General features: G+C 39.9%; 5 protein-coding genes across 7 annotated transcripts in view; 2 read left to right on the top strand and 3 right to left on the bottom strand.

The window, feature by feature from the left end:
* The window catches only part of LOC311094783 (uncharacterized protein), a 14,660-nt gene extending 1,642 nt beyond the window's left edge, over positions 1-13,018 (bottom strand). Inside the window, exons 1-3 of the mRNA XM_084132960.1 lie at positions 12,736-13,018; positions 2,342-3,833; positions 1-698 (exon numbers count right to left, since the gene is read on the bottom strand). The exon at positions 1-698 is cut by the window's left edge and continues 1,642 nt beyond it. Of these exons, the coding sequence (XP_083989086.1) occupies position 698; positions 2,342-3,828 (1,488 nt within the window). The 5' untranslated portion in view covers positions 3,829-3,833; positions 12,736-13,018 and the 3' untranslated portion in view covers positions 1-697. The remainder of the gene's footprint in view (positions 699-2,341; positions 3,834-12,735) is intronic.
* A 17,826-nt stretch (positions 13,019-30,844) lies between these two features.
* LOC311095738 (interferon-induced very large GTPase 1-like) lies at positions 30,845-45,510 on the top strand. The gene is made up of 6 exons (XM_084134452.1): positions 30,845-30,972; positions 31,280-31,385; positions 31,673-31,708; positions 31,842-32,420; positions 36,227-38,863; positions 41,103-45,510. Exons 2-6 carry the CDS (start codon positions 31,364-31,366, stop codon positions 44,792-44,794), a joined length of 6,966 nt encoding a protein of 2,321 aa, XP_083990578.1. The 5' UTR covers positions 30,845-30,972; positions 31,280-31,363; the 3' UTR covers positions 44,795-45,510.
* An 11,648-nt stretch (positions 45,511-57,158) lies between these two features.
* Positions 57,159-59,902, top strand: LOC311095737 (uncharacterized protein). Its single transcript, XM_084134451.1, has 2 exons — positions 57,159-57,394; positions 58,508-59,902. The coding sequence occupies exons 1-2, from the start codon at positions 57,302-57,304 to the stop codon at positions 59,171-59,173; spliced, it is 759 nt and encodes a 252-aa protein (XP_083990577.1). The 5' UTR covers positions 57,159-57,301; the 3' UTR covers positions 59,174-59,902.
* A 14,080-nt stretch (positions 59,903-73,982) lies between these two features.
* On the bottom strand, positions 73,983-91,851 carry LOC311094495 (uncharacterized protein). Of its 3 annotated transcripts, none has more exons than XM_084132485.1 (4): positions 91,797-91,851; positions 90,769-90,949; positions 82,441-84,568; positions 73,983-74,635 (listed from the first exon to the last, which is right to left on the bottom strand). In XM_084132485.1, exon 3 carries the CDS (start codon positions 84,561-84,563, stop codon positions 82,470-82,472), a length of 2,094 nt encoding a protein of 697 aa, XP_083988611.1. In that variant the 5' UTR covers positions 84,564-84,568; positions 90,769-90,949; positions 91,797-91,851; the 3' UTR covers positions 73,983-74,635; positions 82,441-82,469. The 3 variants fall into 3 exon arrangements, with proteins under 3 accessions (XP_083988611.1, XP_083988612.1, XP_083988613.1); XM_084132486.1 differs by having other exon boundaries at positions 91,778-91,841; XM_084132487.1 differs by having other exon boundaries at positions 90,769-90,944; positions 91,797-91,817.
* Positions 73,983-142,346, bottom strand: LOC311094438 (uncharacterized protein). Its single transcript, XM_084132400.1, has 5 exons — positions 142,292-142,346; positions 141,274-141,464; positions 127,209-130,224; positions 121,083-121,146; positions 73,983-74,547 (listed from the first exon to the last, which is right to left on the bottom strand). The coding sequence occupies exons 2-4, from the start codon at positions 141,329-141,331 to the stop codon at positions 121,104-121,106; spliced, it is 3,117 nt and encodes a 1,038-aa protein (XP_083988526.1). The 5' UTR covers positions 141,332-141,464; positions 142,292-142,346; the 3' UTR covers positions 73,983-74,547; positions 121,083-121,103.
* Between the last annotated feature and the right edge of the window lie 1,833 nt (positions 142,347-144,179).

Here is a 144,179-nt window from a genome sequence, read left to right as displayed (position 1 = left end):
TGGTATAATTGAAGCGACTGGCTATGAGCTACATACAGGCGCATTTGATAGACATTTATAGCGCCCAATAAACGGCTCTGGGCATTCGTAAACCATGCCTCAAATACGAGAAAATGAACACGTGGTTCCCAGACCAAATCTCAAATGAGACTTGGTCTGATGTTAGCCAGGCTAGCGTAACATATTAGTATTACAAGAATCTTTCATAGTTTCCAGCACTGAAACACACACTGACGTTGTGTGAAAGTCTCACTAATGACACTGATTTATGGCGTGGATGTGTGATCCAGTCTGGCATGAGCTGGCATCTTCAGCTTAAACGAGCTGTGCAATTCCCCTTACTGAAAGCAGTTATATGATCATCCTTATGTTCCTTTGAGTGTTTAAAGTTGTGTGCGTCCAGAGAGAAATTGAGTATTGTAAATTTCACTGTTACTCAAGCTGAATTGATCAGTTGTTTACTGAATAGAGATGTTAAAAGAGCGATGACACAAAATGGATGCTAATGTGAAGTATAGCAGTATTTGAGTTCTCATCCAGTACAGTATAATCATGTAAGATGTGATTTCAGAGTGAAAGCCTGAGCCGCTTCTTCCCAGTTTGAACTCTCATGTGAATCTTCAGACTTGATTTACACTGAGGGCAGGAGACAGATTTTTTGGCTTCTGTTTTTCCTTTCTTGTTCACGTCCATCAGGTCTAAAAAAAAAACCCAAAAAACATTATATTAGGTGATATTTCAAATGAGAGACAATGAAAACAATATGACAACAATGAAAACAATATGAAATGAAAAGTGAAGCTCAAAGTCAAGATCACTGATGAGTTCAATAGTCATATTAATCTCATCAAATCTGGTCAACAACTGCTGAGCCGGTTATGATCTATTTTAACGCCATGAAGATGATTTGTGTTATAAGTCACTAGTTTAGTCATGACACTCTAGATCAGTGTTCTTCAACCCTGCTCCTGAAGGACCACCAACATTGCACGTTTTCTTTCTCTCCCTAATTAACACAGTCTCACCCCAAAACGTCACATACTGACGGGTCTTGACCAAACGGCAACATACGACGAATAGGGTACCCCTAAAACGTCCATATGTGACGATTCGGGTTATGGGTAGGTTTAGGTATGCGTTAGGGTACCGCTAGGAGGCGCTGCTGGTGCGCTTATGTCTTCGTCTCATATGGACGTTTTAGGGATACCCTATTCGTTGTATGTTGCCGTATGGTCAAGACCCGTCAGTACATGACGTTTTGGGGTGAGACCGGGCTGCCCTAATCAAACACACATGATTCAACTCATCAGCTCATTATCACATGGTTTAATGAGCTGATGAGTTGAATCAGGTGTGTGATAAATGCCAATTTTCTGTTGTACACTTGTTTTGTAAATGAGGGTCACTATGTGAAAACATCTACCAATATGTCCATTCAGATGTCTACATACATATGTCTACATATGTATAACATCTACCATTATTACATGGCTTGGTTGAATTCTAATGTAGAATGCGGTGTGTTATGTAAGGGATAATGTATAGTGAGCCGGTTGTTATAGTGAATAACAACCCCGACAGGCTGAACGGGATCCCGACGCGAAGCGGAGGGATCTTGAATCAGCCTGAAGGGGTTGTTATTCACTATAACAACCGGCTCACTATACATTATCCCGCTTATTACATGGCTACCTACAAAATAAATAAATAATTTGCCACGAATTATTGATTTTAAAAGGAGTTTATTGATTTAAAAACGATTGTATTGCTTCCGCCAAAGAAAATAGTCCGTTCCGCGTCCATAGCAACGCGCTGTTTTTCATGGCAACGGTCTGTTATCAAGAAATAACAGACCGCATTCTACATTGGAATTCAGCCAAGCCATGTAATAATTCTTGATATCAGACCGCTGCTAAGTATAACACACCGTTGCCATGAAAAACAGTGCATTTCTATGGACGCAGGATTCTAACCGTAGAGACGGAACGGACCGTTTTCTTTAGTGGAAGCAATACAATCGTTTTTAAATCAATAAACTCCTTTTTAAATCAATATTTTGTGTCAAATTATTGATTTATTTGGTAGGCAGCCATGTAATAAGTGGGATAATGTAGAGCGAGGCGGCTGTTATACCCGCCGGGGTTGTATTCGCTATAACAACCGCCTCGCTCTACATTATCCCTTACATAACATCTACCAGTAACTACAATTTCTATGGACTAAATGCATATGAAAAATCAAGGTTACATGGTGAAGCTGCAGCAGGAAAAGCACACAAGCCAAACTAACTTCAAGATTCCAGATTTTGTTGCTCAGCACATAAAGATATAAAATAACTTACCATGATCTCAGACTGAGGTGATGTGGTTCCTCCACTGCATGGATCTTCATGTGTCGCTTTAGGTGAGTTTTAATAGAGAAACTCTTCCCACACTGATCACACGTGTGTGGCTTCTCTCTGCTGTGGATCCTCTCATGTCTTTTCATATTTGCTAACACACTGAATCTCTTGTCACAGTGTGAACACTTGTAAGGTTTTTCTCCAGTGTGAATTCTCTGGTGCAGTTTTAAACAGTTTGCTGTAGTAAAAGTCTTCTCACACTCAAAGCACATGTACTCTCTCACTCCAGTGTGAGTTTTCTCATGTTTATGTAAAGTGTGCAACAGTGAAAAACTCTTTTCACACACAGAACATGAATGCGGCTTCTCCTTCGTATGAACTGTCAGGTGTGTCTTCAGCTCTGAGGACCTAAGAAATGTTTTGCTGCATTGATCACATGAGAACGGCTTCTCTCCGGTGTGGATCATCATGTGAACATTAAGAGTTTGTTTATGTGAGAAACTTGTTCCGCATTGATCACATGTGAACGGCTTTTCTCCTGTGTGGATTTTCATGTGTTCTTTAAGGTGTCCTGTTTTTGTGAAACTCTTACCACATTGATCACATGTGAACGGCTTCTCTCCGGTGTGGATTCTCATGTGAATCTCACAACTGTCTTCACGTGTGAAACTCTTCCCACACTGATCACAATTAAACGGCTTTTCTCCGGTGTGGATTCTCATGTGACGCTCAAGACGATGTTTGTTTGTAAAGCTGTTCCCGCACTGATCACAAGTGAACAGCTCTCTCGTGTGGATCCTCAAGTGACGCTCAAGGGTATGTTTGCATCTGAAACTCTTCTCACACTGATCACATGTGTACGGCTTCTCTCCAGTGTGAATTCTCATGTGAACATCAAGATGATTTTTTAATGTAAATCTCTTTCCACATAGATGACATGTGAACGGTCTCTCCCCAGTATGAACTCGCATGTGAACATCAAGAAGTTGTTTGGTTGTGAAACTCTTCCCACACTGATCACATGTGAACGGCTTCTCTCTGTTGTGGATTTTCATGTGACGCTCAAGATTATGTTTGCATGTGAAACTCTTTCCACACTGATCACATTTGAACAGCTCTCCGGAGTGGATTTCCATGTGACGCTCAAGACTATATTTGCACGTGAAACTCTTTCCACACTGATCACATTTGAACAGCTCTCCGGTGTGGATTCTCATGTGACGCTCAAAATGATGTTTGTTTGTAAAGCTCTTCCCGCATTGATCACAAGTGAACGGCTTCTCTCCAGTGTGGATCCTCATGTGACACTCAAGATTATGTTTGCATGTGAATCTCTTTCCACACTGAGTGCAGGTGAAAGATTTCTTGGCACTTCTTTTCTTTAAAAATGTATTTTTAGTCTTTGAGCGCAAAGGTTTTTCTCCAGGTTGGACATGATGTTCCTCCTCCACTTCACTCAGTTCTTCTCTCTCCTCGATCTCTTCCATCAGGTCTGAAATCAAAGAGAAAAGGTTATTTCATTTTCAGTACATCAAAACAATTCCAAGAGATGTATGAATTGAAAGGACGTAAAAGTGAACCATAATGTAACAAGGTAAACAACTGCTATAAATATTACAATCCTTTTTATGCCTTTTTATAAATGATACGTCCCTGAAAATTTACATGAATGAGGTACATTGATAAATGATAATCTTCAATTATTATTTTTAAAACATTATATACAAATATCATATTTCAATAGTGTATGAGCCATATTCATTTTGTAATTTATGTAATTTTGTCCTGTGCCACTAGGGGGCTGTATGTGCTTTGTGGCTCATCTGATCTCGGATCAGCCTGGGTAGGTCATTTAAAAAAGAGGAAACCCAGACACAGGTGTTAATGATTTGGGAAGCAAACAGTTTTCGACTGTGCTTTTGTGCCTTGCCTTTGTGGTGAGCAATGCGGTTTGTTGTTTTGGTTACATATTATGAGTTAAGATATTGCTGCTGTATGGTATATGGAGGAAAATAAACTCGCTAGATAATAGTAACATTACTGAACTCTCCGTTTGTTTTGTGTCAGGCTGCACGGGCACACGTCTAAACTTAATTCGCTGTATTAGCAACCAGTACTAGACTTCATTTAGGACTTAGTCAGTACAAATAGTGAGAACTATTACATATATTTGATCAACGACAATTATGTAATGTAATATGAATACATTAAAAAATATACAATAGTGTCATAATTTGGACACCAATTAGGGCTGTGCGATATAGCAAAAAAAATAATCACGATATAATGTTTCATATTGTCCGGTATCGATAATTATTGATTTTTTTTAATAAAAATGTTCTTTCTTTAAAAAAAGTACAAAAGTACACAACTCTTCATCTGATCTTTCTGTTTGTGACCCGTCTTACAAATCCCTTGTTTTCAAATCCCTACCATTACTAACATACGTAAATCAAATGTCACACGTCAGAGGCAGTCCAATCCTAACGACCTGCATACCTTTCCGGTGTCTTCTGGTACTATATTCTCTTTTCCTATTGGTCTCTGGAATTGCCAGTCCGCTGTAAACAAAGCTGATTTCATTACATCTATTTCTAGTCATTCGGGTCTCAGTCTACTGGCCCTGACTGAGACCTGGATCAGACCGGAGGACACGGACACACCGGCTGCCCTCTCCACTAATTTCACTTTCTCACACACATCTCGCTTGACTGGTAGGGGTGGTTGTACTGGCCTGCTCATCTCAAACGATTGGAAATTTAATCATTTACCACCTCTGTGTAACAACAGCTCATTTGAATCACATTCAATTACCATCACAAGCCCAATTAATTTTTGTTTTTTTTTGCAATTTGTAGTTGTATATCGTCCCCCAGGGCAGCTCCACAGTTTCTTGGAGGAGCTTGATGTGCTACTCTCATCCTTCCTTGAGGATGGTACTCCTCTCATAGTTCTTGGAGACTTCAACATCCACCTAGAAAAACCTCAGGCTGCTGATTTCCACACTCTGCTTGCCTCATTCGACCTCAAGCGAGTATCTACTGCGGCTACTCACAAATCAGGTAATAAATTGGACCTTATTTACACACGCTGTTGCTCCACTGACAATACACTGGTCACTCCACTGCACACCTCAGATCACTTCCTCCTCACTCTCAACATCAACCTGCCACAGAACACAACACACACTCCTCCACAGGTCACCTTTCGGCGAAACCTACGCTCACTCTCACCCTCTCGTCTATCCTCTCTGGTCTCATCCACACTTCCTCCACCTGATCAGCTCTCAACACTAGATACTAACAGTGCAACTGCTTGGACAACTTCTGCCCACTTTCCTCCAGGCCAGCCCGCGCCACACCCTCTGCCCCCTGGTTATCTGATGTTCTCCGTGAACATCGTTCGAAACTCAGGGGTGCAGAGAGGAAGTGGCGCAAATCATAAGATCCTACTGACCTTGGTCTTTATCAGTCCCTCCTCTCTTCCTTCTCTGCTAATATCTCCACTGCTAAAATGACTTACTATCACAACAAAATTAACAATTCTTCAGACTCTCACATGCTTTTCAAAACCTTCTCCTCTCTTCTCAACCCTCCTCCTCCTTCATCAACACTAAAAGCTGATGATTTTGCTACATTCTTTATAAATAAATCAACCGCCATCAGCGGCCAATTTACCAATCCACAAACTGACACACAAATTTTACCAGCTAACACACACTTTCTACCTTCCTTCTCTCTACTTTCAGAGGTAGAGGTCTCCAATCTCCTCCTTTCCGATCGCCCTACCACCTGTCCGCTTGATCCTATTCCCACTAACCTACTTCAAGCCATTTCATCTTCGGTTGTACCCGCACTCACACTCATCATAAACACCTCTCTTCACACTGGTACCTTTCCCACAGCATTTAAGCAGGCTCGTGTAACGCCACTGCTTAAAGGGATACTTCACCTCTGGGAAGATGAATGTGTATTTAAAATAGGTCATTTAAGTAGAAGAAATGTGAAGAAATCTTTGAATTTAGAGTTTTCTAGACTGAGAAAAGCCAGAAAATTTATTTTTGGCTTATGTGGATGAAAGACAACAACTCCCAGAATGCACTTGCTTCGCTGCCTTAGGAGGCCACGCCTACCGGTAAGAGTGCGCCGTTGAAAACAACAAGGCAAGCCTACGTGATGAGTTTGCCAGTGATTTAGAAATGGGCCAAAATGTCCAGGATTCGGCTTTTGCGTTCTACAGTCGCCATTCATTCATTATGTTTACTGTGGCGAGCAGGACGAGGCTGACGGCCGCGGGAGAACAGTGCGAGGCCGGTAGCATGATTACTGAGACGCGCCGGGTCTCACGGAGGAGTGGGAATTTTCTTAGCAAGGGTAAAACGCACATCAACCGATCACTTGTTTAGCGTTCATGTAAACACTACATTCAGATTCACCAATCGGAATGAATTCAGTTGGATTGAAACAAAAGGTGCATGTGCATGTAAACATGGCGACCGCAGAACGCAAAAGCCGAATCCCGTACATTTTGAACGATCTCGCCCGCCGGACAAGTCCGGGAAAAGGAGGATGTCGTTGTTTACCCCTACTTACTCAGCTTTCTCCTACTACTCAGCTTTCTCCACAGAACAAGAGCCTGCTAGCTTAGCTTCCAAAGAAAGACGGCTGACACTGAGTACATTCTGTGAGTGAAATCCCACCTCCTATGGGCGGGCTGAAAACATGTGGGACAGCTCCTCCTACTGGCTGTAGTCTTTAGCCTCTGGCCAGAAAATCCTCCGATGACGCAAAATGACGATTTTTGCGTCATCGGAGGATTTTTTCCAGACAAAAAATACATAAATCTCTTGTCTCAGGGGGATATGAGGGTGGAAAGCATGGTAATTCGAAAATACTACAGGTTTTCTACTAATACAAAGCTTAATGCTAAATCCTGAAGTATCCCTTTAAAGGAGAACTCCGGACAATTTTTAAGTTAATCTTGATCGTTATACCTTTGTGAGTACTGTCTATAGAAGAAAAAAATAAATTAACTGGATTGGTGCTTGCAACACGGAGCTGCTACAGCTTATGTCCAGAGCTCCAACTCACAACTCTTTGTGCCTCTGTTAACAGACACAAAATGCAATTAAAATGTCTGTCCAACATGAACAGGGCCCTTACATGACAACACGATGTGTTTAGCAACTTAGCTACAGCAGGGTTTTTCCTGCATAGAGAATTACGAAGCGGGACAAGTAATACAAAATAACATTACAATTAATTGCGGGATGGGTCGCAAGTCCAGAGATAAATTACTGTTTTGATTTTAATAAAGACAGAACTCTCATTTGGTAAAACGCAATGAACGTGCATAACACTTTTACTTTCATTTTCAGGCTATGTTTATACGGAAACGATCTGAAGAGAAAACGCAAAAGTTCTGCGTTTAGACAAGCGTTATGGGGAGGAAATCTGCGTGCATATGGTGACTCAAAAGTGCGTGAAATTCAATGTAATATGCACTCCAGGCGGCTAGGTGGCAATGTGAAGCACTGACACACAACAACACCAAGTCTGTGCGCCTGCGTACAACCTTCCTTCAACACAACATGGTGAAGCATATGGAAACATCTGGAGATGTTTTATTTATCTGTATTAGGTACATATCCGTGCCGTGAGTCATTTTAAAAAGTGGTGTGGACAATATCGACCCTGGCAAAAACCCATATTGCTCCGCGACGATGGCCGCTTTGGCCAGGTGGTGTTTATAGCAGAGGGGGCGGAGCTTTAGATTCTAGAGAGCATTTGATTGGACAGAAGATGTGATAAGAAGCTAAAGTCAGCGGTGATGTCACAGAATTCCCTGATAGAATTCCCGGAAGTGAGAGAGTTTTGAATTCATAACCTTAAGCCTAACATATTCATACTAAAAGCTAAAAAACTTACATTTGGATTTCAGGAGCCCTTTAACTAAAACTATACACAAACTTAACAGAAATTATTCTGATAAGTGTTTTTTCATGAAACAATGATGTATTGAAACAGGAAGTTGATGTATTGAAACAGGAAGTTCAAATGAAGTTTGAAGGGAGTAAAGCCTGTGTTTATAGGCTAAGGAAATGTAATTTTGCTTTTGACCTACTTCAGTGCGATATGTTACCATATCATCATGCTTAACACTGAAAATTTGAACAAGTGTATTGTGATGATCAGATATCTTAATCGGAGAATATCATAGGTTAGAGCGATTGGTGTGTGGATGATTTATGGTGTGTTGTTGTTCTTCATTTTGAACTCTCAAAGAGCACCAGATTAATAAATGTAAAACTTTCTTCCGGGGGAGCACGCCAGTGTATATGAATTTCTACTTTCAGACACAATCGGAGTTATATTAAATAATATCCTGGCTCTTCCAAGCTTTGTAATGGGAGTGAATAGAGGACATGATTTTGAAGCCCAAAAAGTAGATCCATTAATAATAAATAAATATCCACACTGGGGGTTAAATAAAGGCCTTCTGAAGCAAAGCGATGCATTCGTGTAAGAAACATATCCAGTTATACCACTACTAGAGCACAAAAATGTTTATAAGAAAACTATATTCTTCATTGATCTAGTCATTTAATTTTGCCATCAAAATGCACAAGATTTATGCATTTAAATTTAAAATGTAAAAAATGTTCTTAGAGGAACCAGTGCCCACACACCACAGTCTCACAAAATCATGTTGGAAACACTGTATACCGCAGCAAAATAAGTAGGCTATATAATAGTAATTTGCAGCGTGCATTTGTGAGAAACTTTGATGCTTTTAATCAGAGCGAAATGAAACGGTCTGAATCAGAAACGGTTGCTTGTCAATCTCTCTTCCTCCAGCTTAACCACGTCCACTTCTGTAGCCTTTTTCAACACTTCATCTGGAAAGCTGTGTAAACATCTGCTAAGTATATTTTCAAGCAGTTTTGAAATGCGTTTTCTGTATGTTTAGGCTAAACTGCACATCAAATAGACCTGTTTGCATCCATGAAATACGTGTGTTGATGTTAACACATACACCAGCCCAATCTCATCCCAAGGCGTCATACTGACGCTTTTGACATTTCGTCTACATCCAACGCACATGGCACCCTTTAGCGTCAATATGAGACGCAGATAGATGGGCCAGAAGGCGCCTCCTAGCGGTCTAACCCTAACCCTACCCCAGACCTAAACCTACCCATAACCGAACAAAGCTCTGTGCGTGTCATATTGACGCTAAAGGGTGCCATGTGCGTTGGATGTAGACGAAATGTCAAAAGCGTCAGTATATGACGCCCTAAGAGGCGTTACACTTAACTTAACGAAAAATCTCATATTCCTTAGTTAATCTGATAGTTTTGTAAGCCGTGGTGTTCATGCTACTGTATCAAATATCAAGCAGATCCTCAGGAGAGAAGCATGATCACGCACGGATGGGATGAGTGATGGAATTTATTCTCTTTTATTACACGGCTCTGTGGAATACTTGATTCTGATTGGTCGATCGCGACATCCAGCGGTATATTACTCCCAGATAACAACCGCTGAGAACAGATAACGCAGGCTCATCCGGGTCACTGAAGTCAGCAGCGTTAGGAATATTTTTTCTTTGTGGAAGTTTTGCGTTTTGTGAGCTAAAAAAGTATCAAAACTCAGTCAAATCAATATTTTGTGTATAGTTATTTAATTATGCCGTCCAGACTTGATCTCTCGTTTCATACAAATGCAGCGGCGGACATTTTGTGACTATTGTTTACACTGTTGGATTATGGGATATGATTTTAAAACTGTTTAATCTGAAATCAATATATCTTATCCCCTTAACTGTTTATGTGGCGAAATGCTGTGTAATAAGTGCTACTGTATGACCATATATCGTATCTCTTAAATGTCCGTCTAATTTGAACTTGCCGCTGAAACTGCTCTCTCCATGGAAGCTTTGCGTTTAAAGACCAATCAGATCAATATTTCGTATCTAATTATTTACATATGTGGCAAGTAGCAGTGTAATAAGCGGGACAATATCTCGGCTTCGCGTTCGCATCACTCTGCCCGGGGTTATTTTGAGAGATCAACCAGCTGGATGTAGCCTACATTATCCCTTATGAGTAGTATGAGGCAAAATTAGCAAAAACACACCGGAAGCGTGAATGCTCAAAGGCATGAATACCATACGTAATTGCACATATACATGTTGGCAAAAAAATATAACACTGTTTCACAAAATTTAACCCTTGTGTGGTGTTCATATTTTTGTTACTCAGCCAGTGTTCGTGGGTCTGGTGGACCCGCTGCATTTTTGGGTTTTTAATAGGGATGCACCGAATATTCGGCCACCGAAAATTTTCGGCCGAAAATGGCCCAAAAGTGCATTTTCGGTTTTCGGCCGAAAGACTTTAACGGCCGAAACAATACGGCCGAAATGTAGTGATGACGCAAACAGCAGATACCGCGACCTGCACGTGCTTGTCAGAAGCAACATATCTGCGGTGTGGACGTATTTCAATATATCTGAGAGTGACCCACGGACAGCGATTTTCAAAACACAGACATCCCAAGTCTTCCGGAAGTTCCGGGAGTCTCCCGCGTATTGATAGCGGCTCCCTGATGCCCGCAAATTAGTTTAAATCTCCCGGAATCGCGAGCGAGCATGAGCGCGCATACGTAGCGCGCGCGCGGCAGAGAGAGGGAGCGAGAGACCTTGCGTGTGTACAGAGCAGCCGTTATTTCTCAGAGGTGTGTGTGTGTTTACTGTTTACCTTAGCTGTTTATGGTTTTTGCAGCTCACGTCCATGAGCATATAGCTGCAGCTATTATTATGGGCTATGGCAGTATTGACCTAAATGCACTTTGTTTTTATGAGAGAACATTTCATTTTTAAACCTTTCTGCAGGCCAGTAGGCTTTTACATTATTATTGAATGTACACATGAGTGGGGTCAAGTTAAACATTTAATTTTATACTTTGCAATGTGCTACATAAATATTTGCATAAAATTTTAATTGATTTATTCTTTGAAACTTTAATATTAATTTATGCAATTGCAATGCCTTGATTTTAGTAAAGTTAGTACACAGTCATAGCCATAAATGCAATGGTACTAATAATTGGCATAATTTCTTTCGGTGTTTCGGTTTTCGGCCTTGCTTTCCTCTTTTTTCGGTTTTTGGTTTCGGCCAAGAATTTTCATTTCGGTGCATCCCTAGTTTTTAATTCAACACAATCAAAAATGTTATGTTAAAATACTCAACAGATGTTTACTTCATCCCAATTACAAACAATATAAACAGCATATATGGTCAATATTTTCTCTTTACCTTTGTTAGATCACATTTAAGAATTGCAACCTCGTGTGGGAATGGCAGGAGTAGAAACACAAAACTCACTCTTGCACTCTTTCACACTTACACACAATCTCTCTCTCACATGCATGCATGCACACACACAATCATGCAGACACACACACTCATGCAGACACATACACACACCCACAACACACACACCCACAACACACACACAGACACACACACCCACACACACACACATACAAATGCACATACACACACACACACATGCACATACACACACACACTCACTTGGATATGTGGTGTATGGTCACTCTCCATAGGCATAATGGTTTTTCTAATGTACAAACTGTATAATCTGTCCCCCTACACTAACCCTACCCCTAAACCTACCAATCACAGAAAACTTTTGGCATTTTTTGAATTTCAAAAAACACCATTTAGTATGTTTTAGTATGAGGACACAGATGTCGTTATAAAACATGTTTACGTTGTAATACCCATGCCATTATACACATTTGTGTCCTCATAAACCATATACAAGAACACACACACACTAACAGCAGGCCCTGACAGGAGGAGGACAGAGTAAAGGTACACAAGACCTACAATTTCCACACTTTTATTAGCCCCGGGTCCCAGTGGACCCGAACATCCTGTGTGTAATATAAATGTGTAGGGGGGGTGTACAGTGTGTTTTCATTAAAAATGTGTTCTGATATATATTCCTCACAGAAAATGAGCCAAGGCCAATGAGTCTCAGTTTGAAAAAAGAATTAATTGTATCATTTTTCTTTTGATAAAAAATGAAAATGGGTCCAACAGACCCGAACACCATACAAGGGTTAATGCAAATAAAAAATACTAAGCATAAATGAAACACTCCATCATGTAAACACATCAAGAAAATGTGTGTTGTGTGATAGAAAGTCTTTTTGGTACAATCATGCCGTGTCATTGATTGATTGTAGATTGTAGATTTAACCATGTAACTAACAATGCTAGTCAAACAAATATTATATCTTAGACTGCTATTCAATCGCATTGAAAATAAAAACAAATTATATAACCATTAAATGTGCAAACATACCTTAAAGGAGAGTAGGAAGAGGCGAAATGAGCAAAAAACACACCGGAAGTCCTGCTCTCTCACTCCTGCATTGACAAACACGCGCGCGAAAGAAGAGCTAGACAGATCACGATTAAAAGCGCCAGTTTCAACGAGAGTTCGCTAGTTGCACGGATACTCGTCATTAAGTATCTATCAACAATGTTTTAACACGATGTTCACTCTGATAAAGTTACAAAGAGACCATAAATAGCACGTGTATGAGAGAGAGAAAGATACTGTGCTTCCCGTCTGCTTTCACAGTGAGACTAAGCTCGAGTGCTTAAGGGAAGACGAAGAGAAACCACTTCCTAACGGCAGTTCTCTCTTCTCTGACACCTGTGAGATCAAATACGAGGGATTCATGCTCGTGCACGGTGTTGCTAATAAACTGGATGTAATTCAGTCCAAATACGTGTTTATCAATAATTTCTTTCATTAATACAGACAGGGCCGTGCACAGACATTTTGCAGGGCAGTGAGTGGCCTAAACCAAAAAAAGGGGCACTAAGGGGGTGGTTGCTTGTTAGCACAATTATCCAGTTATTACAAAATATACAATTAAAAGAGAAGACAGCACACCCTCAAATACATTTTAGAGTTTATTGTAGATGTTTTGATAGAACATGCTGATAATAACAGAAACTATTTGCTGTTTTACATCTTTATATTTACCTGTTCCATTTACAGCAACACTTTTTTATTTGGTACCATGTCCTGAAAGATCTTGATAACCTATTTTGTTTATGATTCACAATTACACATTGGTGATTATAACAAAAACTATTTACCTTTCTAGTTGGTACCATGTCCTAAAATATCTTAATAACCTAATGTTTTATGATTGGGATATTTTTTTCAATGGCCAGATTTGATTAGACAAGCAGCTAATTCTAAGAACGTGGATATGTTGTACAAGTTGTTAGCACTAGTAGAAGACCAAGAGCAAAACATTACCGACATAAAAAAAAAAAAAACTAATTTTGCAGATTCAACCACTGTCTTGCATAGCCTACCTGTTAATGCGACAGCTTTCGTGAACTGTCGTGTTCACTCTCAGTTTCAAGAGAGCGCCACAGACACTGGACCCTATCTTGCACCCAGCGCAATTGACTTTGTACAGGGACGCATGTATCATTCCTATTTTGCACCCGCGCACAGCAGACTTTTCCCTCCACATCTGTAAACTAGGAAATACACTTGCGCTCCCGTGGGCGGTTCAGCGAAAAGAGGCGGCGTGTTCCGGCGCAAACGTTCCCTGGTGCTATTTTGCAGTTCCAGAAAACAATTCCTAGTCTAAAGTCAGTGGCGCGTAATTCAGATGCTATTTTAAGGGCGCATGCTTGGCCATAATGTAGCGTGTGCACAACGCACACACACTTTGCTTCTCTCATCTACACAGAAGCAGCAGTTTTCATTTTTGCAAATCATACATTATTAGAAGGAAAAATATTAGGTCTTGTAGGTCTTGATAAGCCTAGGGCTTCTACCCATCCATTTTCAAACAGTGTGATTTATTATGCTAAAAAAATTTTTTTTTAATTGTTCGAAATAAAGATATTCATTCATTCATTCATTCATTCATTCATTCATTCATTTTAACACACTAGGGAAATCATTGTTGTGTCCATAAAGATGTGAAAAAATAGGCATAAATCTAGCTTACACATTGACTCAAAATATCATATACGGCTGTTTAACCGAAGTTAATTTGGGTGTGTTTCTACATCCCCAATGTCACTTCTCTGTGTTTTACGGCCCTGACGAGAACGTCGACCTCGGCTGTGAACCGCTCCTGGCAAATCCGCCGTTATAATAGCAATCCGCCATGGAACAAGCACTCCTGCTCTTAAAGGGAATGTGAGATGATGCTCTCATTGGTTTATTTCACGTTACGCCCAAACCACACCTATGAGTAATGAAGCGACTTCAGACCAACACATTTTAGATTTGCGTCGGGCGCAAGAGTCATTTATCCCGCCGGTAAAATAGCAACAGCGCCCGAGACCCGCCCACAAAGTTACTTGCGTTTCGCGCTTGATACTTGCATTTCAGAGCGTTAAAATAGGACCCATGCTGTGAGTGATGTTGCGGAGCAAGCGGGAAAACCTGGAGCGGATTGCTTTTTCACAGCGGTGGGGGTGGGGAAGAGGGGCACCTCAGTCGATGAGGGCAGAGGGGCAGTGGCTCTAGCCACCGGGCCACCCCCCTGTGCACGGCCCTGAATACAGACATGTTTATATATTTTAATATAAAATGCCATCATAACCCATATAGAGATTGCACTCTCAGAGAGTTGGGCATATTCACACATAATTTATAGGGCTGGATATTGACACAAATTTCAGATTCGATTCGATTTACAAAGCTTGCAATTCGATTTGATTTAGATTCTGATTCGATTCAATATGGATTATTTTGGATATCAGACCACAATACATGGTAAACTTCAAATCTTTTAACAAATCTCTTAACTAATGTTGTAAACTATGGTAGTCAGTTGTAGCCTAGGCTTCATTAGCCTACCATAATATTGAAGGTAAAAATTAACTGATTTGTATAAAAACTTAAATTACACTTTTACTAAAAAGTTTATGGTCACTGGATATGGTTTATGTGAGGTAAATGTGACGTTACATGACATTGTTTACAAGCCGTTTTACTGACGTCTTTCCACGGTTGAAACACTGATTGAGCAACTCCATGTAACATGATATGGATTTCGATAAGTTGTACTCTATCTTTAACACACATTCGATGCTCATTCATGTTTATTTCGCGCTGTAACTGGTATTATCAAGGTGGAAGAAAAGATCATGTGCGCTCACGCGCTGCTGCTTCTCTAGAGCTGCGCCAGATGAGCGATCTCACACCTATTTATGTTTTAGAATTTTGTAAGAAAATGGACGGAATTTGAAATCTGAGACTTTGTTTCATATCAATAGTAACAAAGCACGAAGATTATTTACAGGCAAAAAAAAGAGGCATTTGTCTAATTTTAAATAAACACAAAAAATAGAGATGAAAATTTAACTTAAAGAGGCTATATGCGATTTTCTGAAATTTAAACTCTAAGTTAATTTTTCATCTCTATTTTTTGTGTTTATTTAAAATTAGACAAATCTGATATTATTTTAATCTCCAATATGTTATTTAAAGAGGCTACATGCGATTTTCTGAAATTTAAACTCACGACTGACACCTGTGGCCAAAAAACGGAACTGCTCTTCCTTTCTGCTCGCTCTCGTACGTGCACACTTCACAAGTCATCCGCTGCAAAGAGGTCAACATTATGTTTACAGAGGTAAGAACAGTCAAATACATATTGTTTGAGAAACTAAGTTTGTTTGCTGACTAGCGGTGGTGGCAGAGTGATCTGAAACGTTTAACATGCACGCGCTTGACGTCACATCCGCAGACAGCGCGGGAAAAATCCAACCCGACAGAAAATAGGAAAAATAGGATACAGGCTTATAGGTGCACCCACTGTGAGCGGACAAGGTGTCAGTATGCTCATCCGGAGATGTTTGAGTCATAAATGGTAAAATAAAAAGGTTATTGTTACGTTTATTTTGGGGAAAAAGTTGCATATAGCCCCTTTAACAGTTGAGATAGTTATTTAATGCTTCGCTAACTAGCAGAAGACACTAGCCGGGTTTAAATCCCAGTTGTGCAGGCGGGGCATGTTGTTACACTGCGTTACAATGTGCCCCTATTACAAATATGCTTTTATATTATACTATTATTAATTTTATTGAGAAAACGTGAGAAAAAGGTGAATAAAGACTGAGAGTCAATGTTCAGAAATTACTATTTATTTATTTGTTTTGAACTATGTTGTATAGCTGTGTTTTCCTGTGTTCATATAGTCAAAACTCAAAAATGAGTTTATATAAAAAAAAATGCCATTATTTTATATGAAAAAGTTTTTTAATTGTATTTTATTTAGAAAATATTTTAGTTTGTCTTGTATATTTTTTTATTTGATCAGATAACATTTTAAGCTGTCATATGTCATGTTACCTATGGGGCATGTTGTCACATTTCACTTCCATTCTTTCGGGGTATATCCAGGAAAAAGTAGTACTGTAGCCTACACATATACGCAACATATGCAGTGCTTAGCGCTAAGGAAACGTAGTCTAATTTACATACGTTAACATAGGCTATAAATATTAGGGGAGCCCAAAGTAACGCTTTTTGACTTTCTCAGTTTGTGTAAATCTACATATGGTTCAGAGTATTTATTTTTCCCACATTCATTTCCCACATGTCTAGTACAATAGATACAATTTAATATTTAAGGGTAAACCCCAAAAATAATTTTTGTAAAATATTGTTATATGACAATTTGTCTTTGGGAATTTAACAAAGCTACTCACTTGCACACTCACCGTTTCTTCGCACAAACGAAACCAAGGCATAAATCCCAACCGGCATAAATAACCCTTTCGGAGGGCACTTCCAAGGGAGAATAATTGCGATCGTCACGCTATTATATCGTTTCAAATAATTTGTAATAAAGAAAGCAAATTGTGTAAAACCTGAGCACCTCGACTTTAAGTCATCCAAATCACTTAAAGTGGATGGCGAAAGCTTCGAAAGAAATAGGCTATAGGGTCGATAGCGCTGAATATAACACATCCTAGCTGCTGCGAAATCAATGACGCCAACACCAAATCGTTGGACTATGTGTTGTGTTTATGTACTTGTCAGGAGATGGCGCTGTAGTCCACATGTTGATACCTATAAAAGGTGTAGAGTAACTGTGCGTTCACACCGGACGCGAATAGCGCGTCAAATTCGCGCCTGCCGCGTCTATTTATACGCTTGACCACTTTGTGTGCATTCGCGCGTCAAGAGCGAAATTGACGCGCATAAAATCAAAAGTTTGAAGCGAAATTTACGCGCGTCACGCGCGTCAGAGGCGAAAGTTTCGAAACCTGTTGGCAGCCATCTTTTTTTGTTTATCGAGCATTAGCATTAATCGAGAGAATCACCGCTCGTATATGCTCTGGAGAGCAGAAACAGCTGCGTAGGGGACATCGTCGCTGTACTCGGGTCCACCAAACCCTCCGGAGGGTTTCAGGAGTTTCACAATTTGCTCCAGGAGGTAGGTTTGGTGGACCTAACGGTGAGGACGCTGACGAGGACAGCGTAGGCCGTATAAGCCTCGGCCTCGAGTGGTCGCTGCCTGACGAGCCCGCGCTGTACAGCCCGGCTTGAGGTTCACCCTCGCCCGCACCTAATCTGTCATTTATTTTTGTTTTGATAATAAATGGAGCCAGCCTTCAAAAGTGAAACCTGTCCTGTGATTTTTGTTTGTTTTTATACACTAAATTGTGTTTGTTGTCTTTACATTAGATTAATAATGTTTCATATAATCTAGAATAGATATGGAATAAATAGCATTCAATACAAAATGAGTATCTCTCATATATTGAAATCGAGTTTTATGTTTTTATTTGCTTTATTGTGCATTTTAGTCATATTACAAAATAATTTATTGAGGCCAAACATAAAATAACATTATAAACTGTCACTTCACCACGTGACAGCAGCATGCAAGCAGGCTCCTGATTGGTTAACGCGGCGCGAATTGACGCAGAAGTTCAGATTTTTCAACTCGGGCGGCAGACGCGAATTCGCGTCAAACGCGTGAATGCACAAATAGCACTAATAAAATCATTCGCGCGTAATGCGCTTAACGCGCCAGACGCTCAATTCGCGTCATTCGCGCGAACTTGCCGCGCGAATGAGGCGAATTCGCGTCTACCGCGCCGCGCTAAACGCCTCATCCGCGCCGCAGGAATTTTTTACGCGCGTAACGCGTCTTTGCATTGACTTAACATTGAAATCACTCGCGCCTGACGCGCTATTCGCGTCCGGTGTGAACGCACCTTAAGAGTGGAGTTTTTGCACCTGCTGCCTAATCATGTAAATGGCTGGCACTGTTATATTGCTTGTGGGTTTGAATAAACCTTGAAGAAATGAGAAACTTTCTTGTCTTCATGATTACCTGGACCTAGACATAACAAATTGGCGACGAGGATTTTGCTGTTCTACATGAAAGATGTCTGCTGTTGCTTCTTTTCCTACGCCATTCTTACCGTGTCCGGGTGAGCCGTCTATTCCTTTTGGCGTCTGGTTAAAGATGTTTGAGAATTACTTACTTGTCATAAATGCATCAGGAGATGACTGGCCAGTTGCAAGAAAGCGAGCTTTGTTTCTTCATTGCCTGGGAACAGAAGGGCAGAGACTATTCTATACTTTACCAAACCCAGGAGAAACAATGGAGGATGCTATTGAGACTTTGAAACTACACTTTATTCCTCGATGTAATGTTGTGGCTGAGCGTCATGCATTCAGAAAACGAATTCAAGCACCAGGTGAAACAATCTTGCAGTATGTTGCTTCTCTTCGGGACTTAGCCACCACATGTGAGTTTGCATCTAATAATGATGAAATGTTGCGAGATCAATTAGTGGAGAATGTAAACAGTCATCGTATTAGAGAACGTCTGTTGTTAGAAACTGATTTAACGCTTAACAGGGCTATTACTATTGCTACACAAATGGAGGCTGCTGGTGAACAAGCTAAACTTTTTTCAAATCAGACTTCAGTACCTGTGCAAGCAATACAAGCAACAAGTGTGCCTGCTGTTGATCGTTACAAAAGACAATCACCTTTGAAACCTCTGCCTGTGCCTTCAAAGTCTTTTGCTACTTCCTTGGCTCGTGCATGTTATCGATGTGGATCTACAAAACATCTTGCAAATGATTCCAGATGTCCTGCAGTTTCTGTAAAGTGCAATAATTGTCAAAAGTTGGGACATTTTTCAAGAGTATGTCGTTCACAGCAAACACATTCTGTACATGAGATTGAACTTCCTGAGCTTCAGATTCTTTACATGCAAGATTCAGTATCTAATAAGATAAAGTGTACTACTACTATCATGACTGCATCAGCCTCTGTACCTGTGGAGTTGATTGTGGATTCTGGATCTTCCGTTTCCATTCTGCCTAAATCTGTGTATGAAAAACACTTTAACCAAGACTCTTTGCTGCCTCCTGCTGTTAAATTGGTGACATATTCACGAGATCCAATACCAGTGCTTGGTTGTCTACCTGTTACTGTTACCAGAGATAATATGACCTGTAATACTTCAATCTTTATAGTTGAATGTGGCACTGCTCTTCTTGGAATGGATTTAATTAATGGATTGCATCTCAAGTTTGAAGGTTCTTCCATACTTCCAGGACCGACTCAGTCTTCAGCCTCTGTAATGCGACTTTCTGCTTCTGTGCCTGTTACTAAGCTGGGATGTGCAAAAGGATTTGTGCATAAGGTAAAAACTTCTTCAGTGGTGAAACCTGTACGTCAGAAACTTAGACGGTTGCCATTATCTGTTCGAAATGCTGTCAGTGATGAACTTCAACGCCTTCTTGACTTGGGTGTTATTGAACGAGTGGATGCATCACCGTGGATTTCTCCAATTGTAGTTGTTCAGAAGAAGACTGGTGGTATTCGCATGTGTGTAGACCTGCGAGAACCAAATAAAGCTGTTGTTGCGGACAGTTATCCTTTGCCTCATATTGATGAGATGATGTCTATGCTGCGTGGAGCAACTGTCTTTTCTACAATTGATTTAGAGAATGCTTATTTCCAGCTTTTGTTACATGAAGAAAGTCGTGATCTGACTGCATTTATCACCCATGAAGGACTATTCAGATTCTGTCGAGTACCTTATGGCCTTGCTTCGGCTCCATCAGCATTTCAGAAAATGCTAGCAACTGTACTAAAAGGATTGCCAAACGTAGCCAATTATCTGGATGATGTCATTGTCTGGGGACACACAAAAAGTGACCATGATCACATGCTTAAAGTGGTTCTCCAGCGCATACATGATGCTGGCTTACAGTTGAATGATTCAAAATGTCACTTTAATAAAAGCAGTTTGCGCTTCCTTGGTCATACTGTATCTGCACAGGGTATTCACCCAGATGAGGATCATCTTAGTGCAATGCTTCATGCTCCAGTTCCTACAGATGCACATCAGCTCCGTTCCCTTCTTGGATTGTTGTCATGGTACAATAAATTCATTCCAAATTTCGCTACAGTTGTAGAACCTTTGCGTGCTTGCATCAGACAAGGTTCTGAGTTCAGCTGGTCAGATGAGGCTCAGAAGAGTTTCAGTACTGTAAAGGAGTTGTTACTCCAAAGCCCTGCTTTAGCATTGTTTGACCCTAACTTGCCCACTGTCGTTTCAACGGATGCATCAGATTATGGACTAGGTGCTGTATTCTCTCAAATTCATGAAAATAACACCGAGCACATTGTTGCATTTGCTTCAAGAACATTGTCTACTGCGGAACGCAAATATTCAACGATTGAAAAGGAAGCTTTAGCATGTGTCTGGGCTGTTGAAAAATGGAGAACTTACCTCTGGGGTCGAAAATTTCTTCTACGTACGGATCATCAGGCCTTGACAGTGCTTCTCTCCTCTAAAGGCACAGATCGCGCTGGAATGAGGATCGCACGTTGGGCAGAGCGACTCTTGTGTTTTAACTATGAGGTGAATTATTATCCTGGCTCTCAAAACCAGGTTGCTGATTATCTTTCACGCCTACCCTTGCCTGCTTCTGATGAGGATTTTTGCATTTTAGTTTGTTGCATTTTTGTCTTCTGAAATGTCTGCTGTGTCTCCAACTGAATTTGCTCTTGCCTCTGCATCATGCTCAGAAATGACAGCATTACGTGCTCAGATTGTTCGTGGATGGCCATCTTCATCAGCTGCTGTGGGGGTTGTTCTACGTCCATATTTCCAAATACGTCATGAACTTGCTGTGCAAAAGGACTATGTGTTTAGAGGGTCACGTCTTGTTGTTCCTGTTGCATTGCGATGTGTTTTGGTGAATCTTGCCCATGAAGGTCATCAAGGAATTGTGCGTACGAAACAGCGCATTCGTGAACTTTACTGGTGGCCTGGTATTGACTGCTTGGTTAAGGAACAGATCAAGAATTGTGAAGTTTGCTTGTCTTCTGATAAGGTTACAACTGTTCGTGCTGCACCTTTACAACCTGTACCTTTTCCAACTATGCCATGGGAAAAAGTGGCTGTTGACATTGTTGGCCCATTTGAAACCGCTACCTGGGATTGTCGGTACATTATGACATTGATTGACTATCATAGTAAGTGGCCAAAAGTGGCATTCACTGCTTCAATCACAAGTAAAAATGTGATCAACTTCTTGACGTCAGTTTTCAGCAGATTTGGAAATCCTCATTACATTGTATCTGACAATGGATGTCAGTTCAAGTCAGTGGAGTTTGCTGCATTTCTGAAAGATCGAGACATTCAACATATACATACGTCAGTGTATCATCCAGCTGCAAATGGAGATATTGAGCGATTTCATAGAGTCCTGAAAAGTTCTGTTCAGTCTGCTATTCTGTCTGGAAAGCCATGGAAATCAACAGTGACCGACTTTCTTCAAACTTACCGTGCTACTCCCCATGCTGTTACTGGACGGTCTCCTTCTGAGTTACTCTGTGGCAGAAAATTGCGTACTCGTCTAAATGTTCTCCCTCTTCCTATAACTAGTAAGGATCCTGCTGTGAGTCAGAAAGTGTCATTGTCTCAAAAGAAGATGAAAACATACACAGATCTCAAACGAAGAGCTTGTACTCCTGAGTTTAAACCTGGAGACTGGGTGCGTATAAAAATTCCAGTTCATGTTCCAAAAGGACATCCTAGATTCTCAAAGCCTTTGAAAATTAGCCTTTGAACCAGTTATCAGATGGGAAAAACTGGCATGCATCTCATCTTTCTCCAGCTTGTGCACCTGTGGAAAATGCCATTGAGAGTGAACTGGTGTCCTTGCCCCTCCAGTCTGTTCCTTCCTCTACATTGTTGCCTAAAAATGAACTTGTGAACTTGTCTAATCAAATTGCTTCTTCATCTGTTCCTGTAAGGTCTTCATCAAGAGTGAAACACCCTCCGCGTTGGTTGCATGATTATGTTACTTAGTACAAAAGACATTGATTATTTTGTGCTAAATGAGAAATTAATTCTAGTTCTAATATGTCTGGTTACAGAATGTAGAATATATTGTTAAACTAATTGAATTGGATGTACATTTTGTATAGGTTTTGCCTATTGCACCAACTATGTAATTTGGGTGGAATTTACAGTTTTGAGTAAAGGGGGAATGTTGTGTTTATGTACTTGTCAGGAGATGGCGCTGTAGTCCACATGTTGATACCTATAAAAGGTGTAGAGTAAGAGTGGAGTTTTTGCACCTGCTGCCTAATCATGTAAATGGCTGGCACTGTTATATTGCTTGTGGGTTTGAATAAACCTTGAAGAAATGAGAAACTTTCTTGTCTTCATGATTACCTGGACCTAGACATAACACTATGTTAGTAACGACGGAACTTGCGAGCATAATTTGGCTAACGATGCTTTCGGGAAACGCACCCCTGGACAGCTACAAGGTCAGACTAGTGTAATATTGTGATGTGTTTTGGGGTCCCGTTAATGTTTAGTTTGCAATATCAACTTTATTTCGTAGTAGGCTAATTTATCAGGCGAAATGGATGCAGACGAAAGCAGCGAAATGAAACGAAACCGAAACTAAACACAAAATTGGTGATTTTACGGCGATAATCAAAAGTAGAGAGCTATTTTGTAATCAGACTTTGTTTGGAATGAGTAAACGAATAGATTTTTCTAAAAAAAACGCGTACAGCAGGACGTGTTGAGTGCGACACAATTTGGTTTTAAACATGCAGTCATAAGCAGGACAGTGCACCGATCGCTATTTTCTGTCAGCCGTAAACAAATGTAATCTACACTATCCTAACATAAGATAGTAATTAATGCATTATTATGATTTTTATTATGAAAAATATCCAATAACCTAACTGTAATACACTGCGTAACAGTAAAGTTATTGAATATTTTTCAAAACAAAAAATCATACAAATTATGCAAAAATACTTTTTCTCATCAGGATAGCATGTGAACTGAATTTGGCAGCAATGCATGGGGGTTGCGGGTTCAACTATGTTATTGAACTTTAATACATAAAGTAATACATCCTTTCCATTTAGCTTTTGGCCCGCAACAATAGATTAATAACAAACAAATATATATTATTTGTTGATGTCGGCCTGATGTACGAAGTTCCATCGACATGATGTCGCTCAGAGAGCGTTTGCTAATCGGCAATATGTTGCCGCGACGTCGGCATCTGATCGCAAATGATCTCCGGCCGATGTTTGAACGATGCAAAAGCTGTAAATCTCGGCCGCTCTGCATGGGCTTTATAGTAGGCTACATTTAATTATAGGCTGAACCTTTCATGCTACTCCTTTACCATGCTGCTTTCATTGACACACACACACACACACACACACACACACACACACACACACACACATAGGCGTCGATTTCGGGGGGGACGGGGGGGACGCGTACCCACCAGATTTCGTCAAGAGTCATTTTGTACCCACCACTTTTAACTTCCGTCCACATTAATTTGACTTTTGGTTCGATTTTTTTGACCGTTTTCAGTGGGTATGAGGAGCAATATGAGAGAGAAATTTGGTAATCATTGTCTGACATAACAAAAAAAACATAATATTCATTTTACTTTATTTTTCATGTTCACATTTATGAGGGAAAAAACAACGTGTCAGTTCTCGGTTACGGACGTGAGCGCTCTGAAAGCGGCATGCTTTACAACTCTCACAGAGACATCAAACAGAACAGCTGCCTTTCTTTAAATTTAATTTCGTTTTGTATCAATTATATCTTAATTTTAATCAATGTTTCATGAACCATGCCTGGATTTAAAGTAAATATAGCAGAATCACGACATGGAGGCGCCGGCGAGTGAACTGGAGTTCGTCTCATAAATGAACCGAAACTCAGCGTATAATGCACAATGCACATTCACATTCACAGCGTATTTAGACACATTTAGACGCATTCATAATCATTACTTTTACCGGTTCTTTGTGGCAGTCTTTATGCGTGCGGTTGTGCGCTTGAGTGCGGCTAAACGCTCTTATCCTGGCTATAAGTAGGCCTAATTAAATTAATATAAAGGGGCGATTTGTCCACGAATGACTTAAATGAACAACTAGCCTACTAGTCGACAAGAAAAAAAAAAAAAACTTTTAGTCGGAAGCAGCCCTTATTCCACATATTTTCATCATAAAAAAAATAAAACATCAAAATATAACCAGCTTTTTAAAATGTTTTTTAAAACTAAACACTATAGTGTTTAGTTTTAAAAAACATTTTAAAAAGCTGGTTATATTTTGATGTTTCTGCGAAACTATATAAAAATATATTTTAGCACAAATCATGAGCTTATTGGCGATTTTTTTATAATTATTGACAAAATTAGAATATAGGCCTAGTAAAAGTTTTTTTTTATTTTTTTTAAGTTTTGGGTGAGCCTGTTGAAAAGTGGGGCCGTGCCTGAGCTACAGGACATCATCTTTCATAACCTGCGCGAAAGAGAGAAAAAAAATGAATGCGTCATTGTACCCAGCACTTCTGAAAAAGCACTTCCGAATGCGTCTCTGTCCCCTGCACATTTCAAACCAAACTGACGCCCATGCACACACACACAATTTGCTCTCAGAGAGCGGAGATCAGGCTGCAACATTCAGGAGCACAGAAACTAGTCAACACTTTCATCAATAAAATAGCTTCAATACTGAACACATGCAACTTTCATAAGTTTTCATAAGAACGTAAATTTTGCACAAGTAGGCTATATTAAACCACTTACACGGAGTCGCACAGCCGCATGCGCGAGCAATCTACACAAACAAAGTGCGCGTCAGCATTTGAAACTGAAAGCAGCCTCTGTTAGTGAGGTTAATATTTTAAATATAGGCTACAAGTCCACTGCATTCCAAACCACATAAATGATGACTTCGTAGAGCATTTGTAAGGAAAATACCGAAAGGCGAGACAGCACGCTTCAAGTGTAACGTAACATCAAACAAAGCGCGCGTCTCTCACAGCGCATCCTGTGCAATGAAGCCTGTGAATGTCCTAGTAATTCGCTTCAACCTTTCCGAACTTATGAAAGATTATTTTACGGAAAGTTTGATTGGTGTATGTATGTGTGTGAGAATTGGAAGAAAGCAGATTACGGGTGTTACTAAAGCAAACTCAGCGTCATCGCATATCTGGTTAAAACTAAGCTCAGAATCGATTCTTAAATTCTCAGAATCGATCCAGAATCGTTGGAGAGAGAATCGCGATGCATCGATGGATCGATTTTTTTCTCCCAACCCTACTATTTTTATTATTCGCACTGCAAACGGACTATGAGTGAAAAAGGCCTTAGCCTACATAATATTGTGCTTAACCAGACTGTAAAAGAACATTTTTGTGCCCCTCAAACCTAACTATTTACATGGTAGCCTATTTACAGTGCTACTGTATGCATAAGTTTAGACACCCATGCTAAAGTTGACTAAAAAGAGGAATAAAAAATCATCTTTTGGAAATTGAACTTAATGCCTCAATTAAAAAAAAAAAAAAATTGGAAAAATCCAACCTTTAAGGACACCTTATTGGCATGGGGTACTTTCCATAAGATCATCTCTCAATGTAAATCAAACCAGTTATTAGGCTAACTGAAATAAAACCATGCCAATCTCTAGGTATGGTGAAGGCTATGTGATGATGTGGGGCTATTTTAATTCCAGAGGCCAAGGGAACTTTATCAGGATGCATAGTATCCTGGATCCATGAAGTAACTGGCCTTTAAAAATAAAAATCTGCCTGCCTCTATGGGAATTTAACATAGGGGTGTCCAAACTTATGCACCCTCTATTTTAAGGAAGAACATTTATTTATTTACGATACATTATTCATTCACAAAGAAAATTGGTGTCCTTAAAGGTTGGATTTTTCCAAAATTTTTTTAATGAAGGCATTAAGTTCAATTTCCAAAAGATGATTTTTTATTCCTCTTTTTAGTCAACTTTAGCATGGGTGTCTAAACTTATGCATAGCACTGTAAATGTAGCCTCTTTGATTCTTTAATTCTTTGATTCTTTTCAGAAACTGTTCCATATTTCAGTAGAAAAATATTTTTTTACTTTTTTTAATTTTCTGATATTTCCAGGTTTTCCCTGTAGTTTTCCATGTAGATAGTTCCATCTATCAATGTTTTGAACGCTTTGACTATTGACGATCAGAAATGAGATGATGGGAAGCCTCAGAAAACTGCTCCAAAAAGTTCTGATGAGAATTGGACGAAGAGCTGGCACCATCCCTTTAAAGCCCATGTTGCAGGTTTTTAAAAAAAAAAAAAAATTAATATAACCTTGTATGAAAATACCATATGAAAAGTAAATGCAGGATTAAAAATTGTTTTGCAAGACATAAGGGCGCAAATTCAATAGAAAACGTGACCGTTTCCTTGACCGTGTTGAAAAAGCGCTTTTTTTCACCATCGCGTCATATGACGTCACATGAGGTACTCGGCTCTGCGTTCGCGCTCAGTGCAGAGATAGGTTGGTGTTCAGTTGGAGCGGTCATGATTCACTGTGTTTTCGGTGCTTATTGTATTTCAATTAATCATCGTCGTGGTAAATGATTGTGAATTATGGCCTGTCAGGACATGGAGTCCACAGGTTTCCGAATAAGAAAAAAGACGGTGCGATCTTCCATGCCTGTGTGCCTGTGTGCGTTTTGTGCCGGGTAAGAGACGGGACTTCACTTCTGCTTCTGCTTTGAAAAACGCGGTAGTGTGTAGCGTTCACTATAGACCGAATGATTATAATCCCGGCGATATGTGCACACTGTCCCGGCTCCTTCATCGGGTCGCCCGGTGACGGCCCGTCGTCAGTATGTGGTTCCGGCAGGAAACATGACGGTCACGGATCCGTCAGAGATCACTTATTGTACATCAGTCTTACAAAATGTGCCTTGTCTTAATTTAATTCATTAACATATCCTACATAAACTTGTAATGTAATGCATTTATGTGTTTGCTATAGTCTGCAGCCGACACTTATAAATATTATTTAATTATTATAAATATTATGTTCTATAATTCATTTTCAATCTGTACAAACCGACTTTAATGTTTGTGTTGGCTGTTTCTAGATATAAAGTTTTTATACAGTAAGTCAGTTGTGATTGTGATCATTGTTTTATTCATCGTCACCAAATGGGTTAATTCAAGGCCTTTATTAAATCCCTCTTCCTCTGGAAACTGTCTCCTAATGGCTGACACACACAACACATGCAGGTAAGGGTCTAAATACTAGCTTTGCTATTGCCCTGATACATGATGATAATAATCTGTACAATTTAGGGCTGGGTATCGTTCAAAATCTTTCGATCCGGTGCCAATTTCGATACCTCAGTTTCGATACCGGTTCCTAACGATACTTTTTTCGATACCAATTTTATGAAATCCATTTTAACAAGATTACATAACACATTACCTCAGAAAAATTTTGGTTTTATTTTTTTCAGTTTGACTCATGCTCCTTAGCCAGTGCACAAAGGAACAAAAAAAGCACAAAGGAACAATGTTTTATAAAGAGCTCATGCTCACCAAAGCTGATTTTTTTTAAATACAGTAAAACTTGTAATATTGTGAAATACAGTAGTATTACAATTTAAAATCTTATTTGAATATATTTCAAAATGTAATTTATTCCTGTGATGTCAAAGCTGAATTTTCAAAATCATTACTTCAGTGTCACATGATCCTTCAGAAATATGAAAACAGTTTGCTGCTTAATATTTTGGAAACTATGATAATTTTTTTCATGATTCTTTGATAAATAGAAATGTCAAAAGAACAGCATTTATTTAAAACGAAATATTTAGTAACATTACACGTTTTAATGTCACCTTTGATCACTTTAATGCATCCTTACTGGAAAAAAAATTCTGACTAACCAACACATTTTTGAACGGCAGTGTACATTCAGTAGGTTATTATTTATTACAATATTAACACTGTCAGAGTGATCAACAAGGTATCTCTTCATTTACCAGTCGAAGCAACTTTCTGCTCTTATGTTTACTCCGTGAACAGTCAAGGTCTTCATCATTTTTGTCGTGGTACCGTCTTTGCAGCAATTATTTTACCGCAAATACTGCATACGCTGTTGGCATCGAGCCTGGAGAAATGTACCCACACTTTTGATCGACTTTTCCCCATCTTTAAGGTATTATGTGTGTGTGCTTGCGTCTTATATGAATATGTGCGCGTAGAGTTTGTGTGTGTGCTCCCGTCTCATTGAGTAGCCTATGTGCGCGAGTTTGTGTGTGTGCTCGCGCGCCTCTCATATGAGTATGTGCGCAAAGAGTTCCGCGCGTCTCGTGTGTGTAGAGTTTGCGTGTATGTGCGTGAGCAGCTTTATGTGTGTCGTTGTGCATATCATATGTATTTGTTTGAGCACTGACGTTGACGAGTTAACTCCTTAGGTATCGAAATCTGGAACCGAATTCAACATGTCATTTTTTCGATACTCGATAGTATCGAGGCAATTCGGTCGGTACCTAAAAGTATCGAACTCGGTACCCAGCCCTAGTACAATTGTGATCTGAGCATAGTGTTATAGGCTACATAGTCGGCTAAAGCTAACACTGTTCTCTCGCCCTGTTCTCCTCACACCACAACTCACCGTTGTTCTGTCTAAACCTGGCCTGTCCTGCTAACTTGGCTTCATATCAGGCTCATAATTACATGATATCATCATATATATGAATTAAATATGAATTATATATATCATACGAGTAAATATTTAGGCTACAATTCCCCCAGCTTTCCGAGCTGTCATTGCGATCCATTGTTTACTTTGACCCTCTACCTCATGTGACGTCACTTCTGGTTCGGCGGTTTTCAAATGCGGAAGTAAAATTTTCCTCACAAAAACGACTCCAGAAGCCTAAATAGCGTTTTATAAGTATATGTTTATATTTAAATCTAGTTTCTACATTATTTTTCTATACATTGGCTCACTGGGTACTCTAACCTGCAACATGCCCTTTAAATACGAACGATAGCCTAAATGGTGCTGAACATGTCTGTGAGGGAGAGTTTTAAATTGTGCCGCAACCCACAACAGCTCATTATAGTTCATTATAAAACACGTTTTGTTGTTTGAATGCAAAGAGATGGACTCGCGCAAACGTGACATCGGCCTCCCGTATAATGGGCCGACCCAATGCCGATGTAACAGAGCGCTGACTGACAGGAGATCTGCCGATGGCTGGTCGACGCCTCTGCGATGTTATAGGGAGGGAGGCCGACGCTCGATGTTGGGCCGATGTCGGCCAGACGTACGTGTGCTATCTGTTCGACATGTTGTGGAAAACAAACAATTCGTGAACATGAAGTTCAGACCCGCAAGAAACGTCCAAGTTGGACAAGAAGTCTTAGCATGCGACTATGCGACTAGAAAAGTGGCAACCGGGTACCATCACCACCAGACCTGGACCTTTGACCTCACAGTGAAGGTTGGAGATAACACATGGAGAAGTCATGTAGATCAGTTGGTGGATCCTCACCTTTACCTGTCCCTGATTCAAATGACGAGGACAATGATACTGTTGACACTGTTCCTCCTACCTCAGTTAACGTGAATGACTCTGAGCCGCACGAAGACAGGCCAGATGTGACAATTCCAGTGTCTCCTGAACCCAGAGGTGTAAAGTTCAGGCCATATGGCAGACTTTTACTTTCTGACTTTTAGCTGATATGTTATCCTGAGAGATGTAGAAAACCTCCACAAAGGTTTGTAGTTATTTTGCAGCATTGTGTTTAGGTAACTGTAAATGCTATAGAATAAGTTAATAGATTTATATGTTTTGTTTCTTAGTAAGATAAATCTAATCGGGTATCATAGTGTTTGGAGTAACTATGCCCTCTAGTGGTGATCTACATAGAGTGTATTGAGGATCGAGCTCAGTTCAGAGTTCAGTAAAGAGAATGATGTGATTACACAGCAGACGCTTGTGTTGTTATCTTTCCAGCAGACACGACAGAGCCTGTTCTCATAGGAACTGTATCTTGAACTTTAACCTGCACTTGCTGTCAGACTAGATTGAAACAGGTTTTTACTTTAGTAATGTGACTGACTCCACCTCCAAATCTCTTCCTGCTTTCATTTTGGCAAGAAAGAAACGTCTAAACTTGATGAAACTTCGACACAGAGGTATCACGTTTCCTTATAAAAACCCTATTTGTGTTTGTTATATGAAATGTAAATGTGAGATGTAACAAAACTGATGAATGTGATTAATAACTTGATGAGGTGCTGTGACGTGGATTTCAGTTTATTATATCAGAAGGAAATCGGTGTGTGAAAGTTGTAATGTACAATGAGATTTTGGAGCACAAACAATGTCAAATTACTGCATAAACTGTAACTGTTGATTGGGAATCAAACCTGTGACTCTCAGCAGATGTGCAGCTCCATACGACATGAACACAGTTTACATATTGTGATGAATCTCTTGCAGGACGATGAACAGAGAGATGTCAGGAGTCACAGAAGATGATCAGCTGAAGACTTAGAGAAACGGAGGAGAGAACAGAATATCAACATGTCCAGCCCTGACAGCACAGGTGATGAACACAGACAAATCTAAATCTGACATTAATGGTTATTTAATTCCATGAAGTGGAATGATGTAAATGAACACGTGAACTTGTGAAACAGTTTCATCGTATTTAGTTAAAGTTCAGACATATAAACAACATTAAAAGCTTGATTTACACTACAGATTGTAGATATTATTTCTAGATTCAGACTGTATATCTTTATTCTGAATCATTTAATTAAATCCTGTAGTACACAATAATAGATCCACTAAAAATCTGTGTGTGTGTGTGTGTGTGTGTTTATTTTGCAGTGGAAAGAAGTAGTCCAGAGTTGGATCGCCCTAACTGTATGTTAAACTGATTTACACAGTAACTGCATTATGATATAGTTATATAGATTTGATGAACTGTGTCTATAATTAGTTTTTAACATTTAGCACTGTAAATTGTGAATTCTAGCACTTGTATGTCTTTGATCAGTTTCAGAGGGAGAGAAGCTGAATCTGGTTGTGTGTGGAAGTGACGGCACATTAAAATCCTCCATATCAGAGCTGATCAGAGGATCAGACGAGGAGCTTCATGGGCGTCTGGTCCGTCTGGTGGAGCTTCCAGCTCTCGTTCAGCTCTCAGAGGAGGAAGTGATGCGTCAGACTCTCCGCTGTGCGTCTCTCTGTGATCCTGGAGTTCATGTTTTCCTCCTCACAGTTCCTGAAGCTCCACTCAATAATGAAGATAAAGCAGAAATGGATGAGATCCAGAGGATATTCGGCTCCAGAATCAACAAACACATCATGATCCTCATAAAGCAGAATCCAGAGCATCAGACAGCAGAGCTCAATGAAGAAACACAGTCTGTCATTGATGGAGGACGACAACTATATTTTGGTCCCAACACACAAGTGTCCACATTGATGGAGTACGTTGAGAAGATGGTGGAAGAAAACAGAGGAGAGTTTTTCTCCACAGAATCATTTTTGGAGGCGCAGGTGAAAAAACTGCTGCAATTTGAAGACATGAAGAAGAAAATCGACTCACTGGAGACACATTTACTGTCACAAGGTAAGGAACAGTAAAATATAAACTAAACTAAACTCTTAAACTAAAGAGCACGAAAAAATGACAAAAAAATGGTTATGTGGTGCTCTGTATTTTACAACAGTAGAGGTGAAATTCACAACATTCTAAAATAAAATAAACACATTCTGACTGTACAAAAACAAGATCAAAGGTCAAGCTTCGGTAGTAAATGAAAAGTAGATTATTACAATAATCAAACTACTACAATCCCTTGGAATGGTGAGGCTGAGGGCCCTATTTTAACGATCTGAAACGCAAGTGTCAAAGCGCAAGTAACTTTGTGGGTCTCGGCGCTGTTGCTATTTTCAGTTGGATAAATGACTCTTGTGCCAGGCGCAAATCTAAAATGGGTTGGTCTGAAGTAGCTTCATTATTCATAGGTGTGGTTTGGGCGTAACGTGAAATAAACCAATCAGAGCGTCATCTCACATTCCCTTTAAGAGCAGGCGCGCTTTTTCCTTGGCGTATTGCTATTATAACGGCGGATTTGCCAGGCGCGCGCCAGGAGCGGTTCACAGCCGAGGAGAACAACGCTCTCGTCACGGCCGTAAAAGAGAGAGAAGTGACATTGGGGATGGAGAAACACACCCAAATTAGCTTCGGTTAAACAGGTATATAATAATGTGGGTAAATGTGTAAGCTAGATGTATGCTTTTATAATAAATTATCTATCTATCTATCTATCTATCTATCGTTTGTAATAATATGATTTGCAAAAAATGAAAACTGCTGCTTCTGTGTAGATGAGAGAATCAAAGTATATGCGCGTTGTGCACGCTATACATTATGGTCAAGCATGCGCCCTTAAAATAGCATAATGAACAACGCGCAACGCGCCACTGACTTTAGACTAGGTTTTTTCTGGCCAGTGGCGCAATTGTTTTATGGAACAGTAAAATAGCACCAGGGATTGTTTGCGCCGGGACACGCCTCCTTTTTTGCGCTGAACCGCCCAGGGAGCGCAAGTTCATTCCCTAGTTTAGCGACGTGCTTCTGTGGAGGGAAAAGCGCGCTTTGCGCGGGTGCAAAATAGGAATGATACATGCGTCGGTGTACAAAGTCAATTGCGCTGGGTGCAAGATAGGGCCCTGAAAGTTTTACTATAATGCGTTGCTTTGATCAAGTTCTCTGTATTTATCCAAATGCCTTGGGCATGACCGATGTCCGAGTTGAAAATCTAAACACGATAATGAACTTGACAATGGCAGGCGTCACTACAGGTGAGACCGGGAGTATAAAAGGGCTCCTGTGCAATACCGCATCCACTTATTTTCTAAAGGAGACCGTGTGTTTGAACATGCGATCTGAACAGGCAAGTTTATAATATGGCCAGCACTAGCACTGCACATTTTAAAATGTGTGTTCATCAGTGTCAGCGTTTTCTGACACCACATGATATGTGCGTTATGTGTATGGGTGAGGAGCTGTGAGTGTGAGCACGCTCAGTCTTTGAAGGCCCGTATGCGTGCATTGCAAGCATTTTCCTCTGAGGAAACTTCGCTCTCGTCTGTCCCTCTCGGGGGAATCAGGACAGCCATCTGTGCCCTGCGTTTCAGGACCTGCTGGAGCCCATGAGCTTATATCGGGGTTTGAAAATCTCTCGCTTGTCGGCGGCTGAATAGGGAACAAGATGCTGTGTCCCTTTGCCATGTTTCTGGTATCCCTGCACACATCTCCTTCAGACAAGAAGTGGATGGCGTATTGAACAGATACTCTCGGTCTCACCTGTAGTGACGCCATGGGCTGCCGCCTGCCAATGTCAAGTTCATTGTCTTCCACTTCAGACACTGGTCACGAAACCTTTGGAAGCAAAGCACTTGAGTCGGATGTTTAGGTTCTGTTTTTTTGCTAAAAGAATATGCATTGAATGAGACAAAGTGTGCGATGTGCTTGATGTTACAAGAGTTAAGCACAAAATAGATCTCAATGCGTTACTTGCGCTGAAACACCTGAAGTGTGTGCACAGAAAGATTCCTTAGACAGCAATCCTGAATTCAGTTCTCTTGAGCTCCGCATTGCAATGGAATGTTCATATACGCACTGAATTACAGCATTTTAAAATATCCGTCTTGCCGTGTATTCATGCAGACATAGTTCGTTATCTCTTAACTCTTTCCTCGCCATTGAAGGAATTTTCTAGCTTTCCGTGTTTTCACTTATATACGATAGTGGGCGCTATTTCACATCTTCTGAAAGACTTACACCACGGCGAAGAAGAAGCAAGAACCAAGCATTAGAAGATTGCTCACGCAAATGTAAAATAATGCGATCATCAACATTAAACAGCATGTAAATCAAAACTGCCTGATGTTACAGAATGAAATGTCGACCTAGGACGAGCTACAGGACTGTGAAGCTTTGAGGGTGTTGATGTAGAGACAGATGTCATGATAGATAACAGACTGATGTTTTCAGTCCCGCTCCAGCTAAAATATGTTACCTTCTCCTGAAGGTATGAAATAGTTTCAAGTTACGTGTCACCAGCCACATCCCAGCATAATCGCTCATGTTATTAAATCAGTCTTAATGTTTATGTTAATTTAACATGAAAGCAAGCAGACTACTGTGTGCATGGTTTGGCATGACAGAATGCATGCAATGTTCATAATCTCACAAAGCCTCATTATAATCACTGAAGCTGACTGCACAATGAATCTTTCATAACACTGTTTGTTATAATTAGAGGATTCGCCAGCATTCAAAATTCAGCACTGAACAAAAACTCAGTTATGCATCTGATTGCTAGCCTGGAAATCCAGACCTAAATCTAAAAGATGAATGGTCTGGCGTCGATTAGACTCTTGCCTTATCCGGTCGGCAAAACAGCAAAAACGCCCTTCTTGCAAATGAAGGATTCTGTTCCTCTTTAAGATAAAAAGACACTTCTAACTCGTTCTTTGTAGCGGCCAAAGCCGTTTCACTGGTGTTCATCCAGAGGCATCTTGCAATGTTTACCCGCTGTGATTGGTGCAGCTCAGATCGAGGGGCATATTTAATGAGCATCATTACTCGACACCAGAGTAACTCGCTGAGCAAATTCAACTTGTGCTCTCGCGAGAACTCTGGATTACCAGGGTATCTGATTGCACAAAGCAGCAAAAACATGTTAATAGAAACTCTGCCTATGCTTGCACCTGTAAATCGTTTTTATTTTGTTTTATGTTCTTGTTGCTTTTGTCCAGTAGATGAATAACAATTTCTTTGTTTTTAAATTTTTATATTAATATTTAGCTGGAGTCCTGCAAAATTGTTTTATTCTTCCGCATCCAAACACACACTCGGCCATTAAATCTAGTCCCGCTCCATATGTTGATGGACCCGATCTACTCCATCTGTATTTTGATCATCATTCTGAATCCGATCTGGATGTAGTCTTCGACAATAAACTCAGACGTCCTTTTATACTCAAGGGTGATCTGCATGTGATGGTCCCCTTCTCAGGGAACAGGGTTGAATTCTCAACCTGAGACATTTTATTAAATGTCACGTCTAAAATTCAAATTCACAAAATTATTTTGTTTTACATTTTTCCTACTCCAGACTAAACACATATTTCATATTGAAACACATTTGTTGTACTTCACATTTTGTCTGACAGATAACAATTGTCACACAAATGGCTGAAAGCACACAAATGGTGTGTCTCTTAACTGCTATACGACGAGGGGTCTATAATATGCAAATTTTACAGTAAGCTAAATGGTGGGGGTAACAATATTACTCTAAACTATAGAACATACTGTACACTTAGTAAACTTTTTAGGCTTTAAACATTTCCTCTTTTACAGGTTCAACAGAGAGTGAAGATGATCTGAGGATTGTGCTGCTGGGAAAAACAGGAGTTGGGAAGAGTGCAACTGGAAACACCATCTTAGGAAGAGAAGCGTTTACAGCAGAAACATCTCAAGAGTCCGTGACTAAAGAGAGTCAAAGAGAATCATCTGAAATCAACGGCCGACGCGTTACTGTGATCGACACTCCAGGACTGTTTGATACTGAACTTACTAATGAGGAGATCCAGAGAGAAATCAGCAACTGCATCTCCATGATCCTGCCTGGACCGCATGTGTTCATCATTGTGCTCAATTTAGGACAACGATTCACTCAAGAAGAAGCAACAACAGTGAAGATCATCCAAGAGACGTTTGGTGAGAAATCTTTAATGTTCACCATGGTGCTCTTCACCAGAGGCGATTATCTGAAGAACAAAACTATTGAACAGTGTTTGGGGAAACCTGGGTCTGCTCTGATGAAGCTGATTGAAGTGTGTGGAAACAGATATCATGTGTTGAACAATAATCAGCCTGGAGACCGAACACAGGTGTCTGATCTACTGGAGAAGATAGACAACATGGTGAAAGCAAACGGAGGGAGTTTCTACACGTGTAAAATGTTCAGACAGATGGAAAGAGAAAAACAAGAACAACAGATGAAGATCCTGATGGACAGAGTCAGAGAAAGAGCAGAACTGATGAAGAAACTAGAAGAAGAAATGATAAGAGAACGAGCGACATTTAAAAATAAAATAGAGCAACTGATGAAAGAAAAAGAAAAACTGCACACAGATATAGACAGTCTGATGAACAGAATAGAGAATGAGAGGAAGAATAGAGAAGAGGAATATATAAAAAGAGAAGAACGATATAAAACATTAATGAAAGAGAAAGAAGATCTTCAGTCTAATCATGAAGTAGAAGAAAACAAGATGAAGATCCTGATGGAGAGAGTGGAGCAAATGAGCAGAGAAAGAGAAGAACTGATGAAACATAAAGTAGAGAAAGAGAGAATGAAGATGATGATGGAGGAAGAAAGACTGAATCAAGAGAAAGAGAGAAAGAGATGTGAAGAAGAATTGAAAGAGAGAGAAGAACGATATAAAAGAGAAATGAAGGAACAGGAGGTGCAGATGCGAGATGAAATGAAGAAAGAGCGAGAGGCATTTAAACATGAAATAAAGGAAATGAAGCAAGAAAAAGAAAAACTTAAGATCTCATACAACACAGAAATAGACAGTCTGATGAACAGAATACAGAATGAACGACAGAATCATGAAAAAGAGAAAAAGAGAAGAGATGATGAACATACAGAAAGAGAAGAACGATATAAAATCCAGATGAGAAGAGAACGAGAGGAATGGGACCAGCAGAAACTGGAGGAAAAGACGAGAAGAGGAGAAGATGAGAAAGGAAGAGAGAGAGAAAAACAGATGTGTGATGGACAGATTCAGAGACTGAAGAGTGAAATGGAGGGAATAATCAGAGAGAAAGAGAGAATGAAGATGATGATGGAGGAAGAACGACAGAATCATGACAAAGAGAGAGAGATAAGAGAAGAAGATGAGAAAAGAAGAGAGAGAGAAAAACAGATTTGTGATGAACAGATTCAGAGACTGAAAAGTGAAATGGAGAGAATAATCAGAGAGAAAGAGAGAATAGAAAGAGAGAGACAAGGACAAATAGAGGATTTAGAGAAGAGACTGAAAGAAGAAATAAACATAAGAGAAGATCAACAACAGAACTTTAAAGAAAAACTGGAGAGAAGTGGAAGACAAACAATCAAGCATCTATTTCACAGACTCCATCTTCACAATTATCTGAGAGCTTCAGATGTTCTTCGGATATCTGCACATTCATTACAGTCACACAAGTCTTGTGCTGAAGAGGAGCTGATTCAGACTTTCACGCAAAAACTACTGATGTTAAACTACAGAGCAAGATGCATTCATGCTAAAGAGACCAGTGAAATGTCTTTGTCAAACAAAGGAGACAGTCAATCTGAACTCATTCACCCGATGGATGTTCAGATGGCCGTATTTCACTGTGCTGATGGTTTCCTGAAGCAGCTGATGGTCACTAAACTGTCCCAGTGTCAGTACGCTCTGCCTCTGCTTGTTCCTGATCCATTCACACAACAGATTGAGTTTCCTCTCTGGACATTCAGACAAATCAACAAGAGCTGGAAGATGAGAAACACCAACCATGAAATCCTCAGTCAAACCCAGCCGATCTACAAGGCAGAAACTCCAATGGTGTTTTTCTTCAGGTTTGGCTCCGTGTCTTCATCCAAGTCTCAGCTGATGAACAGTCTGATCAATGAGAGACACAACACGTTCTTCCACAGGAACTGCCCAGGCAGCAGCAGATCCAGAGTCCTGATGGATGGAGTGGTGGAGATCGCCTGGTTCTGCCCCTCTGGGAGAGACACAGATAAATTCACTGACTGTGTTGCATTCTGTAATCTACACGGTGATGCAGGAGACCATGAGAAACAGCTGCAGATCTTCTCTGAGATGGCCTCAGTCAATGTTGTTCTTCTTCCACAACTGGACAGGAATGACAGACATATAGCAAAGATACAAAACCTGTACAAGGACAGAAAGCCACTCATTTGTCTATTAACCCTCAGGGGTCTGAGATCACGCCGGCGTGATCTGCTCGATTTTTTTCCTTATGAGTTGATTGAGACCCGAAATTCTCTTTTGACTTTGATTTTACAAAACAAGTTTCATACATCAATCGATTCTGTTAAATGTGTATTATTTTTGTGTATACTCACAATAAAAACATAGTGTTGTGCTTTTTGCCAAATAAAGAAAAATAAACACGAAGCGAGTTCTGCCTACTCTCTGTCCGTGTAGTCCATTCTGAAACGCGTCCGAAAATAAACAATAACAAAGCGAATACTCAGTCAAACAGGCATTCAGACACACAGGCATGAAGCTTGAATTCTCTTCTTTTTAATGAAGTAATTTATATAAAAAACAAATATTCTCATCTTGTGAAATCTGTATTAAAAGAGAGCGATTCCAGTAGACCTCATTAGAGCTAATTCAAATGTAATGTGACTCCGCCCACGGAGAGCGCATGCTATTCAAACGCAAATGGCTGAGGTAATCCACGCAATCCTGTGAACGCCCCCATCAGCTCGACAAAACCAAAACACAAGTTTATTCAGAACATTACTTGTTTACAACGCAGCGCTGTGAGGAATAATGAGGAATACGAGGAATACGAGCTGAGGAATACTAGTAAGTTTTTCCTTCTCGGGTTTCTGTTTATGAATGAATGAACGGCATAGATGCGCGCTGTTTACCACAGCTGGCAAAAAACAATATTACGTGACAGTTCTCCATTATGGACGCGAGCGCGTTTTTAAAAAGCACTAAAGACTTTCAAACATTCACAGAGACCTCAAAACAGAAAGTACAACTCCTTTCTTTAAAACGAATTTCGTTTTGTATCAATTGTATCTTAATTTTAATATTTTTTCATTAACAAATTTCCTGTATTTAAAGTAAATATAGGCTAGCAATCACAACATAAGGTGCTTGAACTGGAGATCATCAACCAGACCGTAGCCTACTCGCCTCACATGTCTAAAAAATGTTAAATATATTTACAGAAAGCTGGTTCTAAACAAAACCATCCAAAACAAAAAAAACTATGTAGCCTAATAAATGTGCGTTTCTCCGGTGCGTTCACTAGCCTACTGCGAAGATCGCGAGTCAATAGCCTATCGTATTTTTTTAATATTTTTATATATATATTTTTTTTTATTGCACAAGTCATACATAAATTCATTCATTCATTCATTCATTATTACATGCATGAACGAATAAAAGAATAGAAAAAAAGGAACATGGAGAAGAAAATCTTATGATACCTGTCGCTTATTTGTGCACATCAGAAAAATAAATAAAAAACAGCTACTTTATAAATGGATCAACCCCAATCCTCACCCCAAACACCAAATATTTTCAGTAATACCTATCTTTACACTTAATTATCATCATTTTAAGCGTGTGTAAGCGTATTTCATGAAAACAACGTTACAGTCAGGTGAAATATGAAAGACAACATTTTGTTTAGTAGATTTGGGTACAGTTTTTACTGTAGAATATACTGCCTCGTCAAATAAGCTTTTGTTTAGCAATTTCTATATATAAAATAGCCTACTATTTTTGTCAAAAATAAAGTCATCAACTAAGATGTTAGCTGTTCCAATGTTGGCTATATTCAAAGTAATGAATACATAGATAAAATGTAGGCCTATAATCTTTTTTTTACAAAGAAAGAGTACACTTGAAATATTGTTGAAATTGTTGTAATTGTAACCTTTTTAATAAAATAGAAAAACATATTTACAAGATAGATGTAAGCAAAAACTTAAATGGTCCTTGCATTGTGGCTCAGTCAGTTGTCACACCTGAGTGAATGGCTCATTATGCAGAGTGGGTGTAAACCACTCCTCGTTCACGCCCCCCTCGCATATTGGCTTTCCAAGCAAAACCTGTTTTACATCAATTTAAATCAATGTATGGTTTTATGTGAACGATAAAGCAAGACTATTTTCACATAATTTTGAAGAAAAAACTATAGGCGATGATATCCTTTAGTCAAAAGTCTTATTGCCACATATTTAGTATGTGTTTTGTGGCCTTATTTCTGCAACTTTCATTTTTATTTTTTCCAATAACCACGCATAAACATTATTCTCTTAAAAATTCAAACATATACATGCATGTTGATCAGATATTTTGGTAGCCCTGTTTGTGCTATATAGAGTGAATTTACACCTTTGCCATTAACATGTTTATAAATAACTGAAAAAAGCACAAATGTCAGAGCATGTCAGAACACCTCCAGGGCCCAGAAAACAGCTCAGACTCCAGAGGGTTAACTGAGGACGATTCTTATTTAATTCAGACGAGGAAAAGAAAATACAAGATTGGTTTGAAAGACAGAAATCGGTTAGAAGTATCTAAAGATCTCAGAAGAGCGATAAATGATTGTCTCTCAGAATCATCTTCCACTTTCAGACTTGAAGATGTGGCCAAACACTCAGACATCAGAGTAGATGAGGAAGATGATGATGACTGCAGGAGAGGAAGAGAAGCAGCACAGCAGATGATGAGTTTACTGAAGGAGAAAGATCTGACAGAAATCAAAGAATCATTTCTGCCTCATCAGGGGAAACTCTGGCATCAGTGGAGTCAGAAGAACAAAGAACTGCATCGACTTCAAGGAGAAAATATAGAAATGGTAACAAGTGTGAAAGAAACAGAGATGAAGGAAATCCGTGAACAGCAGCATAAATCTGACATCAGTGAGTTTATGAAGCTCTTCATAAGACAAATGAACTCACATGATAAACATAAGATGTTTTTCCTCAAATGGCTCAGAATCCTCCTGGATGAACACACATCAGCTGACCTTTCTGCTCTACTCCACAAGTATGATGAAACATGGTCAGAAGTCTTAAAACTGAAAGACAGTAATAAACCTGAAGAACATAAAGCTAAACAAACAGACCTTGTGAGAATATCTGAGGATCTTCAGGCTACAGGCTTTGGTTTGGAGCACATCATGAGGGAGATCGGTCAGATATATGAATCATGTTCATCTGTGAAGAAGCAAAAGAAAGACCTGCAGTTTGACTTCTCTCCTCTCCCGAGTCTCGCCGCAGAGATGATGATCTCTGGATTTCCACTGGAGCTGATGGATGGAGATGCTGCTCATGTTCCTGTGATCTGGATCTCTGCTGTTCTAGATCAACTCATCCAGAAACTGGGACACCAGAGAGTCTTTGTGCTGTCAGTTTTAGGGCTTCAGAGCTCTGGGAAATCCACCATGCTGAACGCCATGTTTGGGCTCCAGTTTGCCGTCAGTGCTGGAAGATGCACCAGAGGAGCTTTCATGCAGCTGGTCCGAGTGTCAGATGAGATGAAGACACAGAAGAACTTTGACTATATTCTGGTCATCGATACTGAGGGTCTTCGTGCTCTAGAACTGACTGGAAGATCAACAAGACATCATGATAATGAATTGGCCACATTTGTTGTTGGTCTTGGAAATCTGACATTGATCAACGTCTTTGGAGAAAACATATCTGAGATGAAGGACATTCTTCAGATTGTTGTTCAAGCCTTCATGAGGATGAAGAAGGTCAGACTGAATCCCAGCTGTGTGTTTGTGCATCAGAACGTTTCAAACATCACAGCTGGAGAGAAAAACATGGATGGAAGGAGACGACTGCAGGTGACACTGGATGACATGACAAAACTCGCTGCTAAAGATGAAGACTGTGATGCAGAATGTTTCAGTGATGTCATTGGATTTGATGTTCAGAAAGATGTGAAGTATTTTGCTCAGCTCTGGGAGGGCAGCCCACCAATGGCACCACCAAACCCAAACTACTGTGACAACATTCAAGAACTAAAGGAAACTATTATGTCTCATGCCTCAAACTCACATGGAATGATGCTGATAGACCTAAAAGATCGTGTTAAAGACCTCTGGGAGGCTTTACTGAATGAACGATTCGTCTTCAGCTTCAGAAATTCTCTGGAGATTTCATCCTACAGGAGACTGGAGACCGAATACAGCAAGTGGACCTGGAGTCTTCGCAGTGCCATGCTGGAAACTGAGAACAAACTACACAACAAAATAGACAATGAAGCGGTTGATGAGGTTAAGGAAACAGATCTTCAAAGAGAACTGAAGACGACAAGAGAAGAAGTGAAAAAATCAATGGCAGAATTATTTGAGAAAGACAAAGATAAAGATATACTGATTCAGTGGAAAACATTGTTTGAAATCAAAATCAAAGATCTTCAGGAAAACATTGTGAGAGAAACAAAGAGGAAATTAAACGAGATTCTTCAGCAGCGAGACCTGAAGAAAAAGATAGATGATCAGAGGACACGTCATGAAAACACTCTCTTTGAAAAGAGCAAAAAACTTGCCTGGAAACTCAAAGCAAATGATCAAGAAACGCTGAAGAAAGAGTTTGATTTGTTTTGGGAACAGTGGATGAAAACAATCATCACAGACAATCCTCCAATCAGAGACATTGACATAATGAGAGATGTGAGAAAGATCCTCAGTGACATCTATCAAAGTGCTCCTGTAGATCACCGGGGGGAGAGCAGGGATATTTTCTCCTTGCAGAGTTATTCAGATTGTGTTGTTCTCAAAAAGTCCCGAAAAGTTTGGATGCAAAAGGCTTACAGAACAGTAATAAAAGAATCATTTGGATATAATCAAAATCTGTCTTTAGAGGATGAAGTCCAAATAAGATCATTAGTCACAGATGTTGCTCAGCAGACAGACAGAATGATTCAGTCATTTAACATTTCAAAGATGGGCTACAACATCAGCTGCATTCAACAGCTCACAGGTTACATCAAGGCAAGAGTGATAGAACATCAGGACGGATCAGTGAAATATGTGTTCAAGAATGAATTCTTCATGGATTTGGTTATTTCCATCTGTAAGAAATCAAAGAAGATGATCACTGATCAACACAGAAAGTTCAGAGAAGCCAATGATCCTGTAATATATGTTGAGAAGAAGAGAGAAGAGTACTATAGTATTTTCCAGAAATACTGTCATGGAGCAACATCAGCTGCTAATTTTGGTGAGATCATCTGTCAGAAACTGAAAGAGCCCATTGAGCAGAGCGTCTACAAGAAGACTTCCAGAGATCTGACCGATGAAACGAGATCAAACTGTGAATCACTGAATGGAAACAGATCAAATCTGGAGAAACACATCCTGAAGACACTGGCAGAAGAGGAGGATTTTAACAAATACATGAACTACATTCATAAACCCAGAGATCACTACAAGAGTTTCATCAGAGATGAAGTCAGACGGTACATCACTGATACGTTCAGAGTCAGTGTTTTACCCAAGATGAAGGAGAACATTAAACTCCTGCAGCAGAAGATCATGAAAGCTGCACATGAATCTACTGAACATGTTGAAGAGAACAGAGGAGATGTTAGTTTGTGGTTGAAGAGTTTCACACAGAAGCTCTCAGATGTGCTGATCTTCTCTGAAAAAGACCTCAGTGGAGTCAAACATGATGATGTTGATGATTTCAACCTTCTAGAAGATGTGATAAGACATGAACTTCCTGCTATAATATCTGACATCAGCAGTAGATTCAACACAAAGTCATTTCCATTAAAGCTGGACAGTAAACTCAGGCCAGATGAGCTTCTGATTGATTACTTCTGTCAGTGCTGTTGGGTTCAGTGTCCGTTCTGTAAAGCCGTCTGCATCAACACCATAGAAAGTGTTGTGTTCAGTTCTTATGTGAAATCTTCTGATAAATCCCTTAAATTGGAACCCCTCCTAAATGATTTACATATTTCAAAAGTAACTGATAAAATTGAAATATCTATGGACGATCTTTTAGTTGCGCGACTCCAGAAAGACCACGCCAGAGAACTTCATAAAGCTAAGAAAACGGAGAAGAGGAAGAAGAAGGACCCAACATCCACAGAACAAGCTGACACATCAAAGTCAACAGGTTGTGAGGATTTTAAGGCAAATGGAGAAACTGCATAAACGATTACTTAGTATTGTAAGGGGAGTTATGTTAGAGAATCAGTATAAATGTCCAAATTGTGAAATATCTGGCTTACAGGAGAAGTTTGAATCACTTGATACAAGCTTGCCCTGTGTTAATGTTTTATAGTTTTAAAAATGTCTTTGCTTGCAAAAGAAGCTTGCAACGCTGGGAGCATGTTGCAAGCTTGCTTTGCAACCACAGTGTTTGTGGTTTCCTTTGATCTCTCTGAGCGAGTTCAGTGGAACAACAGGTGTTAAGGCCATGCCTGCTTACTTGACCTTTTAGCACGATTTAAGAAGATGGAAAGAGGCCTCCTCACAGTTAGAGACGAGGCGAGAAGCGAGCTGTGGTTTTAACACCTGCAGGCCAAGAAACGGCCAAGATGTATTTTAAGCTTTTTAGCATAGGCGATGCAGATGAGATAACCTATACACACATGCTTATTGCATAACAGCTTTAGGGTCATGGAAAATTCCAGACCAATTGTTTTATTCTTCTAAGAATTGTTTCATTGTAAGGGACAGCCCTAAAATGCTTAAGACGGCCCCCATCAAACCATATAAAAGGTTTTGTTTTCAGTTGCTCGGGGCCGCACTTCGAGGTGAAGACCTATACGCATTTCTGTTATTTTTTTCCTTTTTGAATTTATTGTCTTTGTATTGTTCTGAAACTTTTTTAAGTAAAACGAAACCAATTTTTGGTGATTCGAAAAACTTTTAAAATAAGTCTCAGAGTGATTTTTTCCCTAGAGATATCTTTACTTTATTATAGTTTAGATATTAATACTTAGTAAAAGCCCAGTGAAACGGACCCCGGACTGAACTGGATCGGACACCGCCGAGGACCCTGAAGCCATTACAGCATCTTTAACCGGCAGGTAAGGGCAATTTTCTGATTGTAGTTGGATATTGTGAATGTTGTAGATGGACTCAGATGTTACAGCGGTATAGAAACACAACATGGCGCCCAACCGTGTGGGGCATTTTGCTAGTAGGGGAAATTAAAAGACAATTGTTCAGGAATAATAACATGTATAGGTGAAAAGTCCACATACCACAGCCACTGTCAGTGTTCATAGTTCAGAGAAACTAATATGTGACCCGATCTGGCGAAATGAGTCGGAAGTCGCAACGTTCCATTTTAAGATATGGGCCGATTATGTGGAAAAACAATGAAATAATATTTTGAAAAAAAAATTTTTTTTTTGCTGAATTTCAAAGAACAGACATTCAAAAATAATCTCCTAAAGTTTCGTGGTCCAGATAATTGAGTAAAGGTATTTAAATGACTAATAAAGTTTACAAAGTTTTACTAAATTCGCTGAAAATGAATATTGCTTTTCTCAACTCCTCTCCTTACGTCTGAGCATTCCCCGGGAATCCCCTCAAACGTCTCTGCTCTCCAAATATGGTGTTTCACGTTGTATAGAACCAATCAAAAAGCTTAGAAATGTACACAAACGCTGATCATTTGTCAATGGGAAGCCCCGTTTCGACTGACCGGCACGCGATTGGTCCAGCCATCCTCCTGTCAGACTCGTAGCGCTATGTGTAAACAAGCTAGCAGATTTCCTCAGAAAGATTAAATATTATTAATTTGAGAAATGTCGCTGTCAAAAGAGAGCAAAGTCGCCAAAAGCGTTGAACTCACTAGAGGCTTCTAACCTAAGCTCTGCTGCTGGTCATCAAGAGTATCTAAGGCTAGTCAGTGATTGTTTTGGATCTGGAGACGTGTCATCCTCTGATGACAGCGACAGCAGTGACAGCCCTGTGGTATTTATCGTGTATGGATGTGAGTGAGTGCAATTATTCTGTGAGTGTATTTATCTGCAAGGAGAATTCATTACAATGTGTTTGATTTATTTTAACCCAATATTTAACTGTTGGTATCTCCGTTATGAATGTGTTACACTGTTATTGTCAACTAGCCTACACAAAGATATTGCATAGGCTAACATTATTTTGTTCTCTGTTTCCTTGTCTCTCTGCCTCTCTCACTTTCTCTCTCTCTCTCTCTCTCTCTCTCTCTCTCTCTCTCTCTCTCTCTCTCTCACACACACACACACACAGACACACACACACACACACACACAGAGAGAGAGAGAGAGAGAGAGAGAGACACACACACCCTCTCAAGGAAAACTGTAGCACCTCTGTTCAATCTTTCTGATTTTAGTAAATGTTTGTAAAAGTGCCTTTTAAATTATTTATTAAAATAAAAACTTTAAAATAATTTGAGCTTCAGTCTGGTTTAATAGCATATATTAATGTCTTTGGTCAAATTAAGCTGTACAATAAATAGTTTATCCCTTTAAATGCAATGGATTTTGAAAGATATCAACAAAAAACGGGCAAAAAACTTTAAAAGCGATTTTCTCAAGTTTTCAATTGGAAAAAGAGGACAGACGACCATAATTCAAATGTGTATATCTTTACAACCATTCAAGGTATGACTTTGACTTGGATATCATTTGAAAGCTTATGGTCTCCTCTTTCCATTAATACTAAAATCTCAATTTTGAAATTTGGGTCACTGTGACTCATTTTGCTGGATCAGGTCACATATTGAACACAGCTCACTCGCAGAGTTCAAGGGAACTGAGTGAAAATAAGCGCGCGCAGGCTCATATGAAGACCTGTTATGACAGACAAAAAACTCGAAGCCCAGGAGAGAAGGGTGAGTTAGTCTAGAGAGATAAACCGGTTTTGAGTGAACCCAAACACTTGCAGAAAATAAGGGATTGAGTGAACCCAAACACTTGCAGAAAATAAGGGATTGAGTGAACCCAAACACTTGCAGAAAATAAGGGAGTAAGGAGACATATAGATTTGTGATGAGTTGCATCATTTGTATGCAACACATGGGTGTCTAAGTTTTCAGTGCATGCTTTCAGCACGGCTCGAACGCTGCTCCCTTCGGGTTGTGTTGCTGGTGGGCATTGGTTTCTTAGCCGCACATGTCACAAGGAAGTGCGGGCAGGCACTTCTGATAAATCTAATAAAAACACCACATTCGGTGTGAGCAACGGGAAGTTTGAAGTAAAGCCAGTGAATCCAAACACTTGTAAAAAATAGGAAGTTTGAAGTGAATCCTAACACTGTAGAAAAAAAAAATGGAGAACCGAATGGTGACTATAGATTTGGTTGCTAGTGACACTGCAGGAAAGTTGGAATGGTCTGACTCTACTAAGTGTAAATGTGGCTTTAGAGATATACCCTGGCTAGAGGTCAGAGAGGCTGCGCCAGTGGTAAATTTGAGGGTAAAGGAAGGAGCGGAGGCTCCAAACTTCATCTACTCCAATAAAGGAGGCAATGATGAAAACCCTAAAGTACGAGTCTTTAATTCAGCAGGGAAAGAGATAAGAGGTATACCAACGAAAAGTTGGGCCACCCTAGCTGGAGAAGGCCCTGAAGAAGAATCAGACAAAGGCTCGGTAGCTTTTAGTATAATCTCTCAAGAAGAGATGGGTACAAATTTTACCGAACCTGACGCACCACTCTATGAAGACCCTGAAAGCCCGTATGAAGAAGCCATAACAGAGGTCGAAGGACCCCTCAGGTTATATTTTGCGAAGGGATCTAATTTAGTTGTCCTAAAAGCAGGACCTTTGCAGTTTGAAGAAGAGGCAGACGCTTTGGTTAATGCCGCTAACAAGCATCTCAGTCATGAGGAAGGCGTTGCAGCAGCCTTTTTAAGACAGGCAGGACGAAAGTTTCAAGACGAGTCAGACAAGTTAATGCAACGTAGAAAAACCTCTCTCCGTACTGGAGATATCCTCCTACAAAAAATAGGAGGACCGAATGGCAAACCAGTAATACATGCAATAGGGTATAAGAGAGGTAATGGCCATGACCTCGAAGAGGAATTACAAGCCTTAATAGCTCTAGACATTTTAATAGACAAAATCTGTGCCTGTGCTAGAGATTATAAGTATCGTGTAATAGCCATGCCGATAATTTCCGGAGAAGAGTTCGGATTTAACGAAGTCAAATTAGGTGCATACCTGGTAACTGCACTGTTAAGAAAGGCGAGCCAGACTAGCTGGCCTAAAACATGGATGATCTGTCACCCTGACCCAGCAGTGATAAGAAACGTAGCAAAAATGGTGAACCAAAATGAAGCAGCGGGCGAAGGGGGATCAGAGCAAAGAACAGGACGGGGTCATATAGCGAACGAGCTTAGGACAGAAGCCAGAGAATGCGAAAAAGACCCGGAATGGCCAGTATTAAGGCGAACAGTCACCTCCCGAGGTGCAAAAGACCCGGTTGAAAATCCCTTCCCCAAATTAAAACTCGGTAAGAGCTATGAGACCTTCAGAATAGGTAAGGGATCGTACCGACCCACTCATGCGAAAAGTAGAAAGAAAGAAACTCTTTTAGAAAAAAGAGACATGTGGGATACTGAATATGCACCAGGCATTACCTGCGGCCAAGTTTGGTGTCTGCTGAATGGTGGTGACGCAGAGGAAATTCTTGCAGACACCAGATTAACTCAAAGGGCTAAAAGGGCTATATTAGCACAAAAAGATCTAACAAACAAAGCAGCCCTTGAGAGTATAATCAAAGGAAGTGTAGGTGATTCATGGTATGATCAGTATTACTCTGATGTGGGTACAGAGAGTGATAATGATAGTGATGATGATTCACCGGGTGACTCGGGCAGTGAGGAACCAACAGATAGAGAACCAAATAGGTTTGAAAGTGCGAGGGTGGAAACCCCCGCTCGAAAGCCACAGGTTCCTCGACAGTTGCGGTTCAGAGATGAAACCATCGATACAGATGATCAGTATGATTTAGACAGGGATCGTCTTGCTGGAGTGCATGAGTTAAATCAGCACTTGGAAGCTCTACATCTGGGAACACCAGTACAGAGGCCTAAAATTACCAGCGGTTTAGGGCGGTCCTTTCAGTCACCAGAAGTTAATTCAGAAAGAACTAGGGCAACCTTGGAGGACCTTTTAAAGCGTGACCAAGAAATGCGTATGCTTAAAAAAGCAAAACTGAAAAACACCACTGTGAAAGGAAAGGTTAGAGAGATAGTACGTTATGGAGAACAGATGGGAATAACCGGTGAATCCATAGATTCACATATTTTGGCTGAATTTGGAATTCATGGGGGAAGAAAATTAGCTCAAACGTTAGAAGGATTGATCCCGACAGATAAAGAAGAGTTAGAGCAAAAGCAGTTCGAGGAGAAGTGGGCCGCTGTAGGAGCTCTATCCGCATGCCAGGAAATGGCACAAAAGGGCGTTGAGGGGCTATTGCGACACATATTCAGGGGAGTGAAGAGTAATGCTCTTACTGGAGCCAGAGAATTCCTCTTATATGGCCCGGAGACGGCGCCAGAGGAACTAGAAAAAGCCCTGATCAAATATGATCGTAAAACCGAACTAATTCAGGCAGAAAAAGGTAAGCCAAGTAACAAGCAGCATCCACCAAAAACTCAGGCCCGGAGGTCAGAGCGTGAAAGGAAGCCGTACAACCGGCATGAGCCAGAGAGAAGGCCCGCACTACCTCATACCCCTAGATTCGATCAGAAAAGGAATCTAGGAGAAAATAATTATCGTAGAAGCATGAATCGAGAAGGAGACAGGTACAGAGATCGATCGAGACCTAACCTGAATAGGGGAGAAAACAGCAAAGAGAGGGGGACATTTATCAGTCCCGAAAAGTGGGATAGACTTAGCCACGAAGAAAGGGCACGAGTGAGAAAAGACAGAGAAAAGAACAAACCAGCTGCTAAGGTAGGCAGAGTTAAAGTTGACGAAGCCTATAATAACACAGAAGTTAGAGATGAAAAGACTAGGAAGGAAAAACCCAAGAAGAAGAAGAGAGCAGATCCCGAAGACTAGGAAGAAGCGGCCCCCCTAAAGACGGCCCTACTAAAAACAGTAGAAAAAGATAAACGACTTTACAAAGTTTATGACGATACCACATTCCGTGTAGACACAGGGGCCGATATTAGTGTAATTAAACCCACAGAAAACCATGGAGAAATGATTGACATGATAACTGTCGAGGATTTTGATGGTCGTGTAAGTGACAAACATGTTTGGAAGAAAAAGAAAATAGACGTAGTAATAGGTAGTGACAATTTGCTTTGCCCAGATGACCTAGTGAAAATAGGAAAGTTAGGGATTGTGGATCAAGATGAGGAAATCCAAAGAATTGTGAAAGATTCAGATTTAAAAGATAAAGGGGGGCTGGAAATACTTTTGGAAAAGTATTTGCCCTATTACTCAAAGAGCAAAAATGATTGTGGGAAAGTTCAATCGAATTATGAACATATAATTCACGGAGGAATCCCACCGCCACAGAGGCAATATAAAATTAATAGCAAAGCTGAAAAAGAAATCGGCGAAACTATTAAAGAACTTACAGATCAGGGAATAATTAGAAAGCTGCAGAAGAATGAAACAGCCGTCACCAATGCCCCAATCCAAGCAGTGGCGAAGGCTGGGGGAGGCTGGAGACTAGTGAATAACTATAAGGCCCTGAACAAGGTCACAGTGCCAGATACTAGATACCTAATTAACTGCGGAGAGGCTAGTGGAAGTATTGGTCGAGACAAAACGTGGTTATCAAAGATTGACCTTGCAAACGGGTTCTGGAGTGTCCCGTTAGCCAAGGAAAGTCAGGGCAAGACAGCCTTTACATACCGGGGCGACCAATTCGTATATACCAGGTTACCGCAAGGCTACAAGAATTCCCCTAACGTTTTCCAGAGCATGATGATTGAAACGCTCGCGGGGATACCGGTAGTAGTTTATATTGACGACATTCTGGTAGCCACGGAAACGGAGACAGAACACATGAAACTGCTTGAGCAAACTTTAGACAGGGTGACCGCAGCTGGTCTAAAGCCTAGTCTAAAAAAGATGGAAATTGGAAAGCATGAAGTAGACTTTTTAGGATTTAAATTAGGAAAGGATACCAAGACTCTGACGACTAACACGAGAAGTAAGTTAGAGGAGATGTTGAATTCTAGCCCTCCGAAGTCCAAAAAGCAACTACAATCACTGCTAGGGACGCTGAATTATATCAGGGAATTGATTCCTAAGTATTCTAGGGAGGCCAAAGTGCTATATCAGGGTACAAAGGAAGGAAAATGGCAGTGGACTGACGAGATGGAGTCAGCCAGATTAAAACTGATAAGAATGGCATTAGACAGTGGAGAATTAGAACGACGTGATGAAACCGTTCCATTAATTGTTGAGGTGAAAGAGGTAGAGGACGAAGTCACACTCACATTATTGAATAGAGACGGAAAGGCACCTATAGCCTTCTTAACTCATACGCAAGAGCCTGCTATGATGAAGTATGAGGAGAATGGGCCAGAGAGGGTGCTAGCGGCAGTGACAAAGAGATTATTGCAGCTTAAGGCAGTAGCAAAAGAGCAACCTATTGAGATATATTCACAAGCAGGAGAATTGACCAGACTGAAAAAGAATCTAGTGATGAATCAGGCAAGAATTCATTCCCAAAGATGGGATCAATGGAATTTGATTCTAAGTGACAATCAGATAGAGTGGAAAATGATCAAACTGAAAAGGAAAGAAAAAATGACCAAATACCATGACGCACACCAGCACCTGCCAAAGTATTTCACAGATGGAAGCGAAAAGGCAGGAAGAGTGAAATGGGGTTATTTGGTTAAAAAAGGCGGTCAGTTAATTACTAGCCAAAGCAGGGAGATTCAAGGAACGGCTCAGTTGGCTGAGGTCACTGCGGTGCAGAAAGCTCTAGAAAAGGCAGTAGAGTTAGGACATAAGGAAATTGTCCTAACATGTGACTCAGAATACGTCGCAGATGGTATAAACAAAGAGATTGAAATTTGGAAAGCCAATGGTTTCCATAACGCACGTAATAAGCCTATGCCACACAAAGAACAATGGGAAAATATTTATGAGCTTTTACAGAAAGTCACAGTACACTGTTATCATCAGGTCAGCCATACAAAACAGGAAAGTGAGGCCGCCCAAGGAAACAGAGAAATCGATAAATTCATAGGAACGGTTAAACTTCAGGAAGTCACCGAGCTATTTGAAAAAATGCACAATGAATTAAACCATCCTAGCTATAATATGATTCAAATGGAACTTAGATTGAGAAATCTAAACATCCCAAATTGGAGAATGAGGTATAGGGAAGTGAAAAAGGAATGCAAAATATGCAGGAAATTTATGACGGCTAAAGGAGCAAAAGACAGTGAACTTCCCAAAGAATACAGAGGTCAAGAGGTCTCTGTCGATTTTGCTGGCCCCCTCAGGCCAAAAACTAAGTTAGGCAACTGTTACTTCCTCTTAGCGATCGACAATTTCTCTAAGAAAAAGATGATTTGGCCGATGCGTGCCGCACTAGAGAAAAACGTGGTCGAATGTTTAAAAGAATGGATAAAATGGGAAGGAAAGATGGAATCCATTAGAGCAGACGGCGCGCACAACATTAGTGGGAAACTAGTAGAAGACTTTTGCAAAGAAAACAAAATAATACTAACCAAGAGTATCCCTTATCGACCAGAAACGAATTCGATTGCCGAGAGGGCTATCAGGGAAGTGAAAGAGTATTTTAGTAAGAATGAAGAACTCGGGGAATGGGACACAATTATTGATCAATGTCTTCTACATCTCAACAGATGTGATCACGTGACACCAAAAGAAAAGGAGGTAAAGAGCAACCCGAGGTTCAAACCTGGAGACCGTGTGATAATCTCTAGACGGAAAAAGGTAGGGAGATTCTACCAGGGTTTAGGAACGGTAGACACGGTGAAATCCATAACTGGATCAAACACAGTAGAGTTGGAGAATAACGGGATCCAATCAAATAAAGATCTAGTTAAAAAATAGTAATGGAGGAAATAATTAGGGTCACCAGCAGGAGGGGTCTGATTAGAGTGGAGCACAGTCAACATGGTTCGAAAGCCATGTTATGGTTAGAACCGGAACTCGAACGGGTGTTGGGTTTCACAGGAAAAGAGGCCACGCCTGTGGAGATCCGAGTTCGCCCATACATGTGTGTGATCTGTGATAAGGCGGTGGCCATGCCTACTCTTGCCCCAGATGAGAAGAAATCTATGGGTGCAGAGTGGCTGGTCAATGAGCATAGCCACATAGAGATAGGAGGCATCCTAATATGTAAGAATTGTTGGCCAAGCCATCCAAAACTCCGGATTGATTCGTACAGAATATCCGGGGGTACAGCAGAAAGGTGTAACTGCACATGGGATGGAACAGACAGCTGGATCTGCGTGGTATGTGGCACTAAGGACAGGACACTAATGTCGTCCAGGTCCGTATGGGAATCCATAAGAGTTATGAAACCCATAGGACTGTTCCAAGAGGGAATAGTCACCAGGTTTTCCAGACACCCCTGGGTGGGGATGAGGAAGCATGAGAGGATAGCTTTTCTGGAAACCAGAATCCCTATTTTCCCGAGTGATGATAGGGAGATTAGAAACCAAGCACTGAGAGAGAGGGAGGCGTTGGTCGGAGAAATACTGGATAAGGATCGTGAGAGTGATTTGTCTCTAGCCGATCTGGAATCCACGAGGTGGAGCCTCACACTGTGGCAGGTACCCATTCAAGGCTGTTTTCCCGAGGTAGAGATGAAAAGAGGCTCTTCAGGGAAACTAGCCTGGGTCTATGTCAAGAGAGGCCAGGAGTGGCGAGTAAGAACCTGGGGTTCCCTAGCCAAGGAGTTAGCACAGGAAAGTGGATGGGAAGATAGCCCTAACTATAATAAGGATTATAGGGGAACCCTTTCCAGGTCAAATGTGACAAAAGAAAAAAGACAGTCAAGAAGGAAAGAGAAGTTTGTGGAACTTGAAGTAGCACCAGTCAAAGACATAAAAGAGCACAAAGTTTGGCGAACTGATGAAAAGAAATTTTGTGTTGGGAGCTACTATGGGGACGACCAGTTGACAGAAGTCCCAGAGAAACAGTTCAGGATAGTGATGCACTTAAAAATAAATGTGCTGACCTGTGCACACCCCGACTTTAATTGGATCGGGGGAATTGAAGCTGAATTGCATGAGAAACAACCTGAAGTGAAAGTAATAAAGAAAGGTCTGTTTCGACGGGCCAAAAGGCTCGTAGAGCCTAAGAACTAACCTCTAATTTCAGGAAAATGAGGAGGGCGAAGTCGTTGGATATCCTGACTGAAGAGCTGGAGGGAGCGAGAGGAAATATCAGGAGGTTGAAACGACAACGAAATCGCTGGAAATGGATGAGTACAATTTTATGGTCATTATTAGGATTGGGTATAATTATAATGGCCATAGTACGAGTAAGCTACATATTACAATGGGAAATATTGACCGGACAAGTTATATTAGCGCAAGTTCAAGTAGACAGAGAAAATGTCTCTGGATTTGATGTAACTGTATTTGCTACAAGGGAAAAGAATAAAAGTAAAATAGAAAATGATAAATATTTCTGGAAGTGGTTAAATGGTAACCAAAAGGACAGGGATCAGAACCATGAGGTGTTGTATTATTTGGTGAGAATACCAAAAGTCAAAATTAAGCGCACAGTAAAAATGAAGCGCTGGTACAGTAAAGAAGTGGAGATTTATGAAACTAACAGTTACATTACAGATCATTATGGAAATGAGACGCTTAAATATTTCATCGGTTCAACGAGTAGAACTAGTTCTAATGAGGAGCTAGGGGGATGTTGGATATTTAGAATGAATAGAAAATTTAATCCGTGGAAAATAGGTCAATGTAAAAATAAGGGGACTGTAATAAGACGAGCGCAAAGAAGTATAGGGCTGGATAAGGTAAAATATGAAAAAGCAGTGGAAAAGAATGTGATGGAATGGATTGAATCTAGTAGACTTTTAAATCCCTTAGGGGAATATGTTTTACTAAGTACAACTCACGGTCGCTATTTAACATCCCAGTTGTCTCCTAGTATGGATAATCGACTCGGGATGGAATTAGTAGAAGCTGAGAGATATTCCGCAACAAGAATTAACCTAGAACTTAATGAGACCATTCCATGGATATGGCGAAAAAGACTGAAATTGCCAAGAGTTAAATATAATTATAAGAAGGAACTATGGGAGGTAGATAACAAACGGAAAGATACTGAAGTATATTTGGTCAAAATGGTAATCGATGAATCCTTAGAAACAGAAGAGGAAATTAAGAATCATTACGAAAGAGAAATGAGGGCAATGGATAAGTGTATCCGGCTAACGATTAGTAAAAGAGACCACAAAGTTAAATATCGGTATAACAAGAATGGCTATAATGATTTTTCGTACTCTAGTTTCTGTGATAAAAGAGGGGAACTTATGGATTGTAATGACCTCATGAATGGTACCAATCCGATATCAGGAAATCAAACAGATAATATTCTTAGCATAAAAAGGAAATTATCATTGAAAAGAGTGGGTATGACCAAACGGAAAGAAGAGGATGGCAAATATAGGATGAAGTTAATCTTTCATGATGATGGCATGATGGGTTTAACCGGAAAAGAGTGTGGTGAGTTAATTAGACAATGTATGGGTGGACATGATTATGTAACTATTAATCAGATGTTATCTGTATTATGTTACTGGCCTAATGGAATCATGCCATTACCATGGACTCTAATTAGAGACAATCAGTCCGACATTTATGAGATGTCATATGGGCCAGGTGGAGTCATCAGAACCGTAGATAGAAAATCACAATGGAAAGTATTCCATGTGCCTGCTAGAATAGACGAGAATATATTCATTCGATATGACTTGGAACGAGAAAGCCCACTAAAGTTAGCTAATTTAGAGACAATTGCTCTGGACGATTTAGATCAACTAATCTCCAGGAAAAGTTGGAAAAAGCTGTGGTGTAAGGGTTTAGACAATAATTACTATCTAGGCATGGACTGGATGAAAAGAACTATTTGTAAACGTAGTATTGAAATTATTGGCGCAGATAGCTATCCCAGGTGGTATGACGAACCCAAGGTATTTTTTGAAACAGGTATACAAGGGGTGGTTAACGCAACAACAGCCGTTGTTAATTTCGTAACAAAAGATATATGGGAATGGATAATCGGCTTCTTAATCGATATGGGATGGTATGTTTTGTACTGTGCATTGGGGATTTTGGGGCTGATGTTAATTCTCATTATCGTGAAGTGTACATGTAATGCTATAGGAAGACGGATTTGTTCGAGAAATGACAAGATAGACCAACTAGCGGTCTTAGAACAGTTGGTAAACTTGCAAGGTTCTAATTTGAAGAAAAAGAGGACCCTTTCTGAGAAATCGTTGCTGTAGCAACATGCAGAGGGGGTGGCCCGGAAACTTGTGACTGACAGGCGGAGTCACAAGAGTATATAGGTTAGACAGCTGTGTAGGTCAGACATAGAGGAAAACTAAACTTCTCTCTGCACTGCTCGAAGATAAGAATTTGAAGGGGAACCAATTACTTATTTCATCAAGAAAATTTTGAAAGAAAATTTTTGTTCCAGTAAGACCAACAGAGATCTAAATTGATAAATCATTAACATGGCATCCAACGGGACAAAGAACGAGACTTCAATTGGGATCGCCGACGAGGCTGAGAGTTTCCCAGGAACCTCTAGTAGCTCGTTTGCGCAGGTCAGTGAATTTGCTATCTATTTTGTATGGATGCTTTTGAATGGTTACAACCAAAATCTCTGTTGGCACCTGTTAATTTCTGCTCTCCAATTTGGGAGAATATTTATGATCGGCAAATTGAGCAAACTGATACTAGTTTGTGATATGTTGATTAATTCGGACGGATGGTCTAAATTATTGGAATTGCGAGGAGCTGTGGCTCTCTATCTATTGAGTGGGGGTAAATTGGCAATTGACATAACAATGAAAATAATTAAAAAACCTGAAATTGCCCTATGGTGCGAGATAGCAATAATCACAGTAACGACAATATATCTAACTGGATTATTGATATATCGACATGGAAAAGAATCCAGGTTGTGGATTCTAATAGGAGCATTAAACATGAGTATTTTTACTCTGGGAATTTTCATTCCCAGCGAGAATGTTTTGCTTTTGGGGATTATAATCCTTTTCCATAGATGGGATAAGATGAAAAAACCAATAAAACATTGTAAAGACTGTTGGAATAATCTGAATTCTGTAGGTCCTAATTAAATGTCTACCCAAATTTCAGGAGCTGACACGTCAGATTGAAATTTTGGAGAACAGACGACTTAGCGAAAATGAGCATGACATTCAAAATACAACGGGGAATAATCTCCGTGAAGATAATTGTGATGAGTGTGGGAGATTAATAAGACGAGTGTACTTTGAATTACTTAACGGTCAGAGATGGTGTGGATTTTGCATAAATGACCGAGACAAAATTGTACAGAATGGGTTCCATGGTGAAACAAGGAGTTGGGATTTTGTAACAAGTATGAGTGTTCGAGAAGGCCTTTGTTTGGAAAATGAGTTAAAATTACATGGCTTCTCTGAAATTATATTGGGAATGGATAAATTTAGACGTTATGTGCTTCCCGCATGGTTGAAATTATGTATTCCTGGAAGACAGTGGGTATCGATCTCTGAAAGCGATGGGAGATCGAAATGTACTTTCCAAATTATAGAATTTTTGGATAATAAAGAATTCACAATTTGGGATGGGAGTGCATTAAGACATATAGCAATGTCTGTGGGATCGGGGGCTTTTGGACTTGCGTTCATTGATAAATCGCGTGTGTTCTTCAGATGCCTCAAGTGCTGATCCAGGAGACCGGAGGCCAGTTGGCTGGAGAAACCTTCGAGCAGTTTCTAACACGGGCGAAATCCCGACCGGAGACGGCAGAGAGGGTATGGTTCTCCAAGGCAGTAATGAGGCTATGTGTGGACCACGACGATAGAAATGATAACTATATCCATGAGACCCGCAGATACCAGGACCCAAAATTTAAATGGTCTAACAATCATTTTGATGAAGTAACTTTGTTTAGACGTAAGAGAAATTTATTTGATTTATATGTTGAACAGGAATACCAAAGTGTAAAAAGGGGAACTATTGTGATGTTTAATTGTCCCATTGATAGATTACCGAAGACAGCACAATTCACCAGGGGTCTTTACCATAAGATTTCAAGAGAGGGTGTTGTGTTCAGTTCTTATGTGAAATCTTCTGATAAATCCCTTAAATTGGAACCCCTCCTAAATGATTTACATATTTCAAAAGTAACTGATAAAATTGAAATATCTATGGACGATCTTTTAGTTGCGCGACTCCAGAAAGACCACGCCAGAGAACTTCATAAAGCTAAGAAAACGGAGAAGAGGAAGAAGAAGGACCCAACATCCACAGAACAAGCTGACACATCAAAGTCAACAGGTTGTGAGGATTTTAAGGCAAATGGAGAAACTGCATAAACGATTACTTAGTATTGTAAGGGGAGTTATGTTAGAGAATCAGTATAAATGTCCAAATTGTGAAATATCTGGCTTACAGGAGAAGTTTGAATCACTTGATACAAGCTTGCCCTGTGTTAATGTTTTATAGTTTTAAAAATGTCTTTGCTTGCAAAAGAAGCTTGCAACGCTGGGAGCATGTTGCAAGCTTGCTTTGCAACCACAGTGTTTGTGGTTTCCTTTGATCTCTCTGAGCGAGTTCAGTGGAACAACAGGTGTTAAGGCCATGCCTGCTTACTTGACCTTTTAGCACGATTTAAGAAGATGGAAAGAGGCCTCCTCACAGTTAGAGACGAGGCGAGAAGCGAGCTGTGGTTTTAACACCTGCAGGCCAAGAAACGGCCAAGATGTATTTTAAGCTTTTTAGCATAGGCGATGCAGATGAGATAACCTATACACACATGCTTATTGCATAACAGCTTTAGGGTCATGGAAAATTCCAGACCAATTGTTTTATTCTTCTAAGAATTGTTTCATTGTAAGGGACAGCCCTAAAATGCTTAAGACGGCCCCCATCAAACCATATAAAAGGTTTTGTTTTCAGTTGCTCGGGGCCGCACTTCGAGGTGAAGACCTATACGCATTTCTGTTATTTTTTTCCTTTTTGAATTTATTGTCTTTGTATTGTTCTGAAACTTTTTTAAGTAAAACGAAACCAATTTTTGGTGATTCGAAAAACTTTTAAAATAAGTCTCAGAGTGATTTTTTCCCTAGAGATATCTTTACTTTATTATAGTTTAGATATTAATACTTAGTAAAAGCCCAGTGAAACGGACCCCGGACTGAACTGGATCGGACACCGCCGAGGACCCTGAAGCCATTACAGCATCTTTAACCGGCAGGTAAGGGCAATTTTCTGATTGTAGTTGGATATTGTGAATGTTGTAGATGGACTCAGATGTTACAGCGGTATAGAAACACAACAAAAGCCATCATGGAGATCACAGTGCTCCTTTCCACAGAGTGTTGGGAATTAATGGATCTTATTACAGCTCAACACAGAATCTCTGTCCTAATATTTGCACAAATTTAGTAGCAAGTCATCAGGATTTTAATACACCACATGGAAGGTTTAAATATAGAGACTACAGAAGAGCAGGAGGAGATTATGCAGCGTGGAGCATCAGCCCTGATCTCTCTGAACTGAACTACTGGAAGTGGTTTGTGTGCAGATTCCAGAGAGATCTTGAAAAATACTACAGTAAAACATTTGAGGGGAGTGGTGAGATACCAGATGAATGGAGAAAATACTCAAAACAGGAAGCTATTGAGAGTTTACAATACATGTAATGAAGCAGATAAAGAATGAGAGACTTATGTCTTCTCTCAGATTCAGATCACAGATAGAAATGAGTTTCTGTGACATTCATCAGTGAGAATCTGAGCTCATCTACACCTCAGAAGATCTGAGCTTCATCAAATACAACTCAGTTCCTCATACATGGTCTGAACATATGCCTAAATGATAAAGCTCAAAATGCTTGATGAATATTAGAGTTTATTTCTAATCAAAACAGCTTAATCTCCGTCATGAACTGAAAAAGATCTGTGATAAGGATATTAATGATAGATTGATGAAATATGACTGAAGTGCCTATATAAATGTGTTTGCTAAAGCTCAGCGCTGATGATAAGGCGGTTGGAGGAAAGTGTGAGGAATAAACAGCATATCAAACCTCTCATACCTGTCGATCTAATCTATATGATTTAATAGCAACATCTCTGAGGACTCATCATGAATTGACTGACCTGACTGTGTCATTTTACACTTATTTAATATGTACTCGTATTGTAAAATAAAATTTTTACTAGGGGTGTAACGATACCCTAATTTCACGATTCGATACATATCACGATACTGAACTCACGATACAATATTATTGCGATACTCCAAGACATATAATGTAAGGTTAAGAAAAAATGTACTGTTGATTAAATGCTATATTTTATATAACATTGTGGGTGTAAATGAATAGGCTTGGCCAATGGTGACACCAGAATAAATATATTCATGATTCTGAACCTGAAAATACAGAATTATTTTAGACGAATATGCTTGCACTCTGTAACTGGCTAGATATAGTTAAAATAATGTAGGCCACTTTTTACTGGTAACATAAGACTTATAAGCATTATCAGGACCCACTAATATTCCCCCATTATTACACATTATATTCAACATAATATATTGTAGTTTAATGTAGTACTGACTCTGAAAACTTAATTTTTTTCTCACAGGGTAATTTTTATTTTGGGTGAACTATCCATGATACATATTGTTGCATTTTTGTATTGCGATATATTGTGACACGATATATTCTTACACCCCTAATTTTTACTTTAGGAATTGATATTATAAAACTGTAATGATCTATAGCAGATATTCATTTGATTGCATTGAATACATTAACAAAAAAATAATAAAAATAAACAAATAAATAAAACAATAACTGACTCCTCAACAAGTAAGAAAAAAATTTACATAGTTCTTAAAAACTTGTTGTTCTTACTGTTATCAATGAGTTTAAGAGATTTTACAATAAGGGAAATATCAGCAATAAAGACATCAACTCTAGGCAAAGTCTTGAGAAATTTGTGTTTGTGAATAGAAAATGTACAATGCAACACAAATAAATTAACAACACTATCAATAGCATAGTCACTCCCAGAAAAATAGAGAAATATATCCATAAATGAAAAGTTTAAATCACATTTGATAAAGTGAGAAAGATAACAACCCAAGCTCTCCCGAAGAGGCTTAACCTGATTACAGTGGAAGAATAAATGAGGCAAAGTTTCTTCCTCAACTTAGCAAAATACACACAGGTCAGAGAGATCAACAGAAGAGGCAATTTGTGAGTTGGTTGGGTAAACATTATGAAGAATCTTAAAGTGTATCTCTCTAGTTTTATTGGGCATTCAATATTTATCTGGGAGTAACCACCCCCTCTTCCAGTGAATACTGTCAAAAAAATTATTCCAGAAAAATTTACATCGAGGGGGTGTGTAAACTGTGTAATGTAACAATAGCTTTATAAGTTTACTATTACATTTTTTTATCAATAAGGCTAACTCCATCCAATAAAAGTTTGGGTATAATTGTTTTTCTCTCATTAAAGAAAAGGTGTGTTTTAAATAACTTGGAGACAAAGCTTTGATGACAGAATTGAAAGTTCTAACCCACTGATCTATATAGAATGACTGGATCGCTCATGATCGCTCTTGCTATCTCTGAATCCTGGCTTAAAAAAGGGAACACTGATCTTGACATCTTCATACCAGGCTATAATGTGTTTCGTCAGGACAGAGCTACCAGGGGTGGTGGTGTAGCTATGTATGTTAAAGATCATCTGCAATGTACTGTTGTTCTTTCTAAGTCAGTTCCTAAACAACTTGAACTACTGGTACTAAAGCTTAGGCTTTCAACTACTTTCTCTATCTCTGTTGCTGTTTGCTATAGAGCACCTTCGGCTCCAGTTTCTGCACTCATAGCCTTTAGTCAATTCCTAGCTCCATACATATCCTCTGAGTTTGTCCTTATGGGTGATCTGAACTGGGATATGATCAATCCCCCAGATACAGTTTTGCAACAGTTTGATGCTCTAAACCTTACTCAGATGATATCTGAGCCCACCAGACTTAATCATAAATCTTCCTCATCATCCACTCTGATTGACCTCCTTTTGACTAACAATCCATCTAATTATCAAGCCGGAGTTTTCAGTCAAATAAGTGATCACTGCGCTATTGCATGTGTACGCTCTGGCCTTTCATTCAAAAGGCCCCCAGTAATTGTAACCAAACGCTCTTTGAAAAAACTGGACATGCAAGCTTTTCTCCAAGATGTTGCGGCCGTGTCCTGGGACAGAATTAATTCCTTCCACCTCTTGGAAGAGGCATGGTCTTTTTTTAAAAACACTTTCAGTCTGATTATGAGTAAGCATGCCCCTCTGAAAAAAATTTGAATACCATCAAGCAACAATGGCTTCTCCTTTATGCCTTTTTCCACCTCTGAAGTCCAGGATGAACTCTCCAAGCTGAACACAAACAAATCTGCTGGCCTTGATGGTCTTGACCCCATGTTCTTAAAAGCAGCATCCCACATTATTGCCGCTCCTGTCACAAGACTATTTAACATGTCCCTACAGCTCTCTGAGTTCCCTATTGATTGGAAATCAGCCATCATTTTTCCCCTCTTCAAAGGGGGTTCTGAATCTGATCCAAATTGTTATCGCCCAATTTCCATCTTACCATGCCTTGCCAAAGTTCAGGAGAAGCTCGTCCAAAAACAGTTAAATGATTTCCTGGATAAAAATCATATATTATTTGACATGCAATCTGGTTTTCGGACAGGACACGGGTGCATAACAGCCACCACAAAGGTCCTTGATGAGGTAATTACAGCATTAGACAGCAAACAGGTCTCTATTGCCACCTTTATAGACCTCGCCGAGGCCTTTGACTCTGTCGACCATAGGATCCTCTTACATAAGCTTTCCAGTATTGGTCTGTCCTCCTCTAGCTGTGTTTGGTTTGCCAATTATCTCACCAACCGTGCCCAGCAATTGAAGGTTGAAAACATTATGTCAGACCCACTTAATATCTCTAAAGGTGTGCCTCAAGGCTCCATCCTGGGCCCAACCCTTTTTTCTATCTACATCAATGATATAGCCAGAGCTGCTGGAACCTCCAGGATTCATCTTTATGCAGATGATACCATTTTGTACTCAGTTGGTTCCTCTCCCAATTCTGCGGCTTCCAGTCTTAAACTCAGCTTCACCTCTATAGAGCAGTTCTTTGACAATCTCCACCTCCGTATTAACACCAGTAAGACAAAATGTATCCTTTTTAGCCGAAAACCAGTCACCGAGACTCCACTTACAATCACCTGCATGAACGGTATGGCTCTGGAGTATGTCAAAAAATATAAATACCTAGGTATCTGGTTGGATTCATCCCTGTCATTCATTACACACATCAATAACCTTCAAACAAAAGTCAAAGCTAGACTAGCCTTTCTTTTCCGCAATAAAGCTTCCTTTACTCATGCTACCAAATGCACCCTCGTTAAGATGACAGTACTGCCAATTTTGGACTATGGCGATATTATCTACAGAATGGCACCAAACACAGCCCTAAAAAAACTTGACACACTCTATCATTCAGCCATCCATTTTGCCACTAATGCACCCTTTCACACTCATCACTGTGACCTGTATAAACTGGTGGGCTGGCCCTCCCTTCATACCCGGCGGCTCCATCATTGGTTTCTCTTCATATACAAGACAATCCTGGGCAAGACACCTCTCTATTTGTCATCTCTTCTTCATGCTGCTCATAACGCCTATCACACAAGATCAAGTAATTTGATTAAATTTAGTACCCCCCCTACTTCTACTATCTTTGGACGTAATGCCTTCCGCTTTGCAGCAGTACATGACTGGAACATACTACAAAATACCCTGAATCTTTGATCCCAATCTCCACCTTTAAGCAAAACCTCCAAAATTACATAGTTGACTCTTGTTCCTGCTGATATTTATGAACCATATTTATACACACATATTTAAGCACTTTATTCTTTTTCTTTTTTCTTTGTTGTCTACCTTTTTTAATTCAATTGCTTGTTCTATGTGTGTCATGTGTTTGACTATGTACAGTTGTACAGTATGTCCCTATTTATTCCTGTAGCCTCTTGGCCAGGTCATGTTTGTAAATGAGAAGTGGTTCTCAAACAGTTTACCTGGATAAATAAAGGTTAAATAAAAAAAAAAACGTCATAAACAGTGAAGCCACCGCGCCGCCATATTGGTACTCCCTAGTGAGCTCACACCTTCTATTGAATCAATAGGAAATTTTATGTTTTGACTGAGAAAACATTGCCTAACGAGACACAATTTTTAAATCTAAAGTCTCCCTGTACATTCTCACAACGCAAACATCCTAAGCATTTAAATGGGTATTTGTTTAAAGTCAGAAGTTTTTCAAGCTTATTAAAAAACGGCAATTTCTTTGCAAAAGGAGTAAAAAGCTGTACGAGAACACTAGTCGGTCTTTATCCTCACAGGTAAGAAAAACAGTTTGATACTATTAATTAAATAGTGAATGCTAAAGACCTATATTTTTGTGAATTGGTGAATATTCAGGTGAATATTGTTTCGTGGCCACGAATTAATAATACCTCAGCACGTTTTACTAATTTGTTCCCTCGTTTTACTATATTGTGGCCACGTTGTAATTCGTTAAATCAAAATGAGGGAGGGAATTAGTTCCCGATTTATTAAAACGAGGGCGTAATGATATGACGCAGCACCTCCGCCTGATAATAGGCTACCGAGCTGGGGACTATTTTCAGGCGCTGCGTCATATCATTACGCCTGCTGGACTCATGGTACGGCGGCAAAGTTTCTTGATTATTACGCAGGAATGAGAGTATAGTTCCTCGCCATATCAGCCTTTTTTAAAATTTACATTTTCCGTCGGTTTTAGTACACGATGTAACTACAGAAGAGTCAAGTTTTAAATAGGAAAAATATCGAAACATTTTTTTTTTGAGAGAGAAAATAAAAAAGTATCGAAACAAAGAAAAGAAGGTATAACTGCAGAAATCAGCCATCATTTAACATGTTTTCCTTGAAGATCATTAAGCATGTGGGGGTTAAAGTGAGGTTTATTTAAGGTTAAATAATAGTATTTGTATAGCCTAGTAGGCCGGCCTATTGAATTATAATAGTCTTTTAATCTTGTCTTGTAAATAGATGCTCAGTTTGATCATCATTTGTATTATTCCCCCCGCAATTGTCATGTATATTTCAAGTCTTTTATGAAAGTCTTTTTTTCCAAATCTGCGTTACTACTCATTGCGTGGCTTTGTGTGCGTGTGACTGTGTGTGTGTGTGTGTAATTCTAATTATCTGGCATTACTTTTCCGTTGCTTAGTCCCGCCCACAGCGGTTAGCTGGTCAGATCTGTCGTCAAGTTTGGGTCTGTGTTAAGGGCGAGCGGGAGAATTGAATTCAGAGTCTATGCTCGTGAAGTGGATTGTGATCACAGAGGTTCAAAGCTATAATCGTATTCGTCAAGAGGAGCAGGAGCGCTGAACGCATATAGTCCGGGTGTCAGTCAGTCCATTCGTTCGGAAATAACACACCCTTTTTCAGTGAGCCTGGTTCGTCACAGCGGACATCATGCCAACCGATCACCGGCTGAGGTAAGAGTCTCATACTACATGTGAACGATATTTTATATTACATTTGTGTTAAGTTGACAGTTTCCAAGCTAACGTTAGCATTCTTAAATGATGTTCAGTCATAACTGGCGTCGTGAGCTAGAGGGCAAAACGGTGAAAATGCAGCATGCGTCTTTACATTTTCCATAATACATTTTTCTGAACATATGCCTCATTGATTAAGCTCAAAATGCCTTATCAATGCTTTATAAAATCTTATAGTTTATTACTAATCAAAACAGCTTAATCTCTATCATGAACTGAAAAAGATCTGTGATAAGTATATTAATGTCCAAGGATCCAAGATGGCCGCCGATGACAGAGCAGCGCGGCATGTTATCAAACAAAGGATTAAACCTGAGATTTATACCACTATTGATGGCAAAACTATAGTGGAAGATGAACTGTTAAGCTTCCTTTCTGTCAAACTGAAGACTGTGCCTCAGGATGACATTATCCTGATGGCTGTAAATCACTTTGGATCAGAGTGGATTGAAAACTCCAAGAAGGTCCTGTTTGAACTGTGTCCTGGCACTGGGCAGCGTTGTGTAGCTCACAAAGGGAAACTGAAAGATGTCAACAATGTTAAGAGCTGTCTAAAACTACTGAATGAGGTTGGTGAGAATGTTCCTCGCTTTGTGTCCTATCACTTGGATGATTTACCATCAGTGACTTTTAATAGCCTCGATGTCTCTTGCCTGGTTAGTAAGATTGATCGCCTAAGTGTAGAGATGGCCTCCATGAAAAATACTGTGAGTAAGCAGTCGACTGAATGTGAGAACCTTCGTGGAATAACTACAGACATTAGCAAACGACTGAGTGTGATTGAGCAACCCAGTGCCAGCAAGGGGAATGCAGCCACAACCATGGCCAGTGAGGAGGCCCAGCTCCATGGACCAAGTCACAGGGAGTCTGCACCCGGACCCTCGGCGTTGCCTGTCATTGAGGAGACAGCTTGCGGGGGGATTGAGGTGGCGATGTCCCCTGCATGGAGCCGTGTATTAAAGCATGGCAAGCGCAAGCAACGTTCTGGAAAACGATCTACTGCTGCAGTACAGAACAAGGCTAGTATGAATCCTCCCAGAGAGAAGAAGACCTATGGAATATGCTGTGGAGAACATACATGCAGTGACAACTAAGCTTGCTCCTGACCTAGACTCAGAGACTCTGGCTAGTTATTTAAAAGAACAACTTTCCAGAGATGTGATTTGTCAGAAGATTGGCACTGAGTATACTCGCTACAGCTCTTTCAAAGTTACAGCTGAATGCAAGGAAGTAGCAGAGATGTATGCGCCGCAGCTGTGGCCAGAAGGGACCTATGTAAGGCGCTTCTATGAGAATCGCAAGCCTAGGGCTGCGGTAGGGGCAGGTATTAAAGCATCACTTGACACAGAGATGAGTGCGCCTGAGCCAAGGGCGTCCCATGCATGTTAAACAATGATAAACTGCTATGAGAGTTGTGTCTTATAACTCCCGTGGTCTGCAGCTTGGACAGGATGCTGGAGCGAGAGCCCAACGCACTGTTATTGACAAGCTCTTTGAGAATGCTGATGTGGTGTGTTTGCAAGAGACTTTTTTAGCTATTCAAGATCTGGATAAACTTAACACTGTGCATAATGATTTCCATGGGGCAGGGGAATCCACGACAGACCTAAACACCAGAATTCTGTGTGGCAGGATCCCAGGAGGTGTGGCCATATTCTGGCACAAGAAACTTGACCCTTTGGTCACTGTGATCAGGTTAGATGTGGACTGGTGCATAGGAATTAAGGTGATGCATAATAAGAATGTTTTTATAATCTAAAATGTATACACTCCATATGAATGTCACAAAAATGAAAATGAGTACTTGAATAAGCTTGCTTTTATTGGGTCTTACATAAGGGAAAGTGAATATACATCCATATTTGTCTTGGGGGATCTGAATGCTGATATATCAGATACTAATTCACTCTTTGGTCAACACTTGACACAATTCTGCAAAGATAACAAGGTTATTTTGTCCACTAAGGAATTACTGCCAGCTGATAGCTATACACATGTTAGTGAAGCTTGGCATACTATATCCTGGTTGGACCATTGTATATCTACAGCGGATGCACATGATTGTATAAAGGAGGCTGAGATCCTATATGGTTTGGCCACAGCAGACCATATTCCTGTCTCTATGTTCATAAACATTAAGGGTCTACCTGAGCTTGTCTGTAGTGACAGCCATAAACCAGGTGAGATACTGGACTGGACAAGGCTCACAGAAGATGACCTGCAATATTACAAGTTACTGACTGATGTGCACTTGAGAAATATTGAGTTACCTGTTGATGCAATTATGTGTGTGGATAGCAGCTGTAAGAATGTATGTCATAATAATGACCTATGTGCAATGTATGATAGAATTGTGAACTGTTTAGTTGATGGAAGTGAACCACTAAGAAGTAAAGTGGTGAAACAACATACTGTAAGACCAGGGTGGAATGACTATGTCCATGATGTTCATATGGAGGCAAGAAATGCATTTAGAAGATGGGTCTTAGCAGGCAAACCTAGGCATGGCCCAGTCTGTAAGCACATGGTACGGTCTAATGCTAGGTTCAAATATGCTGTGCGTTTTATAAAAAGAAATGAGCAGACTATGAGGGCGAACTCTATGGCGAGAAAGTTACAATCTAATAATGTTTATGAGTTCTGGAAGGAGGTGAAAGTGGTTAACAACAGCAAAATGCCACTGCCTTCTAGTATTGATGGCATTACTGAACCTGAAAACATTGCAAAGCGATGGAGGAGACACTATGAGAACATTTTTAACTGTGTGAAGAGTGATGTGTTTAACATAGGAGAGATACCTCACAGTGATGGTGTAGTCATTGGGCCGGAGGAAGTATGTTATGCTATTGACAAACTTAAAATGAACAAAGCCTGTGGGCGGGATAGAATAACAGCAGAACATCTGAAATACGCTAGTCAAAGTATTTCAGTTTTACTTGCTCTATGCTTTTCTGGGTTAATGAAGCATGGCATACTTCCTGGATCCATGTTATCTGTCTTGCTAGTACCTGTAGTTAAAAATAAGACTGGTAAATTAACTAGTATAGATAACTATAGACCTATTGCACTTGCAAGTATACTATCCAAGGTACTAGAAGGGATCCTTATGGATAGGCTTGCAGAATACATAGCGTCAACGGATAATCAGTTTGGTTTTAAGAACAAGCATGGAACTGATCTGTGTATTTATGCACTTAAAGAAATTGTCCATAGGTACAGATCACGCAATAGCACAGTCTTTATGTGTTTCCTGGATGCGGCAAAGGCTTTTGATCGTATCAACCATGGGAAACTGTTTGGTAAACTACATGAGCGTGGTGTCCCCTCTTACCTAATCAGGATATTGCAGTTCTGGTATTCTCACCAAACTATGCAAGTCAGGTGGGGGATGAGTTTGTCAACACCCTTTTATGTCTCCAATGGAGTGCGGCAGGGCGGAATTCTGTCTCCGCTGCTATTCAATCTGTACATGGATAATTTATCTAGGGAGCTAAAGGGCTGTAGAACTGGCTGCTTGGTGGGGGATAGTCTCATTAATCATATGCTTTATGCTGATGATTTGGTGGTACTGTCTCCTTCCAGTGCTGGCCTGCAGCAACTTCTTAGAATATGCTCTCAATATGGACTAATGTTTGATATAAAATTTAACTCGATGAAGAGTGTGGTACTGATCGCCAGAACCAAGGAGGATATGAAGTGTGTCTACCCTTCTTTCTCATTGGCAGGTGAACCACTAGAGGTTGTAAAGAAAGTTAAATATCTGGGACATGTGATAAGAGATGACCTCTGTGATGATGATGATGTGCAGCGTCAGTGTGGAAAACTGTATGGGCAGGCAAACATGCTGGCACGCAAATTCCACATGTGCACTCCTGATGTTAAAATCTCACTCTTCAAAACCTATTGCACTTCACTGTATACTGCCCCATCTTGCTTTTGGAAACATTGGACCCGAAGCCTGTATATTGGACCCGAAGCCTGTATATTGGACCCGAAGCCTGTATATTGGACCCAAAGCCTGTTTTAATGATGCCTCATTTGCATCATTCTTAAATGTTTTGTATTGTTTTGTATTTATGTATATATCTGTACTGTGTTGTCTCTATGGACCTCTGTGTCTTGAATAAAAAGTTGATTGATTGATTAATGTTAGATGTTGATATATGATTGAAGTGCCTGTGTTTGTTAAAGCTCAAAATTAAACAACAAAGAATGTAATCATAATTTCTGTTAAGTTACTGAGATTGAGACACACAGATATCTGTAAATCTGCTTTGAAATACGTATGTATTGTGAAAACAATAATAAATACATACTTGTAAGTAAGTCTAATTAAAGAACTGATTAATTCAGAGTGAAGCGATTCATGTAACTTCATCTAGAAAAGACAGTATTTCTCTAGTTTCTGGCAGTTGAAGCTAGATCTGCACTGTCTTCAATGACCTTTGAACTTCCGCTTCTGCGAACACATGCCTCAAAACAGAAATGCAGTGCAATTCCAGTGGACTGTACTAATGTTAAAACTAGGTTTATAAAAGTTGAAAAGACAAGTCTATTAACAAAACCACTGGGCAATTACAGTTCATATTTGTATAATTCTCTGTTCAGTGTCACAAGAGTTCTTGTCCAAATGAACGAGTTATAGAAACTTGTTAGCGCACATCAGCTCTAGCTTTGGGATTTGCAGCTGACCAGAGGATGATGAAGAGCTGATTCTGATGTAACTGCAACACGAAGGATTTTAATGACACCCTTAAAGTGGATATGAAGCAGTCGGGCAAGATAACATTATTTAGTAAATGCATTTTTGTTGACTGTGGTCTTCCTGAAAACTTCAGGCCTGGACTGTAGTGTAACCCCTCTCTGAATTGCTTTTGGGATTTACAGAGAGATCCTCAGTCAAGTTTTCTCAGAGCACAGGGAAGAACTAGAGCTTTATCTGGCTATGATGGCAGACTTTAGCCACCGATACGAACACCACAGATCATTTTCAGCTAAATCTGCTTCATTCATCTCTGTATAACACCATATTAGTCTGTTACTGGCACTGAACTGCTGGTCAGAGAGCCCTGGCCTAAAGCCCACGCTACGAGCTCCAACACCATGGACAATCTGTCAGATCTGCAGTCCGTGGTGCTGAATCTGTATGTTATCTGCTGTCCATGGTGCTGAATATGAGTGCTCTGCTGTCTATGGTACTGAATCGGTCACCTCCGCCACATTGGTCGCCTCCGTTGTCCAGGGTGCTGAATTGTGCAGTTCTGCTCCCCACTATTACATTGGTTGTATCCGCTGTCCATGGTGCTGAATATGTCTGTTATCTGCTGTCCATGGTGCTGAATCCGTCAGCTCCTCGGATATGAGGCCATCCTATCATTTAATTTTAATTAAATTAAATTAAAGCAAAGTTAAAAGTTAAAGTTATTTAAAGTTTAAGTTAAATTAAATCCAGAAGTACAAGTACAGAAGTATAATGAGAGTATCTAAAGTAATTTCAGGATGCATCTATGACAAAGGGTCCCAAAATATGGCTTCTTATAAAAAAAGGGTTCCCGTGGCTCAATTTACCCCAGTTTAGGGGTATGTTGATCCGAGTCAGAGGGTAAGTTTCATCATCCCGTTTTAAACTGACCATCTAACTGAATCTGAATCAAACCCATGTAAAATATTAAAGATAATAAAAAAAACTTTTACCTTTTACAAATAGTCATATTTATTTTCTTAAAGCTAACTGAACACAGTAAAATTAAATTAAAAAACTAAATTAGAATGAATAAATAAAATGCCACTAAAACTAAACATTTTAGTCAAAAGGTTCTTGCCATGGTAGTTTTTCTATAATGTCGAAGATGTTAGGCTATTAGGGACTACAGGTGGAAAGATAAATATGATTAAGCATCTTCTGGTTCTTGTCAGATAAGGATTTGGTGTACTTTAACATTGATCCTATCAAATAAACAAAAAATAATAAAAATACAGATAAACAAAACCAATAAATATTAAATATTGACACTAGAAATGTTAAATATTACTGGTGCTCTTTATTTTTAAAAGTTATATTATATGATTATTGTCAGTTTCTGTACATATAAAACTGCAACTTGTTAATGATTAAATAGCTTTATTGCAACAATAATTAGATTAATATGGAATATTAATGCTGTAGGGTAGTTATTTACCTGAGTGTCATGTACTGCCATACTGTTTGTATTACTGAAGTCGTATTGTGAGAAATAACAGTATTGTCTTTCAGTAGGGCCGTTTTACAGGCTTTTATCATCTATCCTGACTCAAATAATGTGTTTCTAACAGCAAACACTCAGAATAAAGTGAGATGATCTGCTGATGATCCTGAATGGCTTGTTGAATGAGTGTTGATAGTCTGAGGCTCATCAATATTAACAGATCTGCTGAAAACACTCTTTATTTCATGACAATAGTTCCTGTTTTCACCTCATTTATTATGCTGATGTCTTCAGATCTCCTGTACATTGACACTTAAAGCTCATTTCATTGGTGTCAGCAGACTGAGGGGATTTGTTGCCTACTATATGTAGCTTTATTTCTGTTTTTATGATTTTAACTGTTTTCTTAACATTTATTTATATTAGGACGAATTTACATTGTTATTAATCTTTTCTATATTTCTGCATGTTGTAGAATATTTGTATTGATTAATTAATTGTAATCACATCATCAGTGAAGCTCCTCCCACTGCAATCACATCATCAGAGAAGCTCCTCCCACTGCAGTCACATCATCAGTGAAGCTCCTCCCACTGCAGTCACATCATCAGTGAAGCTCCACCCACTGCAGTCACATCATCAGTGAAGCTCCTCCCACAGTAATCACTTCATCAGTGAAGCTCCTCCCACAGTAATTCCCCAATAAATGCTGTAAATTCCCATCAGCTGCAAGTGAAGACGAGCATCAGAACATCAGGAAGAGCTGAAATCTGCAAAGACTGAGTTTATTAAAGAGGACAGAGAGAACATGAGTGATCCAGAACCCTGCAGAATGAAACACACTGAAGATCCTGAAGAACAAAGAGGTTGGTGTTTATTCTTCATTCATTCATGATGCTGAAGAACATTCATGTTAGAAACATTCAAGCACTTCAGCACATTTAGATAAACAGTTCAACAATGAAACGGTTACAGGTTTTCAACAAATGGTCAGTGGAGGGAGGTTGGAGAAATGTTCATATTGATTGTCAACATCAGGTCAAGTTTGCTCCCTTATTTTATATCTGGTTCACCTTTTTTTGCAACCATGTTACCAAAATGGTGGACATTTTTTAATATAGTTTACAACATTGTGTTTTTTTTTTTTTTTGTTACTCTGAGACACTGCCATAAATCAGAAAAAGAGAAAATACTTTCAATTAATGTTTTGATGATTGTTTATTTGTTTATATAATTAAACCTGTTTTTATCAAAATCTCATAACTTTTGTTACCGACAAACGATGAAAGAAATAAAAACATACTCATGTGAATAAAATGAGTAAAGCGTTTAATCAATCATTACATAGCAAATACAAACATTAAGTAAAAGTGAATGAGACAGATCTCTCTCTCTCTCTCTTTACTGACTTATAAGAGCTAAAGCATCTCAAGAGAATAAGAGAAGAAAAGTGTCCAGTTTCAAAGATACATGAAAGTATATCTTGTGTTTGCATGGAAGAGTAGAAGTGGAAGAGAAACTAGATGTTCTGATGAAAAAAAAGATTTTTTTTTATATCATATTCATGTATCTCTTAAAAGTGTTATGGCCTTCTTCTCCAGTGTGAATTTGCTGGCGGTCTTTCAGTTCATCTTCTGTAGTAAAGGACTTCTGCACTGAAACACACACCGCCGTGTCTTTTCTGCTGTAATATTAAGGATGAATCTTCTCCTTTGTGTGAATCTTCAGGTGTTACTTCAGGACTGAAGTCCAATGAAACAGTTTACCGCACTGATCACAGTTAAATGGTCTTTCTTCAGAATGAGAAGATGTGATTTCAGAGAGAAATCCTGAGCCGCTTCTTCCCAGTGTGAACTCTCATGTGAATCGTCAGACTTGATTTAAATGTGAAGTGTTTTTTACACTGAGAGCAGGAGACAGATTTATTGCCTTCTGTTTTTCCTTTCTTGTTCACGTCCATCAGGTCTAAAAGAAACATTAAATCATGTGAGAATTTAAATGAGAGACAAACGTGAAATGAAAAGTAAAGCTCAAAGTCAAGATCACTGAGTATAATAGTCTTTTTAATCCCATCAAATCTGGTCATCAACTGCTGAGCACTATTATGATCTATTTTAATGTCATGAAGATGATTTGTGTTATAAATCACTAGTTTGGTCATGAAACTCTAGATGACGCAGGCTTGACATATGATCTGTGAGAAATCACAGTTTCCAACACGACACGAGCTGATTGGCCTCTAAGCCATGCAAAAATGTGAGAATTTGTTGACAGACGGCCCTTTCACAGCAAACGTCAAACAAATGTGTGTTGGACTGAAGGAAAAGCAAATTCATGCCTGTTCAACAGAGGGCGATACATGCACTGAACTTTAAGCCGTCGTAAAAATGTCTGCCAAAGCAATAAACATAAATGTCTTGTAAATGAAAAAAAAAACTTTCAATGGACCATTTTACACAAATGGCTAATCATGGATTACTCGTGTAGTTCAAAGTGTTTAGTGTTCAAAATGCTAATGTTTAATTTAAAGTAAATGTAATCTTTAATGCTGGTTTCACTAGTGCCACCAAAATGCTCTTAAATGTGTATGTGCAGCAGCTCAAAGTTTATATCTTATTGGTCAGCACATTTCTTTAAAGACCAAAGAAAATAGCAGAAATATTCCCTGAAGAAAATTCACTGTTTTTATTCAAAATGTGTTTAGCATGAAAATGCTTTCAGATTTCCCAGTTCACCTGCATTTTAGGGGTTTCCTAGGTCAAATTCATATCAAATGTCAAAATAATGAATCAAATATTTAATTAAAGGGGTCCTATTATGCACTTTTATTAAGTCTTGTTTATGTTTTAGGGGTGTACTAGAATATGCTTTCATGATTGATTGTTCAAAAAACACATTTTTCACATATTTTACATTATTACAGCTCCTCTGGTTGAATGCTTCAACGAGTATTTCCTTCCAAAATACGAAATGTGCTGGGATTGGTTAGCTGGCCCAGTGAGTTATGATTGGCAGCGCTTAGTGCGTGTTCGCGAAATGTCCCAGCCCCAACCATAATTACACGCACTAGTACTTAGTAAATATTATGGGTGGCATCAATTTCAAACCAATTCCAGCCTGAATCAGACTTAACGTTATTGAACAAGATGTGCCATATTTTCTAATGCATGTTAGATACAATGTACACTCACCTAAAGGATTATTAGGAACACCTGTTCAATTTCTCATTAATGCAATTATCTAATTAACCAATCACATGGCAGTTGCTTCAATGCATTTAGGGGTGTGGTCCTGGTCAAGACAATCTCCTAAACTCCAAACTGAATGTCAGAATGGGAAAGAAAGGTGATTTAAAGGGATACTTGAGGATTTAGCATTAAGCTTTGTATTAGTAGAAAACCTGTAGTATATTCGAATTACCATGCTACCATGCATATCCCCCTGAGACGAGAGATTTATGTATGTTTTGTCTGGAAAAAATCCTCCGATGACGCAAAAATCTGAGGATTTTTTGGCCTGAGGTTAAAGACTACAGCCAGTAGGAGGAGTTGTTCCGCATGTTCTCAACCCGCCCATAGAGGGTGGGATCTCACTCACAGAATGTACACATAGTTTCTGCTGTCTTTCTTTGGAAGCTAAGCTAGCAGGCTCTTGTTCTGTGGAGAAAGCTGAGTAGTAGGAGAAAGCTGAGTACTAGGGGTTACCATCCTCTTTTTCCCGGATATGTCCGGCCGTCGAGATCGTCCAAAATTTCCAGGATTCGGCTTTTGCTTTCTACGGTCGCCATTCATTGTTTACATGCACACCTTTTGTTTCAATCTAACTGAATTTCATTCCAATTGGTGAATCTGAATGTAGTGTTTACATGAACGCAAAACAAGTGATCGGTTGATGTGCGTTTTAACATTGCTAAGAAAATACCCGCTCCTCCGTGAGAGATACGAGACCGATGCGTCTCAGTAATGATGGCGCCGGCCTCTCGCCTCGTCCTGCTCGCCACAGTAAACAATGAATGGCGACTGTAGAACGCAAAAGCCGAATCCCGGACATTTTGGGCGATCTCGATATCCAGGGAAGACTCGTCACGGAGACTCACTAGTAGCCTAGCCTTGTTTTAAACAGCGCTCTCTTACCGGTAGGCGTGGCTTGGGAGTGGCCTCCTAGGGCAGCGAAGCAAGTGCATTCTGGGAGTTGTTGTCTTTCATCCACATAAGCAAAAAATAAATTTTCTGGCTTTTCTCAGTCTAGAAAGCTCCAAATTCAAAAATAATTTCACATTTCTTCTACATAAATGACCCATTTTAAATACACATTCATCTTTCCAGGGGTGAAGTAACCCTTTAAGCAATTTTGAGCGTGGCATGGTTGTTGGTTCCAGACGGGCCGGTCTGAGTATTTCACAATCTGCTCAGTTACTGGGATTTTCACGCACAACCATTTCTAGGGTTTACAAAGAATGGTGTGAAAAGGGAAAAACATCCAGTATGCGGCAGTCCTGTGGGCGAACATGCCTTGTTGATGCTAGAGGTCAGAGGAGAATAGGCCGACTGATTCAAGCTGATAGAAGAGCAACTTTGACTGAAATAACCACTCGTTACAACCGAGGTATGCAGCAAAGCATTTGTGAAGCCACAACACGCACAAGCTTGAGGCGGATGGGCTACAACTGCAGAAGACCCCACCGGGTACCACTCATCTCCACTACAAATAGGAAAAAGAAGCTACAATTTGCACAAGCTCACCAAAATTGGACAGTTGAAGACTGGAAAAATGTTGCCTGGTCTGATGAGTCTCGATTTCTTTTGAGACATTCAGATGGTAGAGTCAGAATTTGGCGTAAACAGAATGAGAACATGGATCCATCATGCCTTGTTACCACTGTGCAGGCTGGTGGTGGTGGTGTAATGGTGTGGGGGATGTTTTCTTGGCACACTTTAGGCCCCTTAGTGCCAATTGGGCCTTATTTAAATGTCACGGTATACCTGAGCATTGTTTCTGACCATGTCCATCCCTTTATGACCACCATGTACCCATCCTCTGATGGCTACTTCCAGCAGGAAAATGCACCATGTCACAAAGCTCGAATCATTTCAAATTGGTTTCTTGAACATGACAATGAGTTCACTGTACTAAAATGGCCCCCACAGTCACCACATCTCAAACCAATAGAGCATCTTTGGGATGTGGTGGAATGGGAGCTTCGTGCCCTGGATGTGCATCCCACAAATCTCCATCATCTGCAAGATGCTATCCTATCAATATGGGCCAACATTTCTTAAGAATGCTTTCAGCACCTTGTTGAATCAATGCCACGTAGAATTAAGGCAGTTCTGAAGGCGAAAGGGGGTCAAACACAGTATTAGTATGGTGTTCCTAATAATCCTTTAGGTGAGTGTATATATATTAGATTATAAACCAGTTAATCACATTTGTCGGAAAACTATGGTAATACAAACCGTAATCGATCACAACTATTCCCTGAACAGAATGGAAGCTTATGTGAAAACTTAGGTTTTTTTTAACAAACTACCATACCCCTGGCAGAATGAGCTTTTAGCCCCTCCGGAAGAGTCCCATGCTATTACAACCGAATATTATAGCTTCCACTACCCAGTGAAATAGGTTTACCCTTATGAGAATCAGCCCAAGAAACAACTGATTGATTACTCTTCCTTTGTATTTTCATTCAAAAATAGTGAGACAGTAAAGCCACTCCTCAGGTGATGAAAAAGGTGGCGGATGGTAAGCCAGTATATCCACCGGTTTACAGGCGAGAGCAGACTTAATTTCGCTTACTTTAGGCACAAACCCTGGATTGGTGCTGAGAACTGCAAAGAGGAGTTACGAACCAACAAAGCATGAAGTTCACTAACCCGCTTCACAGTTGAAAGAGACAATAATAAAGCAGCCTTTAGCGAAAGGAGTTTTATATCAATACTACCTATAGGCTCAAAAGGGGCTGAGGACCACAGACAGATCCCGGAATCGAGTCAGTGGCTTATAAACCTTGCTCAGATGCCACGCACCTCTCATAAACCTGCAGAAGAGCAGGTGTTTCTTGCCCCATATAGCAATCAGAAATCGCAGCAAAATGTGCCATTTAAAAAGAAAAGAATCTGCCCTTATCCAAAAGCTCCTGCAGGAAGAGCATGACACATACACAAAGGAACAGAGAAAAGGACCAATGCGTCTGTGCACTCAGTTGCTCAATCATTAATTTCCATTCATAAGTAGAGTGAGTTGAAGGACGATCAGAGGAAACATGTACAACAGTGCATTTAGCCACCCAAGTTCCCGAGTGAAGGCAGAGAGAAGAATAGGGCAATGAGCGAATTTGTTCAAGGTGAAGAGATCTACGGCAGCTCAGCTGAACCTCTACCACAACTGGCCAACTACCTGAGGGTGGAGAGCCCATTCTCCATACAGAGGATTTCCTCTGGATAGTAGATAAGCCCCGCAATCATTATTCCCAAACATGTGTTGCCCTTAATGACTGTAAATGAGTCATGCCCCACACAATCAGTTATGGTGCAAGACTGTGAAGCTGAGGGGAGCGTGTGCCCCCTGGTGATTTATGTATGCCACCGCCATTGTGTTGTCTAATCGGATCAAAATGTTGGTTCCTTAGGAACTGCACAGAATGTTTCAATGTCAGAAACACTGTTAACAGTTCTAGGAAGTTTGTGTTTGTTCTGAAGAGAGACAGGCCATTTGCCCTCGAACCCCAACGTGTGAGCGACACATCAGTCATCACCAGCTTTCTTAAATTAACTGCCCTCTGCAGAGTTTCTGACTCAAGAAAAGAACAATCTCTCCAGTGACGGAGAGCTCACATGCAGAGTGATGGCACCAGCGCTGTGCTGCTACCCAGGGCTGAAACTCTCTTATTCGCGACAATTCCAGTGAAACGACAGAAACTGTCCAGGCCATCAGCTCCAGAAAACAAAGACTAAATTGGACTCTGTTCCCTTTCTGAAAAATGGACAGACAGCCGTGAATTGACCCAATGCACTACTCTGCCAGAAACAGTTGATACAGGACAATCTGAGACCCAGGTAGATCATCTCCTGTTTGAGCACCACACAGGTTGTCTTTTCATTTACCCTGAAGTCTAAGCTCTCCAGATGAGACATGCACACTTCTGCATCTATATCTGCCTTCTGCTGTGATGGAGCACAGAGGAGTCGCTCATCCAAACAAGCTGACTCTCTGAGACCCTATTCTCAGCGGTGTCAGAGCTAGTTCGACACATTTGCTGAACACTGTCAGGGCTAATGACAGCCCAAAAGGAACAGTCAAAAACTTGTAGGCTACATCCTAACAGGAAAACCTGAGCAAATTTATGTGTGCAGGGTAGATGCTTATGTGAAAATATTTAACTTTCAGATCGACTGACATACTCCAGTCTTTGGGACGAATAAAATGACAAAGACTTAAGCGATCACATTATTAATTTGTACTTTCAGAGGTGCCTGTTAAGGTTCTGCAAATCCAGACCAGAACGGAGACCTCCCCCTCTCATGGGAATGACAAAGTACAAAAAGTAAAAGCTGCGATAGCTGACCTCCGGCAGCACAATCCAACTTGCTCTCTTGCTCAACAAAGAGGCGGTTTCTTCTTCTAAAATCTGAGACGATTCCCCTTCTGCTCTTGACTTCAACACACCACTGGAAAGTGGAGGTTGTACAGCAAATTGCAGATTATAACCCCTGATTGTTATGGATAAAACCCAGGGGTGTACTGTGCATATGCTCCTACTTGCAGCTCTCACTCACTTGACTTTTTTGTGCTCTCTGCCCTTCATTATAGCCTCAAGGGCAGAGGGGAAGAAATTGTCTGTGGGGCACTGGGGAAATTGGTGTCAACTTCACAACTGAACAAACTTTTTCATTGTGAAAAATTCCTGTGTCCAACCCCTTCTCATTTGTTTGGAGGGGGAGAAAACTGTTGCTCTTTTATCCTGAACATAAAAACAAATTAGGTTGCCTGCGGTTTCTTCCCTCCCTGAGGGTTTTCTGGCTGGCGTCTAGCTGCAGGCACTGGGAAGAAAGGTTTTCCCTTCGGCTGAGGTGACTTGGGTTGTGGCTCGGTCTGCTGAGACTTGGAATATTTGGGGACCCTGAAGCCACACTGGGACCTGACTGGTTTTCCCCTTGGCTGAGGTGACTTAGGTTGTGGCTCAGTCTGCTGAGATTAGACCGTTTGTTTTTTATTTTATTGTTTTCCATCTCATCCAGTAGCGGGCTCTGTAAACGTTTTGTAGCGTAGGCCCATGACCAAATCAAGCGAATAATAGCCAAAAACCACCATTTTGAAAATGGAAGATAACACACAGAACGGCCAGCCTGAGCGGACAATTACGACCCCAACTCATCTAAAAAGTAGTGTCTGAAAATATTTTGGGTTCTACACCTTAGATGGTAAAGTAGTATATTTTCAATATCAAAATTAATTTATACTGACTGACATGAACCAAGAGAAAACATTACCGTCTACAGCCGCGAGAGTACATGCTGCTCCTGTAGCCTATACCCCTGAAAAAATGAACTGAAAAACTATTAACTGAAATATTAACCTAAAGACAACTGAGAAAGCCTGAACACAAACAAAATGCCCCCCCCCAAAAAAAGAAAAAAAAAATCTCATGTTTTCGGTGCTGACGCGTTCAAGTAACATGTAAGGGTGGCGCTGCCAATAAAGCACCTAAAAGCTGTCACAAAGAACCGGCAAAAGCAATGACTATGAATATGTCAGATATAGCAAGGAGAAATTTTAATTGTTTACTAATAAACAAGTGTTTTCTGTGTCAGTGTCACCTGCAAAGATGAAGTTGACGATGCTGACTCACAATCTACGCAGTAGTGAACGTACCAGAGAAAAATGCACATTTCATACGGATTACATAAGCAGAGAACAGTCTGTTTTCTTTCGTTTTGAATTGTTCTGTTTAAAAGTAGACATATCAAGCTTTCTATATATTTCTTAGATCTGTGAGGCAAGCAGGCTCCCTTATGCGCTGAGTTTCGGTTCATTTATGAGACTAGCTCCAGTTCACGTGCTGGCGCCTCTGTGTGGTGATTATTTTCTACTATATTTACTTATTTATTAAATCTAGGCAATTGGTTGATGAAACATTGATTAAAATTAAGATACAATTAATACAAAATGAAAATAAATTTAAAGACTGTTTGAGGTCTTTAAAGTTTTATAGCAGTCTTTTAGTGCCGCTTTCAGAGCGCTCGCATCCGTAACGGAGAACTGTCCCGTCCGTAACTTTATTTTTTTGTCACAGGTGTGACAAAAAGTTAGTTTTAGGCCCTGCTTGCACCTACTTTCTAATAATAATGAAAAACTTTCCAAGCAGATATCAATGAAAACAACAAAATGTCCTGATGCTCATCGTGGATGAAAGGAAACTACTTTGTTGTTTCAGCACTGTAGGAGCCTGTGAATTATTTTGTTTAAAATGTTATACGTGTATGAATTTATATGCATTTATTTAAGTTTCTGTTTTCCTCTAATGATGTAATGAGGTGGTCTGAACCTATGATGTCAGTGTGTTTTAGTAGTTAGATGAGGGTGTGGCCAATTGGGGAAAGGGACACAGTTTGGAGACTGTGGAGTTGATTAGATCAGTCTTTGATTTAATTTACTTGTTTTCCAAATTTACGATTGTTTTCAAAATAAATAAAGTTTATGGGACACGCATCAACTGTATTTCATAGACGGAAAGATGGTCACCACACTGCACATAAATATGAACTACTTACCACAATTTCAGACCGCTGTGATGTGGCTTCTACACTGCATGGATCTTTATGTGTAGCTCTAGGTGACTTTTAAAAGAGAAACTCGTCCTGCAATGATCACACGTGTGCGGCTTCTCTCTGCTGTGGATCCTCTCATGTTTTTTCAGATCTGATGATTGACTGAATCTCTTGTCACAGTGTGAACACTTGTAAGGTTTTTCTCCAGTGTGGATCTTCATGTGTAGCTTCAGGTGACTTTTAAAAGTGAAACTCTTTCCACACTGATTACAAATGTGCGGCTTCTCTCCAGTGTGGTTCCTCTCATGTTTTTTCAGATCTGATGATTGACTGAATCTCTTGTCACAGTGTGAACACTTGTAAGGTTTTTCTCCAGTGTGGATCTTCATGTGTAGCTTCAGGTGACTTTTAAAAGAGAAACTCGTCCTGCAATGATCACATGTGTGCGGCTTCTCTCTGTTGTGGATCCTCTCATGTTTTTTCAGATCTGATAATCGACTGAATCTCTTGCCACAGTGTGAACACTTGTAAGGTTTTTCTCCAGTGTGGATCTTCATGTGTAGCTTCAGGTGACTTTTAAAAGTGAAACTCTTTCCACACTGATTACACATGTGCGGCTTCTCTCCAGTGTGGTTCCTCTCATGTGTTTTCAGATCTGATGATCGACTGAATCTCTTGTCACAGTGTGAACACTTGTAAGGTTTTTCTCCAGTGTGGATCCTCATGTGTAGCTTTAGTTGAGCTTTAATAGTGAAACTCTTTCCACACTGATCACATGTGTGTGGCTTCTCTCCAGTGTGGATCCACTCATGTTTTTTCAGATGTGCTAACTGACTGAATCTCTTGTCACAGTGTGAACACTTGTAAGGTTTTTCTCCAGTGTGGATCCTCTCATGTGTTTTCAGATCTGATGATCGACTGAATCTCTTGTCACAGTGTGAACACTTGTAAGGTTTTTCTCCAGTGTGGATCCTCATGTGTAGCTTTAGTTGAGCTTTAATAGAGAAACTCTTTCCACACTGATAACATGTGTGTGGCTTCTCTCCAGTGTGGATCCTCTCATGTTTTTTCAGAGAGGATGAGTGTCTGAATCTCTTGTCACAGTGTGAACACTTGTAAGGTTTCTCTCCAGTATGTGTCTTTTCATGTGTTATCAGACTTGCTGGATGATTGAATCTCTTGTCACAGTGTGAACAGTTGTAAGGTTTTTCTCCAGTGTGGATCCTCATGTGTACATTTAGTTGAGCTTTAATAGAGAAACTCTTTCCACACTGATCACACATGTGGGGCTTCTCTCCAGTGTGGATCCTCTCATGTTTTTTCAGAGATGATGAGTGTCTGAATCTCTTGTCACAGTGTGAACACTTGTAAGGTTTTTCTCCAGTGTGGATCCTCTCATGTGTTTTCAGAGATGATGATCGACTGAATCTCTTATCACAGTGTGAACACTTGTAAGGTTTTTCTCCAGTGTGGATCTTCATGTGTAGCTTCAGGTGACTTTTAATAGAGAAACTCACTCTGCAATGATCACATGTGAACGGCTTCTCTCCAGTATGAACTCTCATGTGATTCTCTAGATGTTGTTTGCTTGAGAATCTCTTTTCACAGCAATTACAAGTGAACAGGTTCTCTCTAGTGTGTATCCTCATGTGAAATTTAAGACTTTCTCTGTATGTAAACCTCTTCCCACACTGAACACATGTGAACGGCTTCTCTCCGGTGTGGATTCTCATGTGAATCTCAAGACTTTGTTTATTTACTAATCGCTTTCCACAATGAGTGCAGGTTGTAGATTTCTTGTCTCTTTTCTTTAAAGATGTCTTTTTAGTCTTTGAGCGACTCAAAGGTTTTTCTCCAGGTTTAACATGTTCCTCCTCCACTTCACTCAGTTCTTCACTCTCCTCCTCCACTTCACTCAGTTCTTCACTCTCCTCCTTTACTTCACTCAGTTCTTCACTCTCCTCCTTCACTTCACTCAGTTCTTCACTCTCTTCCTTCACTTCACTCAGTTCTTCTCTCTCCTCCTTCACTTCACTCAGTTCTTCACTCTCTTCCTTCACTTCACTCAGTTCTTCTCTCTCCTCCTTCACTTCACTCAGTTCTTCACTCTCCTCCTTCACTTCCATTAGGTCTGAAAAAAAAAAAAAATAATAATTTTCGGTAAATATTCCAGTTACTAAAATTGTTCATGCTTCACTTGTTTCTGGTTCTGTATCTCCATATCTTAAATCTGCTATTATTACTCCCATACTTAAGAAACCAGGGTGTGATCCATTTAATTTTGATAATTTTCATCCAATTTCAAATTTACCATTTATCTCTAAGGTAGTGGAACATCTTTCCAATAATAACTTGTATGAAGAATTTCAATCTGGCTTTCGTCCCCACCATAGCACTGAGACTGCTCGTCAGAATAACCAATGATCTACTGTTGGCAGCTGACTCTGGACTTTTATCCATACTTGTCCTTCTAGACTTGAGACTTTGATACTGTCTCACATAAGATACTTCTTGACAGGTTAGCTGCTATTGGTATTACTGGCACTGCTCTGTCTTGGTTTAAGTCGTATCTATCTGGACGCAGTCAGCGTATTCAATTAAAAGGTTTTCGATCAAAAACATCTACAGTCACCACTAGTGTTCCCCAAGGTTCAGTCTTGGGCCCGCTTCTTTTCATTATTTATATGCTTCCTCTTAGTTATTTTGAAGAAATATGGTATTAATTTCCACTGTTATGCGGATGACACCCAACTTTACCTGTCTGCCAAACCCACTGGTTCTTTTCCACCACCATCTTTGTCTAGCTGTTTAGCTGAAATTAAAGATTGGCTTTCAGCTAACTTCTGGAAGGTAAATGGCAACAAAACGGAGGCTTTGCTTGTTGGCACTAGATCTGTTTTGTCTAAATCTAATTGTCTTTCTTTGTACATTGACAATACTGCAATCTGTCCTTCTTCACAGGTCAAACAGTTGGGTGTCATCATGGATAGCACATTATCCTTTGAAGCTCAAATTAAATCACACGGATTGCATACTTCCACTTGTGTAATATTAACCGTCTCCGTCCCTTTCTTTCAAATAATAATACTGCAGTTCTTATTCACGCACTAGTCACTTCACATATAGACTACTGTAATGCTCTTCTCACAGGTGTTTCCTCCAAATTGCTACACAAGCTTCAGTTGGTTCAGAATTCTGCAGCTTGTGTTCTTTCTAGAACACCTTCTACTGAGCACATTTCTCCAGTTCTTCAGCAATTGCACTGGCTTCCAGTAAAGTATAGAGTTGAATTCAAGATCTTGCTTCTTACTTATAAGACACTTCATAATCTTGCACCCCAATACCTTACACAACATCATGTTTACACTTCTTCACATGCTCTCAGATCTTCATCTTCAATTTCTCTTGTGTAGCGATTGCTTGTTGACTTTTAAAACGCATCTTAAGACATATTTTTATACAAGCTTTTTTATTAGAGTTGTTCCGATTCCGATACCAGTATCGGAAATCCCGCCGATACCAATCAAAATGCTGGCATCGGTATCGGCGAGTACTTGTACCCATGTACCGATCCGATACCATTTTCTTAAACAATAACATTAACTTACCTAGTTAAGCACGCTAGCTTTGCTTAACGCGGCCAACGGAGATCAATTCTACTTCGCTGCTCTAAACAGTGGTTGCTTGTGGCAACGGAGGAAGTTGTGCTGTTGCCACAAGCAACCACTGTTTAGAGCACCGAAGAAGAAATTAAAACACGCGCTGGCAGTATGTCCGCTGTTTGGCAGTATTTCAGACTGGACAAACCAGCCATTAAAACGGCAACATGTCTCATATGCCATACTGTAATTTCGAGGCACAAGAAGAAGCAACTTCAACATGAGTAACTTAATAAAGCATTTGAAGACGCCTATTCGAGAGTGCGTAAACACATTCCATGTAAACTAAAAGATGTGAAAACAATCAGCTTTACTACTGACATCTTTAGTTGAGGTTTATTTATACTCTATTACTCAAGTCTCGTATTTCACTACATTGTGGCTGCACTTATTTATTTATTATTTTTTTTTACTTATGTATTTCAAAAATGAAATGCCGTTTATTTAGCAAAATTGTTTCTGGACTTCAAGTTATAAAGAGATTATTTTTCTTGTATTTTTCATAGAGTTATATAACTAAATAAAACTAAAATACCTTTTTTCAGTTTATAGGATTAGATGTGTGGCTGCATTGAAAGTTCTTTTTCACTTAAGAAAAATAAATAATATATTGCTGTGAAATGTATGTCAGATAATAAAAATACTCTAGTTCACTGTATGTATTTGTTCATGTTTTATTAAGTGATTGGTCTGAAGCACACCATAAAATAATTATATCAATTCATACAGGGCTAGTATGAATTGCAGCTGTATAGATACACACCCAGGTATCGGATCAGTACTCGGTATCGGCCGATACCCTGAGTCCAGGTATCGGAATCGGTATCGGGGTGGGAAAAAGGGTATCGGAACATCTCTATTTTTTATAACATGTTGTATTGAGATTTTAATGCACACTATCTGTATACGGCTTGTTTGTTGTGTGTATTGTCTTATGCAGTGACCTGTATATTGCTTGTGAGGTGACCTTGGGTGTTATGAAAGACGCCATTAAATAAAATGCATTATTATTATTAGGGGCCAAGCACTGAAGGTGCAGAGGCACCTATTGTATCTGTTCCTGTTCTTATTATTATTATTCTTCCTTCTTCTTCCGCTCTGGGAGTCTATGGCAGCCCATAGAACCGCTTGCGAGAAAGTTATGAAATTTGGCACACTGATAGAGGACAGTCCAAAAAGTCACCATACCAAATTTGGGGTCTTAAAACCAATCCCTCTAGCACCACCACCTGTCCAAAGTGTCACTCATATTTACGCTAATAACTTTTGAACCACAAGGCCTATCAACAAAATGTGTTTAATTGTCAACGATTCGATTGCACCCTATGACGTCATTTTCCGTCATGAATTTTTTTTCGCTATTTTGAATTTTCCAAAAAAACTACTTTTTCGAACTTCCCCTAGGCCGTTGCTCCGATTTTCACGAAAATTGAACCAGATCATCTACAGACCATGCCGACAAAAAGTTATGGAATTCAAGTTGTTTCGTCAAGACGTTTTCGATAAACCCACAAACAAATTTTACGTAGTGCTTGCGAAAACAGACGTAAGGCTGTATCTCCACAACGCTTAGTCGGATTCAGACCAAACTTGGTACATGTCATCCCAAGCATGACCTGAGGCTACATGCTGTGTTTCGGCGTAGCCCCACCTACTGGTCCGGAGATATGAAAAATGGCTGTTTTTGCTTATAACTTCTGAACAGGTTGTCCAAAAATCATAAAATTAAATCATAAAATAATAAAATCATAAAATCTCAGATTCAGGGCAACATGCCGAGTCGACTGATATCCAATTTTACTATATCGGCCATTTTGAATTTTGTGCTAAAATGCTGTATTTTAAGAACGCATGAACGGATTGTTACGAAACTTGGTATGGGTCATCAGCACGATGCCCTGAAGGAGCGTGAGAAGTTTCGAAACAGCGCCACCTGTTTGTCACTTTTTTTTCAAATGCTTTATAACTTTGGTTGTGGTCGACTTATTTTTATGAGACTCATCTCCTTATACTCCTGAATCCTTGCCGAGACCAACGATACCAAACATGCTAGGTTTCGCCTTACGGTTTGTGTAGCGTTGTGATTTAGCGCTTAAAAAACATTGCAGATATCTTCGAAACCGCTAGTCCGATTGAGACAAAACCACCATCAGAAGTTTGGAAACATAGGTCGATAACTGAACACTAATACCCAAATGCGAAAATATTGATAGTAAGGGGTAGTAAAATCCAATCAAAGTCATGTGTCAGTAATTTTTTACGTGTTTTTTCATATAAATGTCTATAACTCCGAAGCAAATTGAGATATTTTCACCAAAATTGACATATGTATGGGCTCACTCTGAGGACACATAAAAAAAATAGTGGGATTGAGCCTCTTGGTGGCGCTATAACAGAACAAAACTGAACATTTATTTGTGAAATAAAATGCTATACTTAAATGCATTGGTGTAATATTACGAAACTCTGAATGTGCCATCAGCACCATCCTCTGAAGGTATCCAAAATATTGAGACAGCGCCACCTAGTGGTCAAAAGTTATAACAAAATTTCCAAAATAATAATAACTTTTGAATAAATCTGCCTATTGAAATGCCACTGGCCTTAATAGATTCCTTGGGCCACGCTGAGAACATAGATGCCAAGTTTACCTTATTTGTCCGAACTTCCTGTTCGCCATCTTGATTTTCATTCAAAACCTACTTTTTCAAACTCCTCCTAGACTGTTTGTCCAATTTTCACCAAAACCGAATCGTATCATATCCAGACTATGCCGACTAAAAGTTATGGATTTTGTGTCGATTGACGAAACAGTTTTTGTATAGCGCAGCAGCAAAGTTGAGGCATGATGCCAAAATGACTATTCAGGCTTTATATCTGCAATGCCTCGACATATTGACACCAAAATTTGTATGTCATTGTCTCCTCAATCTGACCACACCACATCAGTTTCATAGCTGCGCCTCCTATTGGTCGAAAGTGATCAATAGTGATCAATAATATATTAGTTTCACCTTTTAAGTTAAATTACTGAAATGAACTACTCTCAGTATTAAAGACAGCTTATCCCAGCGGACAACTTTCTATAGCAGGAGAAGGCCTAGCAATGCTTTCATTTAAAGGTTCGTAAAAGGGCCAATTGCGTCTGTTGTCTATGGAAGCAGGAATAATAATTCTTTCCATTATAATTAAGACATGTTTTATTCATATTAGATACACATTGTGTAAGTAAGTTAGGGTTAGTAACAGGTTCCTAAATTAAGGTTCCTAAACAGGTCCCCAACACGTCCTCACATGCTGTTGGACTTGTAAATAACGTTATATTGCTTATATTGTACATCACTCGGACAAGCTTTCACTCGTTGGTGTGAGCTAAAAAGCACCTGGCGTTCTTGTTGATGGATTAGTAGACATCTTCGGAGGCTAGCTGTGCTTGTTCGATGTCCGACGATTTGTAACGCATTGTGTTTATTCCCCAATCGAACTCGTGTAACTGTCTGTCTCATGTTCTACCGTCCACAGCATTACTTCGCGGGCGCTTCCTGCTGTGTGACGTGTGCGCAGACTGGCGCATAGATATATATACTAGATTTCGCCTTGGCTACGGCAGTTCATTGGAACGAATGTCTTTAATGCGACATCTAGTGTATATACATCTATGCACCAGTCTGCGCACACGTCACACAGCAGGAAGCGCCCGCGACTTCAGATCACTTCGACGTGGTTGTGTTATAAGAGGTAAAAACGATATAAATACTGTTCGGTTTCTCACACAAACCGCTCGTTTCGTGTCTTAGGCCATCAGTGTGTACTTACGATGGGGAATTGTTTAATTTGGACGATGGGGAATTGTTTTAATTTGGACTCTGTGCTTGTGTTTTGAGACAGGGGCCATAGACCTGCATTATATGACTGTCAGACAAGAACGGTTTGACCTAAAAATATCAAAATTGAAACTACTGCGGGAAAAAAGATACCTACATCTTGGATGCCCTTCAGGTAAGCTAAAACATACCAAAATTTAATTTCAAAGTGAACTATCCCTTTAATAAAGGAGTCAAGACATTACAAAAATATCTGTCTACACATGCGTTTTCTATTAAATATGAGGGAAATAAACATGTGTGACACAAAAAATCTTAAACTTTTAGGTGACAAAATATTATTTAGTAATTCTGTGAATTACACTGCGCAAACCAAAAGTAATACTACCCACCGGATGAAGCGTTGGCTCTCCACAGAACATAAAATATTCATTTTATTACATTTTTCGTGTTCGCTTTTATGAGGAAAAAACAAAAAAGTTATGGACTTGACCGCTCTGAAAGCGGCACATAAAGACTGCTTTAAAACTTTCACAGAGACCTCAAACAGACTTAATAAGAAGTAAATATAGCAGACAATAGATAATCAAGACACGGAGGCGCCAGTGCGTGAACTGGAGCTTGTCTCTTAAATTAAAAAAATATTAAAATATCTCCTTGCTATATGTATTAGCTTGATCTGATGTCGAAAATCAATATAAAAATGTCTCAAACCTCCCTTTACTGACCATTTGTTGAAGAAAACCCAGAACATTCTGTACCGTTTCATAGTTGAACTGTTTATCTAAAAGTGGTGAAGTGCTTGAATGTTCTTCAGCATCATGAATGAATGAAGAATAAACACCAACCTCTTTGTTCTTCAGGATCTTCAGTGTTTCATTCTGCAGGGTTCTGGATCACTCATGTTCTCACTGTCCTCTTTAATAAACTCAGTCTTTGCAGATTTCAGCTCTTCCTGATGCTCGTCTTCACTTGCAGCTGATGGGAATTTACAGCATTTATTGGAGAATTGCTGTGGGATGAGCTGATCTGACAAAATAAAAATAAATAATATTAGGTTATAAACCTAAGTTCCTGAATTTGTTTTTATAGGCTACTAAATATCACAAGCATTTATGTCTGTCTGTCTGTCTGTCTGTCTGAAGTAAAGTAACTGAAGAAAATTTATAACTTATTTTATGGATAACCAGAACACAATCCTGCTTTTTCCATTACAATATAGGCAGATATCTAGAAAACATAAAAAAATACAAAAACTAACACTAATGGCATTCATCTTAACTACAGTCAACTACAGCAGCATAATCTAAAATAGGCTACATTTTAATTTTCTACATTCATTGCACTGATGTTATTAGATTTAAACTGACAATGATCCTAAAAAACTCATTATAAACTTAATGTTTAATATTTAGCAGTATCTGTTCCAGTATATTTTAACAATGTGAAGTAACACATTTGATTACATTTACGTATTTGGCAGACACTTTTTATCCAAAGCGACGTACATTGCATTTCAAGGTTTATTCTTATCAGTTCATAGTTATTAAAGATTAAATAAAACGGCAGCAACATCAATTCCCCTCTCAAACCTTAGCTCTTGACTTGACATTCAGTAACAGTTCTCACTCCAAACATCGAGACAATCACACAAACGAACACAAACTCGCTCAGGTCTGAATGAACTAGCAGCTAAACATATTCTCCTCATGCTCGCTGCTGCTGCACTAAATGTTTATTTCAGAAGGAGGACGCCAGAAAAGACGCACAAGTATCGCTGTGATCGATGAAAACAATACAGAAATGAGCCTGTCGCTTAATCAAACTGTATAAAGTGTGTGTAAATGTGAGAAATACCGTGAACTGCTCTCCTCACCTCAGAAGACTCGACGCTGAAACTCTTCTTCTTCTTCGATGTTCTGGCGGGTAGCACCAACATTAAGGTGCATTACCGCCACCTACTGTATTGGAGTGTGAACCAGAATTTACCCATTTAAAAACAACAACAACAACAACAAAACTGAATTCTCTTAATCAGCTGCGAGGCCTGTACCATGAAGGTAGTTGAACAAACTCGGGGTTACAGGATAAGTTTTGAGTTGACAAAACCAAACCGATGCAATCAGGCTTTATTGGTACCATGATGCAGCTCATCAACTTTCTCTGTCAACTCAGGCTTTGATCCTCAAGCTATGATTACTCCACGCGCGCGTGCACATAAAAGAGTGACGTCGACACTGAACAACCAATCGCGGGTCGCGATTTTTCCGCGGAGGAGTAAGAGATAATCATTCATAATTACGATGAATTTAAATATGTATTTCAAGCTCGAAACAATACGGTTTCTGCGGCCAAAGCAAGAGAAGACTGTTGGAGAAAGATTGCTTATTGTTAATGTGTAAGTTAAACAAATACGTTCTATATTTATGTAAAATTATGTATGTGTGTGTAGCCTATACGTGTAATATAGCCTATAGCCTATTTTTATAATATATAAAAATGTGCATGTAGCCTACCGGTACTAAGAAAAATTAATATTCATTGATTTTTAGATGCAACCCCAACTCCAAATGTTCTTGGCAGCAGATAAAGACCAAATATAAAAATATAATTCAAAGTGGTGAGTATTTACCACAACCTTTTATTACTTTTGTGAACATTTTATCACAAACACTTGTTTGCAGAAAACAGAAATAAAGAATTAAATTCAGAAAACCAGAATACACTGTGGTGGAGGAGTTGGCTCTGAGTAGGCAATAAGGGACGGCCGATTATGGATGGGATTACAGGTGCTGTACAATCTGACCCTGGTGCTGGCTCCTCTAAGCAAGTAACACTGGGTACGTGTGCAATACATTACTACTTTTTTTAAGTTGTAAATATGGCTGACTGTATGTTCTGCAGTAGAGGGAAATACAGTGTCCCTGTTGAAGCCAGAACACATACACACAGTCTCCAACACAGAGGTCAGTATGCAGCAGACAGAATTACCAAACATAACCTGCTTTACAACAGTTATGCTTTACATTGGCCTATTTTTATTTATTAGGGTGGAGGAAATGATGAAGACACTGTGTCTGTGTGTTCTCAGACAGTTGCTGATGTAAATGCACTGGGCTTTTTATTGTGGCAAACATTTGAATGTGTGGCATAAAAAAGGGACTGGCCCTTACACATCTCTTTTATTGTAGGATTTTTCACAACCTGCCCCAGAAACTGAGGCCTCTACCTCAATGGGCTTCAGAAGAAATGTGTAAGGATTTAAAATCCTTGACATAAATTACAGTCAGTCCTGTGTTTGTAGGAAGTCAATGAACTTTTTGTGATTTTGATGAGCCTCCAGAAAACTTGTAATGATCATGTTTGTGGTGGAATTATGTTTCAGGTGGAAACAGACTCAGTCAGGGCCCTGTACAAAACGAGTCTTGAACTAGACTGCACACTAAAGGAGTCTTGAACTAGACTGTCCACTAAAGGAGTCTTGAACTAGACTGCACACTAAAGGAGACTTGAACTAGACTGCACACTAAAGGAGACTTGAACTAGACTGCACACTAAAGGAGACTTGAACTAGACTGCACACTAAAGGAGACTTGAACTAGACTGCACACTAAAGGACTGTGAGCTGAGGAGGCTCCAAACAAAATCAAACAGCTAGATAAAACTGATCTCAGTATGTATATAGTTATATACTGTATATATATATATATATATATATATATATATATATATATATATATATATATATATATATAGTATAACTTATTTAACCAAGTAACACTTTAGTATGAATATTTATTAATGCAACTTTCTCTTGCTCTCTTTCTCCCTCCCATCCCACAAAACCAATAAAACAGTTTGAGACATATCTGCAGTTTCAATGTGCTTTTATTAAGTGTAATATTGTATGGTGATTGCATCTACATCTGCACCAGCTGGGTGGTCAAGTGTGATCGGGTCAGTTTTATCGGGGAGAAGCTGGTTTTGTAGTGTTTCTCGCTCCGTTCTACTGGTGGCTAATATATTGTGCAGAATGGCACATGCAGTCACTATCTGTGATGCCCGCTCTGGTGACTCTGAAGCGCCGAACACAGTTGAAATGTGCCTTTAGGATGCCAAAGGTCATCTCTATCTTTACTCTGGTTTTACTGAGGGCCACACTGAAGCGGTGCTGTGGCCCTGTCTGAGGGTCATGATAGGGGGTTATTGTGTAGGTTTTTCTATCTCAGTTCAAATTAACAGTGTTTTTTACTGTACCAAATTTAACTTGCTTTCCTCAAAGTGCTGACACAACACATACTAACGGAAAATTTGAGACAAGCACTGCATGGAGCCAGGCCATTTGGCATCCAAACTTGATCATATATGTTCATGACCACAAGTCGTCTGCAGATGAAATGTTTATTAAATCATTGTTATATCTGTTAATGTTACTATTAATTTAAAGATTCATCTCACAGAAAATAATCATCTCACATATTCACATCATCTCTACCTGAACATTATGGCTGTGATAGGACTTCCTATTAACATAATCTGCCTCATGTTCCCCTATAGAGCAGTGGAGATTGGAGCAATAGACTGCATACATGTTGCAATGACTTGGGAATCCTATCATAAGATTAACAGAAGAATAATAAAAAAAAAGATTCAAAATAATTCTTAACATGTATTATATTGTATAGTACACTTGTGAAATTTGCTTAAAAAAAGTGTTCATGTGATGTCACCCTATCAATATATCTTACTGGCAATTTTATAAAAGCCCTCTTTTATGGACATGGTCGATAAATGTCCGGGGAGCACTATTAATGAAACTTTTTACTCCTGCAGAGCGAGGACCACCTTGCGAATGGTTTGACAAACCGTGTTTTCCCCTAGCTTCTGTGCGTCACCCACCGTGCAAGAATGTAGCACTACCACTTGCAAAAAAAAAAAAAAAAAAAAAAAAAACGCAACGCAATACAATTTGCGGTACAGTAAGTGCATGAATTCGACGTGTTAAATTCTTTATGTGCGGCTCAAGAAGTTCGCAAAGATAAGAATTTCCTTCCGCGGAAAATCTGTATCTTCCATACAAGTAACTATCAGTTAAGGCAAGGGGATTTTGTCAGGCTATAAACTCTTTCTCTACGAAGTGCTCGTCAAACAATTTGCGCTGAAATGTCCACCGGATTTGGAAGAAAAGGTGAAGCCATTGCAACAGACACTTGGAATAAGTTACGTCACCTATATGTTTCTTTGCTCTCAGCTGATTGGTCAAACTTCAGTCTGAGATCTTGAATCCAGAACATAACCTGCCCCGGAGCAGGTTAGCCGTGCAGCGTAAGATACCATGGCAACGAACACCGATTAAAGCCGAGCTACTTTCATAGTACCTAAAACCCAGGGTTGGCGGAAACTAAGCTGAAACATAGCTGGCTAGCCACCTAATCCGGCTTCATGGTACAGGCCCCTGTTCTCTTGAGATAAAAAAAATAAACTCTCTAAAACCCTAAGTAATTATATTTTGAAGCTTTAAATCATCCATTCCCCTCTTTCTAAGTTAATTTTTCATGATTTCTCATTCATTATTATACTTTTGACAAACACAAATAACATGTTCTACTGATTCCTCTAGTCCACAATATTCACATAATCCTGTTGGATGTTTATTTATTATTTTTAAGGTTGTATTCAGTATGTCCAACCCTTAATCTTGTTAAAATATTTTCCTCTTTGGTGCTTCTTTTAGTTATCCTCACTACTCCTACTTCTCTTTGTATTTCATAAAGATGACGTACTGTATTTACTGTATCCCAACTATGTTGCCATTCTTTCTTAGTATATACTTTAATTACTGCTTTTGCTTCATCTTTACTAAATGAAATATTCATGACCTCCTCAATTTCCAAAGCCTGTTTTGCTAAACTGTCAACCTTTTCATTATGTTTTATCCCTCTATGAGCCGGTATCCACATAAATATTATCATAATGTTCATATTCTTAAATCTATACAGATTTTCATATCTCATTTACTATATCGTTTCGACTATGAGATGTGAATGACTTCAATGACTTTAATGCCGAACATGAATCTGTACAAAGTATAACCTTTTTGATTTGAGTCTCTTCTATCCACTGTAGTGCTGTTGCTATTGCCTGTTACCTGGGAAACAGGAGTGCTCTGAAAACACCCCCATTAGCAATTAGTGCTTTCCATCTGATGAAATGAACGCATCAACGCGGCAAAACTGATGAAATGAACGCGGCAAAAAAACTACCAATCAGAATTTTGGTCGAGCCAGACCGTATCGACCAAATAATCAACTAATCGACTATTAGATTACAGCCCTACTGCTGTATGTCATCCATTGTTGTTTGCTTCTTTCTGGCAAACACAACGCCTATCAAGTAAGGGTACTGTTGGAGGTGGAAACGCTAGCCAGATCATGGTTTACCGACCCAAACCGTACTGTACCGTACCATATTTTGACGAAGACAGACAAATCCGTTTACAATAAATTTTCTTACATTTGTCCTTGAGTCATATTGCGTGTTTGCTAGTTGAATAGCCTGTTATTATGAAGAAAATGAGTTTTCTTATGACCAGGTTTAATCACTCGTTTCAACCATCCCGACAGCGCCTCCTGCCAGTTAAACCTGTTTTGCCCTTAAAGGGATACTTTAAAAGGAAATTTATGTCATCATATACTCGCCCTCATGTTGTTTCAAACCTGTATGAATTTCTTTCTTCTGCTGAACACAAAGGAAGATATTTAGAAGAATGTCAGTAACCAGACAGTTTCTGGTCTCATTGACTTCCATAGTAGGAAAAAAATATACTATGGAAGTCAATGAGACCAGAAACTGTTTGATCTACATTTTCTGTCAAATAAAATGCTTTTTTTTTTTTGTCATTTGTTGTGTATCTTTGGATTATGTTCTGTTGTAGAGTTTGAATACACCTTCTGGTGCTACTTGGACACGTCATCAGTGAAGAACCCGGGGTCATAGGGTGTTTCGGGTCTTTAATCTTCATACACCCTCACCCGGGCGACCCAGCCGGGGGTGATCAGTCCCCGGCTTGTGTCCAAGTGGCATGTTGCTCCACGGATCCCCCCTACGGATCCACAGCCACCGAGAAGCCCTCTCTGCGGCCTCTAAGATGTTTGTGGTGGCTTTTTTCGATTGCAGTCCTTTTACTCCAAGGAGTTTGAGGGTTCGCAACAGTGAGCGGCCAGCGAAGCCTCGGCACCCGACCTCGACTGGCTCGCAGCGAGTTTTCCAGCCGTTGTTCCGGCACTCCGAGCTGAGCTCTGCGTACTTAGCCCTCTTACGCTCGTTGGCCTCTTCAATACGGTCTTCCCAGGGGACAGTTAGTTCCAGGATAACCACCTGCTTGGTAGACTCAGATGTTAGCACCATGTCTGGGCGGAGAGAAGTGGCTGTGATGTTGCCTGGGAACTTAAGCTGTCTTCCAAGGTCGACTTGAAGCTGCCAATCACGAGCAGTGGAGAGGAGCCCCCCCGTAGAGCTAGGCCGGTGGTGTTGTTCCTTCTGCCCAGCTCTAATGAAGGTGATTGTCTGTTTGGGGGCTGCCTGGGTCTTGCTGAGCTGGATCGCTGTGCAGATGGAGTCCGCCAAAGCCTTTAGCACCTGGTCGTGGCGCCAGCGGTACCGCCCCTCCCCTAGTGCTTTTGAGCAGCTGCTCAAAATGTGCTCCAGTGTGCCCCTCTTCTGGCACAGCTTGCACTCAGGAGTGTCTGCCAGGCCCCAGGTGTGCAGGTTAGCTGGGCTTGGGAGGACGTCCAGAGCCGCCTTAACCTAATGTTAGGCCCCGGGGCTGAGAGGTTTTGTAGGCCCCCCATCCCCTCGATTTATAGAGTCTCATTTTAAAAAAGTGTAATATCTAGGTAATCTACATCACATAATGCATTAGTTTCTTTCGAGACCTACAACAGTGAGTTTTTTTTTTTTTTTTATATTGTTTTCAATTTTAATATTGTTATTAACATATCACTGAGCAAATAAACACAAGAAACTTTATTTAACAACCACACACAGCAACTAAATTTCAACTTTATGCAAATGAGAAGCGATTTTCGCGAGCGACAACCAATAGGAAAGAAGCCTTAAGTGGAGCTCAGCTCCCGTCACCGTCTCGAGTGCAGGAGAGACAGAAGAGTTCGAGGGCGATTTCACTGTTTTATATGATTTGACAGTAACTAACCACAAACATGGATATAATAAAATGATGCATGGAAAAGAAACTGTCGACAGTCAGTGAGTTTATTCTGGATTTAGTGCGTAAATCATTTTGTTTACAAATGAGATGCTTTGCAGTTGTTATATAGCCTACATGTTAAAGATTTTATTTTGGATGTGTTCATTGTGATTATATTGGCTGGGTTTATAAAATTGAAAGGATCATTGCTTGGTGCATTTGGAAACAAAGCTTGTCTATTTCTAAATGTAATCGCGTGCATCGCTGATGAATATAGGCTACTGTGTGTTGAAAAAAACGTCGATTAAACACACTCGCAACAGACACCCCAAAGCGGAGACGTTAGTGGCACTGAGTGGACACGAACCGCAACGCCTCATTCGCGCCGCGGGACCTCTAGACGCGCGTAAACGCGTCTTTGCATAGACTTAACATTGAAATCACTCGCGCCAGACGCTCTTTTCGCGTTTGGTGTGAACGCACCATAACAATAACATTAGAGCGACAGCACTACCAACGCCCACAAGCGACTAGCGACATACAACGACAAAATCTGACAAGTTAAAACAATATGACCTTTTCAGCTCATCATAAACCTGAACATGGGAGGCCCCTGAACTTGGGAGGCCCCTGGGCTTCAGCCCAGGTAAGCCCGTGCATTAAGGCGGCCTTGAGGACGTCATAGACAGATTGGACAAGAAACTTGATCCGAAATGGCTCTGCTTTCCAGAGCTCTGCCCAGGTTATTCTGCGTGGATCTGCATGTTCCCACCTGGTCCACGCTCCTTGTTTGGACATGCCGGCCATTTTGGTGTAGCGTTCTTCCTCCACCTCTGCTCGTATCTCGTCCTGAATCAGTCTGCGCCTCTCTTTTCCACGAGCCAGATCGTAACGTGGCTTGGGAAAACAACCAAGACCTGCTCGTCCCGTTGCCACAGAGCCCACCAGCGTTTTATGCCTTAGTCGCGCCTCAGCTTTAGTGACGGCTTCTTGCGCCTGCCACTTCCTCCCGGTCTTCACGAGGATTCCTGCTGCTGCGACTTTTGTGTCTCTGGAGTCCCTGTACATCAATACCTCTCTGGAGCGGGTGACTTTGAACTCCTCTGATAGTCCACTCAAAGGAAGATGCAGCTTGGTGGAATGGCCATACAGGGCAATGCTGCTCAAGGACCGAGGGAACCCCAGCCATTTTCTGAGGAACTGGCTGATAGACTTCTCTAGAACCTCGACTGTTGATGTTGGTACCTCGTAGACTAACAGGGGCCAGAGTATTCTTGGCAAGACTCCGTGCTGGTAGATCCAGGCTTTGAATTTTCCTGGGAGGCCAGATCTGTCAATCGCTGTGAGCCAGGTAGTCAGGTCGCACTTGGTTTGTTTTATGGCAGCTGAGTCCTTCAGGGAGCTATCAAAGATCTTCCCCAGGCTCTTGACCGGTTTTTCAGTCACCGATGGAATCATGGTCTTTCCCAGGGCAAAGCGGAAACGGTCGGACACTTTACCCTTCTTTAGGACAAGAGACCTGGACTTAGCAGGCTTGAAGCTCATCCTTGCCCGGGAGATGAGCCGTTCAAGCCCCTGGAGGAGCCACCTGCACCCTGGAACAGATGTTGTCATCACTGTTAAGTCGTCCATGAAGGCTCTTATGGGGGGCTGACGGGTCCCAGATCTTGACTTGGGCCCTCTGCATTCCACCTCGGCCGACTTGACAATCATGTTCATGGCCAGTGAGAAGAGAGATACAGAGATTGTGCAGCCGGTGATTATCCCCTTTTCAAGTTGATGCCAGGAGGATGTTACTTGGCCTGAAGAGACACGCGCGCAGAAGTTGTTGTAATAGTCCATGATGAGGTTGCAGATCTTAACAGGAACATGGTGTCTTACCAGTGCGGTCTCAACGAGCTTGTGTGGAATAGACCCGTAGGCATTGGCCAGGTCAAGCCAGAGAGTTGCCAGATCTCCTTTGCTCTCCTTAGCCTCCCGGATCAGCTGTGTCACCACCCCTGTGTGCTCCAGACATCCAGGTACTCCTGGGACTCCTCCCTTCTGGACTGAGGTGTCAATGTAGATGTTCTTCAGGAGGAAGTCTGTCAGACGTTGGGACACGATTTTGAAAAAGATTTTGCTTTCAACACTGAGCAGCGAGATGATGCGAAACTGATCAATGTTGCAAGAGCCCTCCTCCTTCGGTATCCAGACTCCCTCAGCATACCTCCATTGCGCAGCGACTTTCCCTCTCCGCCAGATCACTTTCAGGATCTTCCAGAGACGTCTGAGGAGCTGCGGGCACTGCTTGTAGACCTTATAGGGGACCCCGCTGGGACCGGGAGCGGAGCTGGATCTTGCCGCTCTAACGGCTTCTTCCACCTCTTTCAGCGTGGGTTCAGCGCTGTTGAATTGGATCTCTGGTTCAGGTGGCGCCACCAAATCCCTGCAAGGTCCGAGGTCGTGGTCCCTCAAGGTGTCACTAAAAGTGGCGTGGAGATAGTTGTCGATCTCCTCTACCGGGCAAGCAAGGTGGCCACTTCGCTTCTGGCCCAGTAGTTTCTTAGTAAAGCTGAAGGGATTGCCAATGAAAGCACTGCGTTTCCGAGCCCTTTCCTTGCCCTTCCTTCGGTGCCGTTCCGCTCTCCTCAGTGAGATGAGTCTCTTCCTTATGATGTTTGTGAGTTCTGACAAGGCAGTCCTTTCTTCTTCCTTGGCCATCTTGAACTGACGTCTCAGGGATTTTAGTTCCTGTCTCAGCTGACTGATCTTAGCTTCTCGCCGGTTGAGCTTCGCTGGATTACTATCTTCTCTTCTTTCCTCGACACCAAACCGCTCTGCTCCCATGTTCATTATGATGGTACACATGGTCTGGAGCTTCTGATCGACACTGCCCTTTGAGATGGATTCCAGGCACTTGTCTACATCCTCGTCCAGCTTAAGCCACTCCTTATTGTTTGCGGCAGGCCACTTCACCCTGCGGTGTTCCGATTTCCTGCTTGGTGGGGGGATTTGCGAGGCTTGGAGGTTCCGGGTACTGTGGGGAGATTCCGGACCCGGCTCCTCCTCCGTCTCACCAGGTTCAGCAGCCGGCGTGACAGTAACTGCTGCCCCTGCTGCCGTTCCTGAGCGTAGCTTCACTTGATCCCTCCTGAGGCAGGCCATCTTTGCCTGGTGGATCTTCAGGCCCTTCAGGTTTTTGCAGACCTTGCCGCAAATACAGACTGCGCTCGTATTCCGTTGTCCATTTGCTTGGATCGTTACCGGTAATTCCGTCCGATTGGGATGCTCATTCTCCCCCCCTCTCGGGTATCCCTGGGGGTATATTTCTGTGGGGTTCTTCGTAGCTTGTTATGGGTGCTCCCTCTCAGGAGCTGCAGGTCGGGGGGCTAGCCCTCCCTGCCCCGGTTGCCGTCTTTCCGAGCTGTCTGCTGTCTCTCCAGCCGTCGCCACTCTATTCGTGGGTGTCATCCAGACTTTCCTGGAGGTCACTGGCTGTGCCAGGTAGGTTAGAGTTTGAATACACCTTCTGGTGCTACTTGGACACGTCATCAGTGAAGAACCCGGGGTCATAGGGTGTTTCGGGTCTTTAATCTTCATACACCCTCACCCGGGCGACCCAGCCGGGGGTGATCAGTCCCCGGCTTGTGTCCAAGTGGCATGTTGCTCCACGGATCCCCCCTACGGATCCACAGCCACCGAGAAGCCCTCTCTGCGGCCTCTAAGATGTTTGTGGTGGCTTTTTTCGATTGCAGTCCTTTTACTCCAAGGAGTTTGAGGGTTCGCAACAGTGAGCGGCCAGCGAAGCCTCGGCACCCGACCTCGACTGGCTCGCAGCGAGTTTTCCAGCCGTTGTTCCGGCACTCCGAGCTGAGCTCTGCGTACTTAGCCCTCTTACGCTCGTTGGCCTCTTCAATACGGTCTTCCCAGGGGACAGTTAGTTCCAGGATAACCACCTGCTTGGTAGACTCAGATGTTAGCACCATGTCTGGGCGGAGAGAAGTGGCTGTGATGTTGCCTGGGAACTTAAGCTGTCTTCCAAGGTCGACTTGAAGCTGCCAATCACGAGCAGTGGAGAGGAGCCCCCCCGTAGAGCTAGGCCGGTGGTGTTGTTCCTTCTGCCCAGCTCTAATGAAGGTGATTGTCTGTTTGGGGGCTGCCTGGGTCTTGCTGAGCTGGATCGCTGTGCAGATGGAGTCCGCCAAAGCCTTTAGCACCTGGTCGTGGCGCCAGCGGTACCGCCCCTCCCCTAGTGCTTTTGAGCAGCTGCTCAAAATGTGCTCCAGTGTGCCCCTCTTCTGGCACAGCTTGCACTCAGGAGTGTCTGCCAGGCCCCAGGTGTGCAGGTTAGCTGGGCTTGGGAGGACGTCATAGACAGATTGGACAAGAAACTTGATCCGAAATGGCTCTGCTTTCCAGAGCTCTGCCCAGGTTATTCTGCGTGGATCTGCATGTTCCCACCTGGTCCACGCTCCTTGTTTGGACATGCCGGCCATTTTGGTGTAGCGTTCTTCCTCCACCTCTGCTCGTATCTCGTCCTGAATCAGTCTGCGCCTCTCTTTTCCACGAGCCAGATCGTAACGTGGCTTGGGAAAACAACCAAGACCTGCTCGTCCCGTTGCCACAGAGCCCACCAGCGTTTTATGCCTTAGTCGCGCCTCAGCTTTAGTGACGGCTTCTTGCGCCTGCCACTTCCTCCCGGTCTTCACGAGGATTCCTGCTGCTGCGACTTTTGTGTCTCTGGAGTCCCTGTACATCAATACCTCTCTGGAGCGGGTGACTTTGAACTCCTCTGATAGTCCACTCAAAGGAAGATGCAGCTTGGTGGAATGGCCATACAGGGCAATGCTGCTCAAGGACCGAGGGAACCCCAGCCATTTTCTGAGGAACTGGCTGATAGACTTCTCTAGAACCTCGACTGTTGATGTTGGTACCTCGTAGACTAACAGGGGCCAGAGTATTCTTGGCAAGACTCCGTGCTGGTAGATCCAGGCTTTGAATTTTCCTGGGAGGCCAGATCTGTCAATCGCTGTGAGCCAGGTAGTCAGGTCGCACTTGGTTTGTTTTATGGCAGCTGAGTCCTTCAGGGAGCTATCAAAGATCTTCCCCAGGCTCTTGACCGGTTTTTCAGTCACCGATGGAATCATGGTCTTTCCCAGGGCAAAGCAAAATAAAATATGTAAATAAAATAAATCCAAACAAATCAAAAAGCCATTCAGTTTTAAATCTCCTCATTCTTTGTGCAAGGTTGCTCACAGTGGTGGACAGCAACGAAGTAAATGTAATTCTGAAAAATCCTCACCAAGGCAGGGGTTTTCAAAAATGTTCGGTTTCAGTGACCTGATACTGTGTTTCCGTGTTGACGAACGGCCGAACCGCGTAAAAAAAAAAAGTCACGGTTATAAAAATACCCGTGTCCGTGTGGACAAGGCCTTAATCTCGCCAGCCACTTCTATAATAATATTCAACGCATTCTCATCCTAGGGCGTCATATACTGACGCTTTTGACATTTCGTCAACATCCGACGCACGGCACCCTTTAGCGTCAATATGAGACGCAGATTATGGGTAGGTTTAGGTCTGGGGTAGGGTTAGGGTTAGACCGCTAGGAGGCGCCTTCTGGCCCATATCTATCTGCGTCTCATATTGACGCTAAAGGGTGCCATGTGCGTCGGATGTTGACGAAATGTCAAAAGCGTCAGTATATGATGCCTTGGGATGAGAGCGGGCTGATTTGTCTGTGATGCATTTTTGCTAAAGAGCCACAGCACGCACAACACAACAGTCCTGCTTAATGAGTGACGATGAGGACAGAACTAAACATTCAAACGGTTACACTTTAGATCTTTGATATTAAACTAATTTTATTTTAGGCCCCGTCCACACTACTGCGTTTTCGTTTAAAAACGGAGACCTTTTGCTACGTTTGCACCTCCCGTCCACACTAAAACAGCAAAAACGGAGACCCAAAATGGAGAAGTTTAGAAACGCTGCCGACCTGTTTTTCGTTTTGAATCTCCGGAGGGCGTTTTAGTGTGGACGGGTCAAAACGGAGGACTTTAGAAACGATGACGTAGTAGAGGCTCAAGCTCGGCTCTATGATTGGGTGTCATCAGTCACCCATCACCAGGCGTATATCTTTGCAAGCAGCTGTTGTGCAAGTAAATGCTGCATTTTACAATGCCTACATGCGCCGGAGGCAAGCTATCATTCCAGCGATCTGTGACAATTCCCGTGTGCAGCGGCGGTATAGACCGTACATGGAGCGTCGGTTTTGGGTTAACCCGGGAAGAACCAGCGCATGGTGGGATAATTTTATCAATAAAGCTTATACCGGCACGCGCATGCCCAGTGTTGGTGAATGGTCACGTGATCCGCGTTTTCAGTCGTTTTAATGTGGACGGAGATCAATTCTAATACGCAGCTAAAACGCTGGTGTGGACGGAGATCGTATTAGTTTTAATCCTTCGTTTCTAAATGAAAACGCAGTAGTGTGGACGGGGCCTTAGATTTAGATTTTTGCTTCCAATGATTATAAAAAAGGTATTTGAGGTATAACCATTAAAAACTAAAGCTGAATTCTCTCCAGCGCAACTTCCTTCCCTTCACAGCGGTGCGCTGTCATTTTTCCCTAAAACCCAAACTAACTTCAGAATCTGCACGATCGGTGATTGTTGTAAAATGTAGTCTACACTGTTGCTAAACTGCGGGACACGTTTTTTATAATAAAAGGTTATTAAAAGTACCAAAATTGACACAATAAACGCTGTTCCAAATGCGGCGTGCGCTCCGAAACACACCGTTTATGATTAGATCTGCATTTGGTCTTAAAGGGATAGTTCACTTTGAAATTAAATTTTGGTATGTTTTAGCTTACCGGTCAAACCGTTCTTGTCTCTCAGTCAGATAATGCAGGTCTATGGTCACTGTCTCAAAGAGCAAGCACAGATTTCAAATTAAAACAATTCCCCATCGTCCAAATTAAACAATTCCCCATCGTAAGTACACATTGATGGCCTAAGACACGAAACTAGGTTTATAAAAGTTGAAAAGATAAAACTGTTAACAAAACCACTGGGCAATTACAGTTCATATTTGTATAATTCTCTGTTCAGTGAGTTCATCAGTATCAATTCACACTGCTTGTCCAAATGTTATAGAAACTTGTTAGCGCACATCAGCTCTAGCTTTGGGTTCTCCAGCTGACCAGAGGATGAGGAAGAGCTGATTCTGATGTAACTGCAACACAAAGGATTTTAATGACACCCTTAAAGTGGATATGAAGCAGTTGGCCAAGATAACATTTTTTAGTAAATGGATTTTTGTTGACTGTGGTGACATGTCTGTGGTCTGTAGACTGTAGTGTAACCCCTCTCTAAATTGCTTTTAGGATTTACAGAGAGATCCTCAGTCAAGTTTTCCCAGAGCACAGGGAAGAACTAGGCCTTTATCTCGCTTTATACCATGGTCTGGGTGAATACTCGATTCTGATTGGCTGCAGGGTGTCCGTTAAAAAGTGATAGCCTAATGGACACCTAGGAAATGCGTCCCGTCAATTTGCCTGATGACAGTTATAAATGATTGCGCTGGCTCAAACCCAGTCAGCAAACAAATTTGGCCCAGATTTGGCTGGTGTCTGGCACAGCTGGCATTCATCCGGCACTGGCATACAGCATGTGGGCCCGGGTTTGGCAGAGATGGCACTGGATTTAAGACGGCACTCAAGACATGGGCCAGATGTCAAATGGAGTATTTGGCCCAGATGTCAAATATAGATATGTGGGCCATATATGTATGGCTGATCTTGAGCCACATTTAAAATCCTTTTCAAATATTTTTGAGTAAAATCCCAATGTTTTCCCATACAGAAAGGTAATATATTCACATATATGTGAAACACTGTACAATATATTGTAATACATTTTGAAAATATATTTTTAAAATGCATAACATAAGCTCATGTTGCGTATTTAATTATGTGTGTTTATATGTAAAATTATATTCATGCCCCATATATGACAGGCGATTATATGATGTATGATATTATATCTTATATTGTAGAATAGTATATCCTGTTATTATATCTATATGACTGACTTCAAACAATGTTTTGCATTCGCTGCTTTCATATTCTCATTCAGTTTACAGTTTGATGTAGCCCTATCCACTTAAACAATACATGATTAGGTTTCAGGACATTTTATTTGACTTTATGTTTGGCCCAGATTTGGCATGTGTCTGGCACAGCTGGCATTCATCTGGAACTGGCATACAGCATGTGGGCCAAACATGGCCCGGGTTTGGTAGAGATGGCACTGGGTTAAAAACGGCACCCAAGACATGGGCCAGATGTCAAATATAGATATGTGGGCCACATAAGTATAGCCGATCTTGACCCACATTTAAAATCCATTTCAAATATTTTTGATTAAAATTCCAGTGTTTTAATATACACAAAGATATTTTCATCTTCCTGTTTACATCCTGGGTCTAATGCCTTCAAGTTAATCCAGGCAACAATAAATATTTAATTATTTGGATTATGAAAATCAACTGTAATTGTTTGATTTCAGTTCCTGCACATTGCTAAATAACTACTTAGACCACAATTTGTTATGCCATGTACTGTACACCAGTGGACTTTTCATAATTTAAAATTGTTCCACTGCCATTTCTATGAGATATGATTAAATCCTGCATTCAATATTATACCAAATCCTGACAGATTAAAATGAAACTATAAAACATAATTTAATTTCAACACCACACATTATTTAATCACAGTCGTATCAGAGTAACTTGTGCAACAGCAGCAATGGACGTGTTGTTGCTGTTGCACATTTCTAGTTACTCTATGATAATTTCTGCAGTTGGTTAATTAAGATGATCACAAATTGAACATATATACACGCGCCAATCAGGATTTCAAAACCCCGGAAATGCGAAGCTGACCTATCAGAGCAAAATTGGCCGAAAGGCGCAATTATCAAATGCATTGCTTCATGGGATTGTAGGTTTATTTACCCAGTTGGCTTTAACACACATAGTCTCGTACTTTTGTATTTTTTAAAAAATTTCAAATATTTTTATTTCGGATCGAATATTGTACACGTTGTGATTCAAGTTTTAGCTGGTTGTTATGATTCATGCCTTATAACGCTTTAAAGCAACAAATCTCCAAAGCAGAAAAGTGAATGAAAATACTCCCGGAACCAGTAGGCTACGTCGAAAAAGTGGGCGGACGCTGCAGTCTTGGCACAGACTTCAGAAACGGTCAAGCACTGAACCGGGAAAAAGCCAGCAGAGTTGGTAAGTGAAAACTTGTATCATTAAAGTTTAATTAAGTACGTAAAATGACTTAAGTAAACTTTAATTAATTGATGTGTGAACATGCTATCGAAATTATAGTAAACTGTTCTGGTTAAAATTTGCACGCCAATTGTTTAAACGCAGTTTTAAATACAATAAACTAACATGTCCAAAAAGTCAGTCATTGTCTTATGTCACTTAAATGTAATCATCTTTGGCAGATGATGCAAGTTAGGGTTGCATGTTATGGTATGTGTGGTTGGAACAAATTTCTGTAAAACTATACAGTACAGGCCACAAGTTTGAAAACATTACTATTTTTAATGTTTTTTTAAAAGAAGTTTCTTCTGCTCATCAATCCTGCATTTATTTGATCTAAAATACAGAAATTTTTTTTTATATTTAATATTTAAATATATGATTACAATTTAAAATAATTGGTTTTCAATTTATTATACTTTAAATTATCATTTATTTCTGTGATGCAAAGCTGAATTTTCAGCATCATTACTCCAGTCTATCACATGATCCTTTAAAAATCATTCTAATATTTTGATTAATTGTATGTAATAATATGTATTTAAAAAAAAAAAATGTATGCAGTATTTTAGTTTAATATAGAGTCTAGGCCTTCAAAAAAAAAAATGTTTTAAGCAGATTAACACCATCTGGTGAGAGTAGGGAGAGAAAGCGTAGAACCATGGTGTAACCACTAGATGGCATCTACAGTTCTCTATGGAGAGGCATGTGAATTCCCCAGCTGTTTATGGACACATTTACTTTTTTTTTTTTTCTTTTTACAGAATTTGTAACAAAAAATGCAATTCATTCAATTATAACACTTTATGTAAAATAATATTGAATTTTTATTTTATTTTTTTATTTTTTTTCTTCCAATTTTCCATTCATTTTCTATGGGAGTCATTTTTGACCAAAGACTACAAGTGTGACTATTTTTTTTTACAACTACTTAGCATGCTCGGATCATGACCTCAATTTTTTTGTGTGTTCACACACCTAATGCCATAAAAGTCACCAAGTTTCGTAATATTCCGATGAAGCTGTGATTTTTAGAAATTCAAAACAGAATTTTTTTCGGTCAGAAATGACCGAGGACCGTCTGAGGGTTAAATGAACTAAACAATTTGTAATTAGGCATCGAAAATATACAGTATACTGCATCCTCAATACAGTCTATGTATTGAGTTTTAATGATGATTAATTGTTTTTAATTAGTGGTTTTAGTTAATCATCAAACTGCTAATCATTTCATTGTTAAAGCTAGTTTGCTTTCGTGATTACAACTATTGTTACAGACTTTTTTTTCAGAATGCAAGCAGAGGCTGAAAAAAACTTTTTCTGGTATTTCATTATAGTCTATTAAAAACAAAATAATCTGTATTTTTTTTTTATAGGAGGAAGAACAAAAGGTTTCTGTAAAGTCACGGTATGAATAAGGTATGGAAGTACAATGATAGGAGCAATTCCAGAAGAAGGGCACTAAAACTAGTCAGTGAATTGATTGACGATGTGGAACATAGGGAGGGGGAGGTGGAGGACGATTCGGAGTTAAGTATTTGTGTTGATGCTTCGGGGGAATCAGACATGGAAATTAGTGATGAAGAAAGTGACCACCAGAATATTGAAGACGATGTTGAGGATAAGGAAGTACATGAAGAGGCTGTAGCTTCTGTTGAGGACCAGTCTGATCTTCGAGATCCTTGTAGTCAGAGAGATTTGCAGTGTTCACTAGTAGATTGGGCAATTGAATTTGGAATTTCATTAATTGCTTTGTCAGCACTTCTTACCATTCTCAAAGTCCATCATTCCTCTCTGCCTAAGGATGGAAGAACGTTGCTGAAAACAAAAACAAGATACAACATTAGCAGTATAGCTGGTGGTGTGTTCCATTATTGTGGAATTCTGAATTCTTTTAGGAAAATCCTTGATAACGTTTGGCATACTGTGGCAGACAAACATGTCTTCAAACTACAGTTGAATTTTGATGGACTACCACTCTTCAAGAGTACTAGTACACAGTTTTGGCCGATTCTTGGTTTGCTGCAAGGTCACACTAAGGCACCAGTGTTGATTGGACTCTTCTGTGGTACTTCAAAGCCAAATTCTTTGGCTGATTATCTTCATGATTTGGTTCACGAGCTAAAAATGTTGAGGGATGGGTTTCTGTTCAAGCAGAAAACATTCTTTTTGAATGTTGTTTCTGTTATGTGCGATACCCCTGCCCGAGCCTTCATCAGAGGTGTGAAGTCACACACTGCATATCATGGATGTGACAAGTGTCACCAAACAGGTGTCTGGAAATCAAATCGAATGACATTTCCTGAGGTGAATGCAAAGCACAGAACTGATGAGAGTTTTAGGCAAGCAACTGATGAAGAACACCACATTCAGCACTCACCTCTTTCAGACATTGGCATTGACATGGTCATTTGTTTCCCTCACGATTACATGCACTTGGTTTGTCTGGGTGTAATGCGGCGTCTTTTAGACTTGTGGATCAGCACCATCGGTCCCTTGCACTGTCGCATATCATCCATTCAAGCTTCCATGGTGTCAGATAGACTTCTTGCACTGAGAAGTTACATTCCAAGTGAGTTTGCTCGAAGGCCTCGGGCACTGGCAGATCGATGTAGGTGGAAAGCAACAGAGCTACGCCAATTTTTGTTATACACTGGTCCAGTTGTGCTGAATGGTGTTTTACAGCCTCAAATCTATGACAACTTCATGCTTTTGTCTGTAGCTGTGTACATTTTGGCAAGTCCAGAATTTTGTTTGGAGATGAATGACTTTGCAAATACTCTGTTGCGTTCATTTGTTGAACACTTTGGCCAGCTTTATGGTGAAGAGTTTTTGGTTTACAATATTCATGGCCTGGTGCACCTCAGTGAAGATGTCAAAATCCATGGCAATCTAGATCTAATATCAGGATTTCCCTTTGAAAATTTCTTAGGAAAACTCAAAAAACTGGTACGAGGGCCATGCAATCCTTTGACTCAGGTGATGCGTAGATTGTCAGAGATAGAAAATAGCAACGACAGTTGTGATGTAGAAGAGGCAATTAAAAAATTGGATAAAGAACATACAGATGGGCCAGTACCAGAGTGCTTCTCACAACAAGCTCATCAATTTAAAGTTCTTGCGATTGATGATGTAGTTGTGAAGCTCAATGAGAGAGATTCTTGTGTCAGAATCGACAATAAGTTGGTTTTAGTCCAAAACATTGTTGAGGATAAAGGTGCAGTATACCTTGTGGGCAATGAATATAAACAGGTGGAACACTTCTTTAAATATCCTATTGATTCAAAAGAGTTGGGAATTTATGTGGCTTCCAACCTCTCCACAAATGTCAAGTGTTTCATGACAGGAAAGAAGCTGCAGAAGTATGTGAGATTGCCATTCCGAAATAAATTTGTTGTTGTTCCACTCCTGTATCAAGAGAAATAACTCTGAATACGCTTGTGTATAATAGTTGGCTGAGGAATATCATTCTTGTCTCTTTAGATGTTTCACATTGTTGTCTTTGACAAGACAAATGAGGTTGAAGTTGTGCCTTCAGTCTGGATTAAAAATGGAGAGTGCATGTGGCCTCCAAATAAGATAGATATAACAAAAGCTGTGAAATCACAGGAGAGTCCTGGAGATGACTGGAAGCCCCATAAGGCCAGAATTATTTTCACGTCACGTGAGTTGTTTTGCCACCACTTTCTTCAAATTGAATAGTTATAAGTAATGTTAAAAGTAATAAGTAATAGTTAAAATCACAGTTTAACTTTGTAAATTTATTTTTGTGCTGCTGTAAATTTATTTTTGTGCTGCTGTTTTTCCAGATGACTACAAGGAAGCTAGACGTAAACTACCTCTAGCTGTTGATCACACAGACATTGATCAGACCGATGGAGGAGACTCACCAATTATATTTCAAAGAAAAAGAATGTAGGTTTGGTTTTGGTTTGTTTGTTTAATGTTTTGCACCACATTTACAAATAAAAGCCTATCTTGAAATTGATATATGTGATGTTAGACCCAAGAACATTCTTTTTCCTGGAGAAGACGACGACGATGATAATGCGATGGAAGAGCACCTGAAAGAGCCAAAATCAAGAAAAGGGTAGGAAGCTTCTGCTTTTTATAATGATAATGTATTTTATCACAGCAGATACATGACTAAGACATTTTGTACTTTTAAGCAGAAGGTATTCTATACCTGATGCTCCGAAAATTGCTAGACATGCCAACAAATTAGACCCAGGAAAGCCAAACTGCCCTAAGATCTTCCACAGTACTCTTGACATCCGCAATGATGAGATGGAAGGCATTAAAGGAACAAAGTCCAAAAAAAAGTAAGAAGCATCAGCCTTTTTAAATTACAGTGCATTTTATCACAGCTGTTAAAGGACTAAGATGTTTTGTACTTTGCAGGAGGTATGCCTTACCTAATGCTCCAGTGATCTCTAGGGAACAGATTTCTCCTGCAGTAGACAACCTCCACCTTAGTGGCCAAGGCAGAACTGACCTTCGTTCACGCGATCAAAGCAGTCCTGACCTTCATTCACATGGTCAAAGAAGTCCTGATGTTAGCCCACATGGCCAAAGCAGTCCTCACCTTCGTCCACATGGCCAAAAGAGTCCCAATCTTCTCCCAAGTTGCTACAGTCCTGACTTGTATGCAGATTGCCACAGCACTCCTGAGATCTACTCAAGTCAGCAGACCAGAATTGCTATGTTATCCTCAGGCTGTAATGTTCTCTCCGAGAGTTGTACATCAAGTAAATCAAGCACTGAGACCCTTTTAAGCCAAGCCAACGTTGAGGTCAGAAGACCAGCCCACAAAAGTAAAGAGATCCATAAAAAAAGGCACTCAGAACCTTCAAGGCTCCCTGAGCCACACCAGACCACGGACATCGAGCAAACATCCAGTCACCAAATTTGTGAGTATATTAGTGTTTAGCCCTTTTCACACAGAGAATGCACTAATAGTGTGTCGTGGGATTAGCCTCAGGATCGTCTGATTTTGGTTAATTCACATTGCCAGCGATTTTCCGCAATCTGTGCTAGAGATGTCCAACAGCAATCGAGTACTCGAGTACTCAGCCGTGACAGCGATGATCAATCATGAAAACGATGATCGTGGAAAAAAATTCTGATTAGTTACAGCAACACTTTGGGTGGCACCATGAGCTCTTATTGTTTAGCTTGCAACAGCATGAGGTTCAAAGTATAGACGTGAGAAGAGAGCAATGCATGGCTTCGAAGTCACATAGTGATGTCTGGGTTGGCTACATCTAATTAATATAGGATGCATTGGGATATTAACATTTATTAACATGCTGAATGCACTGAATATTACATGTTTAGTTTCATGCTCAAGTGTAATGCCCGACAAGATTGAATTATTTGAGACGGTCATATTGCTCTCTCTCTATCTTGCATCTCTCACTCTCTCGCTAGTGCATAACTTAGTTCACTGGCATATGGATCCTTTTGTACAGATACAAGTTGTAATGTTAACGTCAATGTTATGTATCCAAGTTATCTGATTAATATCATAGGAAGTGTCATAGAACGGGTTTCAGTTTATTGGCATAAAGTCAGCTTTACCTCAGGCAGCTATTCTTTTTTAGATGCTTCTTTTTTAATAACATTTCTGCATCATAATCATAATCTAACTGTTATAATCATGTGTTCATGTTTGATAGACATGTTTGCATGTCATATTTTTATATTTAACATTCACTTTCATAACAGATTTTTATTATCTCCATTACGGCATTGCCCCTCCCCTGCACAAGCCCCTCCCCCTGAGTACTCGATTAATCGATTTTGAAATCTATCGATGATCGAAATTGCCAAAAATGCCCATCCCTAATCTGTGCATGCTCACAGTCATCTGCACAAAACACTTCCTCTATAAAATTGATAGCTATTTAGTGCTCCCTGCATGCTGTGTCCCATGTGAATGCATGTGTAATGTTGTTTTTATACTTATTAAATAATGTCAACACCAATCGTGTTTTGGTATATAATTGCAATTTATAGGTTTCTGAATTTAAATTTTGTTTAAATGTAGACATTTTATGTTTTCTATAGGTGTGTGGCAAGTAAAATTTAGACAAAAAAAAAAAAACTAATCTGTCTGTCTTTCTCTTTTTTTCCTCTTAGTTCTTCTTCGTAATATATTAACAAAACAGGAGATGCTTATGGACCAAATGCGAATTATCATGAAGACCCTCCAGTGTATGCAATCAAGTCAGGAGACAGAGATAGGCCTAGATCGAAATTTGTTGCCTCTCAAAGATCTCACTTCTCTACAGAACATGGAGGGCAATCTGCGGAGTACTCCTGACCTCCATAAGCAATTGGTATGTGAGCATTTCTTTTTATAACATTAAATCCTAGTTGGCTGGCTTTTAATTTCTAAACAATTTTCTTTTTCTCTCATTAGCTTTAAGGGATAGGTCACCCAAAAATCAAAATGATTGGTGTATTAATTTTTTTCACCATTCAGATGAACAGAATTGGAGTTATATAAAAATGTTCTGCCTCTTCCAATCTTTATAATTGTGGTGACTGGCAAGTTGTGGTCAATATGGAGTTTGGTTAGTTGAAGCCCAAAAAAAGTGAATCCTCCATCCATCATTAAAGCAACCCACATGGCTCTGGGGTGTTAATAAAGGCTTTCTAAAGTAAAACAACATTTTTTTATTTTTTGTTACAACTTTAGAAACTAAAACAAACTTTATTTTTTGGTGGCCTAACTGTTTAAGCAAAGCCATGAAAGCCCACACAATAATGAACACTGGATGTTCTGATCACACTGTTGTAATCATATTGTTTGTAAAAACTATGACTAGATGTATGGGGCACACAGCGGCTCCGTTTGCATTGTTCTGCATGTTTATAAAAATATATAGGGTTAATAGTTCATAAAAGAAAAAAAGAAAAGAAAAAATTGGTACAGTGGCAAGTGCAGATTTGGATTTTGTTGGACTGACACATCAGCTAGTTAAATATGCTTTTGAGGGCTTTAGACTTGTACTTCTGATGAAATCAAACACTGACACAGTTTTAAATTTTTAATACTGTAAAACTGCTGGCCTTTAAACGTTCCATTATGTAGGACTAATATATATATATAAACGCAACATGTTTCGAGGTCCAGCTTGTTCAAATGCTGTATAAGGTAAAAAAATATTTTCTTTCCAAACTAGTGTGTTTGTGATAGATAATGACATCTGAACTGATTATAGCAGTTCAAAGTTTTCAGCATAAGGTGAAAAATAAGGTGGATACCGCTGGTCATTTCAAACTTTTCAAAATTCTTTTTGACACTGAACGAACAAAAAACGTATCCATGCGTACAGGGCCTTAATGAAAGCCATATCTTCCTTAATTAATTTGCATCTCTGCTCTCCTTTTTCCCACAGTAAAATGGCAGTGACGCACAAAGGAAATGGTTTACAGTAGATTAGCCAGAAATTGTAATGTGTGAGCACCTAAACAGTTTCTCGGGAGCACACACTAAGTTTCTTAAGTGCACACAATAGTTTTTTTTTTAAAGAGAGATCATTTTTGGACCAATTTCAACTATAATAATCTTTGTATTTAGTGATTGGAGTTCTAAAATATTAAACCACTGCTTAAAGCTAATTACATAAATGATTTCAGGTAAACACACTGGCTCTTAAAGGTGGGGTGGACGTGCAGGAGGCTGTTTGGAGAATCATGCATGGTCTGTTTACCAACTCCTTGGCGAGGAAAGTTAACATGAGAGGATTGAATGGAAAGATTAGCTTCCTACGCCTACAGATACGAGATGTTGTGATTGGTAAGTTGCCATTTATTCCCAATATGTAAGGAGTGAAACTATTTCCTTATGAAATTAATTCCTTGTGAATCCAAAACTCAGGAGCTCTCGCAACACGCATGACATCCAACAAAACAATAAACTTTCTAATCTGACGGGAAGATTTGGGAGAAAGACCATTTGCTCATCTGTCCCTTCAACCATCCTTAAAGGAACACTCCACTTTTTTTGAAAGTAGGCTAATTTTCCAACTCCCCTAGAGTTAAAAAGTTGAGTTTTACCGTTTTCAAATCCATTCAGCCGATCTCCGGGTCTGGTGGTAGCACTTTATAATAGTTCATTTAAATGGAACCATAATCAGAACCGGAAAATTTCAAACAATACCCAACCCTACTTATGAAGATCCGTATACTGTAATATGTTGAATTTTGACATTGCCAACCTTTAAATTAAGTTGACAATAAGTAATAAACAGTATTGAGCATTGAGTAGTTGAGTATTTAAAAGTATTATAATCACCATGTATTCTCTGAGTAAGTTACAGAACTGGCAAGTTTGTGTCTGTGCGTTCACTGTTCACAGAGTGAATTTCTGAGCAATGTTAGGTCCTTAATGAACGAATAATGAATATGAATATGAAAGTATCGGATTTCCAGAATAATCAAATATCTAAATTAACATACAATTGATTTTTGTGATCAGTTTTTAATTATTAATTTTGCCTAAATTAAATGATCACTTGAAATTAGAGTCAGATTGAACATGGAGTTAGACTAAAAATGAAATTAAATCCTGAAAAATTTAGAAGCGCAAGTAAAAGACAAAATATACATTAAACCTTCGACCAGGCCACTGGATTCCTTTTGGGCTGGTGGGTGGATCCTTACAAATATAAATTGTCATTTATACTTTTAATATAAAAAAAGTTATTTTAATAGATTTTCAAGTTTTAGATGAGTAGAAGAGGAGAGCATGGGAGGACAAAAAGAGGAAATGGGAAGAGGAGGGGTGAAAAGAAGGGCAGAGGAAAAGGAGAGAGCAGATGAAGTAACATCAGGTCAGGTTCCGGAAGTAAAAATTCCAGTCTAAAATGGAAATTAATTTTTAACACCATTTTGTAAACCTGCAAAGACAGACTTTATGTGAGCTACAAGTTTGTTAATTGGTTGTAGTCAGTTCTACCAAAGCTATCAGCTTGCTTTTTTTTTTTTTTTTTTTTTTTTGTAATTGTTTGAAAGTTGAATTCTTTTTAAAAAGCTACACTGTCATGCTGTTTTTGATTATGTAGTGCTTCATTGGATTGCAGTTCTTTTTATAAAGCCTTTAATTACACAGTATTGTACCTTTTGTCTTTTTGTCCAGTTTTCAAAAAAAAAAAAAAATCCTTCAAATCAAAGTTCAGTGTGGAGATTGACCCAACAAAGTTTTTTTTTTTCTCTCTTTCTCTCTTTACTGAAATGCTTAAAGCATGAATGGAAAAAAACAAATCTGGAACCAGCATGGTTGAGCATGAATGCACTATATTAGAGATTAAGAAAGTGAACATTTTGTGTATATGTCTCAATACAAGCTCAAGGTTGCATAACAAAAACAAACACTGAATTAAAAAAGTAAAAATAAACATGATCTTGAATGATCTTTCACCTGTAGTAGACAGTCAGAATTTGAATTTAAATCTGGGTTCAGGTTTTGTTGTAATATTGCATTTGATTCAATATCCACATTACCTGATGATGCATAAGTTAATTATACATCATGTGTGCTTGTGTTTTTCAGCGGCTGTGAGACGTAACCGTCTAACATCTGATGCCACAGAGAAAGACATTGATTCCACTGTTAAAAGATGGCTGTATCTGGCCCCAGACAGAGATGGTGGACGGAAAGAAAGAATGAAGAGCAAAGTGGACAATATGACTGGTTAACAGGCTTTAGGCTTGGATGTTCAAAAGCTCTGTCCAGAGTTCAGCTTGTTCAGTGACAGAATAATGTTTCAGAGTCATTTGAAGAGTGCTACTTGTTCCTAGCCATAAACGTGGACGTTCAAGTGTTTTGTGAAGTGAAACTTGTTGATGACTAGAAACATTTTCTAGTGTTATATGTTTAGTGAATCTTGTTTGTGAAAATATACAGAAATATGGACGTTCAAGCATTAGGCAAAGCAATGAAACTTGATGACCAGAAACATGGATGATCAAGTAACATTTAAAGTGAAACGTCATAAACCAAAAAAAGGACACTTGTTTTATTTTTGTTTTTATTTATTTTTAGCTGAACTGACAGAGGAGTGTCATTTTAGAGAGGAGTTTGTACAACTGAAAAATGTCATGATGAAAAAACAGATGCCAATGCTTTGATGTTTAACACAATTAAATATTATTTGTTCAGAATACTGTCTTGGTGTGACATTCATCTGGTAGGGGTGTGTAAGTGGCTTGGTTATGGTGGTGTTGAGGCTGACGTGGAACTCATCTGGTCCAGCGTATTGGAGTTATGGGTAATTAACTTGGCTGAGTCTTGGTCCAGTTATGGCCCATGTGTGGCCCTTGTCTGGAATCCAGACCTGGTCCACACTAGGACCGTCATTCATTGCGGTATGTGGGCCAAGTCTTGTGGGCCAGAGCTGGGCCACAGTAAAATTGGATCATGCTCAGGTGTGGCTCAGTTTGGGGCTTTCTGGTTAAAGACTGGTGTTGATGTGGTTTACTTAAGGTTATGTTTTGATTCCAATGTTACATTTTGATCTGGCCCAATTCTGGGCCAGTTATGGTTAATTAACTTGGCTGAGACTTGGTCCAGTTATGGCCCATGTATGGCCTTTGTCTGGAATCCAGACCTGGTCCACACTAGGACCGTCATTCATTGCGGTATGTGGGCCAAACAAAAGCTGGTTGTGTGGGCCGGAGCTGGGCCAGAGAAAATTTGCTATGTGGGAACTCACTGATCAACTGCTGCGCTCGGGTCGCTGTGGCCACGTTGCTTGGCAACGCCTGTATACGGGAGATATTAAATAGTGCGCTCGACTTAATAAATAAAAACCCTCACGATTTTTACTCTAAAACACATTAAAGTATTATTAATTGATTAAATATTTCTTTCTTTCGTAAGTGACCATGGTATAAGTGGGTTAATGCCCTTCGAGGTGTCCATTACCATTATATTCGGCCTCCGCTGCGCGTCGGACGGTTCACGCCTCGTCGTTCCATCTCCGGATCACTTCTGCAAGTTGCCAACCACCAAACATGGTGAGTGTGATTGTTTCAATGTTTTGTAGTGGGAACTGTTACTGAATGCCAAGTCTAAAGTTAAAGTTTGAGATCTGTGAGAGGAATTGATGTGAATCAATCGAGTGTTGCTGTTGCCTTTTTCATTTTTGGCTTTATTTGTCTTTTGGCATGTATCTTTGGCTTATTATATCTACTTATATCTAAATATAAATAACAGATAGGGGAGAGTGGGGTAAGATACGTCACTTTTTACTTATGTGGTCCTCAAGATGAGAGAAAATTAGGCAGAAGTACAATGAGAGTATCTAAAGTAATTTAATATGGCTTCTTATAAAAAAAAGGAGTTCCTGTGGCTCAATTTACCCCAGTTTAGGGGTAAGTTGATCCGAGTCAGAGGGTAAGTTGCATCATCTCGTTGTAAACTGACCATCTAACTGAATCTGAATCAAACCCATGTAAAATATTAAAGATAGTAATAATAAAAAAACTTTTACAAATAGTAATATTTCTTTTCTTAAAGCTAACTGAACACAGTGAACAAAAGGTGAAGTGAAGCTCCTCCCACAGTAAACACATCATCAGTGAAGCTCCTCCCACTACAATCACATCATCAGTGAAGCTCCTCCCACAGCAATCACTACATCAATGAAGCTCCTCCCACAGCAATCACATCATCAGTGAAGCTCCTCCCACAGCAATCACTACAGGTGTGTTCGACATCGGCTGCTGCTGGATGTAACCGATCGGCGAGAGTAGCCGCGTGCCGGCGGGGAGGAGCTGCAAACTGAGACGTGAAGTCGGACACTTTCTGGTTCCCGTAGTGACCGCTCACGTGGTGTTTGCATACTTTACCACAGCTGGAGTGAAAAAAAATGCAATATTTGCCAAATAATACACAGATGTCTCAAGAGACATTTTCATTCAATACTTTATGCACTGCTTCATACAGCGTCTGTTTGAACAAGAATAAAGTTCAACATAAGCTACTATCAATTAGGCCTAAGTGGAGTCTACGTTTTTTAATCAGTTTTAATTTGATAAACATGACACAATATAACATGACAACTACATGAAAAGAGTGTTTACTGTTATAAAAAACTGATTTGTGAGCTTTAGAGGAACTAAAGGTGTTTGAATAAACCAGAGGAATAAACACGAAACACACGTGATCGTTGTCATGCGGTGAATCCGGCCAGTCGTGGAACAGCTGTGTCGTCATCAGCCCTCGTGCAGCCGCTCTTGAGAAGCTGTGCTGGCTGAGTTCTCCGGCTACTCTCGAATCGGTCTCGCGGTACTTTGATGGCATACGTCACAGTCACGTGGCGTCGGCGCTGTATCAAGTCGGACAAAATTTCTAACCGGCATGCACTGCTTTAAGTCAGCCGTCGATCGGTCTGCGCAGAGCTGCATGAAGTCGAACAAGCCTTTTATCACTGAAGCTCCTCCCACAGCAATCACTTCATCAGTGAAGCTCCTCCCACAGCAATCACATCATCAGTTAAGCTCCTCCCACTGCAGTCACATCATCAGTGAAGCTCCTCCCACAGTAATTATCCAATAAATGCTGTAAATTCCCATCAGCTGCAAGTGAAGACGAGCATCAGAGCATCAGGAAGAGCTGAAATCTGCAAAGACTGAGTTTATTAAAGAGGACAGTGAGAACATGAGTGATCCAGAACCCTGCAGAATGAAACACACTGAAGATCCTGAAGAACAAAGAGGTTGGTGTTTATTCCTCATTCATTCATGATGCTGAAGAACATTCATGTTAGAAACATTCAACATTTATTTTATATCTGGTTCACCTTTTTTTGCAACCATGTTACCAAAATGGTGGACATTTTTCAATATAGTTTACAACATTGTGGGGTTTTTTGTTACTCTGAGACACTGCCACAAATCAGAAAAAGAGAAAACGCTTTCAATTAATGTTTTGATGATTGTTTATTTGTTTATATAATTAAACCTGTTTTTATCAAAATCCCAAAATCAACAAATGATGAAAGAAATAAAAACACTCATGTGAATAAAATGAGTAAAGAGTTTTTATCAATAATTATATGCAGCAAATACAAACATTAGTAAAAGTGAATGAGACAGATCTCTCTCTCTCTTTACTGACTTATAAGAGCTAAAGCATCTCAAGAGAAGAAGAGAAGTTTCAAGTTTCAGTTTCAAAGATACATGAAAGTATATCTTGCGTTTGCATGGAAGAGTAGAAGTGGAAGAGAAACTAGATGTTCTAATGAAAAACAATGATTTTTTTTTATATCATATTCATGTCTCTCTTAAAAGTGTTATGGCCTTCTTCTCCAGTGTGAATTTTCTGGTGGTCTTTCAGTTCATCTTCTGTAGTAAAGGCCTTCTGCACTGAAACACACACCACTGTGTCTTTTCTGCTGTAATATTAAGGATGAATCTTCTCCTTTGTGTGAATCTTCAGGTGTCTCTTCAGGACTGATGCCCAATGAAACAGTTTACCGCACTGGTCACAGTTAAATGGTCTTTCTTCAGAATGAGAAGATGTGATTTCAGAGAGAAAGCCTGAGCCGCTTCTTCCCAGTGTGAACTCTCATATGAATCTTCAGACTTGATTTACATGTGAAGCGTTTTTTACACTGAGGGCAGGAGACAGATTTATTGGCTTCTGTTTTTCCTTTCTTGTTCACGTCCATCAGGTCTAAAAGAAACATTAAATCACGTTAGATTTCAAATGAGAGACAAACGTGAAATAAAAAGTGAAGCTCAAAGTCAAGATAACTGAGTATAATAGTCATTTTAATCCCATCAAATCTGGTCAACAACTGCTGTGCACGATTATGATCTATTTTAATGTCATGTAGATGAGATGATTTGTGTTATAAATAGCTAGTTTGGTCATGAAACTCTAGATGATGCAGGATTGACATGATCTGTGAGAAATCACATAGTTTCCTACACGACACAAGCTGATTGGCCTCAAAGCCATGCAAAAATGTGAGAATTTGTTGACAGATGGCCCTTTCACAACAAACGTAAAACAAATATGTGTTGGACTGAAGGAAAAGCAAATTCACGCCTGTTCAACAGAGGGCGATACATGCACTGAACTTTCAGCTGACGTAAAAATGTCTGCAAAAGTGTTTACTTGAAAAAACCTTTCCATCATGGATTACTCGTGTAGTTCAAAGCGTTCATGAAATGCTAATGTTTAATTTAAAGTAATTTTAATCTTTAATGCTGGTTTCACTAGTGCCACCAAAATGCTCTTAAATGTGTATGTGCACCAGCTCAAAGTGCATATCTTATTGGTCAGCACATTTCTTTAAAGACCAAAGAAAATAGCAGAAATATTCTCTGAAGAAAATTCAGTTTGTATTCAAAATGCGTTTAGTGTGAAAATGCTTTCAGATTTCCCAGTTCACCTGCAGTTTAGTAGCCTAGAAATCTAGACGCACCCTAGCGGCAGCACAATGTATTTTGCAGCCAGGTGGGTCTAGACACTCTCAATAGACCTTCTAGCTGCAAAAACCCAAATTGGGTCAGGCCAATCACAACGCGTATAGAGTAGGCGGGGCGGGCTTAACATAATGACGACAGAGATGTGACGGTTCCCTGGCTTGAAAACAAAGAATGGCTGCTGGCGAACGGTCTTTCGAACCGGCTTTGGCCGCGACTCTGGAGGACTTGGAGTTAAGTTTTTCTTTGAGAAAAGTACAAAGAACGGCACTTAAGTCATTCTTTAAAAAGGCAGATGTGTTCGTAGTTTTGCCGGTGTTACACCAGATTCTGTGACCGTCATAATATGTGACTGTAGTGGGCACGGTTGTCACTGCGTGCTCCATGATCTACGCAAACAGCGTAACTTCTGACTATAAGCCAAAGGTGAAGTATTTACGACACGTTTGTTTAGAAATGCTTTTTTTTTGCCTGTCAGATATGGCAAAAGTTGAATCTATCATCTAACGTTAGCTCAGCTGTTGGGAAAACGCTCTGGTTGGTTGAAGCACTGTCCTATTGCGTGCAGAGGTAATTTGAAAGACAGCCGTTTACCCCGCCCCTCGGATTGAGCGTGTCTATGGTGAGTTTCCAGACCTAACATCTTGACGTAGGTCTGGCTTGCCAGGCTAGAAGTTTAGGGTTTTCCTAGGTCAAATTCATATCAAATGTCAAAATAATGAATCAAATATTTAATTAAAGGGGTCCTATTATGCACTTTTATTAAGTCTTGATTATGTTTTAGGGGTGTACTAGAATATGCTTTCATGCTTGATTGTTCAAAAAACACATTATTTTTCACATATTTTACATTATTAGCTGTATCATACAAATAAATAGTTAAAAAATTTTGTGTAATAAAAAGTTGTGATTTCTGGATTTTTTTTTTTTTAAGATTATGTCTCTCACAGTGGACATGCACCTACGATGACAATTTCAGACCCCTCCATGATTTCCAAGTGGGAGAACTTGCAAAATAGCAGGGTGTTCAAATACTTTTTTTCCTCACTGTAGCCATATTTTCTAATACATGTTAGATACAATGTTATATATTAGATTATAAACCAGTTCATCACATTTGTCGGAAAACTATAGTAATACAAACAGTAATCGATCACAACTATTCCCTGAACAGAATGGAAGCTTATGTGAAAACTTTTTTTTTATAGTTTTTTTTTTTTGACAAACTACCATACCTCTGGCAGAATGAGCTTTTAGGCCCTCCGGAAGAGTCCCATGCTATTATAACCGAATATTCCACTACCCAGTGAAATAGGTTTACCCTTATGATTGATTAATTTCGCTTACTTTAGGCACAAACACTGGATTGGTGCTGAGAACTGCAAACAGGAGTTACGAACCAACAAAGCATGAAGTTCACTAACCCGCTTCACAGTTGAAAGAGACAATAATAAAGCAACAAAAGGGGCTGAGGACCACAGACAGATCCCGGAATCGAGTCAGTGGCTTATGAACCTTGCTCAGATGCTACGCACCTCTCATAAACCTGCAGACGAGCGGGTGTTTCTTGCCCCACATAGCATTCAGAAATCGCAGAAAAATATGCCATTAGAAAAAGAAAAGGATCTGCCCTTATCCAAAAGCTCCTGCAGGAAGAGCATGACACATACACAAAGGAACAGAGAAAAGGACCAATGCATCTGTGCACACAGTTGCTCAATCATTCATTTCCATTCACAAGTAGAGTGAGTTGAAGGACGATCAGAGGAAACATGTACAACAGTGCATTTAGCCACCCAAGTTCCCGAGTGAAGGCAGAGGGCAATGAGCGATTTTGTTCAAGGTGAAGAGATCTACGGCAGCTCTGCCGAACCTCTACCACAACTGGCCAACTACCTGAGGGTGGAGAGCCCATTCTCCATACAGAGGATTTCCTCTGGATAGTAGATAAGCCCCGCATTCATTATTCCCAAACATGCGTTCCCCTTAATGACTGGAAATGAGTCATGCCCCACACAATCAGTTATGGTACAAGAATGTGAAGCTGAGGGGAGCGTGTGCCCCCTGGTGATTTATATATGCCACCGCCATTGTGTTGTCTGATCGGATCAAAATGTTGGTTCCTTAGGAACTGCACAGAATGTTTCAATGTCAGAAACACTGTTAACAGTTCTAGGAAGTTTGTGTGTGTTCTGAAGCGAGATGGGCCATTTGCCCTCGAACCCCAAACTGTGAGCGACACATCAGTCATCACCAGCTGTCTTAAATAAACTGCCCTCTGCAGAGTTTCTGACTCAAGAAAAGAACAACCTCTCCAGTGACGGAGAGCTCACATGCAGAGTGATGGCACCAGCGCTGTGCTGCTACCCAGTGCTGAAACTCTCTCGCTCGCAATAATCCCAGTGAAGCGACAGAAACTGTCCAGGCCATCAGCTCCAGAAAACAAAGACTAAATGGGACTCTGTTCCCTTTCTGAAAAATGGACAGACAGCCGTGAATTGACCCAATGCGATACTCTGCCAGAAACACTTGATACAGGACAGTCTGAGACCCAGGTAGATCATCTCCTGTTTGGGCACCACACAGGTTGTCGTCTCATTTACTCTAAAGTCTAAGCTCCTCAGATGAGACATGCACACTTCTGCATCTATATCTGCCTTCTGCTGTGATGGAGCACAGAGGAGTCGCTCATCCAAACAAGCTGACTCTCTGAGACCCTATTCTCAGCGGTGTCAGAGCTAGTTCGACACATTTGCTGAACACTGTCAGGGCTAATGAAAGCCCAAAAGGAACCGTCAAAAACTTGTAGGCTACATCCTAATAGGCAAACCTGAGGAAATTTCTGTGTGCAGGGTAGATGCTTATGTGAAAATATTTATCTTTCAGATCGACTGACATACTCCAGTCTTTGGGACGAATAAAATGACAAAGACTTAAGCGAACACATTATTAATTTGTACTTTCAGAGGTGCCTGTTGAGGTTCTGCAAATCCAGACTGGAATGGACACCTCTCCTTCTCGTGGGAATGACAAAGTACAAAAAGTAAAAGCTGTAATAGCTGACCTCCGGCAGCACAATCCAACTTGCTCTCTTGCTCAACAAAGAGGCGGTTTCTTCTAAAATCTGAGACGATTCCCCTTCTGCTCTTGACTTTAACACACCACTGGAAAGTGGAGGTTGTACAGCAAATTGCAGATTATAACCCCTGATTGTTACGGATAAAACCCAGGGGTGTACTGTGCATATGCTCCCACTTGCTGCAGCTCTCGCTCACTTGACTTTTTTGTGCTCTCTGCCCTTCATTATAGCCTCATGGGCAGAGGGGGAGAAATTGTCTGTGGGGCACTGGGGAAATTGGTGTCAACTTCACAAAAGAACAAACTTTTTCATTGTGAAAAATTCCTGTGTCCAACTCCTTCTCATTTGTTTGGAGGGGGAGAAAACTGTTGCTCTTTTATCCTGAACATAAAGACAAATTAGGTTGCCTGTGGTTTCTTCCCTCCCTGAGGGTTTTCTGGCTGGCGTCTAGCTGCAGGCACTGGGAAGAAAGGTTTTCCCCTCAGCTGAGGTGACTTGGGTTGTGGCTCAGTCTGCTGAGACTTGGAATATTTAGAGCCCCTGAAGCCACACTGGGACCTGACTGGTTTTCCCCTCGGCTGAGGTGACTTAGGTTGTGGCTCAGTCTGCTGAGGCTTGGAATATTTGGGGCCCCTGAAGCCACACTGGGACCTGACTGGTTTTCCCCTCGGCTGAGGTGACTTAGACTGTGGCTCAGTCTGCTGAGGCTTGGAATATTTGGGGCCCCTGAAGCCACACTGGGACCTGACTGGTTTTCCCCTCGGCTGAGGTGACTTAGGTTGTGGCTCAGTCTGCTGAGGCTTGGAATATTTGGAGCCCCTGAAGCCACACTGGGACCCGACTAGTTTTCCCCTCAGCTGAGGTGACTTAGGTTGTGGCTCAGTCTGCTGAGGCTTGGAATATTTGGGGCCCCTGAAGCCACACTGGGACCTGACTGGTTTTCCCCTCGGCTGAGGTGACTTAGGCTGTGAAGGCCAGTCAACAAGAGTTTCACCGCTGCACTCTAGCACATTTCAATAGATCGAGCTCCACCTGAGCTGGTGTGGGGGACCCATAATAATGAGAATAACTTTCTCATTATAATGACTAGCAACCAGGGCCTAAAATTAACACCCGCCAAGCTCCACATGCGAGTAAAAATCAGAGTTGGCGAGTATATGAAACTGTTTCAGTTGCCAGTAAGAATTTTTTGAAGTGCAATGTTGTGACAACATGAACGTGAACGCTGCTCTGTACAGTTGATGTGCCAGTGCTGCATTATCGCGACAGATTCAGCCTTTCCAATGTAAACATTCAAGCTCTGGAACATGCGAAAGGGAATTTGTTACTACACACTGTGTGGGAAGTTGAACATCCAAAGCGTGTGACCTAAAAGCAGTGTCTCTAAGACAACTTGCAAAGTTTAGCTCTCTTTCATGCCTTCCTGTGGTTGAATAGACAAATTCACTCAAAATTATGTCAGAACCGTCTTGGCAGGAGTCTTAGTAAGCATAGTCGGTTATGTCTTAAGTGAACGCAAACACAAGGCATGATCCATGCATGCATTCGGTCTTTAAGTGGCAGCATCCTAATTATCCTGCTACTGTCTGCTTTTTGTAATGTTAATCAAACAACAAAGGGCATACAAAAAATCACTCACTGCACTTAAACTTTAAAAAGGATATGAAAATGATACAGTATTTATTAGATTAGCCTACTTAATTACATTCCGGTACCTGAAAAATATAAGATCTGCCCAAAGAACACTATTTATTTAATTTGTATCTTTGTTGTATTGCATTTATTTGTGCTTTTGCTTGTAATTTGATTTTGTTCTTATTTTAATACTGACTGTTTACTTGTCTTTTAAAATGTAGGCTATTAAATTTATACAAGTTAAGCCGGTAGTTTTAGCTGTGGTATCACGTTGGAATAGAGGATTGTGAATTTTCTAAAAATGTTGGTGTCATAACTACCTGTTATTGTGTCATGGAAGGTAAAACATTTTATTTTATCACAGGTGTGACAAAAAAGTTAGTTTTATGCCCTGCTTGCAACTACTTTCTAATAATAATGAAAAACTTTCCAAGCAGATGTCAATGAAAACAACAAAATGTCCTGATGCTCATCGTGGATGTAAATTTAGGATTGTTTTCAAAATAAATAAAGTTTATGGAACACACATCAACTGTATTTAATAGACGGCAAGATGGTCACCACACTGCACATAAAGATGAACTACTTACCGTGATCTCAGACCGCTGTGATGTGGTTTCTCCACTGCATGGATCTTCATGTGTAGCTCCAGGTGACTTTTAAAAGAGAAACTCGTCCTGCAATGATCACACGTGTGCGGCTTCTCTCTGTTGTGGGTCTTTTCATGTTTTTTCAGATCTGATGATCGACTGATTCTCTTGTCACAGTGTGAACACTTGTAAGGTTTCTCTCCAGTGTGGATCTTCATGTGTAGCTCCAGGTGACTTTTAAAAGAGAAACTCGTCCTGCAATGATCACACATGTGCGGCTTCTCTCTGTTGTGGATCCTCTCATGTATTTTCAGATCTGATGATCGACTGAATCTCTTGTCACAGTGTGAACACTTGTAAGGTTTTTCTCCAGTGTGGATCTTCATGTGTAGCTCCAGGTATCGTTTAATAGCGAAACTGGTTCCACACTGATCACACGTGTGCGGCTTCTCTCCAGTGTGGTTCATCTCATGTGTTTTCAGAGATGATGGCTGACTGAATCTCTTGTCACAGTGTGAACACTTGTAAGTTTCTCCAGTGTGGATCCTCATGTGTAGCTTTAGTTGAGCTTTAATAGTGAAACTCTTTCCACACTGATCACATGTGTGCGGCTTCTCTCCAGTGTGGATCCTCTCATGTTTTTTCAGATCTCCTGACTGACTGAATCTCTTGTCACAGAGTGAACACTTGTAAGGTTTTTCTCCAGTGTGGATCATCTCATGTGTTTTCAGATTTGCTGGCTGACTGAATCTCTTGTCACAGTGTGAACACTTGTAAGGTTTTTCTCCAGTGTGGATCCTCATGTGTAGCTTTAGTTGAGCTTTAATAAAGAAACTCTTTCCACACTGATAACATGTGTGCGGCTTCTCTCCAGTGTGGATCCTCTCATGTGTTTTCAGAGATGATGAGTGTTTGAATCTCTTGTCACAGTGTGAACAATTGTAAGATTTTTCTCCAGTGTGGATCATCTCATGTGTTATCAGATTTGCTGGCTGATTGAATCTCTTGTCACATTGTGAACACTTGTAAGGTTTTTCTCCAGTGTGGATCCTCATGTGTAGCTTTAGTTGAGCTTTAGTTGAGAAACTCTTTCCACACTGATCACACATGTGCGGCTTCTCTCCAGTGTGGATCCTCTCATGTGTTTTCAGAGATGATGAGTGTCTGAATCTCTTGTCACAGTGTGAACACTTGTAAGGTTTTTCTCCAGTGTGGATCCTCTCATGTGTTTTCAGAGATGATGATCGACTGAATCTCTTGTCACAGTGTGAACAATTGTAAGGTTTCTCTCCAGTGTGGATCTTCATGTGTAGCTTCAGGTGACTTTTAATAGAGAAACTCATCCTGCAATGATCACACGTGTGCGGCTTCTCTCTGTTGTGGATCCTCTCATGTTTTTTCAGATCTGATGATCGACTGAATCTCTTGTCACAGTGTAAACACTTGTAAGGTTTTTCTCCAGTGTGGATCTTCATGTGTAGCTCCAGGTATCGTTTAATAGCGAAACTGGTTCCACACTGATCACACGTGTGCGGCTTCTCTCCAGTGTGGATCATCTCATGTGTTTTCAGAGATGATGGCTGACTGAATCTCTTGTCACAGTGTGAACACTTGTAAGGTTTTTCTCCAGTGTGGATCCTCTCATGTGATCTCAGATTTGCTGGCTGACTGAATCTCTTGTCACAGTGTGAACACTTGTAAGGTTTTTCTCCAGTGTGGATCCTCATGTGTAGCTTTAGTTGAGCTTTAATAGAGAAACTCTTTCCACACTGATCACATGTGTGCGGCTTCTCTCCAGTGTGGATCATCTCATGTTTTTTCAGAGATGATGGCTGACTGCATGTCTTGTCACAGTGTGAACACTTGTAAGGTTTTTCTCCAGTGTGAATTCTCTGGTGCAGTTTTAAAAAAGCCACTGAAATAAAAGACTTCCCACACTCAAAGCACACATGATCTCTCACACCAGTGTGAATTTTCTCATGTCTATGTAAATATGGAAGCAATGAAAAACTCTTCCCACATACAGTACATGAATGTGGCTTCTCCTTTGTATGAACCGTCAAGTGTGTCTTCAGGTTTGATGCCCAAAGAAAAGTTTTCCCGCACTGATCACATGTGTAAGGCTTCTCTCTGGTGTGGATATTCCTGTGCCCTTTAAGTTGTGCCAATTGTTTGAAACTCTTCCCACAGTGATCACATGTGAACGGTCTTTCTCCAGTGTGGATCCTCATGTGAACTTTAAGACTTTCTCTGTATGGGAAACTCTTCCCACACTGAGTGCATGTGAACGGCTTCTCTCCAGTGTGAACTCTCATGTGAGTCTCTAAATGTTGTTTGCTTGAGAATCTCTTTTCACAGCAATTACAAGTGAACAGCTTCTCTCCAGTGTGTATCCTCATGTGAAATTTAAGACTTTCTCTGTATGGAAACCTCTTCCCGCACTGATCACATGTGAACGGCTTCTCTCCAGTGTGAACTCTCATGTGTTTCTTAAGTAGAGATGATCGTACAAAACTCTTCCCACATTGATGGCATGCATGTGGCTTCTCTCCAGTATGAACACTCGTGTGAAGCTCAAGACTTTGTTTGTATGCAAAGCTCTTCCCGCATTGATCACATGAGAACGGCTTCTCTCCGGTGTGGATTCTCATGTGAATCTCAAGACTTTGTTTATTTACTAATCTCTTTCCACACTGAGTGCAGGTTGTAGATTTCTTGTCTCTTTTCTTTAAAAAGTGTAATGTCTTTTTAGTCTTTGAGCGACTCAAAGGTTTTTCTCCAGGTTTAACATGTTCCTCCTCCACTTCACTCAGTTCTTCACTCTCCTCCTCCACTTCACTTAGTTCTTCACTCTCCTCCTTCACTTCTTCACTCTCCTCCTCCACTTCACTCAGTTCTTCACTCTCCTCCTCCACTTCACTCAGTTCTTCACTCTCCTCCTTCACTTCACTCAGTTCTTCACTCTCCTCCTTCACTTCACTCAGTTCTTCACTCTCCTCCTTCACTTCCATTAGGTCTGAAAAAAATAATAATAATAAAAAAAAAAAAGAAGTAATTTTCGGTAAATCTTCGTTACTAAAATTGTTCATGCTTCACTTGTTTCTGGTTCTGTAACTCCATATCTTAAATCTGCTATTATTACTCCCATACTTAAGAAACCAGGGTGTGATCCATTTAATTTTCATCCAATTTCAAATTTACCATTTATCTCTAAGGTAGTGGAAAAGTGTATTGCAATTCAAATTCATGAACATCTTTCCAATAATAACTTGTACGAACAATTTCAATCTGGCTTTCGTCCCCACCATAGCACTGAGACTGCTCTTGTCAGAATAACCAATGATCTACTGTTGGCAGCTGACTCTGGGCTTTTATCCATACTAGTCCTTCTAGACTTGAGCGCTGCCTTTGATACTGTCTCACATAAGATACTTCTTGACAGGTTAGCTTCTATTGGTATTACTGGCACTGCTCTGTCTTGGTTTAAGTCATATCTATCTGGACGCAGTCAGCGTATTCAATTAAAAGGTTTTCGATAAAGAACATCTACAGTCACCACTGGTGTTCCCCAGGGTTCTGTCTTGGGCCCGCTTCTTTTCATTATTTATATGCTCCCTCCTGGTTATATTTTGAGGAAATATGGTATTAATTCCCACTGTTATGCGAATGACACCCAACTTTACCTGTCTGCCAAACCCACTGGTTCTTTTCCACCACCATCTCTGTCCAGCTGTTTAGCTGAAATTAAAGATTGGCTTTCAGCTGACTTCTTGAAGGTAAATGGAAACAAAACTGAGGCTTTGCTTGTTGGCACTAGATCTGTTTTGTCTAAATCTAATTGTCTTTCTTTGTACATTGACAATACTGCAATCTGTCCTTCTTCACAGGTTTAAAGTTTGGGTGTAATCATGAATAGCACACTATCCTTTGAAGCTCAAATTAATAATATCACGCGGATTCCATACTCCCACTTGCATAATATTAACTGTCTCCGTCCCTTTCCTTCAAATAATAATACTGCAGTTCTCATTCACGCACTAGTCACTTCACGTATAGACTAGAGCCCGACCGATATGGATTTTTGGGTGCCGATGCCGATACCGATAAAAAAAAGCCAGATACCGATATATCGGCCGATATTATTTGTGTATATTATAATACAGTAGCAATATTATGTGTATTATAGTACAGTAAGTTTGAACACACTTTCCAATTGGTGTGTACAAACTTTTGATGGGTACTGTATATAGAATACACAGTATAAACAGAATAAATATATAAACGGTTTGCAATGATCACTCAAATGTGGTGATCAAACACTTGTGTGACAAAGATATGTAATGGAGGCAGGGTGAATGATAGAATGAGAATTTGAGCTGTAACCAAACTAGTTTGCATTGCATTTTATATTATATTATATTCTAAATACTGTTGCATAATCTTCACTAACGACTTTGTCTTTTAATTTAGTCACGTTATTTAAAACATAACTTGTATCAATAAATATATCAAAAGTGTCACTGACAAAACCTTATCTTCTATTTTTAATCTTAATTTCTCGAATATCTACCAGTGGAGGAAGAACTCAGATCTTTTTAGTAAAGTAAAATTAATAATATCATAATGAAAACGTTTATAATTACATATGTACAGTAGTTTTATACTATTTTAAATAAGTAGTAAGCAAAATGTACTAAACGTGAAACTAGGCTATAGGGCTGGACCCGAATATTTGAATATTCGTTCGGTGGGTTGATATTCGATTTGAAAATTTGACATTCGAATATTCAGGTTTTTTTTTTTACATCTGGGATCCCCCGCGAAACGGTTCTCATTCGCGCTTGAATAAGGCCGGCGAAACACTGACTGCGTGGCATGGCCATTTTTATTTCGGCTCCCATGTTAACAGGTTGGAGTTTGCACACTGCCTGCGTGAGACACGCGTCTCTCAGGCGCGGCTCGAGCCACGCGGAAAACGCATGCAAGCTAGAAATAGAACCGACGCGCAAGTGTTCCAGCAACGGGAGTGTTCTCTGGCTAGAGCGCAGAACAGCGGAGTTTGTATGGACGAAGTGCATGTCTGAGCTTGTGTTTTGGATTAAGCTGTGTTGCTTTGACATTGTGGAAAATAGAATAATAGAAACAAAATGTATTAGCCTTTTTACCCGTTATTATCAATCTAAATTAATCTCGTTTTTAATTTAACTTAATTTCGTTTTTCTTTATTTAAATTTCGTTTTTCTTTATTTAAATTTCGTTTTTCTTTATTTAAATTTCGTTTTTCTTTATTTAAATTTCGTTTTTCTTTATTTAAATCTACCCTTTACTGTGTCAGTAATTTTGTTAGTCAGAAAAATATTAGACTACCTTAAAAGTATTGCTTAATTTAACAGACCTGTGTGTGTGTGTTTTATATCACTAATGCAGTGTCCGTTCTCTGCCCGCCTGAGGTGCGCCACTTCCCGCTCGCGCTGTTCTGTAGTTTACTAAAAGTGTATTAATTCTGAACGTGTCGCGTCTCGCGTGTCCATCTGGCTACTCTTAATGCAAAATGGCACTATATAAAGTGTTATAATTACATACATTATTGGAATATTGCTTGATGTTGTAACTAGCAGAATGAGCTTTAACACTGTGTCTACACCGGACGCAGCCGTTATTTTTTTGCCACTTTTGCCAGTTCTTTGTGACAGCTTTTAGGTGCTTTATTAGCAGCGCCAGCGCCATCCTTACATAAATCACTGCATCGCTGCATTTTTTTAAATATTAATTTATCGGCCATTATAAATGCCGATACCGATAGTTAGGAAAATGCCTTATATCGGCCGATAATATCGGCCCGCCGATATATCGGTCGGGCTCTAGTATAGACTACTGTAATGCTCTTCTCACAGGTGTTCCCTTTCAGTTGGTTCAGAATTCTGCAGCTCGTGTCTATCTAGAACACCTTCTACTGAACACATTTCTCTAGTTCTTCAGCAATTGCACTGGCTTCCAGTAAAGTATAGAGTTGAATTCAAGATCTTGCTTCTTATAAGGCACTTCATAATCTTGCACCCCAATACCTTACACAACTTCTCCATGTTTACACTCCTTCACCTGCTCTCAGATCTTCATCTTCAATTTCTCTTGTGGTACCTCGGATTCGACTAACTACTATGGGTGCCAGATCTTATAGTTATGCTGCCGCCCACCTATGGAACTCTCTTCCCGTTGATGTTCGCAATAGCGATTGCTTGTTGACTTTTAAAACGCGTCTTAAGACATATCTTTTTATACAAGCTTTTTTATAACATGTTGTATTGAGTTTTTAATGCACTTTATCTGTATGCGGCTTGTTTGTTGTGTGTATTGTCTTATGCAGTGACCTGTATATTGCTTGTGAGGTGACCTTGGGTGTTATGAAAGGCGCCATTAAATAAAATGCATTATTATTATTAGGGGCCAAGCACTGAAGGTGCGGAGGCACCTATTGTATCTGTTTCCGTTCTTCTTATTATTATTCTTCCTTCTTCTTCCGCTCTGTGAGTCTATGGCAGCCCATAGAACCGCTTGCGGGAAAGTTATGAAATTTGGTACACTGATAGAGGACAGTCCAAAAAGTCACCATACCAAATTTGGTGTCTTAAAACCAATCCCTCTAGTGCCACCACCTGTCCAAAGTTTCACTCATATTTACGCTAATAACTTTTGAACCGTAAGGCCTTTCAACACAATTATTTTTTCCTCCGATTCCTTGACTCAATAAGATTCGATTGCACCCTATGACGTCATTTTCCGTCATGAATTTTTCGCCATTTTGAATTTTCCGAAAAACCTACTTTTTCGAACTCTCCCTAGGCCGTTGCTCCGATTTTCACGAAAATTTAACCAGATCATCTACAGACCATGCCGACAAAAAGTTATGGAATTCAAGTTGATTCGCTTAACCGTTTTCGATAAACCCACGCAAAAATTTTACGTAGCGCTTGCGAAAACAGACGTAAGGCTGTATCTCCGCAACGCTTTATCGGATTCAGACCAAACTTGGTACATGTCATTTCCAAGCATTACCTGAGGCTACATGCTGTGTTTCGGCGCAGCCCCACCTGCTGGTCCGGAGATATGAAAAATTGCTGTTTTTGCTTAGAACTTCTGAACAGTTTGTCCAAAAATCATAAAATTGGTCTCGTTAGATTCAGGGTAACATGCCGAGTCGACTGATATCCAATTTTACTATATCGGCCATTTTGAATTTTGTGCTAAAATGCTGTATTTTAAGAACGCATGAACGGATTGTTACGAAACTTGGTATGGGTCATCAGCACGATGCCCTGAAGGAGCGTGAGAAGTTTCAAAACAGCGCCACCTTTTTTTTTCAAATGCTTATAACTTTGGGTGTGGTCGACTTATTTTATGAGACTCATCTCCTTATACTCCTGAATCCTTGCTGAGTCCAACGATACCAAACATGCTAGGTTTTGCCTTACGGTTTGTGTAGCGTTGTGATTTAGCGCTTAAGAAACATTTGCCGATATCTTCGAAACCGCTAGTCCGATTGAGACAAAACCACCGTCAGAAGTTTGGAAACATAGGTCGATAGCTATACGCCAATGCCCAAATGTGAAAATATTGATAGTAAGGGGTAGTAAAATCCAATCAAAGTCATGTGTCAGTCATTTTTTACCTGTTTTTTTCATATACATGTCTATAACTCCGAAGCAAATTGAGATATTTTCACCAAAATTGACACAGATATGTATGGGCTCACTCTGAGGACACAAAAAAATGATGGGATTGAGCCTCTTGGGGGCGCTATAACAGAAAAAAAGGCTAATAACTTTTAAATAAATCTGCCTATTGAAATGCCACTGGCCTTAATAGATTATTGGGCCACGCTGAGAACATAGATACCAAGTTTACCTTATTTGGCCGAACTTCCTGTCCGCCATCTTGATTTTCATTCAAAACCTACTTTTTCGAACTCCTCCTAGACTGACTGTAGACGAATCGTATCATATCCAGACTATGCCGACTAAAAGTTATGGATTTCGTGTCGATTGACGAAAAAGTTTTCGTATAGCGCAGCAGCAAAGTTGAGGCATGATGCCAAAATGACTATTCAGGCTTTATATCTGCAATGCCTCGACATATTGACACCAAAAAGTGGTCGCCGCCCATTTGTGTCCTCCCACTGCTGGCAATTGTTGGAGAGCAAAGGCCGCGCACCCATCTAAGCCGTGCAGAACGTCTTCAGCACTCGCGGATCGTGCATACTCCGCCGCTGGCCAGGCTGCTTCTGCTTTACACGCCATGGCCGTTCTTTTCTCGAGAAAAGGAATTTTCCCATAGCGTTTGCAACGCAATACTCGTTCCCTTATCTCTCAGGGAACCGAGCTTACGTAAGTAACCGAGTACGTTCTGCCTTCCATTCCACATGAGTCAGGTAACAAAACTGACAAAAATGTTTTTATTTGCTACCATCTGCTACCATCATTCCAGTGCCAAAGCAGTCCAACATCACTTCCCTGAATGACTATAGACCAATAGCACTTACACCTATCATATCTAAGTGCTTCGAACGACTCATTCTGGGACACATTAAATCTGTGCTACCTACCAAAATGGACCCCCATCAATATGCATACAGATCAAATAGATCTGTAGAGGATGCAATAAATTCTACTCTTTATACTGCACTGAAACACCTGGAGCAGAAGGAAACATATGCAAGGATACTCTTTGTTGATTTTAGTTCTGCTTTTAATACCATCGTCCCTAGCATATTATTCACAAAGATGCTGGACCTGGGCCTCAGCAACCAACTGTGTTTGTGGATTATAGACTTTCTCAGAGAACGCTCACAGACTGTGAGACTGGGCATGCACATTTCCTCAACCCTGACCCTTAGCACTGGAGCACCGCAAGGATGTGTGCTGAGCCCCCTCCTTTACTCCGTCTATACACATGACTGTACACCAGTTCACCCTACTAACACAATCATAAAATTTGCCGACGATACAACAGTGGTGGGGCTCATCTCAAATGGCAGTGAGGATGACTACAGAGATGAGGTATGTAGATTACTTGAGTGGTGTGCAAATAACAACTTGTCTCTTAACATCAAAAAGACAAAGGAGCTAATAATAGACTTCAGGCGACACAGGGAGGAGCTTCTGCCACTGGAAATACGGGGTGAGGAGGTGGAGAGAGTTCACAGCTTTAAATTCCTGGGCCTCCATGTCAGTGAGGACCTTAAGTGGAGGGTTAACACTGTTGCCCTGGTTAAAAAAGCCCAACAGAGACTTTACTTCCTCAGAACTTTGAGGAAGGCCCATCTTTCTGCCAGACTGCTGAAGTCCTTCTACCATTGCACGGTAGAAAGCATATTAACATACTGCATTACAGTCTGGTATGGAAACTGTTCAATGGCTGAATGAGCTGCACTGCAGAGGGTCATTAAAACCTCACAAAAGATCATTGGACTTCCACTGCCCACCCTTGAGGAGATTTACAGGCATTGCTGCTGCAGCAGAGCATCTACTATCATTAACCCTCTGGGGACCAAGGTGTTTTTGGGGCCCTTGAGATGTTCTGACATGCCTTGACATTTGTGCTTTTTTCAGTTATTTATAAACATGTTAATGGCAAAGGTGTAAATTCACTCTATATAGCACAAACAGGGCTACCATAATATGCGAGCAACTTGTATGTAGATGTTTGTATTTTTAAGAGAATAATGTTTATGCGTGGTTATTGGAAAAAATTAAAATGAAAGTTGCTGAATTAAGACCACAAAACACATATTAAATATGTGTCCACAAGACTTTTGACTAATGGATGTTGTCCCTTTGAGTTCTAGCTTCAAAATTATGTGAAAATAGTCTTGCTTTATCGTTCACAAAAAAAAAAAAATTGATTTAAATGGTGTAAAACAGGTTTTGCTTGGAAAGCCAATATGCGAGGGGGAGGAGTAGTTTACACCCACTCTGCATAATGACTCTGCCTAATGAGCCATTCTTTCAGGTGTGACACTGACTGAGCCACAATGCAAGGACAAAAGATGTATTTAGAAGAAGACTTATATTGACCATTTAAGATTTCGCTTACATCTCTCTTGTAAATATGTTTTGCTATTTTATTAAAAATGTTACAATTACAACAATAATTACAATTTCAACAATATTTCAAGTGTACTCTTTCTTTGTAAAAAAGAAAAGAAAAAAGATTATAGGCCTACATTTTATCATATGTATTCATTAGTTTGAATATAGCCAACATTGGAACATCTAACATCTTAGTCTGACTTTATTTTTGACAAATATATATATATATATATATATATATATATATATAACGTTAGATATGAGCAGAAATTGCTAAACAAAAGCTTATTTGATGTGGCAGTATATTCTACAGTAGCCTAAAAACTGTACCCAAATCTAGTCAACAAGTGACTGACTGTAACGTTGTTTTTATGAAATATTAGGGCATATAAATGCTAATTTGCAGTTTAATACGTTGCTTATACAAATACATTTTATTTCAACATATTCCAGTCGATTTTTACTCATCTCAGTAGGCTATAGCAAAGCAGTTTATTCTTTCACACACAGACGCGCGATTCATATTTAGGCTAAACAGTCTTTACAAATATGTCCCCTTCATTCATCTCACAGAAAGGCGAGTCATATTATAGAAATGCGATTCATCTTTTTGCGGTTTTCATAGGCCTACACTAACGTTATTCCATAACGTTATTCCACACTTGAGAAAAGAAAACAGCCTACCTCACTCCTCAGCGGGATCTGCTCCTCATATCAGGAGATATTGCTCCTCATATCAGCACTGTTCTGAGGAATCTTTTCTCCATAAGGTAGGCTATATTATGCCTCACTCGATCGCGACGCGCTTTGTTTACAGCTGATGTGGGCGTTTCACAGATCTTCAATAGTTCTCAGAATTTGCGTTTGAATAGCACGCGCTCTCCGGGGAGTGGTCACATTACTGTGAATTAGCTCGTAATGAGCTCGACTGGAGTCGCTCTCTTTTTATACAGATTACAGAAGCTGAGAATATTTGTTTTTTATATAAGTTACTTCATTTAAAAGATGCGATCTCAAGCTTTATGCCCGTGGGTCTGTTTGCCTGTTTGACTGAATTTTCGCGGAGTTATAGATCATTTTCGAACGCGTTTCAAATGGGAGTTTACTGACAGAGAGAAGGCAGAAATCGCATCATGTTAATTTTTCTTTATTTGTCAAAAAGCAAAACACTTTATTTTTATTGTGAGTATACAGAAAAAAAATAGAAACTGAACAGGATCGATTGATGTATTACACGAAAATGAAAGATCAAAATTAACAGAGCATTTAGTGTTTATTTTCATTGCTAAAAAAAAAAAAACGAGCAAAACGCGCGGGCGCGTTTTTGGTCCCCAGAGGGTTAAGGACAACACTCATCCCTTTCATGATTTGTTCACACTGCTGCCATCTGGAAGACGCTACAGAGCACTAAAGACTCGCACTTCCAGATTCAGAAACAGTTTTTACCCAACAGCCATTATTGAATTGAATTCCCTCTCCCGTGCCTCTATCCTCCCACAGCTGCCTCAACCATTTTGAAGGGACGTGTATGCAATATTGTTCATGAAACATGCACAAGACACTTTAAAACACTTTAAGCTATTTTTAATGTTTTTATTGTTTTTTTTATGTATGTTGGTATATTAATATGGATGAATACAGTTTGTGTTTTTTTATACGAGAGATGTCAAATTTCGTTGTATACCATGCAATGACAATAAAGTTAAAACTTATTTCATCCCAATGATAGTAATATTTCTCTCATTTTGATCAATATATAGATTTCAAATTATGTTTGTATTCAACATAATACCTTTATTATCTACCATTATCTCTTATATACCATTATCTCAATTAAATGTACTGAAATGAATGTGTATGTGACAAAAAAAAGGCTGTTTATTATTTTGTCTGGTAAAAAATATGCTTGGCTGGTGGATTTTTTCATCTAACAGTCCCCGTGGCAGGTGAGCCAAAAAGTTCATTTCAGACCCTGGTTAGTAACTCTATTTTTCTCCCCGTTTACCGGCCACTTAGGAATGATTCAAGCACCATCTTCTGTTCCTCTTTTAGATAAAAAGCAAAGTTTAACTCGTTCATTGTAGCGACCAAAGCCGTTTCAAACAACTGTGTTCATCCACAGCCAGTGTTGGGGAGTAACGGAATACATGTTCTGGCGTTACGTATTCAGAATACAAATCATGAGTAACTGTATTCCGTTACAGTTACAATTGAAATAGTTGGTATTTAGAATACAGTCACATTGTTGAAATCAATGGATTACATGACGATACTTCTGTTTCACGAGTTTATTCAATCTCTAAATAAATTACGGCAACTCCATGCATTTCCCAGAAGCCCCAGTATGAAAACAAAAAAAATGTGCGTGATCAGTCACAATGGAGTCGGAAGAGGAGCAGCGGGAGCTAGAGGTAGAGATAGAGCCGAAACAACAGAGCAGAGCAAGAATGCGTTTCTATCTTGGAAATTCAAACAGCATTTACGTTAAATAAAGAGAAGGGAGAACGAAATATAACTGTGCAGTGCAACCTCTGCTTGCCAGCAACCAACCTCCTTTCAGTGTCCAAAGACTCCACCTCCATCCTGACGAAGCATCTTAAAGTAAGTTATTTTTTTAATTAGCCAGGTTTAGTCGTCTGCTGTAGTTTTACTGGTCACCTTGCTATTTTATAGTTGTATCAGGTAGCTACCAGGGCTGTAACGATGTGCGATATGAAACCGAAATCGCGACACTCAGATCCACAAACCTGTGTCGCAGTGTGAGAAGGCAGAATCGTGACACATCCCTTTCAACTCCCATGTTATCTTTCCCGTCCAGATCCAATGCTACCACATCTTTAAATTACTATTAGTATTATTTGAAGTAAACATTATAAAAAAGGCTACGTAGACCTACACCACAAAATAAATACTTTAAAATTGGGCAATTCCAGCGTTATGGACATTTGCAGTCAAAACTTGAAATATAAATTGTCAGAAAATTTATTTAATAGCAATATATTGAAACGTCTGTTTATATATCCCTACTCCCTTAATAAAGGAGTCAAGACATTAGAAAAATATCTGTCTACACATGCGTTTTCTATTAAATATGAGTGAAATAAACATGTGTGACACAAAAAAATCTTAAACTTTTAGGTGGCAAAATATTATTTAGTAATTCTGTGAATTACACTGCGCAAACCAAAAGTAATACTACCCACCGGATGAAGAAGGGCTGGCTCTCCACAGAACATAAAATATTCATTTTATTTAATTTTTCGTGTTCGCATTTATGAGGATAAAACAATGTTACGGACTTGACCAGCACTTAAAGACTGCTTTAAAACTTTCACAGAGACCTCAAACAGAAAGCAAATCCTTTCTTTAAAGTGAATTTCGTTTTCTATTAATTATATCTTAATTTTAATAAATGTTTCATCAACCAATTGCCTGGATTTAATAAATAAGAAATATAAGAAAATTAAGAAAAATAAATATAGCAGACAATAGATAATCACGACACGGAGGCGCCGGCGCGTGAACTGGAGCTCGTCTCATAAATTAACCGAAACTCAGCGTATAAGGTTATACTTGCCTCACAGACATGTCTACTTTTAAACAGAACAATTCAAAACGAAAGAAAACAGACTGCTCTCTGCTTATGTAATCCGTATGAAATGTGCATTTCTCTCTGGCGCGTTCACTACTGCGAAGATCGCGAGTCAGCATCGTCAACTTCATCTTTGCAGCCGACATTGACACAGACACAGAAAACACTTGTTTATTAATAACCAATTAAAATGTCTCCTTGCTATGTATTTAGCTTGATCTGATGTCAAAAATCAATATAAAAATGTCTCAAACCTCCCTTTACTGACCATTTGTTGAAGAAAACCCAGAACATTCTGTACCGTTTCATAGTTGAACTGTTAATCTAAATGTGATGAAGTGCTTGAATGTTCTTCAGCATCATGAATGAATGAAGAATAAACACCAACCTCTTTGTTCTTCAGGATCTTCAGTGTGTTTCATTCTGCAGGGTTCTGGATCACTCATGTTCTCACTGTCCTCTTTAATAAACTCAGTCTTTGCAGATTTCAGCTCTTCCTGATGCTCTTATGCTCGTCTTCACTTGTAGCTGATGGGAATTTACAGCATTTATTGCTGAATTGCTGTGGGAGGAGCTGATCTGACAAAATAAAAATAAATAATATTAGGTTATAAACCTAAGTTCCTGAATTTGTTTTTATAGGCTACTAAATATCACATCTAAGCATTTATGTCTGTCTGTCTGAAGTAAAGTAACTGATGCAAATTTATAACTCATTCCATGGATAACCAGAACACAATCCTGCCTTTTCCATTACAATATAGGCAGATATCTAGAAAACATTAAAAAAAAAAAAACTAACACTAATGGCATTCATCTTAATTAACCACTAAACTACAGCAGCATAATCTAAAATACATTTTAATTTTCTACATTCATCGCACTGATGTTATTAGATTAAAACTGACAATGATCCTAAAAAACTCATTATAAACCCAATGTTTAATATTTAGCAGTATCTGTTCCAGTATATTTTAACAATGTGAAGTAACACATTTGATTACATTTACGTATTTGGCAGACACTTTTTATCCAAAGCGACTTACATTCATGCATTTCAAGGTTTATTCTTATCGGTTCATAGTTATTAAAGATGAAATAAAACGGCAGCATCAATTCCCCTCACAGATCTCACACTTTAACTCTTGACTTGACATTCAGTAACAGTTCTCACTCCAAACATCGAGACAATCACACAAACGAACACAACATCACTCAGGTCTGAATGAACTCAACATATTCTCCTCATGCTCGCTGCTGCTGCACTAAATGTTTATTTCAGAAGGAAGACGCCAGAAAAGACGCACAAGTATCGCTGTGATCGATGAAAACAATACAGAAATGAGCCTGTCGCTTAATCAAACTGTATAAAGTGTGTGTGATGGTTGTGTAAATATGAGAAATACCGTGAACTGCTCTCCTCACCTCAGAAGACTCGACGGTGAAACAACTTCTTCTTCTAATGGAGTTTTTTATGGCGGTTGACAAACCAACTTTCGGTGCATTACCGCCACCAACTGGACTAAAGTGTGAAGCACTAATAAGCGTTTAAAAGTTGACAACTTAAACAATAGAGTGGAGGAAAAAAAGAAAAGAAAAGGATATATATATATTTACATGTTATATTATTTTAAACCAATTACTTTAAATTCTCCAGTCTACTCCTATTGCTTTAATATATTTCATAATAACACTATATATTTTATCTTGCTCTGCATGCATTTTCAATATTAAATGATACAACACCCAATTTTCTTACTTCCTTCATAAGTTCTAACCTTTCTTTAACATATTTTATACATTGTATAAAAACATGTTCAATTGTTTCTGCATGATCACAATAATTACATTTACCCGTTTTATGTTTTCCTATTTTGAACAACGAATGATTTAGTCTAGTGTGCCCTATTCGAATACGAGAGATAATTGTATCTTCTTTTCTATTCCTAAAAACATTTCTTCCATTTCCCACTTGTTTCTGTATACTATACATATGTCTACCCTTGTTATCACTATTCCATTCTTCTTGCCATTTGTTGTTTATGAATTCTTTAATTTTGCTTTTAACCTCTTTTTTTGCTCAGAGTTACTTTAATATTTATCTCGTGGTGTTTTTCAGCTTGCTTAGCTAGTTCATCATCCACTTCATTGGCCTCCACTCCAACCCACAAGAACACTATTAAGCTTACACTACTTCTTAACAACCTTGCAAGAATCTCATATGTCTTGCCTTGATACTTTATTTCCACTTACGAGGCTTGTGATTGCTGCATAAGAATCAGAACATATTACTACTAATCTTGGTTTTACATCCTCTACCCACTGGAGTGCTGCCATCATGGCAGCTAACACAGATATATGATCAGTTATTCTTTTCTTAATACCAGTTTGAAACTTAGGAATATATACAGCAGCTGCTGTTCTTCCAGAGATATGATCCTTAGAGCCATCAGTATGCAACCATGACGAATAAGTCTGATCTAAATACTGCTGTGCAATAATGTTCTTTGGCATTGGAAATATCCACGGTGGTATACTGGATAATATAACACTAGGAAGCAAGCACTTTTTTAATTGCAAAAAGTACAGAGATGACATGTTTATAATATACAACTTTGTATACAAAATGTATACAATGTGTTGAATGTCATCAGTACGTTTTCAACATAAATTTTTTTACGGTCAATATAATTTTTGCCTGAAACCACACACCTTTGAAAACGAGTTTCAAGGCGCAAGATTTTGAAACAAATCGTGGACTATGCATTCTGCCATAACAAATGAATACATTTCTGTCCAACTATCACTTCTGTCACAAAATATGGAACCTTGAGACTCAGACCTTTCGGTTAGAAAAGGTTTTGATCATAAATTATGAAACGTGATGACGCCCAAAAGGGGAGGAGCCCGATAAAATAATTTAGAGTACCATTTCTATGGAAACGCAACGCCCAATTTCAAAATGGTTTTCACAGGATGAATGATACTTAATTTATGATAACTACTAAAATATGTGATGTAATAAAAAAAGGCGATAAAAAGATGATATTATATTTTAGAGGATTATAAATTGAGTTAACTTAAAATAGTTCATATAATATTAAATTAAGTTGAGTGAACTTAAATTTGTAAGTTAACTTAATCCCTTTGATTGCTTGAATAAGTTGATATAATATTTAATCTTAAGTTATGACAACAAAACAACGTTAAGTTAAAACATAATCTTTGATTCAAATAACAAAATAATAGTTGAAACAACAAAATCACTTGTAAAAACTCACATTTTTAGTTTCA

This window comes from Abramis brama, assembly GCF_963993115.1.
Source record: "Abramis brama genome assembly, chromosome: 1".
NCBI lineage: Eukaryota > Metazoa > Chordata > Actinopteri > Cypriniformes > Leuciscidae > Abramis > Abramis brama.
This window is presented reverse-complemented; position numbering and strand designations above follow the sequence as displayed.

Excerpts from the sequence above, each read along its gene's own strand:
- LOC311095738 (XM_084134452.1), top strand. The coding sequence starts at position 31,364 with ATGTCCAGCCCTGACAGCACAG. Across the intron at positions 32,421-36,226 it reads GACACATTTACTGTCACAAG|GTTCAACAGAGAGTGAAGAT; the intron begins GTAAGGAACAGT and ends CCTCTTTTACAG. Across the intron at positions 38,864-41,102 it reads GGGTCTGAGATCACGCCGGC|ACTCCAGAGGGTTAACTGAG; the intron begins GTGATCTGCTCG and ends AAAACAGCTCAG.
- LOC311094438 (XM_084132400.1), bottom strand. The coding sequence starts at position 141,331 with ATGAGTGATCCAGAACCCTGCAGAATGAAACACACTGAAGATCCTGAA. Across the intron at positions 130,225-141,273 it reads AGATCCTGAAGAACAAAGAG|ACCTAATGGAAGTGAAGGAG; the intron begins GTTGGTGTTTAT and ends TATTTTTTTCAG. Across the intron at positions 121,147-127,208 it reads CACAGCGGTCTGAGATCACG|ACCTGATGGACGTGAACAAG; the intron begins GTAAGTAGTTCA and ends TGTTTCTTTTAG.
- LOC311095737 (XM_084134451.1), top strand. The coding sequence starts at position 57,302 with ATGGCATCCAACGGGACAAAGAACGAGACTTCAATTGGGATCGCCGAC. Across the intron at positions 57,395-58,507 it reads CTAGTAGCTCGTTTGCGCAG|ATGCCTCAAGTGCTGATCCA; the intron begins GTCAGTGAATTT and ends TGTGTTCTTCAG.
- LOC311094495 (XM_084132485.1), bottom strand. The coding sequence starts at position 84,563 with ATGGAAGTGAAGGAGGAGAGTGAAGAACTGAGTGAAGTGAAGGAGGAG.